Below are 127,838 nucleotides of genomic sequence, written 5' to 3'. Positions count from 1 at the left end.
AAGATCACATTAATATAACATTAATATTTTCAGAATTCCCAACATGCAGCAGTGAATCAGGTATCCTTGATAAGAGCTCTCACAAGAGCTGTAAGAATCTAATCATCTTTACTTCATGCATGGCTGGATTTTCTAAATGTCTATAAGGCATTTCTCCGGGGAAATTGCTAAGAGATGATGTTGTGTATATGTATACTTTGTTAAATAGCTGTATTCGACTCTCACACAGGCCAGAAAGCTGACCCATGGCCATGCTGTTCTCTGTTTTTTATCGGTCACTCTTCTTAGAAGGTAGTTCAAGGTAAAGTCATGGCTTTCAGTGCTTTTCAGTGTAAAAGACATTATAAATGACTAATGCTTCCTGACAGTGGGCTGCATTTCTAAAGCCAACTCAGAGCTGCATGTTGTGCATTGATGTGGTTCTTAGCTGGAGGATTTCACATAACGCTGTGCGACAAACTCAGATATTTAACAGAAAACCCAACGATTTACACAGTCTCTTAGTGGAAGCATGAAAAAATTAACCTGTTTAACAGGTCACTTGAAGATAAATAATTCTTTACAAATATTATAACTACAGATAAAAATGTCCAGTCTCTATCAAGCACAAACCAGTTGCATGCTTATACCACATAAGAAATAAAACAGCATCTAAACAAATTACATTTGTATGTGTTCAGTGGCTTCTTCAGAATTGGCCTTTGGTTCCTTCTGACCTCTTGGTTCCTTCTATAAAACTGTTCATAAACAAACTTTTCCAAGAACTTTGTCCTGTACTTGGTTTGTAGCTTCATGATGCTGTTTATGTACAGTATGTTGACATTCTCTAACACACCATGGAGTCTTCCAGGAAGAGGCGAGTTTATATTGAGACCATGTGACACGTAAGTTACACACAGGTCAACTCCATCCATCTAATTATGCGGCTTCTGCTGGTAATCAGAAATGTTTATGGCTTTTTTGCATATAATTTCAATTATATGCTTATATTACTTTTATCATTTCAGTGAAATACTTCACTACTACTGTGTGTAGATTCTTGACAAACTATCCCAGTGCATTTTATGTCCATGCTGTTATACTACAAAATGCAGAAAGCTCACGGAAGGTTGAATACTTATCACAAGGCGTTTCCATCCATAAATCATGTGCCTTTCCGTGTAAACTCTAGACTCTGTTATGCAAAAATGAAAATCCTCCAGGAGATCGATAGGATTTCATGATCACTTATTTCTCCCCGTTCTGATCTCTGATGTACTCTTTTCATTTATTTATCCATGCTTCTATTTTCATTTATCTGCATGGCTGTTTGAGTTGCACCGCTGTCACATGATTGGCTGATTGGATAAGTACATGATTGAGCAGATGTTCCTGTTAAATTAGCCAGAGGGCCTTGTATACGGCGTGTACTACTATACAAGGACGTACAATACAATGCTTCGGCAATCAAAGTAGTTCAAATGTGTATCACATGCCTCGATGTTATGATCAAATCTTCTGAAAAGAGATAGATGGATGGACAAAATGAAAGGAAAGTAGTACCAGGTTGAGGCTCACATATGCACGGCTTTCCAGGTCTAATCTGCCTGAGAGTGAAAGAGACAAGACGGAGAGACAGATGGCATGTGTGGGGTGGGGGAGGGGTGGAAGAACTGGTAGTACTACATCTCATGAAGTGGAAAAGTGGCTGAGATTGAAAGGTTCAGGCTTTGCCCTCGCAAAATGGACTCCATTAGCTGCCAAAAATGCATGTAAACATTCAGCAGACATTTTAAGTCTGAACCAGTTTTCAGACTATTAGAGGAACAACATACAAGATCGGTTTCAACCTCGACACCTACGTATTTCGCTGAATCATCTCGTTGTCCAGTAGATATTCAGTTTATGAATATGAAACCGTCTTAAATGCTTGTAAAATACATGCCATTTGGCAGCGAATCAGAAAGGAAGGCTTGTTTTCACACCCATCACACACTGACACGTCCATGAAGAACGAGCATGGCATCGTAAATGTAATCACGTCACGGTAATTCATTTAAGATGAGATTAAATGATAATCGGCATCCATTCGGATAAAAGAAATGCCGGGAACTCAGTACCTTGTGGCTCATGTTGGATTCATATTTTATCCATTCACCTCCACTGTGTCACAGATGCACACAGTTGTATATGTGTGTACTACTTCACTACGGTATATGCATACCAAATGTGTCAGTCTACTAATCGTGCTGTTATTACGCCAGATGCAGTACTTAATGCAGCAACATGCAGCAGATTTTGATTAGAAATTGTGGATAAGGTTGAAGTACATAATCTCCCTGATGCATAAACCAAATTTGGTGGAACAAGACCTGCCCTTCTCCAGCCTGTCTGCCACCGACTGACATCACACCAGCATGAGACTCTCGCTAGTCGTGTCATTCCAGCAGCAGCGGCAGATTTCATGTAGCTTTCAGTATCTCTACATTTCATTTTCAATTACATTTTAGTCATACAGAACTTTGAACCATAGACATTGTCACAAAGCAGCTTTACAGACATTCTGAGCAAGCCCGAGGTGACAATAGAAGATGAAATTTACATGAGGAAGAAACTCTTGAGAGGAATCAGATTTCAAAAAGAACTCTGGGTGCCACAGGATGACGAGATTATAAATCACTACAATAGACAGTTGTAGAAAAGTAAAGGCAGACCGTACAAAGTGTGTTGAAATGATGTTCAGTATGGAAAACTTGTGAATGAGGAACCAAGTCTTTATGATTACAGCAGCAGCACATTGAGATTATTCACTGAATCTATTTTTCCACGTCATTTATTTATCTAATGTGATTATTAAGCATGATTCATGCGTTATTGTTTTTTGTTACACATTTATAGTCACAAATATACTTTTATTTTAGAACAGTTGACCATCACACTCATATGAGGTTCTTCCTCAGACTGTTGCAATGAAAAAAAGAAAAATCGGGATTAGCACAGTTGTACAGAACGTCATTGTAGGCTATAGCTTTATAATTTCCCTTCACTGAAACTAAAAGACCCAAAACCCTTTACAACATGACAGTGCTCCTTTGCACAAAGCACGCTCTGTCAAGGTTGGAGTGGAACAGCAGAATGGAACAGAACCATGACCTTAACCTCACTGTAGACATGACAGAACTCCCGACCTCCTCACCCCGTGGTGAACAGTGCCTGACCTCGCTTATGCTCTTTCAGCTGAATGAACCAAATCCCCCAAGCCATGCTTCAAAATCTAGTGGAGTTTATTTAACAGAAAAGACAAGCTTTGTCTGTAATGGTCAGGTATCCACAAACGTTTGGCTATATAGTGTAGGACGTAAGAGGTTTATAATTCACATGCACTTGTTGTTGCATGCTTACTTTAGAGCTTTATAATTGAAATTTGCTTCTACGTGCTTTTCACATGTATATCACGGATTATTAACGTAATCACAGATGAACAGCATATGATCATGTGGAATGTATGCGAAGGAAATAATTATTTAAGGTTAGGCCATAAGGGAAAACATAAGAGGGTATAATTTATCAGACAAAGAGTCTGGAAAACGTGCAAGTCCCTGGGGAAGAGCTAAATAAATGAATGTTCCAGATTTCAGCTTGTGTTGTGCCTCAAGAGGCCAGAGCGTGCTTAATAAATTAACACATTTAACAAGCATCTTGATAAACAAGCCCGACACACAATGTTTGGATCTGTGCACTGTGTTTCACAGGTTTCTATCATAATCAGCCGGAAAATGGGAATGCATCAGCTTAGCGTGTACATGTGTGCACTCTCACGTGTCTTTAATAGTAGAATAAGAGAACTTCTTACTCAGTCTCATCAGTTCGCTCAGACTGAGCTACGCATGCCGACGGGTTCAAGAGCGAAGTACTCACACTGGTAATTAGACCAAACTCTTCACACACACTGATACACAAGGGGCACGCAGTGGGGACGCTAACAGTTCTCGCCCTTTTCCATTTCCATGCTCTCAGATGAGTGGGTCTGTTGTATGAAAGCAAATATTATTGAGAAGAGAACTGCTTTCTCTGCTTTGATGAACATAGACACCGGTGACACAAGCAAGCGTTTTATATAGAGAGCATACATGAATTCCTTTTAAATACAGTTGTCAAGCTATATCATTAGAAGATAAACTTAAATTTAAAGGCTAAAACCTTCTTTTCCCACACACATGGTCGTGTATTATCACATATATTGTAATAAACACAGATGAGTCAGCCTGTTATATGAAAGCAACTAATACCAAACAAAGAACTTCTATGAAGGACAAATGTGCTGGCGTTTCTGCAAGCAGGGACAGTGAGGATGGGTCAGTAACTGCAGACAGACGATTGTATGAATGATTCGGTAGTTGGATGAACAGATTTGATTCGATTTGACTCAGAGCTATATCTTATATAAAACATCAGCTATAATGTTACTATCCAGTTTTAAGTGTTCTTTTTTTTTTTTTTTTAATATAAATAAATAAACAATTCGAAATATTTTCATTAATCGGTTTTTAATCAGCCCAACATCCCAGCATCTCCTGCTGAAACTGTGAACACTTGTATGAAAGCTGGCACCCTCTGGTAAATATGTGGATGACAATAACTCTATTTCCTGCATAGAGGCTGACAAACGTGACAAAATAAAACAGCTGATTTTTTTTTAACGACATTATGCAGCTTATATAATTAAAACGTGAAAGAAACACACACACACACACACACACACACCCACACACACACAAAAATCACTTTATGACTGCGTGCTTCTCGACAGTAAATGAAGTCAGTTTCATTCATCCATCTGTCACATTTAAAGCCTCAAGCATTTTTATCCTTAAGTTTTGTTTTTAGTAAAAACTGATCATAAATGTTTTAAAGACAATAAATATTAAGTACATTTACAGTAATGTTTCATGCTGTATTATTTGTAGTGTTTGAAGCCTCGTACCTCCAGGTTTGGGGTTCGATTCCTGCTTTCGCCCTTTGTGTGAGGAGTTTGTTCTCCCTGTGCTTCAGGGATTTTCTCCAGATACTCCACTTTCCTCCCCCAGTCCAAACACATGTGTTGTTATGTTGTAGGTTGATTGACCTCTCTAAACGTAGTAAATGTAGCTTAGTGGTTAAGGTGTTGGACTAGTCATTGGAAGGTTGTGAGTTCAAATCCCAGGTCCACCAAGCTGCTGCTGTTGAGCCCAAGCAAGGTGCTTCACCCTTGCTTGCTCTGTCATTTAAAATGATATACACTGTAGGACAAGGGTTGCTGTAAATATAAATTGTACTTTTTAAAGTGTGTCAGTGGGGGTGTAATTGTTCCCTCCCATGTTTTGGCACTCTGAGAGGGTGTCCCCCACCTTATGCCCTGGGTTCACTGGGATATACTTGACCCTGAGTAAGACAAGCAGTTGTCAGAAGTCAGAAAATGGATGGATGGGTGTGTAAGCTATGTGTATAAAATGACCATTACTGAAATTTATTTTCAAGGTTTTTTTTTAATGATCTGTAATCATCATCATGTGAGTTTTTCTTTCACCTAGTATTTTTGTTTTTACTTAAAATGATCTACTTTCTACTACACTACACATAATGCTGTGGAACATCCATGAACCAGGTTAGTTCATGTTATTAACTTGCATTTACAAAGTGCCTACACTAGAGACCACAAATGTCTTCTAAAAATGACATATTTTACTAGCTATTAGTCAGATTATGTGTAGGCAAATCGTGTTCATCAGAATGATGTTAATATAGAAACATTAACATACTGCGACAAGCACAGAATATAAACATGCGGTTTGGATATACTGGCAGAGCTGCTGTTATAGGAAATGAATCAATACTTCCTGACCAATCAGATTAGAGAATTCAGTGCTGCGATGGTATAATTTGAGTAGTTTGTGGTTGCTGATGTTTAGCAGCTCCACTTTTAATCACATCATAACTGAAATTTCAGTTCATGTGGAGCCTGCTGATATATTTTATGATGTTGAACGATAAATAAAAATGAATAAATGTTAAGAATGGTTCCTGATAATCTCAGTATGGCATTTAAAAAAAAAAATTGTTAGTTAGTGTTAGAGAGTGGATTACGTAAGGTTTGGTGATGAATTAGAGTTGTCATCTTATCTCACTCAGTTCATTGCTATATGAAGTAACACTGAAGAGATCATCGACAAGACTAATTTGTCCATCTCCATGAGACTAATTGATAATTTAACTCGGTTAGTGAGCAAATGGAAAACAGATTGCGATTACATTTGGTTGTTATACGATATGTGCACAGACGGCTTAATGAGACTCTCTCGTACACCTGTCTGTCTGTCTGTCTAGCTTGAGAGGTCCAAATAATTTTATTTTACCTTGATAACATTGCTCTTTATTGTTGTAGCTATCTGAATGGTCATCGGTGTGTTTATTTAAAGGGTAATATGCTATGAAAGTATTCCTAGTAGTACACTGACCGGCTCTATCAGCTCAGGTACATTAAAATATTTCAATAAATATATAAAATCCACACAGAACTTTACAGCCCAGCAAACAAGCAATCATAGTATATAGGCCATTATCAGCCTTCTAATTACTTAAGTCAAACTCTATGAAATCTTTTATAATGTACTATGTACACAAAAAAAGTTTCATATTCTAACACTTAACAGGTATGGACCACCAAGCTGCCATTGCTGGGCCCTTGATCAAAGCCCTTAAACCCTGAGTTGTATAAGTGATGTAAGTTGCTCTGGATAAGAACGACACAAAAGCATGTTACTCTTTAATGAATATCTATACAAATTATCTAATAGTATTAAAACAAATGTAAAATACTTCTTTTCATCTAAATTGAGAAGTCGATTGATATACAGTACAATCTGCATTAGATCATGTAGGTCACGCTTCTGGCTAATGGTAGAACCTACTGTTTACTTACTAATGTTTACAAAGGGTTTATATGAAACTGCTCAACTGGACAAACAAACATATGTACACACAGAAGAAAGCATGTTCGCTGAATCCACGCCTTGCAATTCTTTTTCAGAATAACTGGATGACTTTATTCCGTATGCATTGTGAGTGTAGTGTACACAATTGATTATTCAGTTCTCTTTCTTGTTTGCTGACACAAGTTCAAACCACGCCTGTGTCAATACAGTGAACATGTTCTATTCTGAATTCAAATGAAGCACACCCGAACAAGTGAATATTAATGGGCATTGTTCTGTTTTTTTCCCCTCTCTCTCAGCAGCTTCTTTCTGACCTTGGCTTACATCCAGTTTTACATGTGTCTTCCTTGAATCCATTACTTAGCATAAGTCATTCACACAGGTTATGAAACATCATCTCTTGCACATGATTATCTGAGCAATGTGTGAAAACATGTGACCGTGAATTCCATATTAGAGTTTATAGCCTACGTGAGAAGTAAATCTAACAACCAGAGCTGGTTTGAGTATTTCAGAACAGAAACTGGTCTGCTAAAAAATTCACACACACAACAGTCTGCAGAGTAAAAATTAAGTGAGCTACATTTCGAGATCAGTGGTCAAATGAGAAGACAGAAAAGCTAGGGTAACTCAATTAACCACTCTTTACAACCACGGTTAACAGAAAAGCATCTCAGAATGCATGTCAAACATTGATTGGTCTACATCAGTGGTCTACAGACCACTTTGGGTGCTAATGCTGTTAAGCAAAGCAGGAGTCTGAGGTCACAGGGTGCACAAATTATACAGTATCACCTGGCGGTTTTTTCTAAACTAAGCGTTTAGTTTCTCTTTTGATACCAGTGTGACAGCTCAGGATTGTTACAAACATTTTGAGAGATGCTATTTGTTCTAAACTGTTTTGATTCTAGACGTCAGTTTTACAATGGCATCTGATTCCACAAGAGCTTCAGAAAGTAACCTGTTTGACATTTGTCAGATGCCTTTATCCAGAGCGACTTATCTCATCTATGCATCTGAGCAGTTGATGGTGAAGAGCAAGTTTTCAACCAGTAGTTCAACGCCTTAAGCACTTCCTTTATTGCATATGAACTGTATGTGTATCTAGAGAGGTTTCAGATATGCAGAATGACTGCCTTTGCTGTAGGGAAACTGATTGCTTTTACTGGTTAAACTGGCTATTAAAGCAAAGAAAATATCCAAGGCAAGATTTCAAAAGACAAATATTGCATGATAATATATAACATGACACATATTTCCATATCAGTTGGGTTAAAAAGTATATTCACTATATATGTTAAATAGAGATATACACTCCACTATAATAGGGAAAAATCAGTTTTAATTCAGTTCAATTTTATTTGTATGGTACTTTTAACAATGGCCATTGTCTTAAAGTAGCTTTTCAGAACATATAGTGTGAAAAGATTAACATTAGACAAAAAGTTATATTTAAATTAATTTGTAGGTCAATTTGCCATTGGCGCCGTTGACCTACAGGGCGCTGGTGGAAATTGGGCTACTGTTGGTCGAAGAAGTAGAGGAGGAAGGAGAGTGAGACAGAGAGAGAAGAGGAAAGGTAAGAGTGTAGGACTGAGAATAGGAACTCTGAATGTTGGTACTATGACAGGGAAAGGTAGAGAGCTGGCTGATATGATGGAGAGAAGGAAGGTGGATATACTGTGTGTACAGGAGACCAGGTGGAAGGGTAGCAAGGCTTGTAGTATAGGAGCAGGATTCATACTACTGGACAGTATAGGAGCGTGGATAGTAAGAGAAATGGGGTAGGTGTGGTTCTGAAGGAGGAGTTTGTGAGGAATGTTCTGGAGGTGATGAGAGTGTCAGACAGGGTGATGAGTCTGAAGTTAGAGGTTGAAGGGGTGATGGTGAATGTTGTTAGTGGTTATGCCCCACAGGTAGGTTGTGAGTTAGAGGAGGAAGAGAGATTCTGGGGTGAATTAGATGAGGTGATAGAGAGTATTCCAACAGGTGAGAGAGTGGTGATAGGAGCAGATTTTAATGGTCATGTTGGTGAGGGGAACACAGGTGATGAGGAGGTGATGGGCAAGTTTGGAGTTAAGGAAAGGAACCTTGAAGGACAGATGGTAGTGGGCTTTGCTAAGAGGATGGACATGGCTGTGGTTAACACTTATTTTCAGAAGAGGGAGGAGTATAGAGTGACTTACAAGAGTGGTGGTAGGAGCACACAGGTAGACTAAATCCTATGTAGAAGAGGCAATCTGAAAGAGATTAGTGACTGTAAAGTGGTAGTGGGAGAGAGTGTAGTCATACAGCATAGGATGGTGGTGTGTAGGATGACTTTGATGGTCTGTAAGCAGAGGTCAAAGATAGAGATGGAGAAGAAAACCAAGTGGTGGAAACTGAAAAAGGAGGAATGTTGTGAGGAATTTAGACAGAAGTTGAGGTAGGCTCTGGGTGGTCATGTAGTGCTGCCAGATGACTGGGAAACTACAGCAGAAGTGATCAGGGAGACAGGAAGAAAGGTGCTGGGTGTGTCATCTGGAAGGAGGAAAGAAGGTAAGGAGACTTGGTGGTGGAATGAGGAAGTCGAGGATAGTATTCAAAGGAAGAGGTTAGCCAAGAAGTAGTGGGACATGGACAGGACTGAAGAGAATAGACAGGAATACAAGGAGTTACAGCACAGAGGACTTGTACAGGTTAGCTAGGCAGAGGGATCAAGATGGGAAGGATGTGCGGCAAGTTAGAGTTATTAAGGATAGAGATGGAAAGGTGCTCACAAGTGAGGAGAGTGTACAGAGGAGATGGAAGGAGTACTTTGAAGAGCTGATGAATGAGGAAAATAAGAGGGAAAAAAGAGTAGAAGGGGTGAACTCTGTGGAACAGAAAGTAGATAAGATTAGAAAGGATGAAGTCAAGAAGGCTTTGAAGAGGATGAAAAGTGGAAAGGCAGTTGGTCCTGGCGACATCCCGGTGGAGGTCTGGACGTGTCTAGGAGAGGCAGCAGTGGAATTTTTAACTAGTTTCTTAACAGGGTTTTAGAGAGTGAGAAGATGCCTGAGGAATGGAGAAGAAGTGTATTAGTGCCGATCTTTAAGAATAAGTGTGACGTGCAGAGTTGCAGCAACTATAGGAGGATAAAGTTGATGAGCCATACAATGAAGCTATGGGAAAGAGTAGTGGAAGCTAGGTTAAGGAAGGTAGTGGAAATTTGTGAGCAGCAGTATTGCTTCATGCCCAGAAAGAGCACAACAGATGCAATTTTTGCTCTGAGAATGTTGATGGAGAAGTATAGGGATGGTCAGAGAGAGTTGCACTGTGTGTTTGTAGACTTGGAGAAAGCATATGACAGGGTGTCAAGAGAAGAGCTGTGGTACTGTATGAGGAAGTCAGGAGTAGCAGAGAAGTATGTCAGTGGTGAAGTGTGCTGTAGGTCAGACAGAGGAGTTCAAAGTGGAGGTGGGACTGCATCAGGAATCGGCTCTGAGCCCCTTCCTGTTTGCTATGGTGATGGACCAGTTGTCAGAGGAGGTCAGACAGGAGTCTCCTTGGACAATGACGTTTGCAGATGACATTGTGATCTGTAGTGAGAGCAGGGAGCAGGTGGAGGAAAACCTGGAGAGGTGGAGGTTTGCACTGGAGAGAAGAGGAATGAAAGTCAGTCGTAGTAAGACTGAGTACATGTGTGTGAATGACAGGGAGGGAAGTGGAATAGTAAGATTACAGGGTGAAGAGGTGAAGAAGGTACAGGAGTTTAAGTACTTGGGGTCAACAGTCCAGAGTAATGGAGAGTGTGGGAAAGAGGTAAAGAAGCGAGTGCAGGCAGGTTGGAATGGGTGGAGAAAGGTGTCGGGAGTTCTGTGTGATAGAAAAATTTCGGCGAGAATCAAGGGGAAGGTGTACAGGACAGTGGTGAGACCAGCCATGCTGTATGGTTTAGAGACAGTGTCACTGAGACAGAGACAGGAGTCAGAGCTGGAGGTAGCAGAGCTGAAGATGTTGAGGTTCTCTTTGGGAGTGACAAGGTTGGACAGGATTAGGAAAGAGTACATCAGAGGGACGGCTCATGTTGGACGTTTGGGGGACAAAGTTAGAGAGGCCAGGTAAAGATGGTTTGGACATGTCCAGAGGAGGGATAGTGAGTATATTGGTAGGAGAATGTTGGACATGGAGCTGCCAGGCAAGAGGAAAAGAGGAAGTCCAAAGAGGGGGTATATGGATGTAATAAATGAGGATATGAAGCTAGTGGGTGTAAGTGTTGAGGATGCAGAAGATAGGGATAGGCGGAGAGGGACGATTTGCTGTGGCAACCCCTGAAGGGAAAAGCCGAAAGAAGAAGAAGAGAGGTTGGGGTCAGAGTGTAGGGTCAACTAAGATACAGCAGCCTTGGAAGGGCGTTTTTTCAGGGCTTGAACCCCAACCTTTTGATCAACAACCCAGAGCCTTAACCACTTCCACTACCACGGTCTACAGCAGTATGTATAACTGATAATAGTGGTTCACTTGCACACATGAGACACTGTTGAAAATTGTATGTTTGATTCTGGTCCAAGGTCTAGCCTTTATGTTTAAACAACTGGAAAATTGTTCTATAATGAAAACTCCTATTCTTAACTAATATAAGATAATCCTCTTCTTATTCTGGAGTAATATAAAAGTGTCCACTTTTTAGCTATTATCACCATAGCCAGATATTCTAATTGGAACAATTTTAGCACATAACTTTAGGAGGAGCTATGTCAAAATCCATTAAGGATCAACTCCAAACTGCCATAGAAGCAATAACCTTACCTATTTAAGTCTAATGGATCTGCAGGAGTGGGAGCTACATGAATAATGTGTTTAATAGACTTTAGGTTCTTTTGTCTTCCTCTGAAAAAAAAAGAAAGTAACAAAAGACAGAAATGTCAGGAGGAATGAATAAGGAAGAGCTAGATTATTGCTTTTGATATTACCTCTACACCCATGGCTAATGTCCCTGTAGAGACAGTTTATGGACATGATAATACATCACATGCATTACTGTTTATCCAAAATCTGAACACAATACCTGCAAACACACATTCTCATCCCTCTTACAGACACATTAAACCCTTAGGTTTCCGATTTAGAAAAGAAAAAAAAACCCTGACCTAATAGGTAGAAATTTTTTGCTTTAGGTCATATCATTGGTGTAAGCCTGTCCCAAGGAAGGCTTATTCATAGTAAGCTGTAGGTAAACATTGATTAATAGCACTTCTCTGACAGCCTCCTTAGAGCCATAGGCACTATATCATATATGTGAAGTAGTGTCCAATTTCAGCATTATGATGAATCCAGACAAAGAATGAAGAGAGGAAAAAACCACAATGAGGTAAAGATTGCTCTCTTCACTGCAATCAGCAAACGCATAAGTTAAATCCTCTCCAATCTCTTTTCCTGCTATTGCTTGGCCCGGTGTGATCCCACTGATGCCGCAATTTCCCTTAAAGTTTTCTGATCAGTGCTGAGGAATGCACTGCCAGGGAGAGAGGTCAGTGGGACCAAGCAGACACCTACAAAATGGAGAAATGTGACAGCAGTAATAAGCCAAACAGCTCGACAGCTCAAAAAAGATTTATTTCATGTAATGTCATTCACATCAGTCGTTGCTATACACCAGTGACAATGCGCCAGGATTTCCAGGAACTTTATGTTTGATTTTTTTTGTCTGTGGTCTGTGAACACTTAAATTGGTCTGTATGTAAAAATAGAAAATCATTAAATGTAAAAACATCTGCTGAATTTGTGAATTAATCGGTAATAGGCTGTAAGAGCAATAGCTATTTCTGCAAGGTAGCGACTATTGAAGAACTAAATTATTGTAATTTGTAGAAAGTCAACCTTAACTGATGCAGAGAATGTCAACAGAACCAGCAGACTGGATGCAGAACCTGAAAGTAGTGGAAATAACAAGTTCTTGAAAATGACTGTAGCTATAGAGTTGTGATAGATTTATGAAACACTTGGCCACAGTTCAGTTTTCTAAACATGAACCATCCCGGTTGCCATACAAGATCCTTTTTAACATACATTTATGTAAACTGTTTAGCCTTTGGCAGTTCATTGAGCCAAACACTATCTACAGGGTTAGAGGTATTTGCTCGGAAAAGAGAACATTTGCACATGCGTTCAGAAAAGTATCTTTACTTTCCTCTCTGTATATTATAAAACGGACGTCTCATCATTTTCTGTGGTGCTAGAGAAGTGGTAACTTGAAACACGACTATAAAACAAAATATATCCACTTAAACATGTCTTATTTATATCCGTAAACTAATCATTAATCATTGTACTCCACTGTTATTTGCACTACTACATTGCTAACCTGTCTCATACTCTGTATAGTGTGGTCTTTATCTCATTTTTCTGTAAAGCACTGTCTGTAAATTAAGTATATAATGTTTGACAGCCAGGACCAAATTCCTTGTGTGTATAAAACATACTTGGCCAATAAACTTTATTCTGAAATAATGTTTAAGCAACTGGTAAATTGTCGTTGCCTTGAGTTGCTTAACCGGATCTTTATAAAGGAGGAACATTATGTAACTGGATCTTAACACATTCCAGGGACTTCGGCACAAGCTATTCAAGCCTCCAACTTTATATGCCGAGCATTCAATAACTAATTACCCAAAAAGCCATCAAGGTGTAAACATTCCTTAGTATCCTTTCATCCATTTCAAACCTTTCACCAACCCACACCACAACAACTTTGGACTAAAAATATATGTTTTAATTAAACCATATAACAGATACTACAATGGCAGTGCAAATGTGAGCTGAACATTTTCTAAAGGGGAAATAAATGCAGTAGAAGGATAGTGCACATCACTGGACAAAGAAATTTAATTCACGCCTCTTCAGTAAGTGCTGCGACTGCCTCTTAAACACATTTCAGCTTCTCTTCAGGATCCCTGGGGACCTTTATATTCTCCCACGCACACACAACCCAGAATTCTTTTTTCAGGATGCAGAGTGGTCCGCCTGATACCTCGCGTGTTTTTGGCATTGTTAAAGCATTATGATGTTTCAAAGAGTGTAGAAGATTTTCGAAATGAACTAGTGATTCATGACAGAAAAACGCTGGTTAAATCTGATGTCTTCGCCTTGCTCATTAACTACTTTTCCAATGAGACATAAGATTACTCACTCAGGGGACACTACAGTGCAAAGGTTAGAGCTAGCATCTTTTTCCTTCAGGGCAAGTGTATATTTAGAGCTCCTGATCGCTGCTGGCAGTTGTGTCAATGCCTGGTTCCTGAGCAGAAAGGAAGATCAATTTGCTCTTATATTCTCTGTCATTGTCCTTGTGTAGCCTAAAGTAGCGTAAGCTAAAATTGATCAGAAGATTAAATGGGTGATTAAATGGGTGATTAAAGTGCTACTCAACACCTTGGATAAGTCTTTAAGATCATATATAGACTCAGACACGGCTTGTAATGTATCTGAGTAATTTAATAATTGTACTTCAAGTGTAATTCTAAAATGTCTTTTTAGTATGTAGCTAGCTCTAGCAGTAAAGATTTACGATGATTTGAAAAATAATCTGGCTAGTGATAGCTATGAATATTGTGAAAATTTATTTTGAGGTGAAAATCATCTAAGACGTTCTGTCAGATATTGACTCAATTTACAAGCTTTAGAGGGAAGTAAGTGCCTTCTTTCTTTCTACAGTTTGGTAGTTTGTTCACTGATTGTACTTACAGATGAATGATCAGGTTTAAGAGTCTTGACTACATTTTACTGGACTTTAGCCTCTAACACTAAAGTTCTGTACCACTGTTTTATGGGAAACCACCAAATGACAGATGATGGTCTGCTACTATGAAATTGTGACAATAGTGACTTTTACTTTTTAGTGATATGTGCAGTGCAAACTACTATTTTTACAAGCAGTAAAATATGAAGAAGCCTTTATTATCGCCACACATACATTACAGGACAGTGGAATTCTTTTCTATCCCAGCTATATCCCCGCTGAGGAAGTTGGGATCAGGGCGCAAAATATGCTATATGTCATAGTATAACATATGGCATACTATGTCATACAATATATCTGTGGTACTACAAAACTACTTAGTCAGGGTTTCGCAGTATTTTTGCTTTCAAGAAGCAATTTTATTCACAAGAACATTTATTTATTATTTGGACACTTTTACGATTTATTTAGGGCCACAGTCATCCAACCATAACTGAACAAATTTTAAGATTAACTGTTCTAAAATATTCAGTCCATCTTAATCTGAGCAGTTGATAAAACACAGGCTGAGCACTTAGCATTTTAAAGACACAAAGAGCAGAGAGCAGCCGGTTATTTAAAAAGCTTTTAATCAACTTTTGTTGATTAAATTACAGCAATATTAAAGAATGCACGGATGCACAGGTCAAAGTCTGCTCTTGCGTCTGTCCAAATTCTGCTCATGTTTTTTTATTAAACCCAAGTAAAACACTCACTATGTGAAACCCTGTAGAATGAGCTTCAAATGATAAATAATAAATGCTTACTGGCAAGAACATTAAAATCAATCCCTGTTTTTCCCCCGTAATATTTTAACCCAGCTGCAGGACAAACAGCTCAAGAGGCTGATCAGTTCCCCAACAGTTCTGGGAAATGGTTCTCAAATCAAAGGTTCAGCCTGATGATAAAAAAAAACATAGAGAAAAGACTGATTACCTCTTTAGAAGATAAGGAGCAAATTATTAAAAGCACATCCACTAACATCACAGCACTGTTTCCAGCTCTACCCTAAGAGACAATGAATAGGAAATGTTGGAAGAAGAGCAGTGTCAGTCTCTGATAGCTTTCTGAAGAGCCAAATCAAAACCGGAGTGGTGTTTTTTTCTAAGGTCCACAGATTGAATCCTGTCACATGGCATAGTGTGAATGGCAGAACGCAGTGAGTGGAATACATAATAGCCCAGAGACGGGTTTTTTGAGATTGTCTTGAAGAAACACCTCTTCTCCATGACCACATAAATACTAGAGTGTACAATGTTGGTAGTTTTGTACATGAGGATGCTATTAATTCTGAATTAACACACAACACAAGTCAAGGGTTTAAAATTAGTATAAGGTGCTGCTCAATCCTGGTATTACGTGACGCATATGGCCACAGTATATTTGTGGTGTGAACGCTAATGCGTCCTGATGCAGCCTTGACGACAAGAGCATTTAGTCTCTTGTGTTGCCAGGTTGCCATTGACTATGTGAGCATTGCTTTTATTGGACAATTCAAGTGCCTGACGGTTTATTTTAGAAAATGCTGTCTGGTGGCTATATACACTTTGTGTGATTGTTGGTATTGGGCTAGTATTTTTGAGTCCGATTCTGAAATGACATCAGGTTGCTTTTGGCAGGTTTGATGTAGAATTGCGATCTCATGTAGATGCATTTGATACACACAATATTTGGCGTAAATGGCCTTATCAGCAATCTGTATCATCTGGCCACTTGTGCCTAAGGCCATTTTAGGTTAATGCCAAGTTTGAACAAGGCCTACAAAGTCAAGTTCAACTTGAATGCCGTCTTTGAACTGCCGTTGCATCAGTCAGCTTTCAGCAGAAAGGTATTAGTGCTAAGTCTGTAATGAACTGTTGTAGAAAGAACATTCTCAACAATTATATTATTTATTGTCCAGTGTCACCCAAATGAGGATGGGTTCCCTTTTGAGTCTGGTTTCTGTCAAGTACTCTTCCTTTCATCATCTCAGGGAGTTTTTCCTTACCACCACTGCCTCAGGCTTGCTCATTAGAGATGTTAGAGATAAATAGTAACATAGCTTTAAACTTTATAATTTTGTTTATGTTTATAAACTTCTATAAAGCTGCTTTGAGACAATATCTATTGTTAAAAGTGCTAAAAAACCAAACTGAATTGAACTGAATTATACACTCCCCTTTAAAACTACTGGAACAGCAAGGCCAAATCTTGCTGTAAACCTTTTGCTGTAAATGGAAGACATCTGGGTTCGAGATCCATGAATATGAGTTTAGAATTTCAACCTTTATTTCCTGGTATTCACATGTAGATGTGTTAAACTACATAGAACCTTACATTTTGTGTCAGATTACACAATTTGTAGACAAGCAAAACTTTAGCAATAAATAGCTCTGAACATCTACTCTTGGTTTCAGCCACCAGTTTCATCTGTGAAGACTTCAATTGTTGTTAATAAGGATAATCCCACATGAAGACCAGAAGGTTGTCTATGGGAGAAAAGCTAGGCATTTCGAAACTGTCATAGGTATTTGATCAACTTTGGGCATAGCCAGTGCAACAATCTGTAATGTTCTAAAAAAGGACAAAAAAACAACTGGTGTACTAAGCAACATGCACCCAACAAGTTGGCCAAGGAAAACAACAACAGCTGGTGACAGACACATTGTGAGAGCGTGAAGAAAATCCCAAAAGTCGCCAGTCACAGGGTAGGGGTGACGATATCACAATCCACATCTGTGAAACATGGTGAAGGTAGTGTCATGACTTGGGCTTGCATGGCTGCGTCTAGTTTACAGGAACATTTTGTCTGCCAGTTTACAGAGAAATGTATTTAAATGAATCTGGAGGCACTTTATTATGCAGCAAGACAATGATCCAAAACACAGGCAACTCAACAAAGGACCTCATCAGCGGAAAATGGCTGAGACTGAACTGAGCAGTATTTCACCTCCTGAAGAGAAGACTGAAGGAAGAAACCCCCTGGATTGAACAGCAACAGGATAAAGCTGTGTTTACAAGCCTGAAAAACATCGCAAAAAAAGAACCCAACAGTATGCAAGCAAGGGATATGCAACCAAGTGTTATTTACTTCAAGACTTATCTCTTTCTATAGTTTCACTTGTCTAGGGTTTTGTTTTATACTGTTTAAAACATCTACTTTCAAATACCAGAAAATAAATGCTAAAATCCTAAACTCCCACCTTATACCATCTTTTGATCTGTAACCAATATGTCTTTGGTGTACAGCACAAACAAATGAGTTGGTCATTCCGTTCCAATAGTTTTAGAGGGGACTGTATGAGACTGATGAGAAATAAAGTTTGAAAAACATACACTGCTAGTCACAGGGTTGCCTTTTTCTATACTAACAGGAAAGTGTGAAAGCTTTCACATGCTTTACTGTGCAGTTACGCAACCTGAACCCGACTGAGCTGTTTCTGGAACAAAGTTGGCATCCACCCAATACCACATGCCACTGAGAATCTCTGAAGAACTCCCAGAAGAACTCCTCTGTGTAAAACTGTGTGCATGAAGAAAGTGTGTGTAGCGGTTATAGATGCTGTGCTTTCGATTATTTTTAGGTTTGCTATAGTTATTGTAGGTATTGTGTGCTTGGGTTATTGTCTGCGTAGCTTTTCTCCTGCTTCCTGCCTACTCCGAAAACATGGCGTAGGTGAATTGTCAACTTTAAAATGTCTGGATGTGAATGGTGCTCTGCATGGTGTCCTTCCAAGGTGTATTCTTACCTCATGCTAAGTGTTCCCATGGCAGGCTTGTGAGGTGTAGTGAAGTTAACCTTCTTTGTCAGTGTTGTTCAGCTGTCTGTTCTAAATAAAGGAAATTTAAGTCACCTGTCTTGCTTCATTTCTCAACCCTCTTAGTCTGATACCTTGCCATCTTTAATGTGTATAAGCAGAAAGATCTAGCATCTGGTCTCCAGAATCTTTTACTGCTGTGTGAGCCAAATAGACTGTCTGAAAAGTCTCTTAGCGCATCACAACCAATTAATCCAATTAGCACGGAGAGTGTCTGAAGTTTCACGTACAGTGGGGAGGTCCGGGTTTCTTCTTGTTGGCTTTATTTTTGGCCTTGTCGTGTCACCACTGAGAACAGAGAGCAGCACGCAACTCAGAGCATCCCCACATCGCTCAGTCAGCTCCCCTCCCCGTTTGACACGTTCTCTTACACGTTATATCACACCTCGGGCTTCACTTGCCATCAATCCCCTGCTGCCCTGCAGAAGCCTGTCCATGCACACTGTGACACGGACTCCGCTCTGCTCTGGCTTTTAATAACCCTTATGTTCCTGTCCGTTTTAAATGCAGTTATTGTTTTCAGATGATTTTTAAACACTACAAAAAAAATTAATCTTAGCAAGTGGAATATCTTGATTTATAGTCAAATTGATTTGCTATTTCATATGATACCATTATTAAAAAAATCAAATGTTTGATTACATAACTCATTTCCGGCCTGAAATAGTCTATTGGCAGATTGTTTCGCTAATTCTGTGTATTTATTTTGAGAAAGAAGCAACAGAATGAAAAAAAATTAAAGCATGAAATGGGTAAAATGTCTAAAATTAGGTTTAATTGTTTTAAAAAGAAATTCAATCTTATTAGAGGAAATACTCCTAGGCTGAACTAAAAGGAGGGAAATGACTCAGAAGATGTATTCTGATGATGTGTATTCAGTTAAAGACAACGCTCAAGATTTTATTATAATAAATTTAAATACATTCAGAAAAGGGAATGCAAACTTTTATTTTTAAGAATTTTAATATCTTCTACAGTAGTAGTGTTGAATTTTGGAAATGAATTAAACCATGACAATCGACTCACCCAATAAAAGGAAAAGCATATAGTTTGATTTGATGTTGTGTAATGTCTGAAAGACAAGTTCATTCCTGTTCTCACCTACATTATAGCTGCGATAATGATTCCTTCGCCAGCCTTACTACTGCTACTCTCTCTCTCTCGCACTGTGATTGTAAAAAGGCACTGATCTTACTACTGATCATATTACTAATCCTGCTTCCAAAAGAAAAACGTTACCACGTCAGCAATTATAGGTTTTACTTTACTGAACAACAACATATTTTTTTTTACTTTTGTTTATTACTATTCTTAGATATTACATGGAGTCTGTACTTAGTCCCTGTGTTTGAGCCGTTACTATATAAACAATTGTGTATTAGAACGAGCGCGTTATAATTAACCTGTTGTTCACGCTACAGGGCCGTGTTGCTACACGGAAATTCTGACCAGTCAGATTCGAGCATTGATCTGCACGATGGTAACGTTTTCTATAAAAGCAGCTCGGACAACAGGATGCAAGATTTATATTAATGCACTTGTCCTGATATGTTTCTATAGTAACTACTTACATCATTACTTTTATGGATCTAAAAACATGCCTATTTGTTATTAATCAGGGTGAAGCTTTATTTAAGGAGATTGCTAATATGCATTCTGCAAACACCCTTATCCAGAGTGACATACAATTGATATCATTTTATACAACTGAGCAATTTAGGGTTAAGGGCCTTGCTCAGGGGCCCAGCAGTGGTAGCTTGGTGGGCTTGGTATTCGCACTCACAACCTCCCAAGCAATAGTCCAATGCCTTAACCAGTAAGCTGCCACATCCCTCACATACCATTTTTAACATCTGCAGTTTTTGTTTATCAGCTTCAATTAAGAGAAAAATACAGGCTGCTGATGGAACGACTGCTTATAGCTGCTATAATAAAAGTGATAACAGGATCTAACTTCACAGGAGTTACATGGCATTAAAGGTAAATTATAAATGGGCATAATGTATGGGTTTATGTTTTAATCATTAGAAATTGTAAACTGCTGTGATATAAGAAAAATAAAACAGATCATGAACAATGGTAACAATCACAGCACCCCATCATTGATCATTTTCCTATAACAGTAAGTTATGAAATTTATAGCATACTGTATAGAAACTGTAAAATACATTTCTTTGGCTCCCTCATGTTGTCTTGTAGGATATAAGCAACATTCTTGGCTGTATGGTTTATTTAATCTTACTGGATTCTTTTATTTATTATGTTTTATAGCCACACTTATCTTTAACATAAGACAATAGTTTAATAGTTTCCCTAAATAATGAGCTGTCCATTCCTAGGTATTAAATAGAACCTAAACATACATAAGGAAGCTAAAAATGACTTTGGGTTATTTTTGTTCTACTTTGATGAACGTCATTCGCTGTTCTCTCCCCTCCCTGTATCCTTAAAAGGCATTGTGAATCTGTGATTAGGATAAAGACAGGCTGCAGAAAGCATCATGTCATCCTTTCAGCAATTGTGTTTTGTAATACTGCAGTAGACTCAGGTTTTTTTCTACTGTAATGAGTCTTCGCATGCTCTTTCTGTAAAGTTCAACACAAAGTGATAGGAGATTGAGGTCTTCCGCTTTGGCTACCAACACAATAGGAGATGAACAAACACACAGCCTTGTGCTTCTACCCCGCTTCCACTAGACACATAATCAACACACAGACCCGTGGGTTCACACTTCTTGTACTTCTTGGTATCTTTTCTTGCAGTCTGGCAATCAATGTTGCATCCCATTTTCAGCGCTTCAATGCAATGTCCTTAATCAAAAGGAGATGAGTGTTCACTGTTGTATGACAGAAATTCATGACCATGCCTACTAAGAAGAGGATTATGACCAATTAATTTGTTAACACACAGATTTTTCAGAAATTTAATACTCATTGTATATCTTTTATGCAGGACTGAATGTGTGAACTGTAACACCCAGGAATTTAATGTCTAAAACAGGATATTATAGCAGCTCCAGATTTTTTATTTATTTATTTATTTAAGGGTCAAACTGTTAAACTTTGTCAGCTTGATATTGAGACACTTACATACAGTCTAGCAGCAAAAGGTAAAGGATTTAATTGTTTTCGGTTTTCTGCTCTGACTTGAGCCATCCTCAACTGTGGTTAGTAATATCATGAGAACTTCATCATTTTACAAGACGTAGTAGCGGGGAGTCTCATGAGGGCTAAATATGTCTATGTGTAAGTGTATAACCTCCTCCCCAGCTGTTATGAGGTCAGTTGAGATCCAGACATTACTGCTGACTGGGTTTTTGCCCATCATAGTAAAAGCTTCTGGAAAAACCTGAAATCTTGAGAACTCACTGTCCTCGTAGCTTGTTACAGCCATGTGAGCATCAACAGCTTCCTGTTAACTTCCTGCGTGTGTAGTGATTTATTCATTACTCAGTGTGATCTTCTGCATCTAGGGTTTTAATTCATTAATGACTCATTGATTTCTCTTCACACAGTGTGTATGATGTGTATGCTATGTGCGGTTCCAGGTCATGAGCATATAGCAAGGACTACTATAATCGGATAAAAGTATGATGTGTTGTTCTTTATTTAATAAAAAAAAGAATTAATATTTTGGCAAAATGCCACGGTATATGAGGAAGAAAACAGTGGGCTGCATCACACCACCCCATTGGCACTCTCTACCAGTCTGTGGTGGTGCCATTTACTGTGTTGTGGTCTGCTTGGGGGGGGGCAGCTTCAGTGCCAGGGATGCCAGCAGGACTAATTCACAAAGCTGGATCTATCATTGGACACTTTGAGTCAGTGAGGAACAGGAGGTCACTGAATAAACCGCTGTCCATCATTGACAATCCATCTCACCCATTCTACAATACGATACTGAGTCAGTACCGAGCTCATTCTCCAAAAGACTCATTCAGATCTGTTGGTACAGAGAATGCTACAGGAGATCATTCATACCATTCCCAGTAACACTGTACAAGAGATCACGTGTGTGTGAAAGGTGATAAAACTCTCACACTGCAATATTACAACTATTTACACTTTTTTCTAGACTCACAATGTTCTTCATATTTATTATATAGCACAAGTTTGCATATGTGTACTGTAGTGTGATGTAAATACTCATGTAAATGTGTTTCACATCTGCACTGCTACGTTTAACTTAACTTTTAATTTATTGTATTCTATATTAAAGGTTTTCTCTTCTCAGTCTTATATTTTTGCATGTCTATCTATCTATCTATCTATCTATCTATCTATCTATCTATCTATCTATCTATCTATCTATCTATCTATAATTTCTATGAGAGTAGAGTGTATATGAATTTGCTCAAATTTAGCTACCATGTCCTATGATAAGATTACAGCAAAACAAATATAATAAGATTATTATTCAATCTATTTCTAGACATATTTTACTATGTTTATGTTTTAAAGAATCTTGTTCTATTGGCAGATAAGTTTGCCTTTTTTCTAGAAATAAGTATTTTAAAATTAGCAAAATTATCTGCCCTTGGAACAAATCTATTTCAAGTGTAAAATGAGTAAAATGTTTTATAATAGCTTTAATTATCTCAGATTTGGTGTTGTTTAATCTGCTGAAAGGAAATCCTAGATCATTTCAAATTATATTCAAGGCATTTTAACTTGCTAATATATATATATATATATTTTTTTTTTTTTTTTTTTTTTACATTTGACCACATTTAGGTCTGGATGGAAATTTCTGGACTCAAATGTTTCAGAAGCTGTTGATCTACTGGTGACATGGATCTGGACTTGGTGACTTCACTGGTGTCTTAAGACTTGAGTCAGAGTTGTAACAGGTGCTTATTTCTCTGACATCTCACTGATCAATGGTCTCAGTGTTCTTTAATGCAGACCCAGCGTGAGTCCCTCAACAGCACCCTGCTATTATTGAGTCCAGCACTCTGACCATCAATCTAATCTGTCGGCCTCGATCACATCAACTGTCATATCATATTCACGTTTTCTCTTTCTCACCAGAGAGCAAACTGTCTTTGAACAAATGATGTTAGCAAGGTGTAAAGGGCTCTTGGCTATTTGAACCAATCTCGCCAACCAGATCTTCTGACAGGCTGAATCACTTTATTCTCTACTGAGCATGAGCACGAAGGAGGAACTTCCAAAGGTTTTACTCATCATCACTGAACAAAATTATTTCGGAACTTGGTTGGTATAACTTTTGATTTTGAACATCTGTATCACCAGACATACAGTTCATGATATCTGCAGTGTGTCATTGGCTATCCTCTTGCGATGGCCTGGAATCCCATGGAGGGTGGATTCCTGACTTGAACTCAGTTTTCTGGATCCAGGACAAACTTATTATTGAAGATATGTCTTTAGCGCTAATAAGTGCACACCTGGAACACTGATGCATTTGGTGTTTTATTAAGCAGTGAACACTGGAATAGACATTGTGAGATATTACTATTATAAATTACAGACAAAAAGCCTACTTCAGTGGTTCTTTGGATAGTTAAGGAAGACTAGGGTTGTACAGAGAGATCCGCAGACTAAGAGTCAGTGGTTCAGTCATCTACATGCGAAGCAGCAGGTTATGATCATGGTGATGATGAAGTTTGATAGATATGTGCCATCTTAATCAAACCAGCTGTCCCCAGTCCTCATTTAGCAGTCCTGCCTCAAAAGGAAGGAAGTAAATAATGTTAAACAATGCTTCATTATGTCTCGACAATATGTAATTATTGTATTGGTTGGTGTTCTCCACCCAGCACATGCACATGAGTCCTTAATAATTCATGTCATAGTGGGTAACCTCCTACACACAAGCATGATCTAAATAAACAGCCTATGGCTTTCTCCCATGCATCCTCATTGATAACCTCAGGATGTGTTTCTTTGATTAAGAGGAAGAGAAAGTCATTAATTATAGACGAATGCGATTAATTATTTTTTCTGCCCCCGCTTCTGTCAGATCTCCCCGTTGCCCTGACTCTATCCTCCTATTGACCCACTGTGATCCACGCAGTGCAGGAAGAGACGGCAAATATGGCTTCGGGCTCATTACTAAAACATCATGTTGGTAATGCCGTACCCTTTGAGGATAGACATCATTTGGCCTGCCGCCTGCCCTTTCTTGTTCAACATGTATCCTGACCACTCTTTGCATGGTCTCAGGGCAGCACATGAGTCTGCAGGGCTTTGTAGGGCCTGCACAGGCTAAATATTTGCAAATTAATGTCATGCACTGTAATCAGGCATCTTTAAATAGCTTCATATTTTTAAACATAGCAGACCTGCCTGCTTTCATATCTATAACCAAGTACGTTTCTCCTACAATGCATGAATCAGAATGAATTTAATTGATAAAATACTAAATGAGTTCCATTTCTGAAGTGAGGTTTAGCTGCAACGATCTTTACACATCTGGAATAAGCACAACTATATAGTCACTTACGACAAATAAATGCTCCTGATGGTGGACAAGAAGATATCAGCATTTATCTTAGAAGTGTGCAGGGGGGACACCATTGGTCAAGTGGACCAGTCAAGCATAGCTTCCTATTTATTTATTTATCTATGTATTTTTTGTTTGTTCTTTTATTGATGTTTTCTTTTCTTAACCATTTTTACCAGTGCATTGGCGTTCCATCCTGTTGGTGGAACCAATCAGACATTCTCAATTAATCAAGACTTTGTTGGCTTTCAGTGCGAGACATGAGACCTCTGTTTGGTTAACCTTATACAAAATTTGAATAGTTAAAGATAACAGCTTCAAGTTTTAGATGCTTATTAAAAGCACTTGGGGCACCTCAGAGAGCAGAAATAGCTCTTTAAATAGCATTTTGGTGAAAAACCATGAATCTGCTTTTTGGAAATTTTTTGTTCCTAGAAGGCTAGGTAAAAATAGAAATACTTTAAAAAATAACCCTACAAATTCTTAAAGCCCTAATTGCCTACTTTCATTTGAGTCATTAAACCCTACTGTGAAGTGTGAAATGACATTCAATGCTGAACATGAACACAAATTCCGTATTATTTTTCAATAAAAACTATTTTCCTTCCTCAATGGTATGCCAGGCCATCACAGGAGGATGACCACTGTCTCTCACATTGGAATAGACTTTTTAAAAAGTACAACTAGTAGACTATATTGTCTCATATATATTCCAATGTATGAGATTACAGACAAAGCTTACGCTATTACACAAAAAGCTTCTTCAAAGGTTCTTTGCATAGTTAAGGAAACCCCAGGATTCTACAAAGAACTTAGAACTTGAAGGTTCTTCCAGAGGGACAGCTTTCAAACCCTTGCATGTGTGCACCTGATAAAAGGGTATTTTCCTGCAAATAATTTCAGTCAAATGCCAGCAGATGTTTGATATTTGAGTACACTGCACAGGGGTTTATAATTTAGAGAGTTGTGAGTTAATTACAGTCTGCTGTAGTTTCTTCACAGCAAAAGACAATTTCTTAAATATAATCAAATGTATGTAATGTTTCATATTACAAGATTATCTCAAACCAAATTTGTATTTTTAAAAGTTTATTCCAACCTAATTCTAAACATTTGTACTCAATCCAAGCTTGAAATAGTTCTTAAGCAGATTATTGCATTTATTTCTAGAAAGAAACAAAATAATTTGCCAATAGAACCTGAAATGAGTCAAAATGTCTAGGTTTAATAGTCTTAGATTTGGTTCATTGAAATTCTATTCTTTGTACATTTCACATATTTTCAGTACAATTTGAATTTAAATCTTAAAATAGGAAATACTAGATAAATCTGACTATATTTAAGATATTGTCAAATGCTAAGATGCCATTTATTTGCAGTGTTCCCATTCTGTTTGAATACAGGTTTCTGAAAGCTCAACTTCCTTATAACATGCTAAAAAAATGTTTCAAATGATCCACTAAGCTTTCTGTGGCGTTCTTTGCCAATTATTACATGTTTTTCCAAGTATTTATTTTAGATGCTGTGTGCTGACCTGCTATTCTGAAGCTGAGCAAAACCTTCCCTTAAAAAGAAGGGGAAAAAAATCACAGTTTATTATTTACTCCTGAGTTTCCAGTGTGACTACTTCTTCTTTCCAGACCTGCCTGATCCATCCAGACGCTCTACCCCTGGTTGGAGTCTCATGGCTTGGTGGTGCTCACTGATGCTGGGGATAGATCTATAATGTACTATAAGTCTATAATGATCTCAGAGACTACACTGTCCTATTAGTTCCTCAAGAGTCCTTGGTTACACAATTCTTCATGACTATAAACTGTTGAAAAAAGGACATTATCAACATTTACATTATTTACTGTCCAGTGTCACTCAAATGAGGATGAGGTTCCCTTCTGAGTCTGGTTCCTCTCAAGGTTTCTTCCTCATATCATCTCAGGGTGTTTTTCCTTGCCACCATCACCTCAGGCTTGCTCATAAGGGATAAATGTCAGGAATACATTTTTTTTCCATGTTTCTGTACTGCTGTAAAGCTGCTTTGAGACAATATCCATTGTGAAGAGTGCTATACAAATAAATTGAATTGGGTTTAGGATTGTACAAACGGTGAGCACTTTGTGCTTAATGAATCAGTGAGTAGTTTATCACCTTTGCTATTTGATAAATATTTACTGTAAGCTGAATGAACGGGAATAATTCATAGAATAGATCATAGTCTTCGTTTCAATTGAAAGGTCTGCCCGGGCTTTATGATTGCTGCCATGGGTACTTAATTGTAAATTTTTCAGCTGTGAGAATACTCCTACAAGAGACCTTTGAACATGCAGTGGTACAGAGCTAGTCATTTTCACCACAGGAAGTATGCCTGGTCTTTTCCAAGCTATTACACTGCTTTCTACTCAAGTGTAGACTCATTCTAGTTGAACTGCACTTGTTGCGTGGACTTCGTCTGACAAAAAGAGTCGAATTGTTTCTTTAAATAGGGAACAATTCCATTTCCCAAACTTCCAGAATGTCGTAGTTGATGGCGAAAACGATGATGAGTTACGGACTGTAACTTCAGTGTGGGTGGCCACTAATGTCTCCATTAATCATCTGTGCAATCCCTGCTAACCAGTCAGATGCCCCCCCCTCCTCTTGCCCCTTTAAAGAAGCTCATGTAGGTTGTGAGACAATTCTGCTAAGGCTATCTATGTAATTACTTCCTGCAAGATTACGTTCTCGCCAATGGTTCTGTCAATTAGGCAGCCAGGCGGAAAAAAGGACAATAAAGCCCTACTTAGCGTACTTACTTAAAAACGAAGAGTTCAAACAGATTAAGTCAACAAAGATGACATTTTAGTATGTTGAACACTCTCACGCACAGGCGTACATATTGTAAAATAAAACTCCACATAAACTCCACTGAGAAAAGACTTTAATGAGAGCTCACTAATAAAACATTTCGCCGATACGATAAGTGTTTGTAATGATTTGTTATTTGTTCTTTTCATTTTTGAAGCAAACATTTCAAAATGTAACACTGATCACAACGAATCTTCTGAAATAGTGATCTGTGTGGTGTTGAACAGTCACACTATTTGCAGAGATGTCACTGATTGTATTAGGTTCTGACGTACTTCCTTCCTACGGCTTTATTTTCCACTGATAAAGTCCTGTCAAGGCCCTGCTGCACTTCCTCATTTGATTCTTTAAGGCAAACAATCTGAGGTCAAATTCGTACCTGACAATTATTCCTACTATGAAGAACAAGGTTATTAATCAGTGGCACAGCATCAACCTTTCTGCAGTATCTTTTAGACAAAACAAAATTGTCGATAGTTAAGAGTTCTTAGTTTTAATATTCTACTCTACTCAAGGGGAAACACTTATAGTGTTTGTTGTAAAACCTTGGGTTCCTCCAGAGCGATAAGCCAAGAAAACTCTTAAGGTCCCAATTCAGTATAATGGTCTTTAGTGGCCTATTATATAACTTTATATATCTGCATTGGGATATGATCTGGACTTTAACCAGCATTTAATGGCTAGCAACTTAATTTGAGAGATCTGAGGGTGGAAGTCATTTGTATTGTATTCAATTTGTTCAATGTTCTAATTGACTTGTTACTTAATGTAGCTTTGTTAAGTAAAAGAAATAAACCAAATAAATAGTATTCAGAAGAAAAAACATTGCTAATCTATGAAAATATAGCAGTGTGGGTGGTTACAGTATTGATGAAGTATTGCTGCATCACAGATCCAGAATCCCTGCTTTGATCTCACATGTTTTGCCCATGTCCTCTGGGTTGTCCAGTTTCCTCCCTCCTGATCTAACTGTAACATAAGTGTGAACTAGTTGTTATGCTAGTATGTGCCTGGTGCCCCATCCAGTATTGATACCTGTCTCATGCTTAGTGTTCCTGGGATACGCTCCAGATCCAGCGCAACACTGAGCAGAATCAAGCCGTTGCTGAAGATCAGTGTAGTAACGTTTCTTATCATCCAAATGGTTATGCAATTGTGATATGTAACACTGATGACTATAGAAGACAATTTGTAATGCTATAGTATGATAGAAAATGTATCAGAATGTTTAAAGTAATGTATTTATTGCTTAAAGGCTTGTTTTCAGTATAGTATGAGTATGTTAGTATCAGACCAATTATACTGATAACGGTATACTTTGCGGTCTGAAGTTCTGTTCTTGTGTTTAAATGATCAATACCTATCATGTTTCTATACACGGCAACGTTGTATTTAGAGAAATGGCACCCTGATATCTAAAGTCGCGAAATGACGTCAGTGGGTGACCAAAGCGCGCGCTGCGGGGTATGCTTTTTATGGAACGCCCTCGCACCCTCTGATGTCAGGATCTTCATTTGCGTGATACAGAGGCTATATAACCTCAAATCACATCTACACAAACACGGCTGATTGGACTTTGCTGATGCAGCGATCATCTATGCGGAATTCTGCACTGACAGGATATCGAGGCACAGCTTTATCCGTCAGCTCCTCTTCTAACGCATCCAAGAGACTCGTCCGTGCGCATCACCTGTGCCTCACACGTTATATCAGATCAGGTAAGTACACTCCTGTGTCTACACAGTACCTTGGAAGAAATGTATTTTAGATTACGTGGTTTTGAATGCCAATTCGATATTTTAGTGTATTTAACCATCTACACTTTATAAATTTGTAAACCTGATCACAACGATCCAGAACGCACCAGAAGTGAAACGCATCAAAAGCGAGATTTGTTTCAAAAGGTTTCAATTAAAAATCCATGTCAAATAGTTAGTAATAATAGTAAAAAAGATTGTATATTAAAATCACATAACTTGCATCTAACGGAATGGAAACTAAATCAACATTCACCCGCTATATGGTGAAACCTTTCCATTACGCACAAACTCACATCGAAAGCTTTTCCCTGTTTTTTGGATACAATTTCCCTTTTTTATGTTCTTACGTGAAATATGTTCTATCCTTTAGACAGATGTCATGTTTGCATTACTGCTATGCGTTTTTTTCCCAATCACCGGCTGTCTTATCACGAGGAAAAGGCGCTCCACATCCTCACGACTTCCATATTATTACGCATTCGCGCGCGTGGGTGTTTTCTTGGTTTATTTGTTTTTATGTTTGTGTACGTTTATCTGCAAAAATGCTAAATCGGTTCAGGATGAGATTCAACTACATGTAGCTATTTGGTTGAGTGTCAAATAGTTATTGTTTAATGCGCAAAACGGGACTCTTAATAGGATGGGAGAATTTAGGGATGGATATAAATAATAGCATAAAAATAACAATAAACATGTTTATCCAGATTATCCATCTGTGCACGTGAAAGACATTTAGTTTGTATGTAACACAATACATTATGTCTCGATTAAAATAACGACACAATACAGGGTTGCCAGATTGACGGTCATCCTCGCTACACTTACAATGTTTTTAGAGGTATTTCAGTGGGTTCTTTGTACTGTTGTGGGTTATTAGCTTCTGGAAAAGGTTCTAGCTTGGAATCCTCTAACATAGGGAAACACTTTATTCTTGAGTTGTATTTAGAACATTTAAAACCAAATGAACCTGGATTTCAAGGAATGTAAGTGTAACTGAGCTTTAGTACCGGCTGAAATTGTAAGAGAATATTGTATAGAGAATATTGAACCATAAACGTGAGATCAGACGTGAGAATAAAACCAAACTGTTCTTTGCGCCTTCATTTGGCACTTCTCGAAATTTCCTTTTCTCCAGGAAATTGTGAAAGAACTGTTAGTGGCTCGAATGCTTGCATGCTTAGACTTTGGAGGGAAATCTACCCAGTCTTGTAAGAGAGAGAGACTCTACTGTTTTTACGCATTGCATGTGGATGATATTTACGCATTACGCACCGCATAAACGGACGTTTAGCTGTAATACATTACATTATACAGTGTAAGAGATGCTCAATTATTCACCAAAATGCACTTTCTGGTGTTTTTTCTCTTAAGGCTGTGTGTGAAAATGTACCGAGGCTTGCTGTTGGTGTTCCTCATCCTTCTGGTTGAGACTCGGCTCAGTGAGTCAAGCTGCGCGGAACAAGAGACGCAGAGATCGACCTCGGACGTAAGAGATTGACCTTTTCCCTCAATCAATGCTGTTTGTCATCATGTTTGTTGTAGCATCACACAGTTTGTTTGTTTTTTTTGCGCGCAGGAGAGTTCAAGTATTCGACTCGCGGCTCGGAATTTGCTCAAGCGGTATCACGACATAGACTACGATAGTTTTGTCGGGCTGATGGGTCGCAGGAGCGCAGGTGAGAAAGCTGTTTCATATTCTTCATGATTGCAGGGATAAGGCGACTGCTCGAGATGCTTTTGCCATGGTTTTAGGATTGCCAGATTGGCTTGACTGTTATGGCTTGACTGTTATAAACAACAGTGCTAATAATAATAATAATAATAATAATAATAATAATAATAATAATACAATCACTTTAAACAACCCTAGCTTGAAACAGAAAGATAGAAAATAGCAACCCTAATCCTATTTGCCAGCCAAGACCATTTCCAGTCCTTTTCCTAATGTGATTAAGAAAAGTTAAATTAAGTAGGAAAATCTGATAATGTTATTTGTTTTCAGATGCTGCTGATGACCAGTCTCAGCGTAAAAGTAAGTACCATCCTCCTTCCTGATTTCTACTCATAATAATTCCGCCTTCCACAGACATGCTCTCATTTCATGCATTATGGTTTGATTTCAGGAGAAATGCACGACATCTTTGTTGGGCTCATGGGACGGCGAAACAGTGAGGATGGTGAGAATAGATTTAAGTGCAAAATATGTCTGGCTTAAACAAAGTGTATATCCTCATAAAGTGCATAGCTCAGATCCCCAGTGCTGAATTAACACTTATAAGTCCAGATGTGAGTCTGTCTGGGTTCCTGGGTTGTTAATTCAACTCTAGGGATTTGCAAGTGTGAATTTGCCATCAGCTTAGACGTGTTGTATTTACACTGACAGACGCTGAACGTCCCTTGAGGAAAGACTACCCAGAGACACGTGGCCTGTTCTTTAACAAGTGCAGACTGAGGTTGGTGTTGAATCTTGGCCTTGAAAACTGCAGCAACTTACAACTGCATGCGTTAACCCAATCTAAACCCAATCGTTTTCTTTGCAGGTTTCGTCGTGGGTTATAGGCAAAACTCCTCCGAATCAGCTGTGCCATTCTCACAGGATTAGCTCCTTTTCATGACACACTTGCAAAAAAAAAAAGAAAAAAAGAAAAAGAAGTCAAATAACCACACAATAGCAATTAATTTTCATTAAATTACACTGGTCAAAGGATGATGATTTATGTTGAACTGCAACTAGAACTTACGTAGATTTGTATATAGCAGTAGCAGTATATAAATCTCTAGAAACAACATCTTTATCTGACTATATTTATTTACCACATTAACTTTCTAATGTAAAAAAAACAACAACCTAATTTTTGTAAATAAATGTATTATTTAATTGAGCTCGTCATTGATATACAAATACACAGAGAATACTGTATACGGAATATGAAGCTCAAGCAGCTTGAGAAGCACAAAACAGCAGATGCAGTGTATAAAAAACAGTTGTTCTAGAAAATCTTTAATATATGCTGCATATTAAGATTCCATATGTAGCATATGGAACAAACCTTGGAGAGAAAAAAAAATCCATACGACAAACATGACTGGCATGATATCAGATATAGATGAAGTGTTTAGGCTCAAGGCCACATTTATTTATTTATTCAATCATTCATTCTCTTTGCTGGTTGTGTCTTAGCAAGTTTTTCATATGCAACTTATGGCACAGGAGCCATATAAATCACTCACGGTATAGAGTTGAATGGCACTCGTGTAGAATTACTCAGTCCAAGGTGGTGTGATGGTGAAAAATAAATCCAGACTGACATTTTAATTTCTCTTCTGCCACGTCCACTTCTCATCAGCTTTAATACATTTTTATAGAAAGTAGATTTATTGCCGAATTAAATGGGGAAATAGAGCAAAAATAAACGTCATGTACTGGACTACTTCAATTATTTCTTGATTAGGTAATATGTACACTGATGAAAAAGGAAAATAAACAAATCACACTGATTCAGTATAGAGATCCTACAGGCTTTATTAGTGAAATAGTAAAATACTTTCTTTGCAACAAGAACTTCAAAGACACTGGCAAAAAAAAAAAATAAAGAGGAAGAGAAATCCGCATCATCCTCCAGAGAAGCTGTACCTCAAATGCAGCAGAAGGCAATTTAAGAAGGAAATATATCCTGTACATGGAGGTCACTTCCTGGATAATAACTTATGAGAAAATATTTTAAAATGGTCAGTGCTCCTTCGTTGGTACAAAAATATTTCTGACGTTGCTGTAAATCAGAATTACAGTGTATGATGTATAGCTGTACAGCCTCATCAGCAACAAAAAAAATAAACGTGGAATACCGGAAGCGAAAACAAACAGCGAATGAATATAATAAGATTATGCCCTGAAAAAAGATGCAATCGACTGTCCACCTGGTAAATGACACACTCGAACTCTCCCATGATGGCCAATACGCCTCTGGTAATATTGCTAGTTTTACCCAATGGAAACTCGATTAAAACTGAAATTAAAATAAATAAAAGGTGAAGAAACCTACACAGTCTACACAGACGGAACTGCCTCAGGGTCAAGGCATGTGAAATGTTTTGGGAAAATGAATCAAAGCCGTGTGACTATTAAAATCCAAAGTGAATTAATTTCCTGTAACAGCCCACCCCGAAGAAATGTATTCCTCTTATACCACGGCACCTTTATTATTTATTAAAGAACATGATGCCTTTTTATCCGTTTACAATCATGTTAAGAGAAAATCTATAAATCTGTTAAATGGTCCCGTGGTGGACTGTGACAAAGTGCTGACTCTGGTGATTCCTTCCACAAACATCTCTCAACAGGAAGCTTCGCCATACCAATATCTCTGAGTTCGCAGACACATTAAGGTATTAGAATGAGTAGGCTAATATAAACCGGTGATTTGACACTTCAGAGGAGCTGCACCATACATCACTGCATTCAATCTACAGTACATTTCCATGTGCACGTTCTCTTCCTCTACATAAGACACAACAATTTCAGCTGCCTGACGATTCTCTCTGGCTCTTCTGTAAAGTTGCAGTGCTGTTGTTCGCTGGTTTGATCTCTTTTACTGTCTTTTGCACTGTGTCCCCCTCTGTATCCCCCTGTCCTTCTGGCCTGACCCCGTTCTGCTGCATCGGGTTGGGCGCCTTTGGTTGTTCTGCTACATGCGGTGCTACTTTCACAGTGACCTTCACTGGTGCGTCAGGGTTCTCAGTTGTGTGAAGGATAGGTGGATATGGAGGTTTATAGCGGTACTGGTAGCCGTAAGGCCGCAGATGGTACGTGTAGTACTCTAGAAGGTACATCAGCTCAGAGTCCACGTAATGGAAGGACACAGCGAGATCAGAGCAGCACTGTGGACCCTGCGAACAAACATCACATAGGATGATGGCAAGATAACACAAACAGAATGACAAATAGAATTTTAGCAACTGCAACAATGAGACTCAGTGTGACGTATTTCTTCTTGAATTATTCAATTTGAGTGGTTAGAATGTGTTAATTTTTTTGTTGAGAAGCAGCTTTGTCAGCAGGCAAATCACTGATTATTCAGTCGCTGGAGGAACAGTGCGGTAACACAGATGGCCTTTCATATAAACCTTCATTTCACAGTCAGGGTAAATAACATTCTCAGAGGGTGTGCCTAGGGCAATCCCATTTTTGAGCTTATTTCCCTTGAGCACAGAGCATTGGTTTAACTCATAAGTGTATTGAGTTTTCCTGAGCATCTGATGCTCAACTGATATTCATTAATGGAAATTTGAAACACATGAGCTGAGACTTACCGCCACAATGGGATAGTAGCAGTAACTCCAGTACCAGAAGGATTTGTGGAAAACCTGAGTGAGATGGTGCTCAGGGACGAATGGGTGGAAGGTCTCGCGCTGTAAACTATCCCTCGAGTCTCCAGCCAAGACTCCCATCTTCTCCATACACTGACCCAAAGCCAGGTCCTCCACAGAGGAAGTATGAGTGCAAACTTGGGTGCTGAAGCCCTGCACAAATCGCTTCAGCGCCTCCTTGCTGAGCACGTATCCAGCACCGCCGCTCATGTAGCCCTGCTTGGCGTAGGGTTTGAAGCGCTTGCCGAAGTAGATCGGCTCCTCTGGGGAATAATTGGACAGGAGCAAGCGCAGGTTGTCCACCACCACAAAAGTGTCATCGTCAGCCTTGAGGAACCAGTCCGCATCGTCGCCGTGGTTCTTCAGGGCGTAATGGAACGCTCGGATGGTCTTCCAGTAGAGCTGATCGCGTCCTTCTCCTGTTCCGAGGCCCACTGCTGGGAAGTCACGATCCTCCACCGAGCTCATGAACAGCACCGTGTTGCAGTGACGAGTCCACGTCGCTTTTACATGCCGAGCTTTTGACTGCAGGTTGCTAGGGCCGGTCATGACCCAGCACAGGATACGTACTTTCTTGTAAAGCTCATCTGCAACATGGCTGTCTTCTTCTATAGAGGGAAAAAAAAAAAAAAAAGAGTAATTGCTCAGTGATGCAGTTAAAAGAGACTATAATGGTTTATTTTTGAGAAGCTAACATTTGCTCTGATAACACATGGCATAAAAAAGGTAAACAGTGATTCTTGCTTATGTGTTTTTACACACATAATCCAGGTTAATGTTTATTCTTTAGGTATTTAGGTATTAAACATTATTTGCTGGGTGAAAAAAATTTATTACACAAAACTGGTTCACACCTTTTATTTGTACAAAACTACATTTCCTTTCTTTCAAGATATTGGAGATTCAAAAGGATCTGCACTATGTGCTTTTTCTGTCTAGTTGTGCTTTGCTTGTTCAAAATAGTAATAAAAATAAATATACAACATAAAATAGCTGCCGGTGGCTACTATAACTACCTTGAAGTTACTTTAATTATCTTACCCTAGAGCTACACTAACCTTCTTTTCTTTCTCATGCTACATCTGCAGTTAAAGTTGCATGTCTAGCCCAATAGGGTTAGGGTTAATGAAGCACTGTCGCACCTGCATGATGAGGGTGATTCAGGTTGACGAGAGCATAGCGGTGCACCATCCAGCTGATGTTGTTGACGGTCTCCTTGTCCTGCTGTCCACTGAGCCACAGACTAAAGCTTCGCTCGAACCACACCTCCTTCAGGAAGAAGTAAAGAGAGAGGCAGCCCACCAGAAATCCCAGAATGAATGCAGACCTGGAGCTCACCCCTTTCATGGCAACCTCTTCACAGTCGGCAGCAATCACTCAATGTGCTGTAAAGAAATGCAACGGATGGTATAAGGAACTGATACTCATGTTTCTGCTTTAACTGCATTTTAAATTATTCAGACAGACAGCATTGTAGTGCAGCAGGTTGTGTCTATGCCGAACGCTCTATGGGTTTTCCCCTGGGTTAAATTCCTTCCGATAAAACAGGCATGGATAACAAAAAATGTTAAATATGTAGGGCGGCCTATGGCCATTGCACTCGCAGCACTGGATTTATGAACTGATAAGAAACTAGATGACATCCACACCGGGCAACTATCTAAGTCATCCAAAACATAAGCAATCTGTAACCAGGGATTTCTGCTTTGCATAACCTGTGCTGTTTCAGTCAATGACACCCAAACAAAAAGGAAAGGCGTGATCTCTGACTGTAACCATGGTAGAGTATGTTAGTATCAGGTAGACTGGTATTTCAGAAACTCCTAGGATTTTTTTTTTTTTTTTTACACACAACACTATCTAGAGTTTAAACAGAGTGGTGCAGAAAACAAACAAAACAAAGAATGAGAAAGGGTAAAGTAATTAAATCATCATTCTCTATGACTGCAGCAAGCAGAAAAGCATCTACAAATTCACAAACTATCGCCCCTTGAGGTGGATGGACTACAACGTTAGAAGACCTCAGTAGGTTCCAGACCGGTCAGGCAAGATTTCAAGATTTCTGCTCACCATGGTTGTAAAGGGTGACTATTTGAGTTACTATAATCTTCCTGTCTGCTCAAAAGAGTCTCTCTCAAAAGATCTTGCTCATCAACAAGATGTTTTAGCCTCTAGATCCTCCACATCTCTAGGGACGGTTGTGAATGAAAATTCCAGGAGAATGAAATACTGAACCATGCCATAGTTAAAGTCACAGAGATGTTTTCTGATTAGATAACTGCATGAAAAATTGCAGGTGTTCCTAATAAAGTAGATCATGAGTGTATATGCACACACATGCATGCATGCATGCATGCATGCACACACACAGATTAAACTCTTTGGCATGACAATGGTTTACTCTTTCCTTAACATTCCTTATTCTATTCAATCTTTTGTCTTAGATAGGGCATTGCAAGAGATTAAAACAAAAACTAATTAGTAGTTTGAAACTTAACGCATGCTACCAGATGCTAGACCGGCTTGACCAGATCTGAGTACGCTTAAGAAGAAAACATAGAAATCCAGTAGCTCAGTATGAAAATACACCACCTAGCTGCATATGAACCCAGGTATCATGTTATATATGCATATAAATCTTAAATCATGTTAGATCACACACTACTGAATGGGAAAATTTGTCTACTGTTTATTAACCTGTATTTTCAGTGTATACACGTGGGTGTTGTACCAGCATGTGGCCACACGTTTCTGCAGTTATTTTCCTACAACATTGTTTCTTCACCATCAACCAGTGTAGTTCTGGCTCCTGTAAGATGAGCTCACAGTGAGATCGTGTAAGATGAGGATGAAGAGCATTTTAAGCTGGTTAACCTTAAGTGACTGGAAAAATCTTTTAAAGGTATTTACTTACCTCAGTTCCCAGCAAAGGACATCTGCTTCCTTCAAGTCATATCATCAAATTATAATTAATAATCTGGATGAGAACAAAAAAACAAGACATATATAAACAAAAGGTGTGTGTAGGTGTGTGTGTGTGTGTGTACATTGCACAAGTAACTATACCTGGCAATATGATTATTCTCAGCATGCTCAGAAACTACACTTGTATCAAATATTAAGTAATAAAGCTGGAATATTAGTAGATTTGAAACACATTATTTATTTACAAATAAACAATCAATCAGCTGATCATCTGTCTCGTGCTGTTTTCCACTCCAGCGTATTACCTCGTTGTCCGGATGAACGGTCACTCGGTTGTCATGTTGCAAACGCAGAAACAGTCCAGAAAGCAAAGTAAATCCCAACAAAATGTTTTTATTTGAATATTAAAAGCCCTTGTGCCCGACACGGGGTCGTTGACACTGGGCTGATTTCCGCTCGAGGCCTCCTTTTGTGTACTTTAATACACGCGCTGTCTTACCGCTAGCCGCACCGCAGACGGATCTGATTGGACGAACAGCTGCCGTCAGCCCTCAGAAGCCCCGCCCATTTGCGGGAACATATGACAGTGTGTACGTCACCACACGAAAATGTTTAAACGTTCATTGAAAAAGTATATATATATATATATATATATATATATATATATATATATATATATATATATATATATATATATGAACATACGCGTGGAGCTTCGCTTTGTTTGTAGTCCCTTGTTTTTGAGAACTACATATCCGTTGTAACAACGCGGTTGGTCATCTGGACGAATCACATACCGCGGTCTCATCCGGGTATTCTGGAGTCAGCGAAATTTTAAAAGACTTTATCAAATCTATATACAGTAAATATGTCTGCTTTTTTATTATTATTATTATTATTTCTCAATTCTACCTCTTCAGCAAAAAAGGTCATTTAAATGATGTACAAAGATTTAATATTTAGTCGGAGGAATCGAGAAAAGAGAAGGCCTTTACTGCCGTGCGTGGAAACAGGCGCGTCCAATGCGGAAGTCCTTTTGTGTTTGTTGTTCTTGGTGCCACTTGTGGAGCACGTGATGCGGCCCTATTTTATCCACGCGCCATCTGCCCCAAACAAGTTATAATAAATTATACAGTAATACGCATTATAAACATACACTGTATAACTTTATTTAAGGGTAAAAAAATGACTAACAAGTAAAAATATTGGTGTAAAAGTGGAAAAGTCAGGTGATGAGCTGAACATTGTTTAGGTCAAAACATCTACACTGAAGCATCTGAGGCACACATTAAGAAAACATCGCTCTGGATAAGCGTGTTGGAAAAATGCTAATATAGTGTAAATGTACAGTATTTTGCCAAACGTTTTGGGACACCCCTCCGAAACATTGGGCTCAGGTGTTGTTTTTCAGGGGTTGGGCTTGGCCCCTTAATTCCAGTGAAAGGAACTCTTAATGCTTCAGCTTCATACCAAGACATTTTGGACAGTTTCATGCTCCTAGCTTTGTGGGAATGGTTTGGGTGACTGCGCACCCGTACACAAAGCAAGGTCCTTAAAGACATGGATGAGTGAGTCTGATGTGGAGGAATTTGACCTCAACCCGACAGAACATCTTTTAGGGTGAATTAGAGCAGATACTGTGATCTTTTGTTAAGTATTAACATTCATGTTTTACTAGATGTTTAGGGATGTTTTGGCTTTTGTGTGCCATAAAGGATTTTTCTTTTTAATCCTCAAGTTATGTATAATGTCCAATATGAGAACAAAGCCACTCATGTTGCCACTGCTTCTACACCTACACATAAGCTCATGCAAAGTTTAAAGCAGCATTGAGCTTGTAGCAGTTTCTCTTTTCACAGTAATAACTCACATAATATTACACAAGTCAATAAAACTACACAAGCTCACACTGCCAGAGTTTCAGGAGAGTTAAATGGATAACACTGAAATGTATTGTTGAGCCAATAGCAAATGGGAAAAAGGTGAAAGTATAAGCTGAGAGGATCTAAAAGCTGTTCCAGGATATGAAACATGGCAAGGCAGTTGAAAGTCAGGGTGTTGCCATACAAATTATAAGGGAAAGAAATGTGTATCTCAAACAGAAAGGAGAACAACTTCAAGGGTATTCAAATATTTGCATTCTGCTGTTGACCAATCCTTATCATGACACGTCATCTTTCCTCTGCACTGCCTGCCTCTGTTTTTGAAAAGAGAAGAAACTATATGCCGAGTCAGAGTGATTTCTGCATTGTGTCTCAGTTTGGATGTCTTTCTCGCACTATTTCTAGTGCTAAGCTATGCTATTTTTTCCTAAGCCAAGTTACATGTTTTAATGTAATAAAATTGATGGCAACATTCAGCTGTCCAGTTTTGGTCAGCCTGTGCCCACTGTTGCCTCAGACTCCTTTTCTTGGCTGACAGGTGAGGAACCTGTTGTGGTTATCTGCTGTTCTAACCCCTATGTACTTCAAGGTTCAACATCTAGTGTAGACATTGTTAGGAAAAAGTAGGTAAAGGACAAAGGAGGAAAAAAAAAATGTTAAGAGGGGAGAAAGAGAAGGGGGAGAAAAAAAAAAGAAAGAATACGGTGTTACAGCACATGCTTGCATCCATCCAGTCAGCCAGTCACATGGGGTCAGTACTGGAACAAGCAGACTCAGATAAAGTGCCCCACTAAAAATCCACAACAGACTCCAGAAAGTGGAGAGGTAGGGCAAACTCCACAGACACACCCACGGCATAAACCACCTGTACCAGACAAATTGAACTGCCAAGATTTTAACACAGCGTAGAGGGCCTACATGTTAAAATACATTGTGAAAACTTCATAACCATGGTTAACAGAAAAGGGAACTCGAAAGCCTAGTACCTCAAAATTGATGCCAATGGGTTACAGGACTAGACCACTTCAGGTTGCAGCTCCAGTTTGACCACATATGACTAATCCAGCACCAACCCCCATGCTGCAACCAAGGTTGCAGAAATCATTTCACCCCATCACCCCTGGAACCAGATATGAACAAACCTTCGGCTCCAGATCACATCAACCACACCACTATCATTCAACCAGACAACCACACATATGCATAAGGCACCTCCTTTACGGAAATGAAGGTATAAATAAATAAATAGCTCTATGATTGATTCATCTATGTGAGTGATATAAATCTCATCGATCTTTCGTAGAGTTGTTGGAATGTGCACGTTTTAGGTCTGTTGTGTGGAAATATTTATTCTCGCAGCTCACTTTTATAAATGTCTAAAAAGTACATAATTTTGTTAGAATGGTTTGTAATAGGTACTCTACATCTAACAAACACTGGACTTATTCAGACGACTTACAAGTACCAAGACATCTCAAAGTACGTTTAGATCTAGGGTTTTATCTTTTATGGTAGCCTAGCTACAGACATACAGTACATACCACCAAACAAACAAAAGATTATTAAGCAGATAACTTTATTCTTCTCTCTTCTCCATGCAGGTTACACATATACAAAACTCCCAAAAGCAGCAGTTTCTTCCTCTTACCTCATACTCAATGATTAACATCACACTCTTTCAACATACACTTTTGTCATGCTCTTTGACTGTGAATGCACACGTGTATTGTATATGTTGTATGTCTTTTTATCGTTATTCTCTATAACATATAGTACCATGTCCTAACATCCTGTGTTGATATTCTGTATGTTTTCTTAACTACAGTAGCAAAGTTGTACCAACAGCTTCCACTGGCCTTATTCACACAATAGTAAAGAATTTATTCTAGTCTGTTGTTTACTTTCCCTATCACATTTCACAATCACTTACCAGAGAAGCAAAAGTAATGAAAATCCAGGTGGAGTTTCTGTTTTCTAAATTACACGAAGTACAAAAACATAATATCCACAAAAAGTTCTGAGGTGGAAAGCACAGTCCAAGAGGCAATCTGACAGCAAATAACTAAAAAACAAAGGTCAAGTTCACTGAAGTGTTTCTGAAAAGTAGAAAAACAAGGGTCAGAAGATTCTGATAAGCACAACAATAGATATAAGATAAAGTTCTTGCAATAAGTGTGAGGGGGGAAAATAGTGTTTTAATAGATTTAAGTTAGATTAGATTTTCATGAGACTATTGTATCCCAAAGGCAAGGTTTAGTGTTGTAGTGACCTCTGGTGGACAAATTGGGAATGGCAGGTTTTTTTTATTTTTTATTAATTTGGAAAGCTGGACAGTATTAAACTTTATTCCACAGCACATATAAATGCTCGGTTCTGATGGGTCAGAGGCTGGTAATTATTTTTGTTTATACTACAACGCGGTTTAAACACGTAGTATGAACAACATTAAAGTTGTATGAAAACTATGCACATGCACTGTGTGTGAGAGAGATTCTCTATTCTCTATTCTCTATTGTTCTACAAACATGTAGATTTTCTATTCTGCAGCTCTCCGGTTTTGGTGATCCTATCACAATTGACTCAGCTTGTTGTTCTTCCTGTTACAGGAAAGCACCATCCTGTCTGGCACCAACGCAGTCGAATCAGTGAGATACCATTTAGCCCCATTCTGATGGCTGAACATCACCCCAAGATGCTTGCTTGTATCTACAGGATTTTACGCATGGCACAGAGCTTTCATGAAGGATTTGGTACAAAGGTGTTCTTAATTTTTATATATATATATATATATATATATATATATATATATATATATATATATATATATATATATATATATATATATATATATATATATATAATTATAACAGTCCCGCACCGTTTGTCGTAGACTGAGGTATCAAGTCGTGCGGTATTCCCGGTATTACCGATCGAACGCCCCAAAAATTCCTATTGAAATGAATGGGCGGAATTTTGAATCCTCAATAAAACTCACTTTTTAATTACTGCAACGTAGTCATGTCACATTTCACAACACTCAGGACAATGACGGGAAGTGAGTGACGTGTGAGTCCCCCTCCCCTCCCCTCCCCTGTGACATGTGGCATTAACACGGTCAGTACAATGAGGGGAAATGCGTCACGGACAAGTTTTGTCAGAAAAGCACCACTCACATTTTCTTCAGGAAATATACATGTCTAGTTATTATTATTATTATTATCATCATCATTATTATTACTACTACTAAATATTATTACGTACTCCTTACTGTATACCTTAGCCTTACTAGATTGCGTATCTATTTTTTTTTTATAAATATATTTTATATGTTTTACATTTATTTACTAAGGCACCCATTAACGTTTTTTGGTCTGAGCTGAGTGTTTATCGCAGATCTGGCAACCCTGAAAGGAGCGCTTTACGAGCGCTTATGGTAATACGCAGCTGAGCGATGATGCCTGGGAATAAAGGTAAATAGTCTATATCAGTAATTATTGACATGTCCATTCATTTAATTCTCAAAATAAATAAATAAAAATGAAAAATACCCATCATACACAACAGTATTCCATCTAGCTACCATTCCACACTCATCGCTCCCAGCTGATTAATCTCAGCCACAGATACTTAACCCATAACACTTGTACACTTTTCAATCCACAAGCTTCAGGATCTTGAAGGTTATGACCTTACCGATTCCAGAAATGCACACGTTCATGCACATGGGGATGCAAACTTTTGATTTTTGCTTTACAATGTTCAATAATCGGTCAGGTGTTCGATTAACCAATTAACACCAAGCAGATGCTAATGATCATCAAGTTGCATATGTAGCTTGAAACACATTCATTACCTGAAACAGAAACAGCTGTGTAGGAGCTTAAAACTAGCTCTGCTACCAATGGAGAGGTTGTGGAAGACAGTTTCAAGTCAAAGGTCATACACCACGGTGAGACTGAGCACAGCAACAAGACCCAAGGCAGTTACACTGCATCAACAACGTCTCTCCCAAACACAGCTTTCAAAGCAGACTGGGGTTTCAAGATGTGCTGTTCAAGCTTTTTTGAAGAAGCACGAAGAAACAGGCAATGTTGAACGTATTTAGCCAAGGAAACTTATTGCAGCAGATGAAGACACATCACGCTCACTTTCTTTCAACATCGGAAGACATCCAGCAGTGCCAAATTTGCTCTTTTCACTCCGATGTTCCAGTAAAAACTCAATTATAGGTTAATTAGTAACACAAATATAAGGCATGTTGGGACCGATAAGCCAGTTTGCAGGTGTCTGTAAACTTAATACAGTGATTTTGTGCCTAAAAGATAAAGTGGTAATTAACATTTTTTGTAACCAGTATTAAATATATATATACACTATATTGCCAAAAGTATTCGCTCACCTGCCTTGACTCGCATATGAACTTTAGTGACATCCCATTCCTAATCCATAGGAATATATGGATATATGGATATATATAATATATGGATATGTTCAATATGACGTCGGTCCACCCTTTGCAGCTATAACAGCTTCAACTCTTCTGGGAAGGCTGTCCACAAGGTTTAGGAGTGTGTTTATGGGAATTTTTGACCATTCTTCCAGAAACGCATTTGTGAGGTCACACACTGATGTTGGACGAGAAGGCCTGGCTCTCAGTCTCCGCTCTAATTCATCCCAAAGGTGTTCTATCGGGTTGAGGTCAGGACTCTGTGCAGGCCAGTCAAGTTCATCCACACCAGACTCTGTCATCCATGTCTTTATGGACCTTGCTTTGGTCACTGGTGCACAGTCATGTTGGAAGAGGAAGGGAGTTGGGAGCATGGAATTGTCCAAAATGTCTTGGTATGCTGAAGCATTCAGAGTTCCTTTCACTGGAACTAAGGGGCCAAGCCCAGCTCCTGAAAAACAACCCCACACCATAATCCCCCCTCCACCAAACTTTACACTTGGCACAATGCAGTCAGACAAGTACCGTTCTCCTGGCAACCGCCAAACCCAGACTCGTCCATCAGATTGCCAGATGGAGAAGCGTGATTCGTCTCTCCAGAGAACGCGTCTCCACTGCTCTAGAGTCCAGTGGCGGCGTGCTTTACACCACTGCATCCGATGCTTTGCATTGCACTTGGTGATGTATGGCTTGGATGCAGCTGCTCGGCCATGGAAACCCATTCCATGAAGCTCTCTGCGCACTGTTCTTCAGCTAATCTGAAGGCCACATGAAGTTTGGAGGTCTGTAGCGATGGACTCTGCAGAAAGTTGGCGACCTCTTCGCACTATGTGCCTCAGCATCCTCTGACCCCGCTCCGTCAGTTTACGTGGCCTACCACTTCGTGGCTGAGTTGCTGTCGTTCCCAAACACTTCCACGTTCTTATAATACAGCTGACAGTTGACTGTGGAATATTTAGGAGCGAGGAAATTTCACGACTGGATTTGTTGCACAGGTGGCATCCTATCACAGTTCCACGCTGGAATTCACTGAGCTCCTGAGAGCGACCCATTCTTTCACAAATGTTTGTAAAAACAGTCTGCATGCCTAGGTGCTTGATTTTATACACCTGTGGCCATGGAAGTGATTGGAACACCTGATTCTGATTATTTGGATGGGTGAGCGAATACTTTTGGCAATATAGTGTATATATATAGTCTCTCTGTTTTTCTTTCAAGCCAAAACTTGTTCAGTAGACCTGTGAGGAACTAAAAATAGACTAAACATTTTTCATCTCACACATAATTCCAATGTAAGTCTATATAGAAAAGAAGATAATATACAAAACACAAATGCTTATGATTACTGTGTCTGAGAGTGGGATCACTGACACTGTTGTTGTTTAATGTTTGTTTTTTCAGCAGACTCTTGCAGAATGTATTCATTCCATTTTAAAATGTCTTTATATTTGATTAATTTCTTAAGTTTTCCAGTCCACAGAAAAGGCAATTTATCTCAAACCTACAGGGGTGCAGATGTACAGTATGTGATATGCAAACATACAAAGCACTAGTCAACCACCAAGCAAAGATTGTGGAAAACATGCTTTCTGAAAAGTTATACGCTACCACAGACAAAGCTTGTACTCCTGTACTTAAAAGTGATCACTCTCTGTTGCCGTAATTTAAATTCCTTATACAGCTTATACATCGACTATGGGACTAGAAACACACCCATTGTAAATTCTGTAAAAAAAAAAAACATTCATTGAACAAGAGACATTATTTGGGTGAAAGAATTATGTAAAATAAATGTTATACAAGCTCAACAAAGCACCACCTTTTGGTAGAATGATAGTAATGCCCCGATGGCATACCCAGACATATGCTATTCAACCAGCCATCATATGATGGTTGAACGTGTTACCAGCTTCAAGTTACTGGGGATCCACTTCTCTGAGAACTTGGTTCACTAACACTTTCAGTCTGATGTCTTGGGAACCCACTTCCTGCCATTGAATTTGCATGTGTCTAATTGCTATTGCTATTGCTAATTAATCAAAGGGTGTGTGTGTGTCTGTGAGTGTATGATTGTGACCTGCGATGTGTTGGCACCCCTTCCAGGGTGTGCCCCAGCTTGTATCTTGAGTCCCCAGGCTCCAGGCTGCCCATGACCTTGTGTAAGATAAGCTCTACAGAAAATGGAGTTTTTATACAAGATGGCTGAATTCATCACATCAGTCTGTTGTAGTTTAATTCAATATACTCTCTGAAAATGGTCTGAATGATTAAAAGACTGTAAAATATTTTTTTATGAAAAGTTAAACCACCATGTAAAACAACTCAAGTAACCATAACTGTGTTGAGGATTAATTTTGTATACAAAAACATTATTTAAAGAACAAACATCCAACCATGACAACGAAGATTTGTTTAAAGAAAATGAACTCATTCAATTAAAATCCAAAATTAAATTGGCTATGACACAATGTCACTATGATGTCCTCATTGTGGACTATTTTGTCTAATTATACACTGTATTTGATTAGTGTTACGTTTATTTCTGACATTTAATATTAGTAACTAGATTTAGTATAATATTACTAGATTTAATATTAATTAAAAAAAAACCTTAATAGTTTCTCATTGTCCCAGTCACGTGGTACAGACGTGCATGGGTTTGAATTTTTCCACACATTTTCTTTGGGGAAGTAAGAAAAGCGATCAGAAAACTGAACTCTGATCAGGTGAACAGACTTCTGCATTAAATAGTAGGTTGTTAACTTCAGCATAAAATAAACACGCCCTGCTAAAAATCATACTTAAGCACTTCTTTCTAGATAACACTGATATAATTAAACATCTTATAGCCTGTAGTCATTGAAAAGAAAAAAGGATGTGGAGGGGTTTGTTGAAATCACACAGATGAAGGGCATGCAAAACATTCCACATCTATAGGCCCACTAGTGAGTTGTGTTCAATTTGCTTTTTAATGCCCTTTCTGTAACAGCCAAAACATCAAACCTTCACTTTGAGATACAACCGAAAAACTCATATCAAATATCTTGCAGCCCCCAAAAATAGATAAACTCTACTCTTCTAAGCTTATCATGTTACTAACAATGTGCCCAGTGGGGTAGGCTACAGGTATTGTGCCGAGAGACACCACGAATGTATTTACAAAGCTCATTTCTTTTACGGTAACATCACAACCTCTAAAGGGAACATCTCATAACTATACAGAACAGTGTATGAAACATTGCATGGCTTCTAATGTCACGTGAATTATGATTCGTAGAACACTTGGTAAGTCAATAAGCTTAGATTTTACTTATAACCCCACCCAAAAAGAAAAAACACACACATGCATGTGTAATAGGTCAATATGTTTACTGTTTGTTTTATCCTGCTTGTTTGACTTAAATGCAAAAAAGCATGCAAACCTCCAAACCGCTTCCAGAAGAAAGCAAGAAAGAAAGACAGAAAGAAAAGGGGGAAAAACATTTGCCTAAAATAAAATGAATTGACAAAAGTGGTTCAACCTGGAGACTTGGCTACAACTTGAGTGTAGATAAGTGTAGACAAAAAGACGCAGCCATTCAATGCAGTTGTGTGACTGCAGATATGACAACCTTAACAGCAGAAGCGCGCACTACTCATAACTCACAGCAAGGCGGTGGTGCCGCGGATGATGCCGGGGAATAAAAGTCGGAATTAAACGAATATAAATATGAAGGTAAGAGAAGATTCTGGGTTGTGTTGTTGTTGTTGTTTGTGTTTTTATTAGCCTTTTTTTTTTTTTTAAATTAGTTTATTTGTTTGATTTCCGCTTGACTTAAAGAAAAATGCGCAGTATTAGTCTACTAAAATAACCAACACGTGTAAAATAAATGGCACGTTTCTGTATCCCAGTTCCTTCTCCTGGTTTGTTGCTGAAACGTTTTAAAATATAGTTCAGTTTTAAGAAGAAATAGTAGTTGTTTTTTTGTGGAGTTTTTTCTCTGCGTTGTTGCGCGTCCATTAACGCCAAGCTCCGCTTTCACAGACACTTCATATTAATAAGAACCTTTCTTGAATTTTTAAAAATATATATAAATAAAAATAACAATTAAAAAACTGCAAGAAAGGTAGTATTTTTATTAGAGCAACGAATAAATAGCTAAGAAGCAATTGAATACTGAAAGAGGTAAAAAAAAAACTAATAAAAATATTTTTTCTTTCATTTTTAAAAATAATAATAATAATATAATAAATGTAATGTAATAATAAAATCCTTGGCATAAATTTTTATACATAATTTGAAGTCCATGCCAATAGTATCATATTTGCTACATGAGATTCTTAGACCTCTTCAACACCCACATTATCAATACATTTCTGAAAAACCTGTTGTATTGTATTTGGGACTTTTGGGAGTTTCTGGAGGATTTATTCACTTCTCACCGGACCAGAAGAAATGTTTAAATGTTCTAAAATACAATGAGCAGTCTCTGTTTCTGATCTAAAATATAAACTGTTGTGGTCAGTAAATTGCCAACACCCGATGATACAAATAGGTCATGTGTGTAAATTCACATGTAAAGCTGACATGAAGCTATGTTGTATGTATTAACAGATAGTAAGGTTGTGTGTGATAGTAAGATTAAGTCGCTAGGGCTCGAATAGCCCCGAATGTTTTATCCCGAATTTTGCCCAGGAGGAATCTTACAGCCCTTGAACGCGAAAGCAAAAAAAAAAAAAAAACGGCCAGAAGACACGGTCAGTGTAGGACAGTGGATGATAGATCAAGGCAATGGCGTCTCAAAAAACCAATCAAACGGCTATTCTTTCTTTTTGGCAGAACACGAAGAAAGGAACTGTTTAGCTTTTTCGAAGCCATCCCAACAAAACACACACTCAGGCGCAAATAACATATTTTATAAACCATAAACATAAAATTAATTTTTTTCCTTTCCACAATTACACTGTTGGTCAAACCAGACCAAAAACGAAAGCAATACAGTTTAACACAACTATTACTTCAATGTCAAATTGTTTTGTACTGTTTTTATATATATATATATATATATATATATATATATATATATATATATATATATATATATATATATATATATATATACTCAAAAATTTTCCCTGATTTCCACTACAAATGCTGGTTCCATATATATCATATATTATATTATATTTTATATATATATATATATATATATATGGAACCAGCACTATTTGTAGTGGAAATCAGTTGATGAAGCTTCTGGAGCAATTTGATCCCTTCCATCAAAGCTACAAACCGCCCTCAAATGCTACTTTTCTCTGTCCTTCTTCACAAAAGGAAATGACTGAGTGCTGTGCAGCAGAGATAACTGCCTCCTTAGTTGAAGAGGCGAAAAAGCAAGGGATGGTCATGTTGAGCAGCTTGCTGTATGTGTACGTTATGTCACAGCTAAAGGCTCAGTAAAAGAGCACTTCAATGAACTGTCCAGCCTCAACAGTTTCAACGCAGAGTCGATCACTGATGCAACTGAACATGTACTAAAATCGAAAGGCTTGAGTGATGTCCTCTGTGTGGCTCAAACCTATGATGGGGCTTCAGTAATGAAAGGTGAAACTGGAAGAGTTCAAGCTCGTTTTCGTGAGAAGCACCCTGAGGCAGTTTACGTGTACTGTTATGCTCTTGAACTGAATTTGGTACTTTGCCACACTTGTAGGGCTGTACCAGAGGCAGACAGTTTTTTTTTTTGAGATATTAGGCAATGTTTATTCCTTCTTTAGCACTTCAGTGGTCAATCATCAAGCATTTCATGACGCACAGAAACAATTAGGTTTAGAGAACAGTGAATTTGTCCAGCTCTCTAAAACTAGATGGAAATGCCAGCTCAATTCAGTCAAAGTTGTGCTTGAAAATCTGACTGCTTTGTTAAGATGCATGGAAAAAGTTGGCACACCCATAGCACCCATTTTGCTGCTGTCAAAACTGTCCAGGTTTTCCAGTGTGTACATGCTTGTAATGTTCAAGAGTTTGCTATCTGCTACAGAGGGGCTCCATAAGTATCTGCAGAAAGAATCTGTGGACCTGGCCCAAGCAACACTTTACAAAGATGCTGTTCTTGAAACACTGACCTTAATGCGGAGCAGTGAAGAAACAGCAGAACAGCTCTACGAGGAGACAAAAGTAAATTGCAAGTCCAGTAACATCGCAGAGATCCTGTCTGGTCCCCGCCATAAGCAGAGACAGATGGATGATTACGCAGTGGATTCCACTTTGGGCACTAGGGCTCCATGTGATAGCTCCAACCAACTTAAACATCATCTTTTGTATCCATATCTTGACTGCATGATAAGTGAGCTGAGCAATGGATTTTCTGGTGTTGGGGAAAAGCTCATGAAGGGCATTCAAGCGTGCAATCCACTAGCTTTCTTAGTGAGGAATCTCTAAACCTCATTGCTACACATTACAAAATTACATCAATTTACAAACTTTGTAAAGAGGAAATTGTGGTAGCGAAACAGTTCCTGGCAAAAAAGAGGGAGTTATATCTGACATGGCTAGTGCTTACAAACTCCTTGATCCCGACATGTTTCCTACCCTGAGCTTGGTTCTTCAAGCAGCGCTTACAATACCTGTCAGCAGTTCCAGCTGTGAGCGGTTATTTAGTGCATTGCGCCATCTACATACATGGCTTAGGCAAACAATGGGCCACAACAGACTTAATCATTTGGCTGTTGTGTCACTTGAAAAAGGAGTTCTCCGCACTATAGATAGTAGTTTGGTAATTGACCATTTTGCTCAAGTGAAGTCAAAGAGATACTCTTTGATGATTCCATCCTCAAAAAAATAAGAAATGAAGAATAATCCACATAGTAGTGCCTGCTGTTGTGTACTATTTGTGTTGATTTGCATTTATTATTAAAAAATATTACATAAAAATGCTCTTGCAATAAGTGTTATTCTTGCTTACCCCCGCTCCCTAATTAGCCCCGGATGTTTTTAAATCCTAGAAATGCCCTTGGTTGTGTGTATTATCTGATAGTAAGATAAGGCTTAACACTGAAGATCTACAGCACTGTTGTGGCTAACTGGACACTTGCCTTTTTGAAACAGCACAATAGGAATAGGCTTGCTGAATCTATGAACTAAAAATCCTGTGCATATCCTTACGCTCCACCATTTCTGTGATCTACAGGTCAACATGCGTGTGCAGAGGGTGAAGGTTTTGATGACTTTTGTCATATTCGGACTGTTAGTTGGTTTTCTCATTCATATCTGGACCCCAAGTGTTCCAACTGTGACAGATGGTCAAAGAAGACTAAACTCCACCATAAAGAAGCTTCTTGACCGTAATGAACAGTTGAGGAACAGCAAGACCACTGTTCTTTACCGCCTCAAAGAAACTACAGCACAGTGAGTACACTTAAAAATAAAGGTCTTTAAATGGTTCTTTGTAAGGGTGTGGTTCTATGAAGAGGCTTTAAACATGCCTGGAACAATTCTATTGCAGAAATTGTTCTTTGTAGTGGAAAAAGATTCTTTAGAATATAAAAATGTTCTTCATGGCACTAAGAAAATTGGGGTTATTTTTTTATTTTTATTTTTTTAAAAAGAAAAAAATTTAATGAAAGCTCATTTGGGGAACCAAAAGTGGTTCTTCTATGTCGTCACTGCAAAAAGCCCTTTTTAACTCTATGGACTCTATTATGGCACTTGATGAACAATCATTTAGTCAATAGGAGAGTATTCTTGAAATATTCACAAACCTGAAATATTTATAAACTAAATTATTTATGATGCCTTGATTTTTATATATATATATATATAGTAAGGAATAAGAGATAGATAGAGCAACACATCTTAATTAAGGGTTTATTTATTGTATTTGTATGAAATGGTTAAAGCATAGACTTTAGACATTATACATTTTACCTTCTTATGAACAACATTAAATATTGTCATAAAATATGCTTATGTTTCCAAGGCTTACAGAGTTGAGGTTGTTAGCTGATTTACTACTACTGATAATAAAATAGCAAACGGAATCTTCCGTCTTCAGTGTAAAAGATATCTGGTTAAAAGGCTTCAAGTAGAAAGTTTCCCACTTGTATGTTGTTCAGTAATATGATAATGGGTTGCTTTCAATTCAAATGTTTTGCTGAATGCGATTAACAGCGGAGATAAAACACTGAATGTTGACGTACTTCTAAATGCTTCCACAGAAAATGTAACTGTGGTGAGTTATGAGCCAGAGTTTAGAGATGGATTTGGATGATTTTTGTGTTATTCATCTCGTCTTTTCCTTTCTTTTGACTCACTGATGAGATTTTTCTACTGGGGAGAAAGCCTGTGCTTGATGACCTTTTGTATTATACCCAGCCACAATGTTTTCCTGAACTGAAAGATATTTCCCATTTTACATGCATCTTAACCCCTTTAAATCATTTTTATTACTTTTTAGTATTTTTTAGAAAACCTGGGCACGTTGTAAAGTTGTGAAAAAAAATTGTCACTAAACAGCTCAGTTGCTGCTTACTGAGTTTCCTGCTACTTTCTTCACACATGACTGCTCTTACTACATATAAAAATGTACTAACGGGGAACTTTGTTTCAAAATAATGTCTGTTATTAAGCAATCCCCTTTTGTGTTTCCTACAAACCGTACAAAAATCGGAACATGCCTAATAGAATGTGGTCATTTTGTTTTACAGATGAAAGTCTTAGCATGTAGCCCTGATTCAGTGAATGAGATTAACAGTGAAGATAAAATACTGAATGCTTGGCATACTTCTAAATGCTTCCATGCACGGAGGCCATTTTGTGATGTTCAACAGCAAAAGATCAGTATTTAATAAATCTTCAACTTAACTTTATAAAATCAAAAGTCATGAAAATTGAGAAAATACATCTTTTAAAACACTATTGTAATAGTGGTTGATGCTACCATATTTAATATCATTTTTTTTTAATTAGCTGAATTGTTTTTTTTGTCATCTTTGGCATTGTACTAAGCCAGTGTGGTAGTTATGTAATCAGTGCATGTGTCTGGTTTATCCATGCAGGCTAGGGAAGCACAGAAAATTTAACTGTGGTGAGTTATGAGCCAGGAGTTTAGAGTAGGATTTGCATGATTTTTGTGTTATTCATCTCGTCTTTTGACTCGCTGATGAGATTTTTCTGCTCTCACTATTTCCACTCTCAATAAATAATTAACATGTGCTTGGTCTTAACACTGTGGTGCGCTGCTGATTATTTATTTTTTTTCCTTACAGCTTTTTTGTAGTGACTGTATTGGAAAGTGCCCATGATAATATAAATAGAGGACATATGCTGCTGTGTGTGATTCTTCTCACCACACACTATGCCGTGGTGTTGTATTTACTGTTGTACTGTCATGTCTCTTGTGCACTGCCATTTTGTCTCCCTCAAAGTTTGCATTACATTTTTGCATTTCTAGTAATATTGCACCAAGACCTTGGAGAACACTATTTTTTGAATGCTATTATATGGCTAGCATGACAATAAACCTTTCTTTCTTTCTTTCTTTCTTTCTTTCTTTCTTTCTTTCTTTCTTTCTTTCTCTCTCTCCATTTAGTGCAAAAAACTGCAAAGTCTCTTCTATGAGTCTACCATTAATTATCCATTCTTTATTAAATGACAAATTTATTTAGAGTAGTTTATGTATAAATAACCGTGTTCACACCCCACTCATGTTGGACAAAGATGTAGAATTGACCATGTACCAAAAAAGACATCATATAACATATAACATGTATCATATAACAGATAGTAATATTATTTACTCATTTTCAGTCTCCTGATTAATCTTGATCATTAATGTGATGTGTAAATTTTAATCAGCATATGAATAAATATGATTAGATTATTTATCGTTTCCATTATTAAACGTTTTTTATTTTTTTTAATTAATATTTTTCTAAATTAAAAATGTCAACCCACATGGAGGCAGTGATCCCATTTCTTGATCACCAAGTCATGAGAGTCAAGTCATGGCCTTCTTAACTATAGAGACAATTATTAATGATTTTATGGCAGTGCAGAAGAATGTTCTGAAGGTTACGCATCTGATGAATGATGCCAGAAGATTTTATTGTAAGAACCTATTTTATTTTAGTCATATTGGGCAGATAGCTACTGTTGGTGGGCATTCTAAAACAATACCGAAAACAGAAATCACACTGAAGCTCATACTTGAACTGAAACGTCGCCCTAAATATCCTGGTTACACAGTTGCTCTTAACTAAATAGTGTACAGCTATAGGAACGAAACATTTGTCAGTTTCACGCACATATGGGTGTGTTCCTTTTAGAGTCTGGTTCCTCTCAAGAATTCTCTCCTTCCTTATATCATTTTCTAATGTCTAATCATTGACGATTAGAAATCATTGTCTGGCTTGCAGATTCCAGTGCTGACAGAGGAAACATGAATGCTTCAGTTAATCTGTTTTGTTAGTTAAATTTGCACTTCTGTCCTGTCTTATTACACTGCAACCCTGTAGACTTTCAGCATGATGTTGCAAAGAGAACCTTGTGATTTGTGTTTTTGAAACAAAAAGACACATAATTTAAAGTGAATTAAGAAAATGGCTACTGAGAAAGCTGTGTTTTAACTCCTCTAACATGTCATCTCTTATGGCAGTGTCACTTAAGTTGCCTTTCTCTCTTCTACCAGCACTTAAAATATATATTTCATGTCACACTGCAGAAATGAATGTGTTTGCCAAGGAGACGCGTGGCATCTTAATGTGCCATTTGGAAATCTTTTCTTTCCTCGGGTTGGTGCTGAGGAGCTGCGGCCTGCATTCAGTGCTAAAGAGCTGGAGGAAATAAAAAAGCGCCGAAGGCATGAGTACAACAACTATGTGTCGAGGTGAGGTGATTAATAGCTAAATTTGTTCTGACCATCCCCCCACCCCTTACTATACCAGGGACTCACTGTGAGATTTTTCTACTGGGTGGAAAGCTTGGTGACCTCTTGTATTGCATGCAGCCACAATGTTTTCCGGAACTGAAAGATATTTCTCTTTTACATGCATCGTAACCACTTTAAATAATTTTTATTACTTCTTAGTATTTACAATTCCAATAAAATACTGTCTAAAATCAGGCACAATTTACACAATTTATTGATTGAATGTGCATTTATTTTATTTATAAATAAATATACATATACCATGAAAACTATGTCTTTATATCTATTATTCATAACCTACAGATGTTTCTTCAACTGGTTCCTCATCTACTTAATGTGATTTCTAGATCCTGGGCATGTTTAGAACAATTCTACAGGTTTTCATCATAAAGGTGTTATACGTAGAAGGAAATTCCCCCCACACACACACTACCACACATGCATATGTGTAAACACCTGTGTGTTTATCTGGCTTAAAATGACACATAACTACATGAACAGCTTTCATTTTAGCTTATTATAGTCAATCAATTAGTTTTTTTTAACTTTAAAAAACTCCAATAAAACATGCACGTTGTACAGTTGTCACTAAACAGCTCAGTTGCTGCTTATTTTTTGCAGAATTTCCTGCTACATTCTTTACACATGACTGCTCTTACTACATATGAAAATGTACTTTTATTAAGCATGTAAAATGTAATTTGATTTGTCCATGCTTCCTGCCCAGTGTTTCCAAAATAGGCTTCATAACCAGTCTGATAAGAATAAAGCAGTGACATGGATGGATGGATGGATGGATGAATGGATGGATGTGTTTTCACATAATGAACAATATGCTTTTAAATTTCACTTTTGCTGGCTTTTTGGACTTGCAGATCACACACGGCAGTAAATCTTCTCATCATCGCCGAGGCAAACATCCCTCTTCAGTACCCCACCCAGGGGGTAGAAGTCCAGCCTAAAAAATCTACTTTAATTCCTGGTGAGAGCTTCTATTAAAACAATATATATCTGAATAGATAATTAATGTTGATTGTATAGAAATGTATCCTTAAGACTAGGTTAAATGTGTACAATTTAACTTTAATTTTTACCATGATATTATTCATTGCTTTTCATAGCTCAGCACTGCTGAATTCTCAGATTTGATTTTACCTTATATTATAAGGTGTTGATGATAGTGCTGGCTGTAATTTCAATCCAACCTTTATGTTAATGCACTCATTCTAAATCAACACCGTTACCTCACAGACTTGTATGGCAGATGATCCATATTAATCTGCAGCCAATAATAATTAAATGAACAAAATGCTATTTTACAAAGAAACAAAGAAAATATATTCTCATGAAAGCAAGATATGTGGGGAATGTGTGATGGCTTATAGAACACAGCTAAGAGGAACCTGGTGGTTTTTAAAAATAGAGGCAAGGCACAGTGAAGTAATTTATATAAATGACACATCTGTGTATGTTCGGTTTTGGTCTAGTTTCCTGATAAATATTCAGTATCGCCTCATAAGTCTAAAATAACCTATCCTACAAATAAGTCTAAAAGAACCTAAACCTACAAATAAACACACATCAAACAAATACCAATAATCAAACATAAATTTATAATTACATTTTATTTAAAAATATTTACCAATCAATGATTAAAATAACAAGCAACACAGGTTGTGTAAAAACGTTTATAGATTAGACTACAGACAGCCACTGCATCTCAGTCTGACTGGCTCTGATGTGTTTAAGTTTAAGTATTAGTCATGTTTATTACAGTTACAGTGATTTTCTGAGGTTGAGAGATCTTCTCATCATCATATGGAGAAGCCGTGTCCAAGGGGCAGTGGTGGCTCAAGTGGTTAAGGTTCTGGGTCGTTGACCGGAAGATCAGGGTTCAAGCCCCTGTGCTCTGACCCCAACCCCCAAGGATGGGATATGGGAAGACAGAATTTCACTGTGCTGTAATGTATATGTGACAAATAAAGACAACTTAACTTAAGAAATTTTTTTTTTTTCCTGCTGTAAAACCAACCCCTCCTGCTTACAAACTCCTGTAGTCTAATGCCTGTTAATCTTTACTCCCATTAATCAGGGACTAATAGCTTCTTCCAGTTGATCACAACGAGGTCAATGGGTCAGTGCAGTTCTAACAGCAGAACTTCTGTGAGCTTCACTGGAGATTTTCAATCAGGCTGCGCAACAGTTTTGATCGAATGAACGGTGCCGTTATGCAGAAAGATATCTGATGCATAATATAAACACATTTACATTTCATTTTGCAGTTTAACTGACTCTTCCTTAAAGCAGTCATCTGTCCTGTCAATAGTTAGCAAGTGTATGTTGAGAAATTCATAACTGGAGCAGTTGCAAAACTAATGTTGTATTAGAGGAACAGAAAATGTGGACGTTTTTTTTTTTTTTTCTTGGAAAATAACCTTTTGGGATGGATAGAGGAACTAAGAATAACTCCAATTTGTGGTGTCACCTCACTCAACCCTGTTTTAAATCTTATTACATTGCAAAAACTTGTGGTGATGCAGATCTGTCTGTCTGTCTGTCCTGTGTGTATGCCAGTATACTGAAGAACTGATGGCAAGACAAAATGTCTGCTCATAATGCAAACCAAAATGGTTGTGTTAATACTTGATTTCTTGTATAGGAAAGGGATAAATCAGTGGTGTGAAAGTGTTTCTCATTTTTTTTATTTATTTATTTATTTATTTATTTATAGCTGCTAGATAAATGTGTTGTGTGTCCGTTTTTGTTTGGCTTCTGAATTTTCTGAATTGTTTTTGTCTTGTTCTAAGGCTTGGCTCTGAAAGTTAAGTCAAAGAGAGTTTATAGAGTAAGTTTTCCAGTTCTTCTTTCAATACTGTTCGCAATTGTTATGTGTTTGGTAAATTTGGATTAGGCCTTTCTGTCTTTAAACATGATTATAATCAGTAACCTAATAAATTTTATGCACAAGATTTAATCCTACTGGCAAAGCATTTCCTTGTACTGATCATCTTTTATCAACATTTTCTGCAATAACGTTGACCCAAACATTCTCCCCTGTCTGCTGCAGGTTAATTTAACTGCCAGCATGGGCACGTTTGACGTAGCAGCCATGGTGGATGAGGTCAACATAAGCGGGGAAGGAAAAATGCAGATGATTCTCTCCAGCCCACTTTTACCTGCACTTAACAGGCAGCTGGAGTTCATCACTTATACAAATACAATTTTTCATCCAAATACTGCAGACATAGGTGAGTTGCAATGCTTGACTCACGCTACATTCGTACATACAGTGGATTTACATTGACATTTACATTTATGGCATTTGGCAGACGCTCTTTTCCACAGCAACGTACAAGTGTGCTTTGGAGTCTTTATCAATGAACACATTAACACTGGTTCAAAAGGTCACAGACTTACGATACCATCAGCCTAACAACTGTGTTGGGGGATTTTTGTTTAAATCTACACAAAAAATACAACAATACAGGGAAAATAAGAGCTTGTTGAAGTGCTTCAAGAAGTGGTAACTGGTGTTTGAAGACAGTCAGTGACTTTACATCTATGGGAAGTTCCACCATCTTGGTGCAAGAATAGAGTTTAAATGTATACCTACCTCTTATCCAGAGAGATAGTGGAATCAGCCAAGCAGTGCTAGTAGATATGAGGGAGTGTGGTGCAGTGTGAGGAGCAATAAGATCTTAGAGGTTAGAGGTGTTGGTGCATTCTTGGCTTTATAGGCAAGCATCAGTGTTTTGAATCTGATGCAGCTACCGGTTGCCAGTGGAGGAAACGCAGCAGTGGGGTGGTGTGGAAGAATTAAGGCAGGATAAAAACAAGTCGCTCAGCTGCATTTCGGCTTATTCGCAGTGGGTGAATTGCATTCAGAGCTAGATCTGCCAGTAGTCCAGTCTCGAAATGCCAAGATTTATCGCTTCAAGTCACCAGTCGCTGTACTATGCAGTGGCCAGTAGGTGTTCCTACTACTGGTTGCCATAGTAATAACAGCGGGTGGCACAATACAATATTAGTAATCAGTGAGTGGCACAACTGGCATTAAAAATCAATTTTCTTGCTGTTTGAATATAAAATTCACCACTGTGTATATACATCGTATTCTGTGTGTGTGCTCCTTGCCATGGATCCTGTTCACTCTGCTGCCTTCATTCCCATTGTTAGTCACTGCATGAAGTTGCTCCATATTTGCATGAAGTGAAACTTTTGCTGGAGGAATGAACATCTGGTTTCCAACGGTTAATATTGCTCATGTTGGTGGAAGTCACCAGCTCTGAAAATAAATGGTCTTGGGTCAAAAAAAAAAGACTATGACTGACTCACCTGTCTGAAGAAAGGGTAGAAATGTATTTTGCAAGAGATTATTTTTAGTGGATAATTTCTGGTGTATTTATGTTGATTTTTTTTTTGTATCTATCTATCTATCTATCTATCTATCTATCTATCTATCTATCTATCTATCTATCTATCTATTTATTTATTTTTATTAATTATTATGTTTTTAATTATTAATTGATTTAATGCAATAATTCATCCTATGAAACAATGTATTTTTTTTCGTGGCTCTGTAATTTTGTCTCATTAACCCAATTTCTTTATAAACCAGTGCAATTCGGGACTGACGGATACCAAGCATCCTTCACCATTAAAATCCGACATAAAAACATTCCTAAACTCTATGATCCTGGACCTGTTGGACCTAAAGGAGGTAATTCACACAGGTCCTGACATGTCATGATGCACATACTTTACAGTGAAACATTATCGAAATGGATAATATATTTTCTTCATTAGTTTTTCCTTTCCTTCTCTTCTTTTAGAATACAACATATCCACACTGGTCACCATTGCTACAAAAACATTTCTGCGTTATGACAAGCTTCAGGATTTGATTGACAGCATTCGACAGTTCTATCCAACGATCACGATAATTATAGCTGATGACAGCGAGCATCCTAAACCTGTGACTGGCCCTTATATAGAGTATTACACCATGCCTTTCAAAAAGGTAAAGTTTTACTGTTCTATAGTAGGAGATACTAATTTAAAATGTAAAAAATACTACAAAAATACGATTATCATACAAGTAAACATGGTTCAGCAGTGTTTTGAATAGAGAGAGAGAGAGAGAGAGAGAGAGAGAACACATGCAAATAAATTAGAGACCTGATATTAAAAAACTGTTTGAATAGTGTCACATTACAAAGTCACTTTACAAGCACATTCATACTTAATTCTAAACATCATAATCTGTCTTAACAAATATAGGATAAATAGGGGGGAAACACACACATATACACACACAAACACACACTTTAATTAATTGCCGAGTCAATAACGATGCCAGTAACTATACATACACTACAAGTACTGTGTAACTATACATACACTACAAGATGCAAAGGTCAGAAAGAAGGACATAAAACCTTTGCCCCAATAACAAGCAAGCTTTTGGTGGTACAGCCCTAATTATAAGAAATGACGTGATTCTTAGTCACATAAATATTAACAGCATTACAGTATGTTCCATCCACATTCCTCCCGATCTAAATTTGACACATATAGACCTAGATCATTTTATCACTCAGCTCCCCTTTTCCTGTATATTTATGGGAGATTTTAATAGCCATAATTTCCTTTGGGGCAGTAAACATTCTAATACAGAAAGAAAGAAGAGTTTATAGATATCCATACTTGCATTTTAAACAATGGATCAAATGCTTACATTCATCTGGGACATGGAACGTACTCGAACTAACAGTTTATAGACCTCTCTATAGACCTGTTATATAAAGTATATTATGACCTTTGTGGAAGTGAACACTTCCCAATCATCATAACTATTGCAGGGAAAGAGAAAGAAGAAAAATTGAAAGATTGCAAAAGATTCAAGATTCAAGAAGCTTTATTGTCATTTCAACCACATATAGCTGACGCAGTACATAGTGAAATGAAACAACGTTTCTCCAGGACCTGGTGCTACATAAACATACAACAAGTTCAACACAAAAACAACACCACAGAGCTAGGACAGAAGCTTAGCCACGTAAAGTGCAAGAGAACTTGCTTTTTTGGAGGCTAGCTCACACAACATGCAGAGTTATACAGAAACAGTCAGCTATAGCAAATGAGTCTCAAAAACATCAATCTAAAAATCTAAACAAATCCCCTGGTTTGAGAATAAACATAACGAAGCTGTAAAAAAAAAAATGGAGGAAAAAAGCAAAAAGACTTCTTCAGACATTCAACAGCTGAAAATCTTCTGAAATTCAAGGAGTAGACGACAAACAAGAAGAATTAGAAATGAAATTTTTTTTAAAAAAAAGGAAAGCTGGATAAGATTCGTCTCCATGTCAGCAAGTTCCCCCTAAGAAACAAATTAAGGAACCTGATGCAGAAAATTTAAAGGGCAAAAACAATGGCCCCCAAATACAACACATCAAACTTCATGACTCACTTCTGACTTCGAAACAAGAAACTGCGAACATACTAGCAAAAACTTTTGAAAAGAATTTAGCTGCCTCGCCATTTTTGCTACAAACCTCATTTGCATATGAAAACATGAACTTGCGGCAAATCTGAGGCAACATTGCCAGAGGTTAACCAAAACTGTTTACCAGAAATCTGCATTTTTTTTGTAAGGGTGTGCCCTGTTAACACTGGCAAATACAAACAAATCGAAACATCTGAATGGTAAAGTGTTTTTTATTAGGTTTTAATTTGTTACTATTTTAAGTATAAAATAAATCCAACAATAGCTTGCTAGAATGTAGGTTAGCATAGCCCCCAGGCCCACATGCTAACTCATTGCAGCAGCACTCGAAGTATATTCATTTAAAATGAATTGATTTTACTAACAATGTTTGTAATTAAATTGCTTGTTTAATAAGTTAAATGGATGTTTCTTTTTTAGGTTATTCATGCTAGTTCCTAGTTAGCCTGGTGTGCTAGTTCCTGGTTTGCATGGTTCCCATAGTTACAAGGCTTTTGTAGACTTTATCTTTCTGTTTTAATGTTTGTCTTCTCTTGGGGGCATTTTTTTTTTTTTTGCTGTTAGTGAAACATTAACTGCTTCCATTCTGAACCTTTAAGATTTCGGATCAGTTGTTTAAAATAAATAAATAAATAAATAAATAAATAGTATTACAGCATACATTAAACGGTTAAATAGTTTTGACCAAGCTTTCTGTGTAGTTTTTGTGAAGGGAAGAAATATGCCTCGACATTAACCTTTGTCACAACTTTTCCACAGGGATGGTTTGCTGGCCGTAATCTCGCTATCTCTCAGGTTACGACTAAATACGTGCTGTGGGTGGATGATGACTTCATCTTCACCTCCAGCACAAGGTTGGAAAAAATGGTGGATGTGTTGGAGAACACCAGTTTAGACCTGGTAAGAGGAACCCATTGACTTTTGCTTTGCCTTTGACTCTTTTGGCTATGCTGATGACCTCGCTCTAAACCAACCTTTCCTGTCTTGCCAATTTGCTTACATTCTACATAACCAAAATAGTCTTTAGCTTTAACCTCAGCTTCCTCACTGTTTCTTGCTTTTCTGTTCTTTCTTTCAGCTGAAGCTCATTTGTCACATATCTGCGCGGTGTTATGTATCCTGTAACTGTGCTGCCAAGTAATACAAGTAATAAAATATCATCTAGTCACTACAGTGTTCATGAGAATGGTTGATAAATGCTGCAGGCTTGGTTGCTGGTTGCAGTGTCTGTAAAGTAAAATTCCTATTCACCTTCACATGTCCAATGTCAAAAAAAAAAAAAAAAACATTAAAGGACATTTACATTTACATGCTGCATTCACATCCAAGCAGTAGGGGAGAGCAGCGACGGTTGAAACACTTTTTGTATTTTCTTCAGTTTCTCAGTGACCTTTTTTAGTAGAAAGCCAAAATTCTAATATATTACACTTAAATCTGTCAGATACTCACCCACATTGTTGTAACATCCGTATGTGTAATAATATATGAACAACGTAAACTTTAATGGACAAAGTGAAATGTTGCAACTGACCCCCTAACAGGGGACAGTTGCAAAAGTCCACAGGGACAGTTGCAACATTCATTAAAATGTAATTAAAAAATACATTATATAATATCATACTGCAATTTCGTTATTTTATTTGTGAACAGACGGGGTTAAATTGGTTAAACTGATAAAGACAAAGAGTAATAAAATAACAGAGGTCGTAGGGTGAGGTCATAGGGTCTCAGGTGAGAATTCGATACGGGAAGGTGTCTCTTGGGCAGTTCCAGCAGGTGCGGGCAGCACAGATGGCAGTGGTTGAGCAACAGCAGCTGGAGACAGGATCTGCAGGAGGTGTAGGCAGGGCAGATGGAACTGGTGGAGCTGCAGTGGGTGGAGGAGGATGGTCTGTCACCAAAGATGGTGCAAAGTCAACATCTTGGAAGACCTCCCGATTAAATGGCCAAATGCCAGTGCACCTAAAACCTGACTGCACATTTGCTGATGTTGCTGCCAAAGGGAGGGCCAACCTAACAATCCCAGGAATGTCATAAATTGACATTGTCAGCCCTGGGTGGCTCTTCATCCATGAGTCACAGAAGGAGTTCACAGCTCATTTTAGAGGACCATAAGCAGTACGATCCAGTGGCTGTAGTTTGTGAGAGCAGTGAGGTGGAAAGGAAAGCAAGACAATTCCATTGTCTCTACAGTAATTTATTCCTGTCAGAGACAAATGGGATGAGTGGTTGTCCAGTATAAGCAGGACTTTAGCATCCACTGAGGACTTAGTGTGGTGTTGGAAATGCTTCAGAAACACGATAAAGTCTTCTTCCAGCATCCACCCCGGTGGGCCATCACGGATAAAGTGTTCTTTGAAATGGACACGAGGGAATACAAAGTGAGGTGGGATCATATTCCCCAGTGCACTGACTGCACAAGCAAGGGTCACAAGTGTCCCTCTTTCTGCTGATGTGGATGACCCAGACTGTCTACCGCCTTCGCCTGGCAACAATATTTTCTGGGTTTTGGACAGTTGTAACCCCTGTTTCATCCATGTTCCACACATCTTTTGCATGAAATTTGTTGCAACAGCAAGCTGGGACGGTTGCAACACCTTGTTAAATCGGTGAAAACACTGATTTAAATAATATGAATGAATAATGCTTCACAAAAACAGTTTAGACAGTATGAGAACAATTCTGAGCATTAAAAAAAATACTTTTTTACCTTGAATTTTGCTTTTTCTAGAAGGAATGGTCACACATGGCTGATTTCTTGCGGATGGGGGGAGGGGCTCACTGAGCATGTGCAGTATGAGTATTGTCACTCTTGCTCATTCCCGATTGGAGAAATAAGCCTTGTTGCAACTGCCCCATGTTACAACCGTCCCCGCTCTCCCCTACTAGTTCATACAGTGCTTTCTGTATTTTGGTTCCCAGAGATCTTTATATAATGCTGCAATTTCTGACTTGGACAGCAGCGATTAAGTGCCTTTGTGATTTAATGCATCTCAAAGTCTTGATATATTATTGTATACGAAATAATAGCCAATAATTGAATTCTATTCATGAGATTTCAGCTGCTAGTGTTGTCATCGTTGGCTAGATAGGGCCATTTTTACAAACGCTTGTGACTGAAAAATTGCGGCTTAAAGAATGTCCTATTATAGAGCAAATAATTCTAATGTTAATTTAATTACAATGAAGTTTAAATTCTGTCATTTTCCAGAGAATCAGAATCAGCTTTATTGCCAAGTACTGTAGGTTTTACACATACAAGGAATTTGCCTTGGTATATTGGTGCTGTGGGAAAATTCTTGAAAACTTATACTTTTCAGACATCTAATCATTATCTTATTATTATCATTATCTAATCTGCAAAGAAATTTGATTACTTTCCCTTAATCTTTAAGACAGATCTGATTCAGTTTTAATCATTAAAAAACCAAAGAGACACTATGTTAGGTAAATCGAGATAAATTGTTTAACCATTAAACTCACTCAGTTATGCTTAATCCAATGATGATTTTATGGTAATATAACTAAGTTTACTTTAATCATTACCTACCTGCATTGTCATAAACAATGTTGCCTATCCAGTTATCGTACCTAATCTACTGATTATCTAATAATCCTTTCAGTATTAATCACCTTTCATAATCATTAGTCAACAGCTAAACGTATAGCAAATAGATGAAATTAGCACAAAAAAATAGGCATAGAATCTGAATACGTTGTTAGATGTAAAACCATGTAAGGAACCAGGGGGAAAAAAGGTAGAAAAATATATAAAACCACAAAAATAGAGATGAGAAGAGTCATCGTTAGTGGGTTAGTTAGAATTATTTCTTGAAATTTCTGGCGTCTGTGCTCTGTGGTCTGGCTTTGGCGTAAACAAGGGCATCATAGAGCTGGTTCCACTGAGACCAAAAAACATGTTGGAGAAGCACCAGGAGAAGTGAGCAAAGTAAAATATTATTGCTGATGTTAATGTAAAACACCGAATAAATGTAATGGAAAAATACGGACCTTAAAGGGCTTGAAGTAATGGAGAAGATTTAGAAAAATTAGTTCTGAAGTCCAGACAGATCAACAACTAATACGTGTTAAATTAAAACTTGTGACCCATAGGCTGTATGAAGGCCACAGAAAGGTGGGGTTGTTTATTAGGGGGAAAAATTAGTGAACGTCAAAACAATCCATAGAAAAAATTGACCCCAGCAAGTTTAGGTAGCTGTGCTAGAAGGTATATATACTGGGGGATTTGTGAAGGGGGGCGTACTTGACCGCATCGATTCATGAATCTGTGTATTTGAGTGACATTTCCGGTGATATTTTTCTAAATAAAACCGGTTGCTTTTTCTCATCCAAGCCTGGAGGAGGTCTTTATGTCTTTGGTTTTCCTGCAATTTTTTTGATCTGAACTGTAAGACTTCTAGTGGTAATTGAAAAAGGCTCCAGGACCACCCTGAAGTGTCCACCCGGAGAGGGGCTCTGGGTTCCGACAGTGCACAACAATGAAATATATATAATCTGACCCCAGCCTCCAAAGTTGGGATATGGGATAATTCACTGTAATGTATGTGACTCTTCTTCTTCTTCTTCTTCTTCTTCTCTTCCAAAAAAAATAATAAACTGCTACCAACAAGAAACCCTACAGCAAGACGTCATGTTTGTCTGCTTGAACATGACCTTCATGCACTGTGGTGTAATTGTGTTCTGTCTTTCTGTTTGCATGCACCCAGGTAGGCGGGGCAGTCAGGGAGGTGACCGGATACACCGCCACCTACTGCCATATCATCTCAACAGAAAAAGGTGGAGAAGATGGAGACTGCTTACATATGAGGAGGGGCTTCTATCATGCTCTCAAAGGCTTTCCTAATTGTGTGGTCACAGATGCTGTTATTAACTTCTTCATGGCGCGTACCGACAAGGTCCAGCAAGTGGGCTTTGACCCTCGTCTGGCACGGGTTGCCCATCTAGGTAAGCATGTCAAATTAAATAACCTGATTATTATCTACAGTTCTACAGTATCCGATGCTCTTAAGTGACTTGAAAGGTTTGACATTTACGTTCTTCTCCCACTCTAGAGTTTTTTGTTGATGGCCTCGGTGTTCTTCAAGTGGGTTCCTGTAGTGATGTTGTAGTGAGCCATGCGTCAAAGATAAAAGGAATGTTGCCATGGGGACAGTCAGAAACTGACAAGGCCTATTCGAAGTTCCGCTATATCAACATAAGCAACCAAAATGCACTTTTTTACTTCAAGAATCATTTCAAATGCCTAACTAGTAATGGTTAACTGTGATCCATAACAATTTTGTGTTTACCTTGCTAAATTTCATCGGGAAATCACATTCTGTGCATATTTAAGGGTGAAACATGAACATGAAGCTGCTTCACCTATGATTTTCATATCCTCAAATGAAAAAACACATTGCTACAGATTTCAGTTTTTATGTGCCAGTATGGGATTGTATGTTTCTGTGGTATGTTAATAAAAGAAAAAATGTAAGCACTTGGAGAAAACCTCTAACTTGTTGCAAGCTATTTTCTCTGGAAATGTATATAAAATGACTGACAAAGATTTTTTTTTTTAAATAAACATATATAGTGTATATATATATTTTATATACACTTTATATGAAAACTGTGTTGGATCTTTAGATTAGATTCCTCTCTGTCCAGTGTTTCACACATTCTCTCTGTGTGCTACTGAAAGGGTTCTGTTTTTTGTTCAAAATCATGCAGCTAAGTGGATTTTGTTATGCTAAATTGCCATAAGGTGTGGTTCTGTACCATGTCATTTAGTGGACTGTCGTCACATCCGGCGTGAATTCCCCTGCCTTACACCCAATGCTACTAGGACTGGCTCCAGATCTAGCGCCTGAACGTGAATGAATGAGAAGTGTAATGACGAATAATGACCACTAGGTGGTAGTGTTGCCTTAAAATGCAATTGTTTTTGTGTGAGTTTTATATTTTGTTGTTCTGATTTTTTTTCAACATACTTCATGTGCCTTTTGACATATGAAACGTATATAAAAAATATATTTTGTTAAATATTTGTCTGCTTTGCATTAATGAGGAATATTTCTTGGGTTATATAATAGTCTAATTGAAATAAGATAACTACTTGAAATGAGATAAGAAGGGAAAAATACCCGTATCGCATTTTCTTCTTATATATTATGAAATTTAATTAATATCTATTACTATATTATATCTATCTTATCTTATTATTATTATTATTATTATTATTATTATTATTATTATTATTATTATTATATTTTTGTATAATAATAACCATCTACTATATACATTACACTATGCATTTTTTATAAATACATTTTTGTGTATTTTGTGATATGGTGATACTGTACAGCCACAAAAATAGGTCTGATTAACACATACTTATATTGTATACTTATGTTGTTGTGGTAAACATAGAATTATGTATTTGCACACATGCACAGGAAACGAAAACGAAAAGACTTTTTTTTTCCCCATAGAAAAATTTACAGTTTATTCTATACATACACTCACACAGTTCATATACACCAATCAGGCATATCATTATGACCACCCGCTTAATAGTGTGTTGGTTCCCCTTTTGCTGCCAAAAATGCCCTAGTCATCATGCACTGTGTATTCTGACACCTTTCTATGAGAACCAGCATTAACTTCTTCAGCAATTTGAGCAACAGTAGCTTGTCTGTTGGATCAGATCACACGGGCCAGCCTTCACTCCCCACGCGCATCAATGAGCCTTGGCCGCCCATGACCCTGTCACCGGTTCACCACTGTTCCTTCCTTGGACCACTTTTGATAGATACTGACCACTGCAGACCGGGAACACCCCACAAGAGCTGCAGTTTTGGAGATGCTCTGATCCAGTCGTCTAGCCATCACAACGCAAGATCACACAAGTGATCTTTAACCCTTGTCTGGTGTGGGTCACACACATGGGTAAGCATATTGATGTCAAATTAAAACATCTGTCATTTACAGCTAAATAAATCTGATGTATAATACTGTGAGTTTAGTGACTGGAATGATTGTGGTTTCACCTTAGGCTTATTCAAAGTTCCTCCCACTCAAAACACACAGTTCTTATTTTATTGTTGACCTTGGTGTTCTTTATGCAGTTTCTTGTGATCATGATATAATCAATCTTGCATTAAAAATCGAAGGGATGTTGCCATGGTTACAGTCAGATACCGATAAGGCCTATTCTAAGGTCCATACTACTAACATCTGGAGCTGTCAAGCTGTTAAAAGGGATCTATAAATGTATTATGTGTTAGAAAAACTGTGTCCAGGCCAGATTTAGATGTGCCTGAGTAGCTGAAGTTTTATGCAAGATAAACAAGATAATTGATATGATCTGGATAGTTTATTGCCTGGGGAGTTCTTGGAAATAAGCCCTGGATAAATATGAGCATCCGACATCAAAATCAAAATCATTCACTTTGTTTGCTCTGTACTGATTGTAATCAGGTCAGGGTGCAGAGTTAAGAGCAGGTCAGTGATGATGGCAATGAGACAGCAGGGGGCAGTGTGTGCAAGTGCAACACGTGTGCTTCGAAAACTCACTCAAATTGTCATATTTTATAATGACAAAAATGGAACTTTATATAATCTACGCTCTCACTTCTTTTTCATCGAAACATTTCTTCATCCAAGTTTCATGACTGGAATTATATTTGCACTGTATAGTCCAGATACTGGTTTATGAATATAATATATTTATAGTCCATGTAGTGACAAGGAAACGAAATATTCATAGTGAAGAGCATTTTTTAAAAATTTATTAAAATAGATTTTGCCCATTCATTCAGTGCATCTTTCTTTAGGAGAGATTATAACATTTACAATCAATTAAAAATCATACTAGAAAATGGAAATAAATAAATATTTCTAGGGAATGGTCACGAGTTTCGCAGCATACAAATGTACTAAAATAACATAATTAAAGGCGGAATAGTTACTGATCTCACTGTTCCCATAAACTCTTAAATATGGATGTTGTGGGAGGAAGACAAAGGCACAGGGTGATCGAGAGAGAGAGAGAGAGAGAGAGAGAGAGAGAGCATATTTTTGTGCACATAATCCTTTAAAACAGTATATACAGTAATTATGTGTGCTTCAAAAGACTCACAGCGATAGTGCAAGCTTCATTAGCTACAACGGTGATCAAAGTGACACATGGCCTACTCTGAATAAACACACATGTGACTCTCCAACAAATCTGGGAAGGTAAAGAGATCCACTGCAGAACATTTTTGGTAGCAGCTGTGAAAGTCTCTATGCCCAGTGATCTGGCTGAAGTAAAGTATCTGTGTTATTTTATTTCATTTTACTTTATTTTATTATGGTGCTCTTGGATATTCACACCCAAATCATTGTGTTTTCTGACCCAGGCTTCTCCTGTGAACCAGAAAGTAATAACAGTCACCAGTAATAACAATCAGTACACAAAATGAGTTAAGATTAGTGGATAAATCCTCCAAAGGACAAATCGTTATACCCTTTGCTGCTGGATGTAGACCACGGCATCGTGGACTGTGACGAAGATGTGCTGCGGGTTCATGTAGCTCATCAGTCCGCTCGCTGTGAGAATCTCCAATATGCTCTCTATAAATATACACGATTTATCTGCTCTGATAAATGGCTTCATACAAGATTCCAGGTTTTACTGTGTAGAATTATACCACAGATGGGGTTGATGTGTGTTATGGGCTTAATGTAATATGTTGTTGTTCATATAGTAATAATATAATACAGGGAATTGTATAGCGGATTTTCAACATAAATGCATTAAAATTGTATTTGTTGTTAATATGTTTTTTTGTGAAGAGATGTTATTATATCTTATCTGGCAGGAGCCTCTACAGTCAGAGGTCTAGCTTGTTTTTGCTTGTGTCCATGTTTATCATTGAATTTCTTTGTCTGTAGTGATGGTTAATGGCTGATATGAATGTAGATGCTCAGGGCTTTAAGAATCTGTAGTTTTTCCACAAGTATTTCTTTTTACCTAGCCTACTGAGGGCAATATATTCATAGAAATATGAAATTTGTTTTCCCCACAAATGTTTCTATATTGAAAGTAAATGATATTAAACCCATTCTGCTCTAAGATGCCCCCAAGTGCTTATTCATAAGCATCTGAAATTTGAAGGCGTTATCTTCAACCACTAAAAAACCAGGTAAAAAAAACATCTCACACTGAAAGCCAACAACTAATTTTATTTATTTTAATTCCCAGTCCACCCGAGTAATGGAGTGCCAGTGGGTACGTTTGAGTGAAAGAACAAATAGTGGCTGGTGAGTAAATAATGTTTATATCTGATTCAGTTTAAGGGATAACACTTGTTCCACAATATTAAGCATGATTATGAGCAGGTAAAAAAAAAAGTATGAAGAGCTGTACTTAATTTATTAAATAATAAATCTTTGACAAATTGCTGTGGAATCATTTAACTGGACTATGGGGTTGTAACAGTAATTCACATCACAGCAGCCTGTTGATTATAACAGCTTGCTTTGCTACGTTTTATTACTTAAAAGACATTTATGGAAGAGGGTTTATTTCTAAATGCGTGGAACTTGGCTTGGTCCTGAAACACACACTATACATGCAGAACACGTACACAAAAACTTACCATTACAGTTGGCCAAGAATATCTGCACTCCCATCTTCTGACAATCTATACACATCTATAACAAGCAATATATATTGTGAGCAAGATACGCTCGTAGTTTAATTCAACAGCAATAATGAAAAACAAGCCAGAGTCAGCGTCAGAGGCGGTATACAGTACCTGTATGAAGAGCTTGGCTCCTGCAACATCCACAAAAATAACACTGCTGCAATCGATTAGTACGGTCTGGACTTCATTCTCTGCTATTTCTGAAATTAGATATACACTCATCAGAAATGACAAAATGTGCATCAAAGCCTAGTACTGTCTTGATAAGAAGTAATTACCTGATTTGAAGAACTCATTCTCAGAGGAAAATGAGGTGTTTGCTAGTCCCCGGTCCTGAAAATCAAAATAATAATAATAATAAAGTATGTTACTTTACAAAGTGTTTACTATTACATTTATAATGAGTTGAAGTTTTAAAGCGGTTGTGTGTTTGGTAGTTTAAAAGACTGACCACGGTGTTAATGGACTCTTTTTCCCTCTTTTCCAGTGCCTTCCTGGCCTTCTCACGACTGTGGATACGCTCAGGTGTGAGACCGAGCAGCTGGCTCACATCTGCCTTAAAGAAGCTGCGGTTGCCGTAGTAGATGGGTCCATTATAGGTCAGAATCTTCAGTCCAGGCACTTCATAGCACTATGGGGCAAAACATTACAGGCCAACAGCTTAGGAAAGCGGTAGCTCAGTGGTTAAGGTGTTGAACTACTGATTTGTGAGTTCAAATCCTAGGACATCAAGCTGCTACTGCTTTGAGCAAGGCCCTTAATTGCTCAGTTGTATCATAATGAGATAATAGAGAGATAAACAAATTAGTTATAAATGTTAGGGATAAATAGTAACTTAACTTCTATGTTTCTATACTTCTGTAAAGCTGCTTTGAGACAATGTCCAATTGTTGAAAAGTGCTATACAAATAAATTGAATTGAATTGAGATAAATGTAAATTGCTCTAAAAAGAAGCAAACATGAATAACAGTAAAAGTCATTGCTCCCATGCCCAATAATGCAATTGTCATCCATAGATTTGAACACACACAACTTCAAATAAATGACTCAACACAGAAAATGGAAAACAGTCAGATTCTGTTAGTTGCAGTGGAGTTGATGAATTGGTCGGAAAGTGCATCAATAACAACCGTTATGAACAGCAAGGCAATTTACAGGTTAATATTAATATGTTTGTTCTAACACATTATTGTTTTTATAGAACCACCTCATTCACAGGGATTTGTTATAGCAGAAACGCCACATAATCCAATAAGTTAACTGCAGACAGAGATAAAATGCCAGGCCGATTGAGGGAACGAGCAATTTGTAGCTATAACTATATAACTTTAACCACAAACTGATCAGAGGTATGGTGCGTCATTGATGAATTAATAAAGCCTGTAATCCTTGCTAAATTATAACGGTATAAGAGGAATAAAACATTTCAAGACATGCTGTTATTGAAAATGATCAACTCCAGGATGCTAAATGTAACTCCTCTTGTCCGCATGCATCATACTGCCTCATCGTACATTACTGTTCTATAACAGCATGCATGCCTGTCATGTTTTCCTCCTTACACATCTCCTGGCCTAATTTATATTACTATGCTTTACTAAGTGCGTCCTGTGATTTTATCAGGTTCAATTACCTTATTGTGATTGTTGATGGGCCGGTAGATCTCTGTATTGGAGGCCCTTCCCAGCACTGTGCAGTTAGCTCTGAAGAAACAGAGTTCAGTAAGGGTTCATGTTCATATTTATGTCTCTACTTCATCTGTCATCTCCTTATGGTTAATTTATAGATCCTGCTGGAAAGAGATGTGTTTTGAAACATTGTTTTCCCGAACTGATCCAGAGCTTTGGCATGCATGAGCAGAAAATACAGTTAACACAATTATTATAGCTGATAAATGAACAAATATAGTTTTTTTAAAAAAAAAAAGATGCTTATTGCCTTGGCATTATTAGTGAATGTGCTCAATATTTGCTTTCATTGGGACTGCTCTAGTTGGAGAGCTTATGCTATCGTTTCTTGATGCCAAGAAGAACAACAACTCAACAACTCAACTTGTGAATAAGTGTTCAGACTGAACAAAATATATTATTATTATTATTATTATTTTCAGAACGCTTACAGAAATAAAAAAGTATTTTTCATTTGCTACTTATATTTCATGAAAAATAATAGTAAAATAAAACACAGGATTTTTTCCCAATGCAACTTAACTGTGAATAGTACAGGCTCACAGTCTGACCGAAAGAAATGGCCCTTTGATAATTAACAAAAAAGTAAAGGAAGGTTTTTAGTATTGCAGGAAACATGATTGATTTTAATCACCTCTGTGTGCGACAAATGACAGTCATCATTGAGAAAACCACTCCGATGGCCAGACCCATATCCACATTCAGGATGACCACCGAAAGCCACGTCACCAGCCACACCACCTGCACACACATGTTCTAATATTTCATATATACCATAGATACATGTTTACTACTTGGTATATCTCATGGTGCTGCGACTCTTACAAAATCGATCTTGCTAATCCTCCACAGATCTGGCAGGTCCTGAAACTGCAAGAGCATTTGTCGCAAGCTGGTCACGTTTATACATGCCAGGACAGCCTGGACAGAGAGACAGAGGAAAAACACTTGTTATAAATAGACAGATCCGTGACAAATTAAAGGAAAAACTAGTGGCTCTCTTAAGCTATGGGGGAATGTTTTATCTGATATGGTTTGTGGAATTATTTGATTTTTTCTCGTGTGCTGAAAATCTTTATTCTCTTTGTGCTGGTTCTTATTATTTGTGAGTATATTGTGTACCAGGGTGTTCTGACCTGATATGTCTCACCATAAGATAAGTGGATGGAATGTACGTAAGGAGATAGATAAGTAGTACACTGTGTCATCAGATGACTCGGTTCTCATACAGTGAGCTAAGCCTCTGAGTATGTTATCACATTACTGACCCTAAAACCTTGTTTTGTATATTGGCTTGGCTTTCACACATTTAGCTGGATAGGAACGGAGACAAGTTTCTGTGACGAAACTCTCACTACACTCCCATATTTCTGCTTCTGAAGAACTTAGATAAAATGACTCTACTGTGAAGATCCTCCCTCTCTTCAGATATATCCTTCCACCATTTCCATTTCACTAAAGCACTGTCCTGCTGATCTTATGATGCAACAATTTCTAATCTGATAGAAATGGACTCTTCAGCGATGACCCTGTCTCCTTTCTCAGGGCACAAGGGCTCTAAATGGTTTTTTATAGCCTTCATGGTCACCTATCAACACCTACATTACATGGTGGGCTCTCATCTGTCATCAAAAGACCAATCTAGGGAATATTTTTTTTGAAAAATAATGATCCATCCCTCCAATACAATGCCAGTTCTATGCTAAATCTGTGCTAAGGAGCACTGAAGTTGTCCTGGTGGCATTTTCCTGTCTGTAACTGCTACCTTGGCACTTACACCAAATTTTATAATGCCACCACTTACCTTAGGTAAGAAGTAGAAAAGAGGGCCAATGAGAAGCAGCACAATCAGGACCACCAGACTTGTGAACAAACCTGAGAGCTGGCAAATGAAACACAGCAGCAAAAATACAGATCAGTCACAATCTGTATGTAAAAAAAAAATGAATCCATCCAAGCAGCATGATATGTCTGTAGTGTGTAAGGTCTTACTGGTTACCTGTGTGTAACCACCTGCACTTTCCAAAATGTTTGTGGTCGCCAGTGTAGCTGAACTGGGAAAGCAGGTAAACAGGGAAGACACTGTATTGGAAATGCCATGTGCTAACAGCTCCTGTAGGAAAAGTAAGGAAAAAATGGGCTAAGCACTGACCCTGTTTTAATAATATATTATTCATGCAACATTGAGAACCACTTATGATTGTAGTAATAGGTATTGTGATAAGTTATTCAGTATTTTTAAGTAGTTTGTTGGACCAGTAAGTATTTATTGTATGATAGACAATATACTGAGACAATATAATAAGCATAAACCTTCTGCTCAAAGTATGCACATCTTATTATAACTCCTAATAAAACCTGAAACTTTATGCATCTTTATCTATACTATACTATACTATTTGTTTATCTATACTGTTTCTATGTCTGATTCTTGACTTTCTTGACATCATTCCTGCTGTTCTCAGCAATTAAGAAACCTTTTAGAAACCTTGCAACTGACAAAACTCTATTTTAATTGATTAAAGACTGTCCTTCCAAACGTTTATACACTATATTGTAAAAATCTATGATATAAGGGGGTTTCACACAGGTTTACCTGATTCGGGTGAATAGAATAGCCATGTTTATCAGCGTATATCATCGCTAATGATACAGACACAGCATAGCCTACAAATGTGATAGCAACTGTGTCACCAGCTATATCTGGTACAGTGTGCAATGCAGGCAGCCGAGGCCGAGGAAACCTACGAAACAGAACCAGAGGCAAGGCCTAGTTTTACATTCGATTTAAAACAGTGTAAACTATTTCATGCAATAAAGTTTTCGATATAGTAGTCAAAAATAGGACTAATGGTTACCCAGCTGGAATGTGACCCACTATTTGGACATCATACTTGGAATCGAGAGAAAAGGCATAAGCGACTCCTGTAGCAATTATCACCTGTGGAGAAATGGAATCAAGCGCTGAACAATAAACATTAAATCAAAACACATTTTCTTTTCATATACAGTGTAACGTTGTCTCAAAATTCATCTGATGCCATACAGTGAGAATTTCCACAGGAATAGGAGTGCAGAGACGCTGGCGAAACCGTGTGTTGACTTCCTTGATGGGAACGAGCACAGCTAGGCAGAGCAGAGAGATCAGCAGCTCGGCAAGGTTAGTATGGGGCACGTTCTCCATCACCGAGGCCAGAGTCTGTGGGACAGAGTTAATAAGTCATATTCCACCAGTGTATACAAGTCCATTGATAATTGACAGCGTAAACACAATTTGTCATCAAGTCACTGAAGTGGAATAAATTCACTCAGCGCTAAATGGTTTATTATTTCTTTTCTATAAATCGGCTATAAATGGGCTTACGTGGCTAGGCACTATGGTCAAGCATAGAAAGAAGGATTGCGTGTAAAAGGACAGATGACAGAACCGCAAGTTTAGTGTTTTCTTTGTGATTCTGAATCAGTTTATCTCATTTGGTATTTAGAAGAAACAAATCATGTACCCTGTGCAACATTACGGACATTGTTTGCGCCATACTATTCTGATGAGACCTCATGATAAAATGCCCAGCTGTAATAGTTTCACTGTTAACCTATTAAAATAACTGATTACAGTTCCCCCTAATAAACTTGCCATTACATAACAATATTCTAATAAGGTCTCAAATAACTCGCCAGGCCTCAGTGCTTCTCACAAACCTTAAAGAGGGAAAAAGTCCCTGTGTGGCGAGGAAGCCTCAATCCCAGCATGCTCTGCAGCTGAGAGACGGTCACATGAAATGCGGCAGCACTGGTGAAAGCCTTAACAATGGGCTCGGATAGGTATGTGGAGAGGAAACCCAACTGCAGACCGAACATACAAAGCTGGAAAGAGAACCATAGCGTTTTATATACAAGACAATCAAGCTCAAAACAATTAAATGCAATACACAAACTATATCTAATTTTTACTACCTATGATTTACGATATTCAATATATCATATCATATCAGATATTTTCTTACCATCATCACTCCTGACAGGAATGCTATGGCTGAAGCCACACCAATTCTCTGATCTTCGAGCTCTGCAACCTCTGGGCTACTGCAGTTAAGATCAGGAGGAATCGGCACCAGCTGTTCCACCACCGTGCCAGTCATCAGACTCACCACTGCAAAAGTACCTGTATGGGCCCATATGTGGTCAACCTTAGAACGGAGTATATACAGGGAAGACTATATACTGGAAAAATATGGGAAAAAAGTGAATATATGGTATAAGGGAATATATAAAGGCTACAATAAAGAGAAATAACCAAATTTATGCTTTGATACCTGCATTCAAACGAACTGAGTTTTCTACATCAGATGATTTAGAAGTCACACATTTTTTTACGCTTTTGTTTCTTTTCCCTGTGCAACGTCATCAGTCATAATTTTTTGCAATGCACATAACCACAGTCATAAAATCATAGTCAATATTAGTTCAAGATGTTTATTAAAGCATAGGTACTATGAAGCACTCTAGGAAAACCTTGGTAATATCATGGTTAGCATACAGCACCATAGTAAAACCATCACTAATGACTACTACCCATAGGGATGTCTATCTCTCTGATAATGAAAGATGAAGGTTTTTTTTTGTTTTTTTTTACCTGTGGAGACATGACGCCCCGTCCCGAACAGCATGTAGAGAACTACAGGGAAGAACGATGTGTACAGGCCATAGATTGGAGCCACTGATGTCAGTAATGCAAAAGCCATTCCTGGTACATGAAAGCATTGGAGTGAGTAGTGCTGATATTCATCTCACTTTTACACTATAATAACAGGTTAACATTTTGATCCACACATCAAATCAACACCAGAATATCAAATGGTCAGACTTACAGGTTGCATTTGATCTATAATAGAACATATTCCTAAAAAAAAGGCATCTATAACGTAATCGAGTTTTTTGCTACAGTAGTGGAAACCATTATTAATGTACGGTAGTATAGTTATCATTGCTTTTATTGTCATTAGCCAGTTTGACTGGTCAGACCTCAATAACTCCAAAACATGTAGGTCTATAAATAATATCAGTGTGGCCCTAATGTGCTCTGCTGGGGCAAATGTTAAGAATAAAATCTATGGATCCAGTAAACTGCTAGAAGATTATTGTACACATTTTAACATACTGTACTCCTTAATGTTTCAACAAGATTAAATTTATAAACGAAGTCTGTTCTGTGGGGGTCAGTAGACATTATTTTACAGTTTAGAATCGAGATACAGAAGACATAAAAATGCATGCCAACTTTGAACAGTATGGATATTCATGAAATAATAACAATCAGTGATTACTAACAGTGATACAGAGTTATTACTGTATTAGTGATTAGAGCATCACGTGACCACTGTTGACCCAAATTGACACTTAAGGTTACTTAGGGTGACGTTAATTAATTAATTAACATGAAAAGAAAAAATTCTAAAAAAAAAATAAATAAATAAATAAAAAAAAGTTTAACTACGTTTAACGAGTCCTAGGTAACAGGAACAAATGTCAAGTTGATGCAGATTTCTGAGTCTAATCACGATCGCCGCATCTTGCCATCAGAGTTGACCTACTGAAATTATTAAACTTCTGTCCCAGAGGAATAACTGTACCTTGGGGAATGTGTAGAATCCCGACTGTCAGCCCTGCTACTGTGTCTCCTAAAATCCATTTCCTGAGTCTGTATTTTGGTAACCAGCTGAAAATCGGCATGCGCTGCTTGAGCAGGTGGAGGCAGTGGAGTGGAGAGCAGCGGGAGCGCGTGCACAGCCTCTCCCGGAGGCGCTCGCGCGGTTTGGCCTCGGTACCGTAAGTCTGTTTGAAACGGTCCTCTGTGTAAATGTTCCTGTACACTGCCACAGACGCGCTCATCCTGATCCTCTCTCAGTCTGTCCTCTCAGTCTTTTACTGCAAATTGCCACATTCACGGCAGCGTTGCTCTAGAGCCGTTAGGATGCATTACCTGTCCAGGGGCATGCTTATATATATATAGCTGTTACAAGTTTGACAGCAGGAACCATTGTGCTTTCCTGTCAGCTGCTTTGAGCCAATTGACAGACTCAAAGCGGAAGGGTTTTTTCCGTAGTTGAGAAGAATCACTTTGTGGAGCCCCCCTTTTTTAAAAAAAAAATAACCTGATTTGGTGGACTCATATAAAGGTGTACTTGTGTCCAACTTTTGAGATGATGGATCCTCTGGGTCCTACTGCGAAACGATTTTATAAGAAAACCCATGAGATCCGTCTCCTCATCTCTAACACTGAAAAGCGCGCGTCTCTCTCTCTCTCTCTCTCTCTCTCACACACACACACACACACCTAATCAGAGCCCTTACCTTTCTATCAACGTTGTACCAACAAGATGTACAAAAGTGTCGTCAGTAATAGAATAATCTTTATAATGGCACAGTGCAAAAGTACAGTACAATACCTACCCTGATAGTGCAATATCTACACTAATTATACTATGGCTATACTAATATTAACATCACAAACCTAAAAGTCACTCCGGAACAGCTCACCTGCTCAGTGTTATAAATTCAATAGTAAAATATGGACAGTTATAGTACTATAACTACCTACCCACACACACACACACACACACACACAACCCTCTGAATCATAGATCGTGACATACAGGAAAAGAAGTGTACAATGTGTACCTGTGTTTGAGGCACATACTGGGATCAAAGTGCTATTGTTTACAGACTTAAGGTGTAACTTCAAACCATGTGCATTTAGCAGTTATTAGAGTCTCATTTCCTGGAGGGATAGGTTTCTCTCTTAGAACCTTTTTTTCCAGCATGCTGCTCAGAAGCAAAGCAGCTTTTAGAGATCTAATCATATCGGTTGTTTTTGCCTCGTTGATCAAACTGCAACTTGATTCTGATGAGTTTGTATAGTTGGGTTTTCTTCACACTGAAAAGGCAGTGCAAAGAGTTGCTTTACAATATATATATATATATATATATATAAATATATATATATATATATATATATATATATATATATATATATATATAAATATATATAATAAAACATATTTATAATTTTAATTTCAGAGAACAAAAAAGGGTTTTATTGTTCTTATACCACTGAAATAGATAGATAGATAGATAGATAGATAGATAGATAGATAGATAGATAGATAGATAGATAGATAGATAGATAGATAGATAGATAGATAGATACTTTATTCATCCCAAAGGGAAATTTACAGCTTCCAGCAGTATCCACAAGCACAGGTAATAGATAAAATAAGAAGGAGTATAACAAAAAATACTAAAAACCCAAATTTAAGGGTACAAAAATATAACAAAAAATATAACAAATAACAAAATATAACACATTTTAACGAAATATAGCAAAAAAATACTAAATACAGAGATGTAAGGAATAATACAGAGATATAAGGAATAATACAGAGATTTAAGGACTAAATAATATATAGTACACAATTGTCCCCTGAACAGCTTTATTTCTCTTTGAAGTTAAAAAGATGCAGCTTATCATGTTACTGAGAAACTGGAAAAATTACTGACTGGTACAGAGTGCTGACACTGGCGACTTGTTCCAAAATTGTGAAATTATTGTTTAACAGAAAGTGTGACCAAATCAGTGACGATACATTTTCCTACATGTTCCACCCTTTGAGGAATGCCATGAAACTACACCTTGTATTAACATCATTTTCAAAGGAATTAAAGGAAGCTGAAGCTTGAACTTCCGTGTGAATGTGATGAAACTCACTAGACTTCATCTTGGCCAACACATCCAGCTGCCTGTATAATCTACATTTAAACAATGTCTGCAATGTGTGCTGGAGATCACAATCTCATATATACGCCAACCTGGTATGAAACAAAGAGTGAATACAGAACATATTTTGGTAAAAGCCCAATGTTATGCTTCATGAACGTACTCCTCCCAATTATTGTTATTGTTTGCTCAGTGCTCCGTGCAGAAGGCCATGTTCTCATGCTGAGAACATCATGCCTGGCATCTTAGTTACTGTCCACCAGAACAACCTGACAGGGCTGGCAGTATACAGATGATAATATTATTGAAATATGAAGCCATAATACTAATACGATATAACCACATAACGTTTTTACTATAATAGAATGCACAATAATAATAATAATAATAATAATAATAATAATAATAATAATAATAATAATAATAATAATAATTATTATTATTATTATTATTATTATTATTATTATTATTATTATTATTATTATTACTATTCATCTAAGTAGGATATTTAGTCATTTATTTTCTTTAACAAAACACAAATGTTTCTCTGTAATATTACATTTTTTTGAAAAATAAAATTTGTCCTTTATAGCAAATATTAGCATATATTTATATGGATTTTGTATAACCACGTGTGATGTTAGAAACACAGTACATTTTCCATGCACCTCCATGGATGGGGGACTGATTGTCGCCTCCTCCCTACACAGAGTATGGATGTCCTCTGGGTACTCCAGTTTCCTCCCTCAGTCCAGAGAAATGTGTTGTGGGCTAATTGGCATCTCTAAATTGTCTGTAGTGTGTGAATGTATGTGTGCAGTGATTGTGCCCTGTGACAACCCCACCGCACCCCTAACCCACTCCTGAAGTAGATAACAGGCTCCCTGCGACCCTGTCTAGGGGAAGCAGTGAAGAAAATGGATGGATGGATGGATGGATGGATGGATGATAATATAGGTATCACTGATTATGATTATTACTGACTGTGAAGTGACTGCTATGAAATCGGCTATATTATCTCTTTTTTACTGCATTATTCTTATTACATTTTAAACACCACAATGTTTTTGGTTTCCAAATTTATATATATATGTACTGTATATATATACAGTTTATATATATATTTTTAACAATACTTAAAGAAGTGTTAAATATCTTCAAAGAAAAGTTGATCTATTTTTGAAGTCATTTCTCTTCAGCCATGCTGATTTAACGTGGTGATTTTAAGAATCTCGAGATCTCAAGTGTTATGGAGATGCTGAGAATGCAGCTATTGTGTTGATCGGCTCTGGAGAATTTATGGACACGCTGGTGGCGTGTTGCGTCTGGTGGCTGTTTAAACAAGATATTAATCAGCGGTAAAATGAACAATGCCCTGAATAGAAGAGGATATGGAGCGTTAAGCCAGGCTAGCAAGACAAAGTCCAAGCATTCCAGTATGGGTTACAAAAACTCGAACAAAAACAATATAAACAGACTGACAGCCTGATTTGCTTCGGCTGCTGTTTATCTTCTGTCTAATTTAGATCTCTGTCTGTTTGCACTTCACATGTTTTGGAACATATATCTGACCAGACGGTCAGTAACGTGACTGTACATGGCAAATGATTTTGCCTTCATTTTCAGCCACAATATACAATCACAAACGGGAGACAGCTTCATGTGTGTTTATATACTTATAGCAATGAAGATATGAGCAAAGAGGTTAAAGTGAATTATGAGTGTCTCCATGCCTTTGTGTCTTATCATTCTCCTTCTTACATAAACATTTATTTCTTTACAAAAATATCTAGTTGGCTCCGAAGTCTGCCTCATGCTGAGCGTGTGTCCTGGTCCCCTGGGTCACGAGTCTCTGTTTGCTTCATCACTCCATTCTTCTCAATGAGGGAGGGGTCATGGGGCTCTTTTAATACTGTAGTTCCTCTCATTGTTCTTAATCTTTTTTTTTTATGGGTTGCTGGTGCTGACCAACTGTTGTATGTCCTTTAGTTCTGACCTCGTCTAGGAGATTTGTGCTCGGCTTCTCCCTCTGTCTCCATCTCAACCACCTCTCCCTTCCTGTTCCGTCAAGTGTGTCTCTCTCCATCTCTTTTTATGGTCTCTCAAGAGTTCATTAGTTTTCACTTTATCTTTTAACGTTAGGTATGTTACAGGTATAAACATATCCTTAACTGTACCAACTATATTGTTGGTATTGTATGTTAGTATTTTCTTGTTCATTGTGTATTGTTTTTCCTGATGTTTTGGTATATTAATCCATCATTTTGAACTTGACCTATGGAAAAACAATTCATAAAAGTTCTCAGTAATGGGCCCAGATTATTACACCTTTATTACTTCATATATTTTCCTTTATATATATATATTGATGTGTTGGATGTTTTTAATGTGAAGTCCTACAAACTAAAAATACTCTGTCTTTGATGGGACACTTATTCAGTACATTCAGCATTCCTCAGTTAAGAAATTAAGGGTAAGAAAACAACAGATGGATAAGATACAGTCTTGGGGTCATCCTTTATTCATCCTTTAAAAAAGATGCTTGGTAGAGGTCAAGGTGTGGTCCATCAGCATTTATCCTTCTTACAGAACAAAAGGTCACACCACACGTCCTCCCTCCTCTTCCTGTCCATGCTGCTGCTTAGACGCCAGTGTCGTTCTTATTACTGTCATACTGTTTTGACAAAAAGGCTGTAACTATTGACACAACAATGGCTGTTTATGTGCTTGTACTTTCACAGGCATGTGATTGCAAACAAGGACAGTAATAAAATGTCTGGCCCAGTGTAATGCTAATGTTTATTCCATTTATTGGATAGTATCCTAAGAGAAAACAGGACAATCCCCCAGTTGTTGTTTTTAAAGCAGACTGATGGGTAGACATCAGTTTATGGTCATAAACTAACCACTGGTGAATGTTAGAGACTGATGAACACAAATTGTACCAACAACAAGCTCTACAGCACTTATACTATATTACCAATAATAGTATACTAGCCATTACAATGCCACAGCATCGGGAGGAGCTTTCTTTCCTCAGGCCATCAGACTCCTCAATATAGGCTCAATACACACCGATCAGCCATAACATTATTAGCACTGAGAGGTGATGTGAATAACACTGATTATCTCCTCATCATGGAATCTGTTAGTGGGTGGGATATATTAGGCAGCAAGTGAACATTTTGCCCTCAATGTTGATGTGTTAGAAGCCGCAAAACTGGACAAGATTGATGATTTGTGTGAGTTTGATTAGGGCCAAATTGTGATGGCTAGATGAGTGGAGCAGAGCATCCCCAAAACTGCAGCTGTTGTGGGGTGTTCCCGGTCTGCAGTGGACAGTATCTTTCAAAAGAGGTCCAAGGAAGGCCCAGTGGTGAACCGGCGACAGGGTCATGGGCGGCCAAGGCTGAAGAAGTTAATGCTGGTTCTGACAGAAAGGTGTCAGAATACACAGTGCATAGCCACAGACCAATTAGGGTGCCCATGCTGACCCCTGTGCACCACCGAAAGTGACAACAATGGGCACGTAAGCATCAGAACAAGACCACGGAGCAATGGAAGAAGGTGGCCTGGTTTGATGAATCACATTTTCTTTTAAATCATGTGGATGGCCGGGTGCATGCTCTTACCTGGGGAACACATGGCACCAGGATGCACCATGGGAAGAAGGCAAGTCGGCGGAGGCAGTGTCATGCTTTGGGAAATCTTGGGTCCTGCCATCCATGTGGATGTTAATTTGACACGTACCACCTACCTAAGCATTGTTGCAGACCATGTACACCCTTTCATGGTAACGGTAATCCCTGATGGCTGTAGCCTCTTCCAACAGAGTAATGCGCCGTGCCACAAAGCAAAAATGATTCAGGAATGGTTTGATGCACACAACAACGAGTTTGAGATGTAGACTTGGCCTCCAAATTCCCCAGATCTCAATCCAATCGAGCATCTGTGGGATGTGCTGGACAAACAAGTCCGATCCCACCTCGCAACTTAAAGGATCTGCTGCTAACATCTTGGTTCCAGATACCACAGCACACCTTCAGTGATCTAGTGGAGTCCATGCCTCAACTGGTCAGGGCTGTTTTGGCAGCAAAAGGGGACCAACACAATATTAGGCAGGTGGTCATAATGTTATTCCTGATCAGTGTACATCATACAGATCTGTTAAGATTCCTTAAAGACTCATTTCCACCTCACTGACATCAGCATTAATAGTAGTTCATATTTTTAGTACTTTCAAGCACAGAGGCTATATATTAAACCTAAGGTTTAACACACCTGAAGATAATTCATATACAGCTCCTTAAATATCACAAGATCTTTTAACAGACATACAAAATGATCTCAATTATGAACTCTATATGAGGGACTAATGGCAGAGGGTTGCAGTGGGATCACTTTTTGGCATTTATCTCAGCATTGTGATACGCTACAGCACTGCAGCCTTAAACAACAGTGGAAAAAAAACCCTGTTTCATTGTCTGTGTCTCCATCGTTTACTGTGCCCTCCACCCATGTGGCCTTGACACTGCACACTGCCTTTCAACTCCACCCCAGAGACCCTCAGTGAGGAATGATGATGGCCATCTGCAGTATGGTGCCCCGACACACACACACACACCACACACACACATAACTACCTTTTGAGTAAAGAGGCCAAAGTGCTTGAAGGACTCTTGGCTCGAAGTGACTCTAGTGCTGACACTAGTGATTTCTAAATTTGCTGGGCTCATACAGTTAGCATTTGCTGATACACAAAAAAAGACATCTGAGCATTCAGAGTGTGCAAATTCTGATGTTGATGACATTATGTAAAATAAACAGCGATTATCACCATGAACTACAAATCACCCATGATGATACTGTGTGTGTGTGTGTGTGTTTAATGAAGGGCATACTTGAATTGAACGCTTTCATGGCTAGAGTCAGGCCAGGTCATGTTTGGCTATTAAAGGCATAATATGTTTAATTTAAAGTAATAGTTATTAAATGTGAGAATATTAATCTGTAGAAAGCTGCACAATTTGGGAACTGCAAACTGAATTCTGAATTGTTTGCTACAGATCTGGCCGCTAAAATGGTCTTAGCTAACTAAGTTTAGCTAGCTGAATAGCAGTGAGGAGCACAAAACACACCCATTTACTTCCAAAGGTTATCTTCTTCTTCTTTCGGCTTTTCCCTTCAGGGGTGGCCACAGCGAATCATCTCTGTCCACCTATCCCTATCTTCTGCATCCTCAAACTAGCTTCATATCCTCATTTATTACATCCATATACCTCCTCTTTTACTTCCAAAGGTTATATATTTATATATTCCCCAGCTTTCAGCTAACTAGACAATGTGATTGGTTATGTATGTATGCTTCTTTCTAAGTTTGGGATGATGTATATATCGGAAAACTCCTGAGAAGTCAAGAGTATCATCCATCCATTTTCTATACCCGCTAATTAGGGTCACGGGGATCTTCTGGAGCACACATTGGGCAAAAGGCAGGGGTAGACCCTGGACAGGTTGCCAGTCCATCACAGGGCTCAAGAGTATCATATTATATAGTTTCTTTCCCCAGACTCAATATTTTTTTCTGTTAATATAATAAAAACAGATTTAAAAGATATACTCAAGAGTCTTGCTACTGTCTACATTATAGGCACTCTTTGAAGTAAAGCATAATGTATACAGCAGAGCAACTATAAGTACTATATGTTGTGCTTTAGTGGATTTAATGATTTCAGTTAATGCCCAGAACAGCAGAATAAATATCTTATAAATAATAAATTCTCTTCAGCTGTATAATAAAACAAGATCTGTTTAAGCTTCTGTGTTATTCATCAGAAGGTCAGAGGTTCAAGCCACATCACCACCATAATGTCAAAATGTCACTGTGAACAAAGTCCTTAACTCTTTATGCTCCGAGTGCTCAACGTCCTGGTATATGTCAAAGAAAGATGATAAAGTGACAGATAAATTTCTAGTTTCATTCTAAATCCAGTATAACCCAGAAGAAAATTGTTCCCCTTTTGAGTCTGGTTCCTCTCAAGGCTTCTTCTCCATATCATCTAATTGAGATTTTGACCTTAAGCCTGCTCATCAGGGATCTCTACATCCAGATCATTATAAATCTGTTTTCTGTGAGTACAAATAAAAATGAATTGAAATGAAATTAATGATCAGGAAATGTCAATGGAGCACATAAAAGAAATAGGAAATGGCAATGGATGTTGTAAAAACCTCCCAAAACTACAATTACCAACCTCTTATTTAATAAATGTCACTATGTTGAACATTTAACTGGATACATACGAAGTCCATAGCTTATTTTGTTCATGCATTCCCTGAGAGAGAGAGAGAGAGAGAGAGAGCAATATGAAAGGATGCTCATCAGCACCCAATAACCAGGCTGGACACACAGAAATCTCCCTTCTCCTATCCTCTATCGTCTCCCCCTTCGTCTGCCCTCAACCTTCACCCCTCTGATTCCAGCATCAAAGGGCACTTTTGGCTCCGGCTGGGTGGCCACTAGTCTCTCATTTCCTCCCCATGTGCACTGCAGCCATTCAGATTGCACAGGCCCCATCAGGGCTGAGTGGGCCCCAGAGAGCCAGCCAGCAGGGCCGCTCATGAGCACTTCCTGGTCATTTAAGAAGCAGAGCAGAGAATGGAGCACCATTGTCCCACTCTGTTATCTGATGGCCTAGGCCAAAAGGTAGACAAAGCCAAGTGCCTTGGGACTCCTCCTCCCGCCTTGCTGACTGCAATGAGGCTTTTTTTCTTTTTTGGAAGCATGTCTACGGTTGATTTAAGCAAGTCAAGCGGATTAAGACGGATATGTACACAGAGGTTCTACATTAAACAGATAAAACCTTTACAGAAAACAATAGCTTAAACTGTGCTGTTTGTTATGCTGTCTGATGTAGTAGTAAAGGACTCTATTAATGCAAAATAGTGACCGAAGTCTCAGCAGTGACTTTTAGCATTTTCATAGCAAATGGCCCAAAATTATCTGCCCAAAGTTCAATTAAATGTTATCTGTTTAGCATTTTAATATATTTTGTCACAAGCAGCCGTAGAGAATTCTGGATGTGTGTCTTGATCTAAAATGAGCAAGCCAGAGGTGATTGCCAAGGAAAAACTCCCGGAGCCAACATCAACAACTTATGAAGACCCAGATTCAAAAGGAAACACATTGGTGACACTGGATAATCAGATTATAAATAATTATTCTTCTACAACTGTATACTAGAAAGTCAATCAGCATGAAGTGTGCTGAAAGGATGTTGGGTGTGGGCATAGAGTCCTGGTATGAATACAGTAAAGTCTTAATGATTACAGCAGCAATTCTTGGGTACAAATGTACAGAATCCAGGTAAGATTATCCATGAAGAAAGGGTAAGACTTGGGTATTAACTTTGGAAATTGTAAATTGAAGTTCAAATCTTTAGGCTATCCATGTGAGACCATTCACACAGCATACGGTGAAGCAGGTGGAGTTCAACAAAATGAACCAAATAACAATACAATAATTTGGTTTTAAAAGGTGCTTTGATAAATAGTGTAAGTATCTGTATCTTTGGGTCTACTGTGTGGGTATTTTTTATTAAAAAGAAGATTCCTGTCTGTTTATTCGAATCATTATTAACCAGTCAATCCAGGAAAGTGCGGCTCCTCCATTATACTGTATACTCATTTTTAACATTCTCACTAGAGGTGCCTCTAAATCATTATGATGTACCAAATAACTGACTTCTTCATGAACAACACATCACTAATAAAAGGTGCAGCTGATGTGCCTGACGTACAGTAGGTACACTGCTCCAATTTAATGAACACACAAGAGCATGTGAGTTAATGGAGTCATGGAGTACAGACACTGCCATCCTGAGCTGAGCTGAGCTGGCTGAATAGGTTTTAAGAGCTATGGCTGACTGATAGCCTTTTTCCACCAACATTGTGCCTTTTAAAGAACCTTTCAAAAAAATTAAAAAAAACCTTGGACTTTAAATGTGAGCGTTTTCCAGGGCTGCTACAAGCTGCCAAAACAGAGCTTGAGCTGATAGACAGAGACAGTCCTTGCCAGCTGGTAAGTGCTGGTAGAAAGAAACAGTTTCTGCTACTAATGTTACATCACATACAAGTTAGAGTCAAGAAAATACAGCACAGTGAGGCAATTATTCATTCGTCATCATTGTCAGTAAGTACTTTATCCAGGTCAGGGTCACCATGGATCCAGAGCCTATACCAGGAACACTGGATGCAAGCTAGGAATGCACCCTGGACAGGATTCCAGTCCATCACAGAGTATTATGCACACACATCCACACCTAGGGGCAATTTAGCTTAGTCGATCTCCTTTCTGGCATGTTTTCAGAGGCAGGAAACCAGACAATCTGGAGTAATGCTGCATTCTTGGAAGTGGGAAGTCTGAGATTGGAATTATGTCATTTTTGATCTCTGTGGATTTGAGCTACAAAGTGAGGGGAAAAAACAAGGAAGGCTGCATGTTTGTCTTGTATCAGGGCAGCTTAATAGTGATAGGTGATGTATATTTTCCTCCTCAAAATAACACTGCATAATCAAACGTTACCATTTTAACAAGCTAATTTGACTATACATTGCTAGATCTAAGGAAATGCTTACATTTAAAGCATTTGGCATTTTTTTATCTCGTTTATACAACTGAGCAGTTGAGGGCTAAGCGTCCTGCTCAAGGGCCCAGCAGTGTCAGCTCTGGTGAAGGGAGCTGAACATTCAAGCAGTCGTCAAGCAATGAGCTAATACAACAAATACGCTGTAGATACACGTATACAAATGCAGCAATATTTTCCGACTTTGTTTACTGCCGGTGCTGTGAGCCGACCTGCTAATTTGACGTCACTTGATGAAGTCTGAGGAACTTTTCCAGGTTGAACGTCTGGAAATAAACGATATGACTCCCAGCATAAACTCACTGAGACATGAGAGAAAATGGGTGAAACTTCACATTGATTTTTCTAACATATGGCGAACTGAAAATCTCAAACTGTCACTGATCAATTTAATGAATTATAAGGAAAGTATGGTCTGGCAAAGATGGTCAGCTTGGAACGTGTTCATGTCTTGAAGGTATACACAAACAGGGTGTCATGGAGCTAAAATGAAAAAATATTTATACATATGGAGCCTGGTTTTGTTTTATTTGTGTTTTCCATCACAGATTGATCCCGTTGCGAACAGTGCCCCCTAGTGGAGAGGTGAATATAAGACAATATCAAGCAAGCTATGTTGCTACCAAGAGCTTTGAAAGCTCTTCATGATTGATTACTCTGTTGGGGGTTTTTTTCCAGAATGGTGTGTTTCCAGAGCTTTTTCCCACAGGTAGACAGGTGACAGCGGACACACAGAGCCTGTATTGTGTGCATGGCATCAAAGAGAGACTTGTTGAATATCATCTCTATCAGTGCAGGTGTAGGAAGGGGAGGTGGGGGGCGGGGGTGTCCAAACAGCTCCTGTTTCAAATGTTATTTCCCTCGGAGATGTAATTGTAAGACGTTGTTAAGAAAGGGTGTTAATAGTGCAATTCCCATAATAGAGTAGAATGTTATTATGTTTGTGTACACGCGTTAATATGCAGCCTGAGAGTAAGTTTGATCAGTTTGTTTATCAGCGCGTTAGTTACCGCGCCTCAATTCTCCGTGTCTGACTCTCTACCGCCACCTGGTGGTGAAGCAGATACAGAGCACATGCATAAAAACTAAAAACGCGGGTTCTAAAACTGCAAATATCCTGCATACTGTTAAAAATATTAATTTATTTCCTAAAGATTATTTAAATTTGTATGACAATATTATGCCTATTTATTAGAGCCACAAAGATTTCTATTTTTTTCTGTTTGTTTTTAAGTTGTCTTTATTTGTCACATATACCTTACTGCATAGTGAAATTCTTTCTTTGTATATCCTGTCCTTGGCGTTTGGGGTCAGAGTGAAGGGTCAGCCATGATGCAGCGTCCCTTGCTCAAGGGCCCAACGGCGGCAGCTTGGCGGTCTTCTGGTGAATGAGCCTTAACCACTAACAAATGAGGTCTGACTATTTACAGGCCGTCTTGTTAGTCATTTAACTTTTATAATTAAAATTGAATAAATAAATTCAATTCAATGGAAAGTTAAATAAGATAAAACCTCAAGGTCTTGATAACAGATAGCTTTCCCTGACACACCTTGCTATGAGAACCACTTAGTAAGACAATGTTTAATTACTTTCTTGGGTACTTCTAATCACTGTCTTCAAGATGTTATCCCATCTATCCCAAGATCTATCCCAAGCCGCTTGACTAGACTATTCAAAATTCCTTGAGCTGAATGTGAATGTAGTTTAAAAACAATGTTGCGCCACTGATTTCATACAAGGACGGCTGTTTTACAGCTCCAGGGTCCATGGTTCGATGCTGAGCTTAGATTATTTTCTCTGTGAAGTTCTGTGCATGTTCTTGCCTTGTCCATGTACTTTTCCTCTGGGTTTTCTGGTTTCCTCCAACCTTTCAAAAAATATGCCAGTACGTAGATTGGCTAAAAAGAAATGGATTGCCCTTTGGTGTGAATAAAATGTGTGTGATGATGGTGCATTCCTGCCTCATGCCCTGTGTTCCCGGATAGACTCCGGTTCTACCGTGACCCAGACCTGGATAACACGGTCACTTAAATTAAGTGAGGGATTTTATACAGATATATTAGAACTAACTGAACTTTGTGATAGGTCTTATCATTGAGGTATAAATATTTTATAATATCTAAAAAATACAGTGGCTTAGTAGTTAGCATGTTTGCCTTGTTCCACAGAGGTTGGGGTTTAATTACTGTCTCGGCCCCATGTCCATGGAGTTTGCACGTTCTTCCCTTGCTTTTCCTCCACCAGTCCAAAGGCATAAGTTGTAGCCTGGTCTCTCTAAATTGTTTGAAACGTGTGTGTGATTGTGCCCTGTGATGGATTGGCATTGCGTTCATGGTGTCCCCAACCTTGTGCCCCAAGTCCCCAGGGATAAACTCCAGGTTCCCCCACAACCCTGTGCAGGATAACACTATAAAAATTGGATGGATGGATATTTTTAATATGATATGGAGTATTTTTCTGCCACCGGTCTTCAGGAATGGCTGTTTTGTAAAATAATAAGCTGTTTTATTCATTATTATTAACTTCAGGAGGCTAGTGAGTGAATAACTCATGTTTATAGCTGCTATATCGTAAGTGGGTAGGTAATTTTTTACAGCAGTAATTGTAATTATGCATAAGAATGATGTGTTGTTCATTAAGTTGTTAAAAAATCATTGTAATTTTGTACAAGAAATCTTGTATTAGAGAATGATGCACTTTTGCACACTAAAGTAAAACCTCAAGCACATTAGTGAAATGTATTTTGAAAAATAGCATGGAGTTTAAGTCGGTGAAACAAACACGATGGCATCCAACTCAGTCTGATCCATCCATCTCTGTCCTCTAGGTTTTTTTTCTCTTTTATTTTTGAAGATCAAGCAATGGCAAAAAAAAAAAAAGATTTTTGAATAATTCCGTGTCTTTTGATCTACGCACAGAAGTATGGGTTCATTTCCATTTTTAATTTTTTTTTTTTTTTTGCCTCCTTGCTTTCTGTAAGAGTGCCAGCATCAAGACTTACCTTGGTGTGCAAATGTGCTGGAATAGGTTAAAAGCAAATCTCCCTGCTCTCTCTCAAAGCTGAAGTGCAGATGTTATGAAGTTAATTAAAAATTTAGCAATTCGTTTCTTCAGCACCAATTTGGGTTGCATCAAATGGGAGAAAACCGACAGAAATGAGTTGGAGACGGGGTGCACACGTAACCTGTCACCTCAGATGTGTGGATTGTTGAAGAATATAAGAGACTGGGAATTTTCAAACCTGAAGTGAAATTGTGGCTGATGCCTGAAATATGTGGGATTGATCTGGAGGGGTTTTTTTGTTTTGTTTACATGGTATATATTCTGTATGGGGTGTTTTTTCAACCCATTAAAAGAAATGCTATAAATTCCAGCAATGCATTTGGTGACTTTCTTTCCCCCTATTTAAAACCTGTTGGTTTTCTGATGACGGACTGACAATACAGCAGCAGTGGGCATTTTCCACAACCCCCCGAATCACTGTACACTAAGCCACGGCTTCATAAATAATCATCAGTGTTTACTGCTATTGCATCAGATGTTGACACTGACAATCCCCCCTATTTGCTGGCAAAGATGAAGAAGGTGCTGTAAAGAAAGCGTGTCATGTCTCCAGGTGCCCGCTGACATGAGCAGGGTTTGATTCTGTGCACAGGTGTTGTAGAACTGTTGGCACCAAGCTCCCGTGCCTGCACACATAGCACTGTGTTAACCGCTAGCTGCTGGCACTTCCCAGCAGACCTGCGTTTCCAGTGAGGGATATTACAAGCGGCAAGCGCGTGCCTCTGATCTGCATGCGCCAGGCACACTTCAGGTCCTGGGTGAATAATGCTTGACTTGTTCAATTTGTTTAGAAGCCTCATTCAGGGCTTTGAAGCCATGCATCTTAGCATAAATCATAACCTGTCTCCTTCTTCACAAGTGCTTTGAAATGCAACATCTGCTTTTGAGTCACCACATTACAATTAGATCGACAACATCAATAGCTTGACCAAATTTTGCATAATGACAATTTTTTTATATATATATACATATATCAGAAAAGTTAAATGCTAGGCTAGAATATCAGGAGCAGATGTAAATCAGGTTAGTAGTAGTGTAACCTACTTAGAGAGCATTAGGGCTGGAGGGCATGCAGCGTGTGTTTGCTCTTTCATCATGCTTTGGGTTTGTTCGTTTGTTTTGCTAAAGTAGAACCTTCTGTTCAGCTAGACGCCTAGTGTTCATCAAAACGCCTAGCGTTGGGGTTCCAGGTGTTGATTTGAACAGTGTACAGTAACTTTAACATATACCCAAGTCTCAAATCTGATTGGTCAGATATATTAACTCATTTTGTTATGGTACACAGATGTACACATCTGCACTTTATTCATAATAGTTCTTCCACCAATCTGAAATCAGATGTACATTTCTCTATATATTTTTCCCGGTATTTTCTTACCAGTATAGTTCATTTTTTTATTTTTTATTTTACTTCTATGGATTTATTTTGATTCTATTGTTATGACCCAGAAGCATTTCACTACACATCTTTCTGCCTTTTGGTTGTGTATGTGATAGATAAAATTAGGATTTGTCTTTGTTTCTATAGTAACAGATCAGTCACAGTGACAACTACAGTCACGTAATATCAGGCGAATAAGCTGATTAAAACACACACACATGCACACACACACACACACAAACAATCGAAGAAATAAAAACATTTATGGAAGGAGTCTCCAGTGTCAACTAACAGTCAGGATACAGGACTTTTCTCAATAACATGGCAAGCTACATTTTCTTGTCTTTTTAACATAAAAACAAAGGGGGAGGGGAGGAAAAAAAAAGGAGGTTGGTGAGGGAAGAACTGTTTATAGCTGCTATAAAATAAGCGATAACAGGAACTAACTTGTTTTTGTTCGTTCCACAGCATTAAGTGTAACAGTGAAAATCTGTAACGTATTGTTTAATTAATACATCATGATCTTTGGCACATTTGCTGTGGTATAAGAGGAATAAAACACTTTAATAAAACACACTGTTGTAGAAAAAGAATCAGTTTTAGTGTAGTAACAGCAATTCCACTTAATGCTTGATTATTTCCCACCATGTACTGTTTTACCACTTCCTCGATGAGAGGATTTGACACTAAGTGAACAAAATGGGAAATGGATAGAAGCAGGATGAATAGAAAAAAGAAAAAATACAGAAAAAAAAATATTCATGGTTAAGGTGTTAAACTACTGATCTGAAGGTTGTGAGTTTGATTCCTGCTGCCACTGCTGGACTCTTGAGCAAGGCCCTTAACCCTCAATTGCTCAGCTGTATAAAATGAGATAGATTGTAAGTCGCTCTGGATAAAGGTGTCTGCCAAATGCCAGAAATGTAAGTTATTCTGCAGATGCTCTGTTATTAGTTCATAAGTATGAAAGCTTGGTTCAGTTTATTGTTATCCAATCTAAGCCAGTGGTAGGATCCTGTGCTCTCATTGCTCAGAGCTAACCCCGCCAATGAACAGTCAACTCTCAATGCCGGTCCCAAGCCCGGATAAAAATGGGAGGGTTGTGTCAGGAAGAGCATCCGGCGTAAAACCTATTCCGAATCAAATATGCAGACCAGATGATCCGCTGTGGCGACCCCGAACCGGGAACAGCTGAAAGAACAACAACAACAACAACATTATTCAATCTATTATTCATAATACAATTTATCCAAGGTCTACTGTATAGTACTCCTGGATGAATGCACAAAGTACTGTACCAGAGGTTATTCCCTTTAGAATAATCTGCGTATGAATGTAAGGGAAGACCCGTTCTTGACATAGCCTCCTCTCTCAATTAAGGCAAAGATCAAACTCAATTCATCATTCCTCTCCATCATAATGCACATCCCCCTCCATCTGCAGCATTAAGAATTCTTTTTGCCCATCCAGCAATGAGCAAAGAAAAAAAAAATCATAGTTAAGATTCATATTTTCCAAAGGTAGTTATTTGATGAGTAGTCATCAATTAATGGTATGAAGGTGCAGCTTACACCAAGAGGAATAGATGAAAGCACCTCCCTGTCACATGGCGCCACCGGCTCCGGCGCTCCTCAGCACGGATGTCTATAGGATGACGTTCCTCCTTACCATCCAGGTGCAGACGGAGGAGTCAGAACAGATGCTAATGGAGCACAAACACAGATAAAGCTGTGAGCAGCTCCTCATTGCCTCATCATTATTGCAGTAGTAGAAGCAGGCCTCTCCTGGCCTTCAGGGTGAACTGCAAGAAATGTATGTTTGTGAGAAGGGTTTGTACGGATAAGAGGAACGCTTCAGTATGTAACGCAGTAACTTGCTTTTGGTAGCATTTAGTGCAAATCCATAGATTGGAAAAAATGACTTTTGATTATTTCTATAAAGGAAATATGCCAAGAGTTCTGAAGCAAATGTTTTGGGTAAAGTTTAAAAGTTCCTACAGTTTTGCTGCATCATTTAACGAACGAATTTCATGAAATTTTTCATCTTAGTTTGTTTTTATTTATTTATTTATTTATTTATTTATTTAAATCAGTGCATAAAAAGTCGGCCCTTTTTGTATTAAACAAAAAAAAATGAACACAGGAAAAATGTAAAAGTGAAAAACATGAAAATAAAAAGGAGCAGTAATACTTTTAGATGTTTTTACATTTTATTAGGAACAGCAAACCGAGCCTGATTTTGCAGCACAAAAAATAGTAAAAATAATAAAAAATAGTAAAAAATAATTAAAATAATTTTTAAAAAAAATAGTGATGTATAGAGTCTAAAAACTCAAGCTTGACCAATTTTGGAATATTATTTCCGTATCCTTAGAAAACAATGTCCAAGCAATGCTACAATTTCAGACCTCATGTCGTGATTTTTTCAGTTAGCAGTTTGGAGTTATATTTATTGTTGTAGAATGTCCACAAAATAAGTTAGTTCCTGTTATCACTTGCGTGACAGCAGTTCTAAATAAACATCATAAACGTTCCCCTCACCAGAGTCTTTCTCTCTTAATGTTTTTAAGACAAAATTTTCCTCTGTCCTATAGAATTTCCTGTAGAATGTCAGAAATCCTCTAGCATTACCTCTGACTCTTAAAAATCTTTGACACTGGGAACGTCTTCCAGAAATACTACAGAATAGTCTCCTTACATAAAGTCATTATATTACGTCATACTATATATACCTATAATACATTTTAGTATTGAAACAATAACTTATTAGAATGAGTGCGTTAGTATAAACACTGTGTGTAAATTGATTTATATTTCAGTGTATAAAAACCTTTCACATATTCACATCACTGGAATTTAAACAACAGACAAAAGAAAGAAATCCAAGTCTCGTTTATTTTTAAAGAGAAGATTTTTATATAAAGACCTATACGATGATCCTGCTGTGAGTTGTTCTCGAGATACCTCGTGAGCTTCGTCCTGTTTAATTTGTATGTAATCAGAACACGAGCTATCACATGCTTACAAGCCAAATCGAGGCTTTCGGAAAGAAATTACCTGGGGTCCACATGCACTACAATCCCCACACTTCCTTGATGCTTGTAAAATGACAGAGTCGAGTGTTTGCTAATTATTTTTTTTTGTTCTTGTGATTGAAAATCACATTGTACTTTTCTTTTGATTTCACCTTTTTTATAATTCATATTGTGGTGCTTTATCCTGACAGGGATATATAGGGAATTAGATTTTTATTAGGGACTTAGCTGGCATGCTCCATAAATAAACAATTTTTCTCCCCTCAGTAAATTACTAACCATTAATTTTAAATGACATAAAAGAGCATTAGATACCAGATAAAGATGCAGGCGACAGCATTAACATTTTACACACTAGGGTGTCGAATAACACACTTTATATGTAAGTGTTTTTATGTAAGTATAAGTGATCCTCAAAGTGTATTATACAGTCAACTATAATACAACCAATGAGGATCTAAAGCAATGCAACACCAGCTCATCTTACGTAACACATATTCATATCTTCGGGTTCATCTCAACAATTTACAATCAAATATCACTCTTTTTCCCGTAGTTCTTTTTCCCGTGTTCTATTTCTATAGGATATTTAAATATGCAACATGCCTGCAGACTTAGAGAGATGAGTAGTTATGAGTTTGGACTTGTGGTTTTGTTGTTTGGACTTGAGTTCAAATCCCAGCACTACCACTGCTGGGCCCTTGATTGAGGTCGTTAACTCTGTTTGTATAAATGAGATAAATGACAAATCACACTGGATAAGGGTGCCAAATAATGTAAAGGGAGATAGATACACAACCTAACACATGGACATGAATCTGACGGTTCCTGTGTACTGACTACACAAGAACTGTCCACATGTTTTAAACTCTTGATTGAAAAATCCTTCACTCTGTTCTACCTTAAATGCACATAATGTCCAGATAAACTTCTGTACTCAGAAAAGACAAAACTGTAATATATAATATTTATATTTTGTCTGTAACAGTGCTTTAGTGCAGTGTATGGTGTGAACGATTTATCTGGATAAATCGCAATATCCCTTTCCTAAATCTATGTTAAACTAATAAACAAACATCCATCCATTCATCCATTTTCTATACCCGCTTTATTCCTAATTAGGGTCACGGGGATCTGCTGGAGCCTATCCCAGCACACATTGGGCGAAAGACAGGGGTCTAATAAGCAAAATTTTCATTTCATTTCCTGTACCACTTATCCGATCTATTCTCAGGTCACGGGGAGCCTCAGGCGTCATCGGGCATCAAGGCAGGATACACCCTGGACGGAGAGTGCCAACCCATCACAGGGTACACACACACATTTGTTCATGCACGCAGTCACACACTACGGGCAATTTAGAGACTCCAGTCAGCCTAGAAGCATGTCTTTGGACTGTGGGAGGAAACCGGAGCACCCAGAGGAAACCCAACAAGCACGGGGAAAACACACACAGTGAGCGGGAGCGAGACTCGAACCCAGGACGTGCCTTCTTTTAGGCATCACGACTGTTTTATTTTTTTCTTCCTCAAACAATATGCTCCATCATGTTTTGTTTGTTTTGTAATGTGTGAACTTTCTTTATCGTGGCATAATTGCACATCATGCTACCACAAGTAGCGTATAATTTATTATTGCGCATGATATCCTATGACCTCTATTCATTCAATTCAATTCAGTTTATTTGTAAAGCACTTTTGACAGTGGAGACTGTCTCAAAGCAGCTTTACAGAAGTATAGAAACAGAGAAGGAAAAAATAGATATATAAAGTTTATATTAAAGTTACTATTTTATCCCTAGTGAGCAAGGCAAGGAAAAACTCCCTGGGAAGATATGAGGAAGAAACCTTGAGAGGAACCAGGCTCAGAAGGGAACCCTTCCTCATCTGGGTGACACGGGAGAGTAAATGATGTAAATGTAACTAAATAATGACTTTTCTACAACAGCAATCAAGAGCATATGGGAACTATTAGGTTGGTGTATTTTCTGAGTTCATAGGCACTAATTCCTTGCTGTAGCAAGCTGACAGATGTAACGTGACAACGTGTGTAGTCTTCATTATTTTTTTAACTTCAATTTATTTCATTTATACGCAGTCTAGCAGGAGTAAGCTGGGTTTTTATTTCAATGCAAGGTGTATACTGTATTTAACGATATACGTGACAAATAAAACCTTTGAATTTTGTGTGATAAAATCTTGAATCTCATTTCTTACATAATAAAACCACACGTCATTTCCCTTCAATTTCCAGATCGCTATATGATAATTGGCATCAGACACAACAGATCTCTTTACGAAACCTTTATACAGAATGAATCGAATTCTTATCTCGATCCTAGTGTAACTTTCAAGTGGTTACCTTTCTCTTCAAACAGAGTTTCTCAGTGTGTTCAAAGTAAAGAGCCAGTCTTCAAAGCTTAACACTGAGCTAAAGTCTTTCACATGGCCGAAAACAAAGAGCGGCTATTAGTGTCTTTTATTGTATGTTGTGAATCATCCTGTTAAGATCTGAGCAGCCAGCTTATAGATAAATAAACACTCGAGCAGTTTTTATTGCTGTAAAATAAAGAGTTATGCTATGCAGCATAAACTTGATTCCCTGGTCCTTTACTATCGAGTCCTAGTCACCCCTCCCTTCTTCTTCTTCACTCTTTCCTTCCGTCTCAGGGAGTGCGGGTACGTGTCAAGTGATCGCTGAATTGAAATATTGATGTGGAGTATCAAAGCATGGCGTATAGCTCCTGTGTTTCCTGAACTCACCAAAAAGCGCTTTGATCACGAGCTCCTGTGATCTGACTTCTGAAGTTGTTAAGAGTACTGGAAAACAAAATGCAAACAAACTTCAAGTGCCCCTGGTAGTGATGAAAGTTTTCTCTGACAAGTATAAATATGTGCTTTTCTGTATCTATGCCTAAGCTGTGAATCTCAATCGTTAATAAATGCAAGCAGACTAGCGCTGATTTTTTATTTTATTTTTTTTTTTTTTTTTTTCCCAAAACTTTTCTTTGGAGAAACAATGTTGACCAGAGATGTTATCTCCCCTGTAATGATGATTATATGTTTCTATTTTGCATATGTGGATATTTTCAGATTCTGCTGCTAATAGCGCTAATTATGGAAGAATATCATTTTTCCATCAGTTTGTGATGTGGTTGAATTTGGTAGATCAATTTAAACCAGTCACGCTGCTCATCTTCCTGTTTTATTTTGTTTTCTGTAGTTGGGAGGACCACCAAAGACGAAACAAACCTTTTTATTTTTTTTATTCAGTTACTGCAGTGTAAACACAACCAGCATTATGAAATATGTGACATTTAACAGGAGTTGACTGGTTTCTTAAGTTGTGTTCCTTAGTAATTAAAAAAAAAACCTAGGCCTTTGGACTCTAATGTAATAAAAAGCTTTATGGCCCTAGATATAAAAAAAAAATTATTTTACACGTTTAAATAAAAAGAAAAAAGAAAAAATGTATATTGAGGTGCTCTGTGGAATCTGGTTAGCAATTAAATGAGTATAAAAATGAGAAAATTCCAGGACCTCTGGCAATCCTGAGCTTTGTTACATAAGACATCAATTCATCAGCTAATGATTTTTGCAGAAGTAAAATTCACAAAATTTAACTGACCTTTAACTCCCAAGCAATGCCAACTGCTTTACCACACGGCTTCACAAAAAAACAAAACAAACAAGCAAATGTGCTAAAATCTTTTGATTAAACCTGCACAGACTTAAACACTCAGCTTTTGTGCCATTTCTGCCTCCTACGACGTCAGTCACGGTGATTATGAGCGGTGCTGTCACAGTCTGGACTGATTAGTGCTTAAAGCCGCTCAGATCCAGGGAACAGCAGGTTATATGTTACATTGAGGGTCATTTAGTCAACACGAGGCTGTAAAACTGGCTTTTGGAAATGGCCACCAGTACAAAGGCCTGTGGCTGGCTGTTTGGAGTGCAGATGGTCAAGACAGCTGGGACAATTTAGTGATCTGAGGCTTTTAAACTGCCCCCAGACATGGTTTAAAAAAAAAAAACAGCTTGACTACATGCCTGCTTATTCCTGTATTGTTCCGCCACTTTTATGAGGACAGTCAGCTTTAAACGAATGGATTTGTCACCTTTGATGGACGATCAAGCTGTGCTGCCTAATGATTTAGCAAGTTATTGTTTTATTTCATTTATTATTTAAAGCCCAAGTGGGAAGATGTCAAATTATTACCATGACCACTTAGGAGCTTTGGACTTTATGAACAGAGACGTCAGATATACATCATTTATGCTTGAAAATATCTGCACTTGCTGTCATTCCTGAAGGGGGAAACATTCAGGATTCTCCCCCTAGGTGAACAAATATCATGTACACTTACTAGTAGTTAAGTTAACTCACAGCATCTATCATCAGGTCTAGACTTACACTCAAACTATGTACAATTCCTATGGACAGTATACTTTAAGGTTTATCAGAACACGTAAGCACAAATGATGGGAAAATGTTTTATTTTTCTCAGTTATATTTTGAAGCAACACTGAAGGTAATTCCTATTCCTGTATCAGGAACAGGCATAAGAACAGACAAGAAATCCTCCTACATTGATTTAAGGCATCACCACAGAATATATATTTATTATTAGTTGTAGCCTTTTATTGAGATTAAGGCTTAGATTGAGTTTCATCGTGTTGATGTAAATGGACACAGAGAAGTATGCGAGTGTGTTGCGGGTGTTCGAAGCAGACTGCGTGAACGCCTGCTATCTCTACAGCTGCCTAATGAAGGCAGGGATCTCTGCTTGCTCTGGAAATGAGTTTTCCCTTGAAAATGGTGGAAGCCGTATCCAGGTCTATTTAAATGAGGCAACATGGGGAAGGTAAGCACGACCACAGGAGCATTGTTTTCACAGTTCAAAGTAAGGCGAGCATGCTTTGCACTTCAAAGCCACTCATCTGGGAGGCAGTAATGGTGGGGGCTGGAGGGGGTGAAGGATGGAGGGGGGGGATTTAGGGGACAGGAAATAAGAATCAGGGTAATTAACAACTTCTGCTCGGTAATGAAGCCCAGAGAAAGAGACAGAGGCGGCCTCTCAGCTTAACGCCACCAAATATTTGACATGTTTTACTCGCGTCCTTTATCTCTTCTCTCGTATTTGACTGTTATTTTGTTTTTTATTCGCCGTACACGCCTTAATTGCCCCGAGAACACTGTTCTGTTCATGATGTTACAATTTTGTTCCAACATTTTCTAACCTCCCTTTTTTTTTTTTTAATAGAGCTGTAATTTTGCACCAGATCCATTTCAAGCGTGTTAATGATTTGTTCCTACATGTTCTTTGGGTTAACTGGAAAACAAAGGCTAATGAATTATGCAGCATTTAGTAACAAACATCAATCAGTGTGTCACTGGTACAAGTGTCGGGTTCAGGGCAGATCTACATCTCGGGTTTATTCACGTATCGTGAATAGATAACTGAGTACTGTTGCTGGAGACATCCTTAGTATAATAATTCTTAACTCAGACAGTTGTTCATTAATGTATTAATGTATTGACTAATTCATTTCCTGTAAATCTAAAATGGCATTTTTACTTTCTTGTGTGAATTGTGTGAAAATCTTTTGAAAGAAAAAAAAGAATGAAATGTGCTTTGCTCAACAGCAACAACAACAGGGGCTCATTATATTCTGTGCAATTATTTTAAAAATGTATTATTTGTTTAAAAAGATCTTTATTTTGTATTTGTTCCATTGCAAAGCAGTTGAATTATCTCATCTTAGATCGTAATTATATCTCCACTCTGCTGAGAGGGTTTTTATAATTGATCCTAAGTCTTAAGCTTGTCTACAGGCAAATTACCCCCTTTACCCCAGACTTCAAACACATCTGGCAATGTGTAATGTATAATGGCCTAAAAACAGAGCTTCATTTCAAGCAACCGTAGATTTAGTATAATACTAAAGTCAGCATGTAACACAGGAAGACTGATACATATACCTGGATGAATGTAATCATTATTTATTTCACTCTCTGTGTAATTCTTCCTAAATGAACCATGACATAGCTCAGAAGTTTCCTGCTTTGTGTTTAACAGCAGAATAATAAACACTTGTTTAATGTCCTTGTCATTTCCATTTCCTGCTTTTACATATACCCCATTTAAAGCTTTCGTAGAATATTCCAGTATGTTTAATGTCTGTATCCCGACTATATGAATAACAACAAAAATGTATAAAAATGAACCGTATCCCAACAGCCTTTATAACAATTATGTTTTATATAGGCTATGCTGAATTTTGCTGTCAGCCTTCTGTAATTGTTATACACTCATGTGAGCATCAAATATTTCCACTTATGTAGACTGGATATAATTTATTCCCAACATGTTTCTACCACTCACTGGGTATGTGGGCGTCTTTGGCATCTTGGTTTTATTTGTGCACCAGTATAGGCTTAAACACCAGCATCTCTGTCCCAGTGACCTAGTGTTACATTTATACTGTCTGTAAATCGATATAGGTGTCCAAAGAGAACATATATGGCAGGGCCTGAAAGTCTGAGACTTCAATAAAAATCCAGGTTTTCTGTTCAGAAAATAAACAGTAAGTGGATATTTTTATCGACAGGAAGTGACTATTCAAGATGTTGCACAATTTCTAGGTCACTCTTTTCCCTTATTTCTCATATTGAAGCACAGACTTGTTTTGCACTGACTTGTGAAGTCCATGCCACTCTGTCCTACAAGTCCTAAAAAGGTACGTACAAAATTCTGAACAATTGTTATATTTTGCACTCCACTTTGTTGCTAATGATATCATTTGTAATATTAATCATTGTGTTAAAAATATTTTTTACTAGTGGACCCCACTGTATTTGTATAAAATGATTTCTCTTGAGGACTTCTATAATCTATAACTGATCATTTTACATTATTTACAGACATTATTTAAACATTTTCTAACACTGAGTCATTGAATCAGAGATACCGGTATTTATATCAGCATTCAAAGTCAATCCTGGTGCACAAATCAAATTGGGAATATTAAAATCCGTAGGAATAACTTGATTTCAGGATTAGATTTCAGAATCATCTAATATAATTGTCATAAATATCTCCAGTTGCTGTCATATCTGTCAGCTGCTGGATATTCGGACTTGTGCAAGATTCTACATTTTTTCATAATTAATGATAAATAACCCAACTCAGTGTCTGACAGTGGCTCCAGACTTTTTACATTACAGTTTACAATTCACTGTATCACTGAGAAAGGAATTATTAGGTGATTATGACAAAAGCAAAAATGCCCGAAAAACGCAAAATTACTACAAATACATTAACATAATTATTTTTTATTTTATGTAATACATTAATTTATTTAAAGATGTGGCTATGTATTTTTACTTATATAAATAAGTTAGTTATATAAATAATAAAAGTATTTATATTTTCCATCCTTTACTGGGTTAGATATGATATTATTGTTATTATTATTATTATTATTATTATTATTATTATTATTATTATTATTATTATTGAAGTGCTTAATTGAACTGACAACAGACCAAGACAACCTCCTAAAACAAGTCTTCTGAGAACAGAACCTCCTCCTCAGTCTTCTGAGAACAGTCTAAAAGTCTTTCTCTCACTTCAGTGGATAATTTCACTTTTACTAATATATATATATATATATATATATATATATATATATATTATGAAGGCTTTCCTGAATTTTTGCTGTTAGGTTTCAATCATTAATATTCACTCATATGAGCTTCAAATGTTTGTATGGATACGAACTGTCCATTCGTAATTTCCATGTAATTTGTGAATATATTCTCTTCCCAGCATATTTCCACCACTCAGCTGTGAGTTTATGTGGGAGTCCTATTCTTTGAAACCCCCACATGTTTACAGTATTCTTATTTTGTGTTTCAGTAAAGTTTTCTTTCTTGTGTTTCTCAGTCAGGTGTATGATGTGTGCACAGAAGTTAAGTAATCATGTTGGGTTCTACCAGTTCACTTATTATTATAAAGGCTGGGTGCTGTGTATCTGGTATAGGAACCATTAGAGGTGTTAGTAGTAACAATGTTGTGTGTTGACGTTTATAACTTTTTTATTATAAACTTGGGTAATTTAAGGGGAAAAAAATGAAGTGTAGTCAAATATCTGCATTTTAGCGCCCCAAAAAAAGCCGATAAAGCAAAGCAGAGGCATGCATGTGCAGAGACAAAGGCTGATTGTTATGCGGTGTGAGGTGAGAGCCTGAATGAGAATCCAGCGCATGTTTACACACGGACCCGACACAAAGAAGCGCTCTTTTCTTTGTATTAAGATGTTAATCGGCTCCGAGGCTGACCCGTAAGCTTTCCCAGTGAAGACACAGAGATGACGAGCTCCTCGGGTCTCTCCGATCTGGGTTTAATCCGCGTGATGTGATGGCGCCCTTAACTTGAACCCGGAGTGTGAAAGTGTCCCGCAGAGCCGCTTATGTGGCCGCGCACTTAACACCAGGCTTTGATCGGGTTTTATTCCATTTAACCTATTGGTTTGTTAGTCAAATGTCCTTAAGGGAAATCTCCTGCACGTGTGACTAAACTTATAAGAAGTGATCATCATGCAAAATAGCAGTAGCTTTTTACTGCATATCAAAGTATCAAAGCCTTGACTTATAACCTGCTTGTGTAGCCTTCATAGCATTGCGTGATGCTTCAGGGGTTTGTGATTTAAAAGATGTATTGTATGTGCAATCCATGGACATGCTGAATCTCTATCTATCTATCTATCTATCTATCTATCTATCTATCTATCTATCTATCTATCTATCTATCTATCTATCTATCTATCTATCTATCTACATTGAGAGAGAGAGAGAGAGAGAGAGAGAGGTGGTTTTGCAGCTAAGGACTTCTTTAATTCCAAAATAAACCATAAACTCAATCATAACTTAAATAACCACTGCAACAGCCTTGTTTCACTGACCCCTGGAAGTCCACAGACCTACAGTATACATGACGCTATGAATGATTATTATATTGTTATAACAGTTATTACAATCTCAGACCATGACTTTATACAGATATATAAAATAAATTCAATAAAAAGTCACATTACCTAGCGGCATGTTATAACATTAGAGATGACATTGAGTTTAACAGCAATAAACGTACACATTTGGCCATCAGCTCATAAGTAGTAAGTAAACATCATTTTCGAGTCAACAGAATTGGTCATTTTTTTTGTTGTGGATGATCCAATATATGGATACCCCAAATATTTCCTTAAAGTCTTCTGGGAACAGTTGGGAAGTCTTTCCCTCACTTCAGTGGACAATCTCATCTTCAGTGAATAAAAGTTCATGGCATGTAAGTTGTGTACATTGGTTCCACATGAATGAACTGAGGTACAATAAGACGGATTATTTTTGTGCGTCCATCATGAAGCCATGGATAAAATCAAACTCCAGACTTTCATCAGAACTGTGGCTTGAACACAGGTCATTCACTCAACATAATTCAATCTAATAATTAGAAACTTGTTTAAAATTAAGTTCAGTAATGTTTAGAAATTCAGTTTTGGCTGAAATATGAATATTTGACATGTAATATTTCACGTCATATTTAGTCTTAAATCAGACCAATTATTTGTGTAGAGATTGTTGATTTGTACTGAAGAGCTGCTGCTGTAATCAAAGAGACTGCCTCGTGCTCATCCCAGGCCTGTTATTCACTATCCGCTCATAGTGAACATCCTTTCAACACACAGCATTTATAGGATAGTAATGATTTATATACCCATTAAACCAAGAACAGTTTCCTGTCCCTATCACATCATCTCTTATTATTACTTCCTTAATTATGAATCTAAATCTATTTGGAATGTTGTATTACTGCTTGTTTGTTGTTTAATACAGTTTCAATTGATTATTGATTATATTTTTATTGCCCTAATATTTTAACAGATGGTCAAAGGTAGGCTGGTGGCTGGTCAGTAAAAGTCACTGACAAAATTAAGAAGATGATGGTCTCCATAGACACACACACACATGCACGCACACACACACACACACACACACACACACACAGACCCCTCCCCGGGGTTCCCCTTCTATTCAGTGCCTCTTTAAGAGACCCCTGGTGAGAGGATCTGCTCCTTCATAAAGAGAAGATGCGCGGGATGACTCGCCATAGGCTTTGGGTCTGACTTCAAAAGGTGTTCGAGGCGCGAGCTCTGTGAGAAGAAGAGGAAAAAGAAGGGGGAAAAAACGGTACCAAACCTCGGAAAGTCATTCAGCTTCAGAAGTTCATATAATGCGGATGAGTCCTGGACGAGTCGCCTTACCTCGAGGATTTACTGCTTTTTCGCTGTAACGGTGTTCCCGTCGATTTTTCGTGTGGTTTTTCAGAAGCGGATGACTGACTGACTGAACTCACCGCTCGCGCGTTGCCTCCAGACAGTGACGGTGCTCGCGCGCGCTCCGTTCGCACATTGCTCTCGCGCTGGTCTGCAGGTGCTGATCTCCTGACAGTAAGCGCACATGGCTGCACTGGCGCTCTCCAGAACCGACAATTTACTCCATAACTTCTTACAGGTATGAGAGGCATAAAATCATAATTGTATTCATTTTCCAACTCAAGCTAATTTTTTTAGCCATGTCTTGTAAGCAGTTTTTTTTTTTTAAAGTAAGGGTGTTTAGAAAATGAACTTTTTATGAAAAAACATACAGGAACCAAAGTAAAAGAATTCCCATGAAACCTCCACTTCAGCCATTTCCATTTATTCAGATGCAGAACAAGTGTAAATTCTAAAATATAACCAGAGCAGTTTTTATACTATTTTATAGTATTCTTCACCACTGTTATATGATTAATAAAGCAATACACTTAAGGAGCCAATTGATCACAGAGCTCAAGAGGTCTGGTCCCCCCCAGACCCCATTTTGTTAATCACGGCTGCGGATTTTTGAATCTGAATTAATTTTTCACTATTTACTTCTGAAAATATTGTCAACAAATGAATGTCAATAACCATAAAAGTTTAGCATTCTAATTTTCCAGCCTTTTATTATCACATTTTGAAATGTTAATTAATAGTGCAACTAAATGTGAATTTTTATTTAAACATTTTTTCACCATTTCAGAGAATTTCGAATTGTGGTCTTTAACATAATCTTCTTGTGTCCCTCAGGATCGTACCCCGAGCTCCTCTCCAGAGAGTGGTCCCAATCCGCTGTCTTTCCTGGCCACCACGTGCAGCCAGGCTTGGCAGGTGAGCGGCAGCGTGGCCACTGAGGGGGCTCAGTTCCCCTATGAGGGCACAGTGGGGACCACATCCAGCATGTTTCAGTTCTGGAGCAATGACGTGGCCCCCAGCTCCAGCCTGAGTGCCCATCATATGGCCTTCACCGTGCCCAAGATGCAGTTCCCTGGCCATGTGCAGAGTAGCCTGGGCGCACACTCGCACCACCACCATCATCATCATCACCACCACCATCACCATGAGCTGCCTCTTACCCCTCCAGCCGAACCTCCTGCTTCATATTCATTCGAGGTCTCGCCTGTCAAAATGCTGTCATCACAGGCGCAAGGAAACACTCAGTACTATGCACAGCACAATGCCGTTGGCCAGAACTTTCCCAGCTTCCTGCAGAACAATTCAGCCAGACCCCATTTGCCTGGAGGGCACATCGAAGACAGCCAACAGTGGTGGAGTCTCCCTCAGAGCAACACCAGCACCTCCAGTCACCCATTTTCCCTGGGCAGGCAGTTGGTTTTAGGCCACCAGCCTCAGATTGCTGCTCTGCTGCAAGGCACCTCCAAGAGTCTGCTGAGCTCCACACGCCGCTGCCGCCGCTGTAAGTGCCCAAACTGCCAATCCACGGGGAACACCGTCGGCAGCCTGGAGTTTGGCAAAAAAAGACTGCACATCTGCCACATCCCAGAGTGTGGCAAGGTGTATAAGAAGACGTCCCACCTAAAGGCGCACTTGCGCTGGCATGCAGGGGAGAGGCCATTCATTTGCAACTGGCTCTTCTGCGGGAAGAGCTTCACACGTTCAGACGAGCTCCAGAGGCACCTGCGCACACACACCGGCGAGAAGCGTTTCGGCTGCACACAGTGCGGCAAGCGGTTCATGCGTAGCGATCACCTCTCCAAGCATGTCAAAACCCACCAGAGCAGGAAGGGCCGATCCAGCCAACCCTCTCACGTTGACCCACAGCTGAACAACATTAAAAGGGAGTGAGAGGAGCCGGGAACTGTGGTGCACAGATCATCTCAAGACTCTCAGGGAGATGGTCAAGAGTATCACTTGAATAATCCTTGTGAGAGACAAAGCCATATTTAAATGTTCAAGAGTTTCTGAATACAGTGTAGAGCTACTGAGAGACTTTAAGGTCTATAACGAAGGCCATGCTGCTAGTAAAGAGGTGATGGACAAAAACACTCCAAACAGTAGATGTGACATTTTTAATTTTTTCACATGGTTTCAGGCATGCTATCCATCTCACTAATGCTGTTCTCTCTTTGCACAAAATTAATTGGTCAATCTATGAATTCATTACCAATAAATTGTACAAGCACAATATAAAAATATTTATTAAATTAATTTGGTCCTTTATTTTTTACAGAAAATATTGCCTTAATACTTTTTGTCACATTTTTTGTTCTTTTGTAGAATTAATTATTTTAATCTGTCTGATATTATTCACTAGCGTTCCAGTATGAAGTTAAAGCACCAATTTGCACTCAAAACATTTCTTTACTTTAATGTAAATGTCCTGGATGTTTGCATAAAGCCTGAGTTGATTCTGGCCTCAGAGTGTTGTATATACTGTTTATAAGGCATACAGTTCTATAAAGGCTAAGCATGTGAAAACAATGAATAAACAAAAAAAAATGGACCAAAAAACCTCATTACCTGTCCTTGTCTTATTTATTCCATAGCACACATCTCACGTCTTAATCGATTTGTAAATAAGAGCAAATGGCTGGCTAATCATAAATCTAATATCACATCAGTGCCGGGCCAGAGCCTATACGATGATTCATATGCTAATTCGACGGTATTTGGGATGCTAATTTTGGTTGCCATTGTTTCTGGGTGGTAAGGAAACACTTTAAAAGGTCAAAATGACTGAAAAGCTCTCAGACATTTTACACCTTACCGTAAATAGTTAAGACCATGGATAGAGACCCTGCCCTGACCTTATGCCATCAAGTTCACAGTCATGCAGTCTTTTCATGGCTTTTCCTATCTCAGTGGTGATGATAGAGTCAACAGTTAGTGAGGATGGCGCTCGGCTGGAGCTCACTGCGAATAGACCCCCAGCTGCTCGGGTCCTGCCGCTTGTGACACCGGTTGCTTTGATTTGTCACCTTTCTGCAAGTGAATGACTTAACACCTTCTCTCAGTAGTCATGTATATCACAGGCACGCTCCCATTAGCTTTTTACTGCTCTACATCGCCCAGAATGTGACCCTGCTAGAGAACAAATGAACCAGATGCCTGCATAAATAGCAATGGCTTTTTTTTTTTTTTTTAAAGCAATGCTAAAGAGCTACGCGATATCTGTATCTGTATCTATGTCTGTTTCTGGATCTGTTTAGTAATATATGTACCTGTATTCAGATTCAAATGTGTAGTGGGCGTGGCCTAAAGCAGAAAGGTTTTATCCCAGTCCTTTCTTTCTTTCTTTCTTTCTTTCTTTCTTTCTTTCTTTCTTTCTTTCTTTCTTTCTTTCCTCCTGTAAATTAATTATTAACCAAGAAACCCTGGACACTTGTAGAAGTTAAAATGACCTCTGGAGCATCTCTGATTAAGTTTAAATTATTGGCTAGTCTTGTGTTCAGACGATTCTAATCCTGTGTTTGCTATTGATTGCTCATGAATTGAAATCACTCATTTTAGACTGTGCATCAATTGGAGCAGTAGCAGTATGTAATGACAGTTGTCTATTTACATTGTGGCGCTTGAGCATTCTAACCCCATTACATTACAGGAATGCAGACTGTTTTGCATTGTTTATGATTCAGTTATTCTTATGGGAAGGCTTTCTGAAGTCTGTCTGTGGGAGTCTGTGTCCATTCAGTCAAAAGAGCATTAGAGAGGTCAAGCACTGATGCTGGACAATGAGGCCTGGCTTACAATCAACGTTCCAATGTATCCCAAAGGTGATTAGGGGGGTTAAGGTCATGGCTCTGTGCAGGCTACTGGAGTTCTTCTGCATCGAACTCGTCAAACCATGTCTTTATGGAACTCACTTTGTGCACAGGGGCACCCTAACCCTTACCCTTTGGTGGAACGAGAGGGCCCAAACCCTGAAAAACCATTATCCCTCATTCACCAAACATTAATTATGGCTCTATGCATTCCTGTAGGATTCGTCTATCAGACTGCCAGAGAGAAAAGAGTGATTAAGTGCTCCAGAGAATATGTTTCCATTGCTCAAGACTCCAGTGGTGGTGTGCTTTATGCTACATCATCTAACACTTGGCACTGATCTTAGATATCTTTTGTTCTTTCTAGATACTTTCATTTATAGAAATTACAATTGACCAAGTAGGGCAGAAATTTCAACAGACTTGTGGCATAGGTGGCATTTTGTGACTGATGAGTGTAAGGATCATTACACTGTTATCACGTGTTATACCTGTTACCGCGATGCACGCAAGTCTCCATCACTGAATATTGGATACAGCAGATAAGACGTCATGTTGAAATAAAATATAATGAATTATGCTGCTCAAAGCTCCTGGTTACACAATTCCACTTGACTGTTTAGTGTACAGATATAGAAGCGAAATTTATAATCACACTATCTGGAGTCAGCCTTTTGAGTCCGGTTCCTATGACGGTTTCTTCCTCATATCATCTCAGGGAGTTTTTCCGTAGCACCATTGACTCTGGCTTGCTTATTAGGGATAAACATAAACACCTGGACTCAGAGTTGTCCACATACTTTTGCACATAGAGTGTGTGTGTGTGTGTGTGTGTGTATAAGACTCAGTAATATTAGTTCATAATAAATTAGCAAACTTCATTATTATATAGTGAGTAATTTGTCATTAGTCATTTATTTGGTAACAGTAGGAACTTTACTTTTAAATTACTTACTTACTTACTTAATTAATTAATTAATTAATTAATTACTGTTAATATAGTACTGGTCAGTGTTATCCAGTATTAGTACCCAAGGACTAATACCAGAGATAAACAGAGAAGAAAAAGTCGAGCCTGTTCAATCCATGTATTCCAAAAAGACAGTTTATTTCATATGATACAACAACGAGATCTGCCACATAGACATTTAGTCTCTCTAGTCTGTTTTTCATGTTTTTCGCTTACTAAAACATCTGCAACAAAGCATGCGAAAGTCTAGATTTGTGCAAAGGCAACAGAGGAGAGGCCATTCTCAATACAGGGCTATATTATCTGGACAAGTGACAAGAGGATGTGGACTGTGGAACATTCACTTGCGACAGTATTTTTTAGGATTAGACTTTCAAATGTGCCAGAATTAAAATATCCGGCATTTGGTGCAACGTTGCATTATGGCCTTTAAGTCTTCCTAAAGCATATGGATTATCAAGATGACATTCTGTAAAAGTTAAGATGATTTTTATGGGTACCTCAGCCCTGAGTGGATCACTGAATCACTTCTGTCAGAGTTTGGAGAAAATGGAGCACAAACATCAACAAATCGAGGTTTTACACCATTTTCATGCCTAATGTGTAAAGTGCAGCCAGTCACAGGCAGTGTGGTTCATTATAAGCTCTTAAACTGGATTTGGAAATTTTTCAGGTTTGGCTATTAGATGCAAGTGGACCATCGTTCTCTGCCAACAAATGGGTGTGTATGGACTAGATAAAGGTTAAAAATTAATTTTAAAAAAATAATGAGAGAGAGAGAGAGAGAGAGAGAGAGGTTGATTCTTTGTTTTGTTTATCTATCTATCTATCTATCTATCTATCTATCTATCTATCTATCTATCTATCTATCTATCTATCTATCTATCTATCTATCTATCTATCTTTTAGGTTTTTAACTGCCTACACATTTTTTTTCTGGATGCTCCTCAAATAACAAAAAGTGCATAGTTCACTTGACTAAAGCAGGTGGTTTTCACATGCCTTTCTTATTTAATTCAGAAGCTTACTGGTGGCCTCTACTGGTTAAACTGTGTTCTTGCTGAAGGCAAATATCTAACAAGTATTCTGAAAAGAAAGAAAAGAAAAGTAAAATAGGAAAGAAATTCACGGAGTGCACTGCACTATCAAAACATATTGGCAAGGTAAGAAAAATCTGAATATAAATCCGTTAATCTTATATTTCAATTGTTTCTAAATTTTGTACATTTTTCAAGTCTTTAATTTTTTTATTTCTGCCAAAGGAGTAAGGGAATTTTAAATTTTCATATTATTTAAAGGGAAATTTCAATTTCATCACAATTTCATACTAATTTTCAAAATAATCTCATAATAGGAAACGTCAGATCAATTCATTTAAAGTCAATATCATGAAGATATTATGGCAGTGTGAGCATACTTGTCTAGATGAACGTCTTTGTATTTTATAATATGTAAATGAATTCCCTTTTTACAGGTAGAAAGGATGGTCAGATATCCTTTGAAAACGATCGATTTTGGTTGCAGTGATTATGCGCTTTGGCAGCAACTCCTTTTGGCACTTGGTGACGCACCATCGAAGGAGCTTTTCTTTAAAGCATCTGATTCTCCTCATATGCTGTCTTTGATTCTCTATCATTTATTTATTTTCAGGAGTAAAGTCAGCTCCAGTCAGCTAGGAGGCATGCGTCGTGAAGGGAAGGGCTTAAACAGGGTTCGGTGAATTCCACATAAAGATTGTCATACTGTAAGGCTTCTCGCTCTGTTGTCTATTGTAATAATACACAGCATTTTCCAAAGTCTGTTAAATCCCAGAGCACACTGAGTGCATGCATGCTTCTCTGCCAAAATATAACGGATGCATGCGGAAACGGTCGCATCTCTCTCCAACTGTCCATGGCCTGATGTGCTGAGCAGTAGCTGCAGCTGCAGGGAGGAGTGTGTGACCTCTAGCCTTACATCATGGCAGCTGAGGATCTCTGGGGGAGCGCTGTATCTGCTCTCCTTCCGCTCAGATCAAACAGCACTGTATGGTCAAACAGATTTCGGAAACACAGTACTGGACATGTCCATATTCAGTGAAGAGACACTAAAGCCACTGCGTCTTCATGCACAGAGTCACTCTTTAATGTACGGTATATACAAATATATACTGCATCGTCAGTCTGTTTCTAACTGGCTCCTTCTGGAGAGTGGATGTATCCCAGCAGGCCCTTAGTTGTGAACCAGAGATAAAAATAGTGCCTTTGTAAACAGGCCTGGAGCCCCATGTAGGCTCTGAAATGCTAGCTATTAGTCCCCTAAATAGCGGAGCACATTGTTGAGGGAAAATACTCGAACATGTTCACAACACTGAAGCAATTTCTATTGCGCATACACACACATGCACACCTACACACTCATATACGCTCGTTCATTCACACACATGAAAAGTTTGTTCGGCTCCAGTGACCTCCCAATGCAGGAATGGTTATTGAACTATTGAACAAAAAGCGAGAGGGAGAAGAAAGAAAGCTGAAATAAAAAAAAAATAAAAAAAAAGTCACTTGGTCATTCACGTCAGAGTGCGAGTAAAGGGCAGGACAAAACGTAATCGGTCCTGGTCGCTATAGTGGACACGTAACAGGCTGTAACAGGCTCCTAAGGCAGCCAGGGTCAGAGTTCAAGGGCAGCTCAAAGTTCATCTTCATCCAGCTGGGCCAGGTGATTGGAGTGCTGTAGACTGGAGGAGGCTGATGGTTGCGTCTCCCACAGCGGTGCCCTGGAACAACTCTCTCCTGCCTGCTGGATTAGATAGAGCAAAAGAAAAGGAAAATATCTATTACACCGAAACAGCTCCTTCATTTCTGCTACAGAAACATTCCTACAGCATTTCCACAGGTCTTTATTAATAACATCTGGGATTAAAAAAAAGGCTCGACTCTTGCCAAAGACAGCAGAGCAATTTGCAGCTAAGGCATGTTATATTTGGAGCTTTGGCTGTTAGAGCTGTTGCTTTATTAGGACCATAATTGAGTCAAACTCCCTGTGAAGGAGTCAGTGAATCACAGCAGTTCTGCAGAATTTCAGTAAAAACGGTACAGAAAAGTGAGAATACAGAGATATCTGCTAAACATGATCCAAAAACGTAACCATGTTCTACTTCTCAGCACACCTGCCCAGATGTAAAGACCCAACAATGTGCTACCTGCTGCCACTGCCGAGCTTTTTTGTCTCTTTATTTGCTGCTGCTGCTACTGTTGTCCAAGGATGCATTCCTTCGAAAATGCCTTTAATCATACAGCCACACCAGAAAAATGTTGGTGACCCATATTTTCTGGTAACTTCTACGGTGACTATTTTCCACAGAAGTTACCACAGAAAAGAATGGAAAGTACTGGCTGTTTCACATAAGTGGTTAGCGGTGAGAAACTAAATGACCACTTATTCTTTCCAGAACTGAGCGTTCCTAAAAAGTTCATTCATCATCAGGCATGTTTTCGTTATTCACCAGCTGCCATCGAAGCACCACTTGACTCCAGCAGTGTTGTGGGACGAGAACAATCAGGCTGTCGATAAGGATCTTACACTTCCTGTTTGTTTTGTAGCACAGACCTGCAGATCTGAGTAAATAAGATAAACAATCCAAGGTAAAACAGCTATTGTTGAGCTGTCAGTCAGGAGCAGGAGGTACTATTGGGTATCGGGTCCTGCCCAGTAACACAACACAGATGCCAGAGTAGGTGAGGAAGAAAGTTGCAGGTGTGGGACACTTGTTATACACTAGCTATATTCAGTAAAAGAAAACTGGTGTTACTCCATATAATATCCGTCACAATCATGTCCTCACTTGGTTCCCATGGCAACCATGTCACATACTTTTGTTTTGCCATTTATTTCCTGTTTTGGTAATCTTTTCTTGATTGCGTTCTCGTAAATCACCGGACCACTCATTGTTTGCGTTTGAGTGCAAAAGTTTGCACACCCCATTGGTTTCGAATGGAGAAAAATGTATAGAATGTGTCTTCAATTAACAAATAGTAAGCGACAAAAGAATCCAAGTATTTACGAAATCAACAGAGATATACTTCGCAAAGAAAAGTTCCCATTGAATTTTGTGCATGAAGGAAAAATACGTCAAGTAGCAAGAAAGGTTTTGCTATTAATATTTGGACATAGCCAGTCTGAGAGCTGAATAAATGTCCTTCATCACTGTAACACTGGAGACTCCTTCCAAAAACAATTAAATAATTAACAATCCAAATTCCCATCAAATGCATCAAGTCACAATGTGCTATATACAGATATATAAAATAGATATTATTGTTTATTTATTCTTCAATGAATCATTTAAAATGTAACTCCACTTAAGATCTTTAAAACCAATAGGTTGTGCTTCTCCTGTCTTCCAGAAGAGGGAGTGCTGGAGCCTCTTCCCAGACAGAACATCTTAAAGCAGAAGTGTCCAGACATCGCTGCAAATATCCAACGCTTTTACTCCAAGCATACAGGAGCTACAAGGTGTTAATCAACTGAAGGTTAAGATGAACTGATTGAACAGGAAAAATAATCAGTTATGCTTCCTGTTTATTCCTACTGCTGATTCATTCAGATGGCAGCCATGGTATTTTTCAGCTTTAAATATTCACAGGATACACTGTATATTAAGTGCAGTATATGTTTGTGTATCAACTAAACACCAAGAAATGGTGGATGAAACTAGTCTGATTCTGTTTGGTTGGAATGGAAACTTTCCAGCCACGTCAGCCCCTTTCGTGGATGTGATTGGTCACCCTTTGTTCTTCCAGCCACGTTTTGAACATGTGTGAATGACAGCGGGTGTACCTGTGAGCCTTGTGCGCTGGCGGGATAGACGCCGTTGGACACTGTCTGGCAGGAATGGACAGCAGGCGAGAAACGGGGCTCTTCACTGAACGCCAGCTGAACATGGGTTGGAGAAACTGTTTGGGCCTCCAGCCGGGACTCCAGCTTGCATCGCTGTGTTGACTGTAAACACAATCACACACACACACATATACACAAATCAGACTGAAAGATTCTTAAAAGAGTCCGATTCCTTCTTTGAGGAAGTTCCTCCTGGTTAAAGCAGGTGATGTGGTTCCAACGTATTCTTACATCCCAGCCAATACAAGCTCAATAATTCCAGTTCTACAGGATGGACATGTTTGTTTCGGTTCTCAAATATTGTCCAAGTGCGTGGATGTGTATACATGTATGAATGTGTCTTGTACTTTGACCTGTTTAAAGTATTTTATCTTTCATTTAATTGCATCTGTAATGTGTGTGATTGCCACAAGGAAGATTTTTCCTGTACTGAGAAAAGAAGAACAGAAAACAACACTAGATTTCCATTTTGATTCACTGGAACAGTTGCTGAATTCAGAGGGAAAAATGTGTGGTTCACAGCTCCAGGTCCCCGGTTTGATCCTGAGCTCAGGTTACTGTTTGTGTGTGGTTTCGTATGTGCTTACCCCACAGCCATGTGGGATTCCTCCAGGTTCTCTGGTTTCCTCCCACTACCCACCTCCCACCCAAAAACACACTGGAAGGTGGAATGGCTACACTAATATTGCTTCGAGGTGTGATGAGTATGTTAGCTTAGATCTAATTCAACGAGCCCTGTGTTACCGGTAAAGGCTTTTCTGCAAACCTGAACAGGCTATAGTCGTTACTGAAGTTGATTAAATGAATGAATGTTGTTGTATAGATAGGATCGATCAATGGATGCCACAAAACCTTCCAGGAAAAGCAAGCTGCACACAAGATCATTCTATAAGACATTATAGGGGGAGTTTCAATGTTATTTTAAATTCTCATTACAAAATCATCAACATTTATTTACTAAATTCATCCACTGACCTTGCGCTCTAATATTCATCACATAGAGTGTATACTACAGATACAGTGAATAGAGATGAGGTAGAAAAATTTTTGGATATATTCTGAATATATTAACACAAATATTAACAATATGTTATTTGTAAATGTGAAATGAAAGGTCACAGACGCCTGGGCGTGTATGAGTCAGAAGCCTGACAATCTGAAGGGTGTATTTTAATGAGGTCTGTACCTCTAGCTGTGCAGACATGTCACCGAGACCCTGGCTGGACAGGTAGAGGGAGGGCAGGGACGTGTTATAGGCACGCAGGCAGGGTGCTCTCTGTCTGTCCATTGAGGCTGAGGAGTGAGGCCTCAGACCAGATGCTGCACACACTGGAGGTCTCATGGTGCGGCCCAAACTGTTACTCTTACTCTCCCTTCGCTGGTACTCGATGGGTGACTGCAGGGCTATGCAACAAAACACAACAAAACAAGTTACAAAAGCTACAAACATGAATGTCTTAAAGTGGAAATTCATTGCTTTCGTCTTTTTCTTCTTCTTTCAGCTTTTCCCTGCAGAGGTGGCCACAGCAAATCATCTCTCTCCACCTATCCCTATCTTCTGCAACCTCAACACTCGCACCCACTAGCTTCACATCCTCATTTATTACATCCATATACCTCCTCTTTGGCCTTCCTCTTTGCCTCCTGCCTGGCAGCTCCATGTCCACCATTCTCCTACCATTATAAGAAGTTCATTGCTTTAATTTCCAAAAATATACACAAACTGCTAGACTTCAAAACACCATTGATTCTGATTAGGTGAATGAACGCTTTAAATATGTGATGCAATGCTGTATGTTAATCTTAATAAATGTGTTTATTTGAGGTTTGTATCTACTCAGTCGTTTGCAACGGCATAAAAGTGAAAACTTCCCACTTTCACAACATTTTTGTTGCTTCTCATGTGATCCCAGTCTCAATGAACAGTCACAAAAAAATGCATTGAAACTTTCTGGAAATCTTTCAAAAAAAATCTCCTATTCATATCTGTGTTTATATCAGTTTAGACGACTTTATCAGTTCATTCCGAATAATGTATTCACTTACATTACTAGCCTGTGTGTTTGTGTTTGTATGGGTGTGTGTGTGTGTGCGTGTGTGTTTGTTTTTGTGAACTGTCAGGACCAGAATATCTTGACTATTTAGTTAAACCAGAAGAAATAAATGCCTTACCAGGATTAGTAAGATCATCCTGACAATATATTGCTTAATATAAGTGCTTTATATAAAAGTTGTGTTCTTTTTTCAAAAGCTGAAAGTGTGTTGAATGTAGAATATTTGTGTGTGTGTGTGCGTGTGTGTGTGTGTGTGTGTGTAGTTACTAAGCTCTGAATTATTCAAAAAATATTTTGTGAGTCAAAACAGCCCTTTAAACCCTGATCTTGTGTGTGTGTGTGTTGTATGTATAATATTTCCATCAAGCCTGAAAATAATTCTTTATAAACTGTTAGTCAAATCCCAAAATGAGTTTTTGAGCTCTGTTGCTTGTAAAGATGCTGAATATGGTGGAGGTCATGATGGCTCACCGTTGAGGAAATTGCGTTGTGTCTCCAGGATCTGGTTCACGTCGCTCACCCAGGACCTGCTGATGTCTACGGAGAAAGACTGCAGGACGAAGCGGATGGTGTTGCCGTCAGCACCACGGGACGTCAGAGCAAAGCGGGTTGGGTCACCGTCTACACACGCCTCCATGCCCAGACAACTCATCTGAGACACACACCAGAACAAAGTAGACATCAATATAAATGGGAGTACGGCGTAATAGCAACAATGAAAACGGATTCTTACAATGGTATATTATGCTATGATACTGTTACAGTTTTCCTTATGACAGCTGTTATACTCCGGTCCATGACAAGAGCGCTGTAAGTGTGTGCTAATGAAAACTGTCAAGCCCAAATCATTATGAGTAGGAAATTTTGTTCATATTATTGTAGTAAGAAAATTATGTTTATCAAACGTCATTTAATCCTCATAGAAGCAGTAATTTCCTGACCAGAAGCACTACAGAACGGGTCACCGAGTTAAACAGTGCGTTTTTCGTGAAGGTCATGAGGTACTAATAATACTTCAGATTAGATTGCAGCTACTGACAGGGTGGATAATGTTACAGAAGCAGACTAATGATCTCAGCAAATCAGAGTCATTAGATCTGAATCATTAGATCTAGTCAAGCTATACTTCACACACTGCCTCGCACGAGATTTCTTCTGAAACTGAAGGCCCACCTTGATGCTGTTCTTAAATATGTATCCAGGAATTGAAAATCCTTTCTTCCGGTCAATAGGTTCACTAAAAATGACGATCTGCTCGAAAAGGAAGACGCGCCTCTCTTTAGGCCTGGACAGGAAGCTGCTGTCCTGTTCCGTGACAGTAAAGGTGTCTTGTTGAAGCAGCTTTCCTTGAGCTGTGATTTTCCCCTGGAAAAATGAAGGTGTATTTAGGAGCCAGGACAGCTCAGACCTCGTCACTACTTTTTTTTTTGTTATTGTTGAGACAGTTCAGAAGTGCAGCTCGCGTCTGGCGCCGTACCTCAAAGCCCTGCAGCCGTCCCACATTCATCATGTCATTGCAGCGCTTAGGAACAAAGCACATCACCTCCACTGCTTTCTGTTGCAGAGACAGTGTGAGAGAGAGAGAGAGAGAGAGAGAGAGAGAGAGAAAGAGACTTTTAAACTGTGTTACTAACTGATGTTGGTAAGCATATTGAGCAAGTATGCTTCCATTTCTGTGAGATTTATGCAGAATTGTTGACACTACACTAGACAGAGTTCACCGTGTTCTGTGCTGCAGCTCTGCTTGGACCCTGAATGAATATTACACCACACCATTTTTGCTCATTTAAATATAACTACTTGAACATTGCAGATAAAGTTTCATACCTCCAAATCCTCTGTGTCCATTCCAGCCTTGGTGTAGTACTTCAGGAAATCCTGCTCAGAAAGACACAAAGTACACTGTGCATCAGAAATCCTTGCTATATGGATCATCATTTTTGGACATGTGTTATGGACACATCTTAAAAATCAGAATCAGGGATGAATCCTTATGCAACCATTAAGTCAAAACCTACTTAATGGAACAGGTTTTCTTCAAGGGGATTGCCTTTTAAATTTCGCAAAATCCATTTTGGCCAACGAATGAGGCTACCACCACCATGCTTCATCCTAATTTTTTGTTTGTAAATATTTTTGCAAGTGGGCAGCATGGTGGCTTAGTGGTTAGCACTGTTGCCTCACAGCAAGAAGGTCCTGGGTTTGAACAGGCAGGGACTTTTCTGTGTGAAGTTTGCATGTTCTCCCTGTGCCTGTGTGGGTACACTGGTTTCCTCCCAAAGTCCAAAAACATGTACATTAGGTTGATTGGTAATTCTAAATTGCCTGTGAGTGTGTGTGGTTGTCTGTCTATATGTGTGGCCTTGTGATGGACTGGTGGCCTGTCCAGGGTGTACCCCTGCCTTTCGCCCAATGTGTGTTGGGATAGGCTCCAGCAGATCCCCGTGACCCTAATTAGGAATAAAGTGGGTATAGAAAATCGATGGACTTTTGCAAGTTATGTTCTCCCAATTATAGGCCATCTCCTCCGCACTTATTAATAATAAGGGCCCACTGCTCCAATCTGAGCAGATTATTATAAATTTGTTGGACTTTCCACACCAGACCAGTTTCATCGACGTGGACGGTGTCAATATATATGTATTTAAAACTGTTTCTCCAACTGATTATACAAAGAACTGTTTGTATAGACCATCTCTTGGGTAGCCAGTGAGCATCGTCAATGCGCGTGTGATCCAACCCTTTCCATTTTGAGTCAATATAGACGTATTTTTTTATTTTTCTGTTGTGTTTTGACATTTATCGTGATGTTTTTGGTTGAACTATTCATTTTCAGTTTTCTTACAAGCAACTACTGGAAAGCACACCAGGAAAGCATTAGGCGTAAAGCGTCCACTGACAGCCTCAATTAATCATGCACTCCACTTTTATGAAAGATGTTTACAAGTGAACAACTTCTGTGCACTATTTATCAGCTAATGATCTGTTCAGTGTTTAACTAAGCTAATTAAAGACATTCCTTTCAAAAAAGGTCAGGGTTGTCTGGTAGTGTGTCTGCATCAGTGTGTGTGTGTGTGTGTGTGTGTGTCCATCAATTAGGTGCTCGCTTTGGCAGTATTCTCTCTCACCTTCAATAGCAGCTGGTATTTCATGATTCTCTGCACGGGTTTGATAAGGAGATCGTTCAGCTGTAGCCTGTGACCAAGCTGCTGTTTAAGCTCCTAAACACAAGCACAAATAAAGATAGCGTCAACGGTTTTAATATTTGGCAAAGGATCTCACGTGACGTCTGTCAATAAAATGACAATGAATACATGTATATTTGTTCTGTCTTTTTTTAGAAAGCTTGACAGAATGTTTCACAGAGTATCTGGATCAAGACTGAAAGCGATGGCAAAGATAAGCAGGTGAGAGGTGAACGTTTATTATCGTAAATTGAAATGCTTTCGGTGATGCTTTTACTGACACATTTACATCGTAAACTTTCATTCTTAGTGACTCTCTGGTCAGGGTTGTGGTGATTTGAAGTAGGTAAAATGTATCCAACAGGATTCCACTTCAGATTGGAGTCTGTATAGATAGAGTACATTCATGGTACACACCTTTATCTAGACAGACTTATATTTATACAACTGAACAGTTGATAGTACAAATAGAAATAGAAATAGCCTTTATTTGTCATGTATACATTACTGCACAGTGAAATTCTTTCTTCCCATCCTTGGAGGTTGGGGTCCGAGCGCAGGGTCAGCCATGATACAGCGCCCCTGGAGCAGAAAAGGTTAAGGGCCTTGCTCAAGGGCCCAACAGTAGCAACTTGGCAGAGCTGGGGCTTTAACCCCTGATCAACGACCCAGAACCTTAACCACTTGAGCCACCACCGCCCCAAGTAAGGGCTTTTCTCAAATGCTCAGCAGTGGCAGCTTGGCATAGCTGGGATATGAACATATGATGTAGCCCTATAGCTTAACCATTGAGCTACTGCCCCTACTACTACTAATCAGCACCAGGCATACACTGTTGCTATATTGTACTGAATTAGTTGCTACGCCTGACAGCTTGCTGACGGTCTATATTGTCCCTTTGAACAATATTGAGAAGACCATCAATAAATTAGATTCATCAGTACCTAGCCAGTCAAGACAAGGTGCAATAGTCACCTGTCTATCAAATCTTCTAGTTATAGAGTTATACATCTCCGAGGTATATTTTTAGGACCAACCGTAAATCCTAAATTTGCTACTAGTTTAGTAACAAAGATATCATGATATCCACAAAAAGCACACTGTGATATAATTGATTATGATATATATTATCATCATATAGAGGGAGCCATATATGGTTGATGACTGAACTCAAACAGCCAGCAGTATTATCACTTGTTATACAGTCACACAACCAATAAGTTGTTGATTCCACATCCATGTATTTCTCCCATTCCTAGAAGTGAATGGAACAGGTCCGTCTGGAGAGCAGGAGTCACATAGAAGAGCGCAGTGAGAGTTAAAGGATACTAATGATGGCACAGCTGGATTTGCTCATGTACCTCATACACAACTGCAGTAATAAAGGGGTGATGGTCAAGTCATACTTACTTCGAAATAGGTGTCGATGTATTCTGACACGATGTGCTCCGACTTTGGTTTGTTCTGGCAGTATACCACATACATGTGAAGTCGCCTTTCCTGTAAATATTGGAATAAGAAATTGCAAGTGAAATAATGAGCTGCTACACATCCCAAGTACCACAAAGCTCTCTCATTCTCTGGTAAGTGCTGTGTACTCTGAGATATCAGGAAATAATTGCATGATGAATCAGCGAAATGGCAAAATGGATCAGAGTTAAGTTCAGTACAAGCTCAGCAGGCCATTAAAGCACTAAAAGACAAAGCAGCGCAATAAGAATTAAAGTGTCTATCTCAGTAGAAATGCACCTGTTGTAGCCGGGTGATGTAAACATGTGATGGAGTGAGGGAGAAATGCATTAGGACAGAGAGAGAGAGAGAGAGAGAGAGAGACAGACATACAGACAGACAGACAGACAGACAGAGAGACAGATAGAGAGAGAGAGACAGACAGACAGATAGACCGAGAGCAAAAGAAAAATAGACACAGAGAGAGAGACAGAGAGACAGAAAGTGAAAGAGAAAGTGAGAGACAGACAGACAGATAGACAGACAGTGAAAGAGAAAGAGAGAGACAGATATTCATCAAAAGAGAGAGAGAGACAGACAGATAGACAGACAGTGAAAGAGAAAGTGAGAGACAGACAGACAGACAGACAGTGAAAGAGAGAGACAGACAGATAGATAGACAGACAGTAAAAGAGAAAGTGATACAGACAGATTGACAGACAGCAAAGGAAAGAGAGAGACAGACAGACAGACAGATAGACAGACAGTAAAAAAGAAAGAGATACAGACAGACAGACAGATAGACAGACAGCAAAGGAAAGAGAGAGACAGAAGGAGACAGACAGACAGATAGACAGACAGCAAAGGAAAGAGAGAGACAGAAAGAGAGAGACAGAAAGATAGACAGAAAGTGAAAGAGAAAGAGAGACAGATTGACAGACAGTAAGAGAGAGAGAGAGAGAGAGAGAGAGACAGAAAGTTGGTAATTTGTGCTGAATCTGTGTGAATGGGTCCCTGTCTAATGGATATACACAGATGTGATGTGATGAGACAGAGAGAAAAGTAAGAAACGCAAAGTGCTTGTCCTGTTACTGTTTTAGCGAGGTGCTGAAAGAAAAGCAGAGATCTAAAGAAAGAGAAAGGGAAAAAAAGGAATAAAGAAGAGCAGTGCCTCTTCACTTACAAGGTGCAGTTGTGCTGAGCGTGGCAGTTAGGCATGGACAGATCGATAGTGAAGTATCAATACTTCCAATCCAGACATTTCCTTTCAAAAATCAATGCTAATATAAGAAATATTGATACAGATGGGATATGCAGGACAGGAAGGACATTTTCTTCCTGCCATCTCGCCTCGCCTTGTCTGTCTGTTTTATACACACTCACACACAATACAAACAAGCAGGCTGCTGAAGAGAACGTTCAGGTAGTGAGTATATGATGTAAGTAATAAGGAATAAAGTAAACACATATGTTGCCATAGCCAGGAGCCAGGGTTGGCCATTGTCTTTGGATTGGAACGATATTCTCTCTCCCCTGTCAATCAGAGTGAAATTAACCAATAGTGAGTGTCTGTAAGTTCATGTATGTGGAAGAGGGCACTTTCTCCAAGTGTGCTCAGCTGCAATGTGACGAAGCATAAGCAGCCGTTCGGACAGATGTGTGGTTAGCTTTTTTCCTCTCTAACTAGTAGCTGGTGCATGCTTGGGGAGATAGCTAGCGGATGGGAATTGGCAAATAACCAAGAAAATCAGAAAGGAAATGAAAAATAAAGAAGAAGAAGAAGAAGAAGAGTCAGAGTGCTGGAATTATAAATACTATGCACATAGCCCCTTTTTTGGTGATGGTGATCATTAAGACATTTAGAAGTCTTGTGATGGTGGTTGCTGGTTGTTTGTCAGGCAAGCTAGTTTGATTCACCAAATTCACCAAAGTAACATGTAATATGTGTCGTACTTGAACGTGATCTACATTTATAGATAAACTTGCTGCAGCCATAATTTAAGTTCATGTCCTAGTAAGCTGTATCATCGTTCCTCTCATCATATCTTCATTTATTCAGAGCAAAAGCAGCCCACAGAATTGTCGTCTTCGGTAATGGCCTTTTTAAAAGTGCGCTTTGAACTAAATGTCTTGATTGCTTCAGCTGAAAATCACTGTACAAATGGTTGCCGTGGGCTAACCCATCCACCGGCTTTCCTCTGCACAGGACTCTTCACTTTAGCAACAAAGGGCAAAGAAAAAGGCAGAAAATAGGGGAAAGAAAAGTAAGATATGACTGAGGAATTTATGGCAAGACACAATGACTGAGACAGAGAGATAATGGAGTTGTATAAGCATGAGGTCATGTATAATTCAGCCCCATTATCCAGAATGTAACCAGAGTCAAGCGTATAACCGCAGCCAGGTACTGGGAGCCAACACCTGGATATCCACACACACACACACACACACACACATACAGAGTTGCCTGGAGACAGCTCTACCAGTGAAGAGTAGATCAGAAAAGTTCCAGTGAAAGAGTTTATTATTATTTCAGATAAAGCAGTTTAGAACCACACTGTCACTTTCTGTAAGCGAGAAGACACACAACTGGACCTTCATCACTGAGGAGTGAAGCAGAGAAGCCTTGAGATAAAGAGAAAAGGCTGATAAAGAAAGAGAAAAGGAGCCACGGGAGGACGTCAAGCCTCTGTTTTTCATTACAGCTGGATGAGGCCGTCTGCTTGTTGACCCTTTTATGATGCCACTTTTAGATTTTTCGTTACGAGTTATTTTATTTCCGTCTGCCTCTTTCAAGTTAATTCCCCAAATGTCTCATTAAAAAGCACAGAGGGCAGCAAAGAACTAAACCGGCTGCCATATTGTAACTCTGTCCATTCATGTTTGAGTAAAAGACTTTAATTAAACCACACAAAAGTTGGCGCACACCAGTAATCAAGAAAGAGCACCAGCATATTAACATGAGCATAGTAGAATTCATCAGGTTCCTGCCTGAAAACATCTGGAGAAACCCCAACAAACAACCCCTCAGAACCAAAGGGGCCAGTCCTGAGAACACTGCACTTTCTGTTCTCTGGGAGCTGACTGAAAGTTGAGCACATTCTGCCAGAAATAGGCGAGCATGGAGCGTGAAGCTATGCTATCAAAGAACGTGTTTGTTATTCCACCTCTTGTTCCTGGCTGCTTTTGTTCGCCTGTTTTTTCCCTCCGGCTTCCTGACCCCATGAGCGTTCATGGAGGGGAGCCAGTAGGATCGTGCACTCACACACTCTCACACTCTCTCACACACACACACAGACATAGTATCAGCAACAGAGGGTATGCGAGGGACAGAAATAGAGTGCACTGAGGAGGATAAACACAGCCGGTGTGTGTTTTCTCATCTCTGTTTACTCATTTACCCAAACACAAAAAGGAAGCATGGCACCACCACTCAGAGAAGACAGGCACTCGCTGAGACGTTCACTGAGACGGGAGAGATGCAGAGAGACAGAAACAAGCCACGTCTTAAATTGCAGGCTATGATTTAATACCTTCTTATACAAACAGCACTGCTAAACGCTCGATTCTGATAGGATGTAAAGTGTTGTTGAATTTTCTGACAATAGTGCCGGCTTATACTAATGCCCTTGTTCCAGTATGTTATAATTCTATAGTAACAGTGTAGTCACTGACTTTATATTTTTACTCATAGGTATTAGATAAATGTGAAATATTTATAATTTCATATGTTATTAAATTAATAATAATAATAAATAATTATTATTATTAAATAATTAATAATAATAATTCAAATATTAAATATTTCATATGTTAAATATGAAAAATTTAATTCATTTTTGACATCGTAAATAATTAAAGGAAATGTCATTCATTTAAGAAAACTTAATTTATGTAGAAAATTAAAAATGTGTAATGATTGATACAGTAAGCTTTTAATAAGATGTTTTTAATGGAGCATTTTTTAACATCCAAAGCTAAAGCCAAAACTTTTTAACATGGAAAATTCTTTATGATGGAGAGTCTTGTGGTTTCTGGGTAACATAAGCTGCTATTTTGTCTTATTAACTATTAACTCAAGAGAGAGTTGCCATAACATAAGTTTGTTCTGTAGATGTTCCACAAAATTATATATATATATATATGTTTGGGATCACCTGAAAATTGTGTTGTTTTTTCAAGGAAACACACACGAAATTAGTCTGAATAGAAAATGTAGCAAAAGAACAGGACATGCTGACATGTCAGAGTTAGAAATAATGATTTTGATGGAAATGATGAATGTTTTCTTC

The 127,838-nt window shown here is 38.3% G+C and overlaps 6 protein-coding genes across 12 annotated transcripts in view; 3 read left to right on the top strand and 3 right to left on the bottom strand.

The window, feature by feature from the left end:
- The first annotated feature begins 29,307 nt into the window (after nt 1–29,307).
- tac3a (tachykinin precursor 3a) lies at nt 29,308–32,278 on the top strand. Its single transcript, XM_058410215.1, has 7 exons — nt 29,308–29,512; nt 30,926–31,040; nt 31,131–31,230; nt 31,557–31,586; nt 31,678–31,731; nt 31,938–32,007; nt 32,095–32,278. Exons 2-7 carry the CDS (start codon nt 30,939–30,941, stop codon nt 32,111–32,113), a joined length of 375 nt encoding a protein of 124 aa, XP_058266198.1. The 5' UTR covers nt 29,308–29,512; nt 30,926–30,938; the 3' UTR covers nt 32,114–32,278.
- Nucleotides 32,279–33,077: 799 nt separating this feature from the next.
- c1galt1la (core 1 synthase, glycoprotein-N-acetylgalactosamine 3-beta-galactosyltransferase 1, like a) lies at nt 33,078–41,773 on the bottom strand. 4 transcript variants are annotated; one of them, XM_058410213.1, is made up of 6 exons: nt 41,660–41,773; nt 37,836–37,898; nt 37,619–37,730; nt 36,064–36,306; nt 34,865–35,529; nt 33,078–34,441 (listed from the first exon to the last, which is right to left on the bottom strand). In XM_058410213.1, exons 4-6 carry the CDS (start codon nt 36,266–36,268, stop codon nt 34,073–34,075), a joined length of 1,239 nt encoding a protein of 412 aa, XP_058266196.1. In that variant the 5' UTR covers nt 36,269–36,306; nt 37,619–37,730; nt 37,836–37,898; nt 41,660–41,773; the 3' UTR covers nt 33,078–34,072. The 4 variants fall into 4 exon arrangements, with proteins under 4 accessions (XP_058266196.1, XP_058266194.1, XP_058266197.1 ...); XM_058410211.1 differs by lacking the exon at nt 41,660–41,773 and adding an exon at nt 38,152–38,378; XM_058410214.1 differs by lacking the exon at nt 37,619–37,730.
- Nucleotides 41,774–47,582: 5,809 nt separating this feature from the next.
- On the top strand, nt 47,583–67,627 carry b4galnt1a (beta-1,4-N-acetyl-galactosaminyl transferase 1a). Its single transcript, XM_058409901.1, has 11 exons — nt 47,583–47,891; nt 51,343–51,560; nt 54,874–55,038; nt 55,956–56,062; nt 57,888–57,925; nt 58,148–58,328; nt 59,699–59,800; nt 59,913–60,100; nt 62,345–62,485; nt 66,313–66,550; nt 66,658–67,627. The coding sequence occupies exons 1-11, from the start codon at nt 47,886–47,888 to the stop codon at nt 66,864–66,866; spliced, it is 1,593 nt and encodes a 530-aa protein (XP_058265884.1). The 5' UTR covers nt 47,583–47,885; the 3' UTR covers nt 66,867–67,627.
- A 1,719-nt stretch (nt 67,628–69,346) lies between these two features.
- slc26a10 (solute carrier family 26 member 10) lies at nt 69,347–79,230 on the bottom strand. Its single transcript, XM_058410937.1, has 18 exons — nt 78,597–79,230; nt 77,600–77,710; nt 76,971–77,128; nt 76,666–76,830; nt 76,013–76,165; nt 75,825–75,907; nt 75,563–75,710; nt 74,966–75,079; nt 74,771–74,848; nt 73,792–73,887; nt 73,601–73,707; nt 72,912–72,981; nt 71,729–71,908; nt 71,556–71,610; nt 71,389–71,477; nt 71,230–71,284; nt 70,095–70,201; nt 69,347–69,994 (listed from the first exon to the last, which is right to left on the bottom strand). Exons 1-18 carry the CDS (start codon nt 78,853–78,855, stop codon nt 69,956–69,958), a joined length of 2,067 nt encoding a protein of 688 aa, XP_058266920.1. The 5' UTR covers nt 78,856–79,230; the 3' UTR covers nt 69,347–69,955.
- Nucleotides 79,231–106,860: 27,630 nt separating this feature from the next.
- sp5l (Sp5 transcription factor-like) lies at nt 106,861–109,745 on the top strand. The gene is made up of 2 exons (XM_058409592.1): nt 106,861–107,439; nt 108,036–109,745. Exons 1-2 carry the CDS (start codon nt 107,386–107,388, stop codon nt 109,089–109,091), a joined length of 1,110 nt encoding a protein of 369 aa, XP_058265575.1. The 5' UTR covers nt 106,861–107,385; the 3' UTR covers nt 109,092–109,745.
- Nucleotides 109,746–112,804: 3,059 nt separating this feature from the next.
- Nucleotides 112,805–127,838, bottom strand: part of arhgef25a (Rho guanine nucleotide exchange factor (GEF) 25a) — a 70,431-nt gene continuing 55,397 nt past the window's right edge. For 3 of the 4 annotated variants that reach the window (XM_058409588.1, XM_058409590.1, XM_058409591.1), the window contains 9 exons: nt 123,508–123,597; nt 122,041–122,133; nt 120,740–120,790; nt 120,390–120,467; nt 120,086–120,277; nt 119,384–119,564; nt 118,045–118,262; nt 116,799–116,960; nt 112,805–114,758 (listed from right to left, as the gene is read on the bottom strand). In XM_058409588.1, the coding sequence (XP_058265571.1) occupies nt 114,648–114,758; nt 116,799–116,960; nt 118,045–118,262; nt 119,384–119,564; nt 120,086–120,277; nt 120,390–120,467; nt 120,740–120,790; nt 122,041–122,133; nt 123,508–123,597 (1,176 nt within the window). In that variant the 3' untranslated portion in view covers nt 112,805–114,647. The remainder of the gene's footprint in view (nt 114,759–116,798; nt 116,961–118,044; nt 118,263–119,383; nt 119,565–120,085; nt 120,278–120,389; nt 120,468–120,739; nt 120,791–122,040; nt 122,134–123,507; nt 123,598–127,838) is intronic. The other variant, XM_058409589.1, reaches the window with a different exon arrangement.

The sequence above is a fragment of the Hemibagrus wyckioides genome, linkage group LG15 (assembly GCF_019097595.1).
Source record: "Hemibagrus wyckioides isolate EC202008001 linkage group LG15, SWU_Hwy_1.0, whole genome shotgun sequence".
NCBI classification, from domain to species: domain Eukaryota; kingdom Metazoa; phylum Chordata; class Actinopteri; order Siluriformes; family Bagridae; genus Hemibagrus; species Hemibagrus wyckioides.
Note: the sequence above shows the minus strand (reverse complement) of the source record. Positions and strands in the feature narration are given on the sequence as shown.

Bases quoted from the DNA above. Each gene is read 5' to 3' on its own strand.
- tac3a (XM_058410215.1), top strand. From the start codon at position 30,939: ATGTACCGAGGCTTGCTGTTGGTGTTCCTCATCCTTCTGGTTGAGACT. The intron at 31,231-31,556 runs GTGAGAAAGCTG...ATTTGTTTTCAG, and splicing joins GATGGGTCGCAGGAGCGCAG to ATGCTGCTGATGACCAGTCT. The intron at 31,732-31,937 runs GTGAGAATAGAT...TTACACTGACAG, and splicing joins ACGGCGAAACAGTGAGGATG to ACGCTGAACGTCCCTTGAGG.
- c1galt1la (XM_058410213.1), bottom strand. From the start codon at position 36,268: ATGAAAGGGGTGAGCTCCAGGTCTGCATTCATTCTGGGATTTCTGGTG. The intron at 35,530-36,063 runs GTGCGACAGTGC...TTCCCTCTATAG, and splicing joins GAATCACCCTCATCATGCAG to AAGAAGACAGCCATGTTGCA. The intron at 34,442-34,864 runs GTAAGTCTCAGC...GTTTGTTCGCAG, and splicing joins GCTACTATCCCATTGTGGCG to GGTCCACAGTGCTGCTCTGA.
- b4galnt1a (XM_058409901.1), top strand. The intron at 55,039-55,955 runs GTGAGGTGATTA...TTGGACTTGCAG, and splicing joins TACAACAACTATGTGTCGAG to ATCACACACGGCAGTAAATC. The intron at 66,551-66,657 runs GTAAGCATGTCA...CTCCCACTCTAG, and splicing joins GGCACGGGTTGCCCATCTAG to AGTTTTTTGTTGATGGCCTC.
- slc26a10 (XM_058410937.1), bottom strand. From the start codon at position 78,855: ATGAGCGCGTCTGTGGCAGTGTACAGGAACATTTACACAGAGGACCGT. The intron at 76,166-76,665 runs GTTTGTGAGAAG...TCTGTCCCACAG, and splicing joins GGACTTTTTCCCTCTTTAAG to ACTCTGGCCTCGGTGATGGA. The intron at 71,478-71,555 runs GTAATTACTTCT...ATCTAATTTCAG, and splicing joins GAATGAGTTCTTCAAATCAG to AAATAGCAGAGAATGAAGTC.
- sp5l (XM_058409592.1), top strand. From the start codon at position 107,386: ATGGCTGCACTGGCGCTCTCCAGAACCGACAATTTACTCCATAACTTC. The intron at 107,440-108,035 runs GTATGAGAGGCA...TGTGTCCCTCAG, and splicing joins TACTCCATAACTTCTTACAG to GATCGTACCCCGAGCTCCTC.